Source organism: Coloeus monedula (assembly GCF_965178545.1).
Source record: "Coloeus monedula genome assembly, chromosome: 18".
NCBI lineage: Eukaryota > Metazoa > Chordata > Aves > Passeriformes > Corvidae > Coloeus > Coloeus monedula.
The window spans coordinates 6,025,851-6,165,501 of NC_138798.1; the positions used below are offsets into that span (position 1 = coordinate 6,025,851).

At 44.6% G+C, this 139,651-nt stretch overlaps 3 protein-coding genes across 24 annotated transcripts in view; all 3 read left to right on the forward strand.

The window, feature by feature from the left end:
- The first annotated feature begins 5,992 nt into the window (after positions 1-5,992).
- Positions 5,993-82,936, forward strand: ULK1 (unc-51 like autophagy activating kinase 1). Of its 5 annotated transcripts, none has more exons than XM_082293343.1 (29): positions 5,993-6,434; positions 6,575-6,775; positions 7,592-7,684; positions 7,778-7,819; positions 22,046-22,078; positions 22,881-22,917; positions 29,643-29,816; positions 31,533-31,606; positions 33,757-33,858; positions 41,271-41,329; positions 45,062-45,144; positions 48,046-48,096; positions 54,452-54,540; positions 56,614-56,776; positions 58,017-58,077; positions 58,350-58,439; positions 62,373-62,498; positions 65,894-66,045; positions 66,860-66,943; positions 67,518-67,780; positions 68,354-68,538; positions 69,335-69,450; positions 69,985-70,128; positions 72,658-72,845; positions 75,434-75,612; positions 75,753-75,871; positions 77,442-77,599; positions 77,810-77,945; positions 79,766-82,936. In XM_082293343.1, exons 1-29 carry the CDS (start codon positions 6,381-6,383, stop codon positions 79,819-79,821), a joined length of 3,312 nt encoding a protein of 1,103 aa, XP_082149469.1. In that variant the 5' UTR covers positions 5,993-6,380; the 3' UTR covers positions 79,822-82,936. The 5 variants fall into 5 exon arrangements, with proteins under 5 accessions (XP_082149469.1, XP_082149467.1, XP_082149465.1 ...); XM_082293339.1 differs by having other exon boundaries at positions 5,995-6,434; positions 6,625-6,775; positions 56,611-56,776; XM_082293340.1 differs by having other exon boundaries at positions 5,995-6,434; positions 6,625-6,775.
- Positions 82,937-88,093: 5,157 nt separating this feature from the next.
- On the forward strand, positions 88,094-95,027 carry PUS1 (pseudouridine synthase 1). 2 transcript variants are annotated; one of them, XM_082293120.1, is made up of 6 exons: positions 88,094-88,177; positions 88,567-88,791; positions 89,660-89,797; positions 90,067-90,169; positions 90,423-91,120; positions 93,169-95,027. In XM_082293120.1, exons 2-6 carry the CDS (start codon positions 88,576-88,578, stop codon positions 93,217-93,219), a joined length of 1,206 nt encoding a protein of 401 aa, XP_082149246.1. In that variant the 5' UTR covers positions 88,094-88,177; positions 88,567-88,575; the 3' UTR covers positions 93,220-95,027. The 2 variants fall into 2 exon arrangements, with proteins under 2 accessions (XP_082149246.1, XP_082149245.1); XM_082293119.1 differs by having other exon boundaries at positions 88,108-88,259.
- A 719-nt stretch (positions 95,028-95,746) lies between these two features.
- Positions 95,747-139,651, forward strand: part of EP400 (E1A binding protein p400) — a 57,822-nt gene continuing 13,917 nt past the window's right edge. For 3 of the 17 annotated variants that reach the window (XM_082293344.1, XM_082293350.1, XM_082293351.1), the window contains exons 1-45: positions 95,747-96,238; positions 97,048-97,264; positions 98,996-99,159; positions 100,529-100,824; positions 101,352-101,487; positions 101,585-101,747; positions 102,323-102,443; positions 102,811-102,934; positions 103,408-103,519; positions 103,928-104,069; positions 107,667-109,019; positions 114,854-114,944; positions 115,367-115,474; positions 116,174-116,553; positions 116,776-117,081; positions 117,230-117,415; positions 118,768-118,908; positions 119,016-119,094; positions 119,372-119,418; positions 120,450-120,507; positions 121,153-121,242; positions 122,439-122,546; positions 123,507-123,700; positions 123,889-124,066; positions 124,507-124,643; positions 125,000-125,169; positions 125,600-125,774; positions 126,156-126,292; positions 126,907-127,093; positions 128,026-128,192; positions 129,034-129,188; positions 131,007-131,171; positions 131,998-132,165; positions 133,350-133,441; positions 134,125-134,423; positions 134,837-135,039; positions 135,139-135,308; positions 135,527-135,723; positions 136,201-136,312; positions 136,812-136,955; positions 137,252-137,410; positions 137,644-137,727; positions 138,758-138,889; positions 139,011-139,055; positions 139,168-139,321. In XM_082293344.1, coding sequence (XP_082149470.1) covers positions 107,697-109,019; positions 114,854-114,944; positions 115,367-115,474; positions 116,174-116,553; positions 116,776-117,081; positions 117,230-117,415; positions 118,768-118,908; positions 119,016-119,094; positions 119,372-119,418; positions 120,450-120,507; positions 121,153-121,242; positions 122,439-122,546; positions 123,507-123,700; positions 123,889-124,066; positions 124,507-124,643; positions 125,000-125,169; positions 125,600-125,774; positions 126,156-126,292; positions 126,907-127,093; positions 128,026-128,192; positions 129,034-129,188; positions 131,007-131,171; positions 131,998-132,165; positions 133,350-133,441; positions 134,125-134,423; positions 134,837-135,039; positions 135,139-135,308; positions 135,527-135,723; positions 136,201-136,312; positions 136,812-136,955; positions 137,252-137,410; positions 137,644-137,727; positions 138,758-138,889; positions 139,011-139,055; positions 139,168-139,321 — 6,541 coding nt within the window. In that variant the 5' untranslated portion in view covers positions 95,747-96,238; positions 97,048-97,264; positions 98,996-99,159; ... (6 more) ...; positions 103,928-104,069; positions 107,667-107,696. Of the gene's footprint in view, positions 96,239-97,047; positions 97,265-98,995; positions 99,160-100,482; positions 100,825-101,351; positions 101,488-101,584; positions 101,748-102,322; positions 102,444-102,737; positions 102,935-103,407; positions 103,520-103,927; positions 104,070-105,322; positions 105,824-107,666; positions 109,020-114,853; positions 114,945-115,366; positions 115,475-116,173; positions 116,554-116,775; positions 117,082-117,229; positions 117,416-118,767; positions 118,909-119,015; positions 119,095-119,371; positions 119,419-120,449; positions 120,508-121,152; positions 121,243-122,438; positions 122,547-123,506; positions 123,701-123,888; positions 124,067-124,506; positions 124,644-124,999; positions 125,170-125,599; positions 125,775-126,155; positions 126,293-126,906; positions 127,094-128,025; positions 128,193-129,033; positions 129,189-131,006; positions 131,172-131,997; positions 132,166-133,349; positions 133,442-134,124; positions 134,424-134,836; positions 135,040-135,138; positions 135,309-135,526; positions 135,724-136,200; positions 136,313-136,811; positions 136,956-137,251; positions 137,411-137,643; positions 137,728-138,757; positions 138,890-139,010; positions 139,056-139,167; positions 139,322-139,651 lie in introns of all 17 variants that reach the window. The other 14 variants (XM_082293346.1, XM_082293353.1, XM_082293355.1 and 11 more) reach the window with 14 other exon arrangements.

Sequence of the window (139,651 nt, forward strand, 5' to 3'; positions counted from 1 at the left end):
GCTTTGGAAAGACTTTATTGGGCTGAAAGGTTCTTTCTGACCATGAATTTCAGCTCTCTTCTGGAGAAGGAGATGGTCCTTAAACCTGGAGGCTTCCCCTGTATTAATCATGCAGAGGCCACCAAAGCAAGGGCTAGTGCTGGAACGTGTTGGAGCTGTTCCAGAGGATCCTGTTGACTTGAATGGACATTGGAGGGGATCCCAGAGCACAGGCTAAAGTGAGGCCCATGTCCCTCCCTGAACAAACCTTGCCTTCACCAGGACTGACACGAGGGACCCTATGGATGGCACACACCAAAGTGTGTGGGTAGCTGTGGAGGGAAGCTGAGGGTGGTGAGAGTGGGTCTGTTCCCAAGCAGGACAGAGACAACATCTTGTAAAGAACTGCACGATGAAACCTGCTGATTTATGGACAAGCAGTACTTGTTCTGGCAAAAAATAGCTTCCAATTAGCCTGAAAACAGACTGCTCTGGGTAGATTTGCAGACTCTTATTTATTGGCAAACTTCATTTTAATATAATCAGCCGCTTGACAGGCAGGTTAGGTAATGATCCTTGATGTGAGCACTAACAGATTTGAACACTGAGCACAGCCTTTAGTGCCCAGAGCCCTCTGCCAGTACCTGAAATGCATTTGATATTAAAATGCCATGGGAACCCAGGAAGCCCCTTGCCAGAGCACCTTGCTGAGTACATTAAAATGCCACCTTCAATAATTCATAATGTCTGCTCAGTAAGCCGGTGTGTATGTGCGGGGAGGGGGGTAATAAAACATCTCAGACCTGGCCTGCCAGGATAATTCAGTGGCTAGTTAAATCTTTCAGCACTATTAATCAATAAAGTGGCTCACAGCATAAATGAATCCAGCATGTAATATGACAGGGCTGTGGAAGCCCATGGAAAGCGACTCTTCCTCTCCTGTGTGTGGTGCTAAGTGCCATACTGCTCCAGCAGTTATTTGAATAACCTCAATGCTCTAATACTTCAAATATTCAGACCTTCCATCTGTGTTATCTCATGTTTGAATGTCACCTAAATGTTTTAAACTCTGCTCTGTGTGGGATGCAGGGAGCTGGCTGTGAAAGTTAGGGAGCAGACTGCAGACTTCATCACTTAATTGAGTGTCTCGTTTCACTGATCAAGAGCTGATGTTTTGAGTGGAGGACCACTCCTTTCCTAAGACAAAAGCATTTTACCAGAGCTGGACTGCTCTTTCTGCAGATCCCTGGTGAGGTAGGAACAAATACTCTTGACACAACTTCTACTGCTGCTGTAAATCTGCAGGTGTTTTCCGGGCTCCAAATTAATCTACTCCTTCAGCCTCTGCAGGAATGCAGCACAACAAAGCAGTGTTCAAAACTCGCTTATCCTGGTGGATTTGGGGCAATTGTACTGTAATCTCTGTCTTATCCTTACTGTAACTGAGCCAGAATCCAGCCTACTAGCAGACATCAGAAACCTGTATGATTAAACAACATGATTTTAATTTTCCATTAAACTCAGCCTGTAGCTTCCCTTCTATTCATTAATGCCAGGCTAATATTTACTTTTACGATTTACAGATATTTGTAGACCTTCCACATATTTCTTCCACCAAACTGATCTTCAGCCAAGCACTGAATATTCTGTACCTTCACTCCTTCCTGATGAATCTGGCAAAAATTCCAGCTTTCAGGTTAGTGTTGGCTCTGCCCAGATACTGGCGATTGTGCTCAGCTATTAGGATGTTTGTGGAAAGCGGATGTGTAACTGCCTTAACATGCCTGAATTTGCATAAGATTTTGAATCCACATGAATACAGTGTCTGCTTTTCATCCAGATGTACTCTGAAACTCAAACTCTGATCTTTTCTTCTGTGCTACTCTGTCCATCTTCTTTGGCTGTGAAGTATCCAGAATAAGTTTCAAGCACACATTTCTGTGAAGAAAATAATTACCGAGCAGCAGCACTACCTACAACTGAGCTACAGCACGTTAAAGCTCATCTTCAGGCTTCAGTGCTCATTTCACACGAAGAGGAGATGTGGGACCAATTATAAGGCTCAGCCCATGTGCAGTAACATGTTCAGTCACATCTTGCTCATGCACCCAGGCTTCATAGTCCAGCACTTCCTCCAGAAATATTGATTTGCTGTCCTGGCCCTTAGTGCTTGTGTCCCTCGGGCAGTCGCTGTAATGAAGAGATTACACAGGAAGGCCTTGGAGATTCCCTCTGCATTGAGCAGAACTTTGATCTCAAAACAGAGACACACAGCAAGGGAAAGAACTTGTTCTTTGTGATTGTATCTGGGCAGGATTCCCCCACGCCTTTCAGACACAGTGGTTCAATGGGTGGCTGCTGGAAGGCTTCCGATCTCTCACTGGGCAGTGTGGGGAACACCTGGCTGGAGCTGCTGAACTAGAAAAGCAAAGACAGCATCTTGGGAAAAGCTGTCTGGTCCACAGCAGATGCTTATATTAAGAAGCTGGAACTGTCTACAGAGGCATCATAAAAAGATGGAAATTTCCTACTGGAAATCTTTATTCTGTCTTTGTTATAAATTGATACTCTGAGTTTGCTTATGTAATTCCCTCACACTTCTGTAGCTTTAACCAATTCCCCAGCTTAGAGACAATTACATTGTGCCTCTGCAGCCAAGAGCTAAGGATGGCTCTCTTGGATTACAGGAGGTAGAAACAGCCATATTTATGACTCCTGATTAAAACATGGTATTGGAAACGAGTATTACTTGAGGATATCAGGATATCATTTGACCATCATTTTTCTTTACATTTAAATTAGAAAAAAGAATAAAGTTGCATTAAATTAAAAAGAGAATTTCAAGACAATATTCCAAGGCTTCCCACAGTGGGTGTATTGTATGCTTATACTATTCTCCACCCATTGTAAATCTCAGCAGTAGATCTTCCCCTACTGATGTTTTGCATTAGTAAATTGAGCTCTCTACTCTGTCCCCTCAAAGATTAATGCCTCCATCTGAAGAAGTAATTGAATACGTGCTGGCAGTAGTGCTTTCATGATTAGCAAATGGGAGGCTGTGGGAGGAGAACAGAATTTGCATGTGTTGGATGTTGGCCTAAACATACTCTCACTGAATTCTGGACATCAGGGAAGAATTGATAGAGCACAAGCTTTTAATCAGCAAACCACGGGGAAAAAAAAAAATTGAAGAATCTTACATTTGATTAAAAAGCTTTTCAGCCCTCTTTGTTCCAAAATGCATAAATGTGTCTCCAAACATCTCAAACCCATATTTGCTGTCAAGGGGCATTACCTTTTATTAGTGGTCCTGGGGGAAGTTTCTAAATTTTTGTAGAAGTCTGAAATACTTTCACCGACTTCGTTTTTCTGAAGATATACACTTGAAAGACGTTTAACTGCTACAAATGTTAAACTGATAGTTCAAAGTGAGTGTGATGCCTCATGTGCCCATGGCATCTGGTACAACTTGGTCCTGATCCTTGTACAGACCTTTCTTCTGCTACCTTGAAGTTCCTTTTACTCACTAGAAAGCTACCCAGTGAGCCTGCTTAAAAACAAAACAAATTTGCCTACAACAAAACCAAAATGTCAGCAGAGAGGAGGCTGACTTTGCCACCTGGCTCTGTAAACAGCTGCATGCAAAGAGCTACCTTAGGACCCACGTTTAGTCAAACCCACTTATGTTTAACTTTTTTTTTTTTCCCCCACAACCAACAGCATGTGAAGAAACAAATAAGCACACTCAGTACAGAACAAAGGACATTCATCACTGGGATATTTTGGCCTCTAATTGAACAACAGTCATATCAACTTCCTCCTTCACCCAGCACCAGGACTGTGTATCTTTGCTGTGCTGGAGAAGGCAGAAACACCTGTGGGCACTGGAGATTTTACCACAGTTCTTGCAAGAGTGCACTTGCTAACCAGAGGGCTCTGGCTGCTTTCCAGCCAAGGCAGAGACAAGATTTTGCCTGCCTAGAAATCATCTAAGTAGTTTCAAAACATTTTCTTCACTTCCTGCCTTAAACTTTTGCAACTATTACCTTCTGCATTAGAGACAGTGGCTTTTAACAACTGGTGAAATTAATTCCTGTGTCTGTCATTTGCCAAGTACCTTTTTTTTTGTTTTGAAAGTTTGATGATGTTTGACATTTTTGCTGGTTTCAGTGTTACTATTTTAATTAACCCCCTATGATCACTGACAAAAGCCTGAAATTGTGGATGTGTGGATGACACAGAAGTGTGAAAGAAAACAAGTGGCTAAGTATATTGTTTGCTTTTTAAAAGCAGTTTTAAAATTAACTTCTGCTGAAATCACAACGGTGCTCTAGTCTTGTTTTGATTTAAAGGCTACTTGAAGAGAGGCAATTTTCAGATTCCCTCTGATCCTTGTCACGTTCACAGTTCCCAAAAAGCACTAAACTGCTGGAATTTGAGATGCCAATCACTACCAGTCAGGCACTGCTACTTTTATATTGGCATTTAGTACACACTGTCATTTTTCCACTAAAATTTTAAAGTGGAGGAAGGTACCTGAACACCAGTTATGAAGGAACCAAGGACAACAGACTACAGGCCAGATATCATATCAGTCAGCTACTGCCTTTGTGTAGATAACACGTCCTGACGCTGTGAAGTGTTGCTTGTGCCTAACTTCTGCCGAGAATGGTGATAACTTCAGCCACCCAGCGTCACGACACCGAGCACGCTCTGTGCTGGGTGCCTGCGGAGCCGCTGGCATCACCCAGGCAGCGTGTTTGGAATTGCAGTGCTGACACAGGTCGATACACAGGTCGATACCGTGCAGTTGTGTAAAAAACAAATTTCAGACTGAGCGTGTGAGCGGCAGTGCTGCTCACGAGGCACGTTGTTTTCTCTGCTATTGGAATATGACGTTGTGATAAGTTTACGAACAGGAGCGACTGCGCAAGTGGTGTGGACGCCAGCAGGGCTGGTGGGTTTGGGCAGCCTGGAGCAGAGGATGGGGCAAATGTGCGAGAGGTGCCTGCCACGGAGGGAATGACCTGTGAGCCCACACCCACGGGGCAGAGCTTGTGGGTCACTGTGCAGCAAGAGACTGGAGATGGACAAACTGCTCACCAGGCTCAAGCCAGGGAAGGTTTCTTATCGCAACATTGATTCCATGCCCAGCTTTGGAGCAGGACATTGAGAAGTGTCCATCAGAGGAGAGCTCCATGGAGGCACCCTCAGGGACTTCTGGAGGCCCAGTTGGCTCCCCACAGAGGAGCCGTGGTCCGCTGGCACAGAAGCGTGTGGAGAAGGGCCAGAGCCTGTGGAGGAGGAGGTGGGCTATGCTGGGGGAGAGGAAGGGGGGCTGGAGGTGCTGGGACCAGGTCCACTTGGACACTTTGGAGCTCCTGGGGTGAACTTGACCTGAACAGACCCATTTGTTTAGTTGCTGGAAACATCACTTGGTCTGTTCAGCCGGGAGGAGATGGACAGGAGACCTAATTGTGGTGTACAACTTTGGGGTTGTGAAGGGAAATGAAAGGGCAGGCACTGATCTCTGCTCTGTGGTGACCAGTGACAGAACCCCAGGGGATGGCCTAAAGCTGTGTCAGGGGAGGTTCAGATTGGATATTAGGGCAATGTTCTTTCCTAGAGGGGTGGCTGGGCACTGGAACAGGCTGTCCAGAGAAGTGGTGACAACCGAGCCTGACAGAGTTCAAGAAGCATTCGGACAATGCTCTCAGGCATGTGCTGGGATTCCTGGGGCTGTGCTGTGCAGGGCCAGGAGCCGCACTTCGATATCGTTGTGTGTCCCTTCCAACTCAGAACATCCCATGATTCTGTGACTTCCCAAAGGCTCGGGCGGGTGGTTGGCAGGAGCCCTCCCGGCCCAGCCTCAGCCAGCGGCGCGGGGGCAGCGGGAGCGCGGCGCTGACTCAGGCGGGCGGCAGGCGGCGCCTTTAAATGTGCCGGGCCCGGCCGCTCCGCCTCAGGTACCGTCGCCGCCGCCGCCGCCGCTCTGCCTGCCCGCCTGCCGCCTCCCCCGCCGCGCACCGCGCCTGCGCCGCCCGGCGCGCCCGCTCCGCTCCGCACAGCTTTGTCCGGGCCCGGCCGAGCGAGCGGCGGCTCCCGCGGCGCGACCCCGGCCCCGCGACCCCGGCCCCGCCAGCGCACACAGCCGGGGGCGCGGGCAGCCCTTAAGGTGGATCTCGGTTAAGGTGGAGCGCTGCCGTGAGGCGGACCGGGCGTTAAGGTGGATCGCGCTTAAGGTGGACTCTCGGCGAAGCCGCGCCTGCCGGCGGGGGGGCCGGGGTTCGGCATGGGGAGCCCCGCCTGAAGCGCGGCCCGAGGAGCCGCGCCGGCCCGGCCGGAGGAGGAGATGGGGGAGGCCCGCTACTGAGGAGCCAGCTTCGCCCCGGCCGCTGACAATGCCCGGCTCCCGGCCGCTCGGCAGGAAGAGGCAGCCCATGGACGAGGGCGAGGTGGGCAGCGCAGCCCGGCGTGGAGCTGCCGGGGCCGGCGGGAGCGGGGCTGCTCTGGCTCCCGACCGCTCGGGGAGGGGGCGGTGGCGGGGGTTGTCCCCGTCGTGTTTGGATTGGGAGAGGTTTAATTTTCTTTAAAGGCAGCTCCTTCATCACCGCCATCCTCCTCCTCCTCCTCGTCCCTTTGCAGCTCTGAAGCCGTCCCGGCCGCAGCCTCCCCGCCGGCCCCCGGGACCCCCCGGCGCAGCGCCATGGAGACGGTGGGAAAGTTTGAGTTCAGTAGGAAGGACCTGATCGGGCACGGAGCCTTCGCCGTCGTCTTCAAAGGCAGGCACAAAGAGGTGAGAATCCCTGCTTCCCCCCCCCCCCCCCCCCCCCGGGCCGCTTCTGATTTTCATTTATTTATTTATTTCCTGGTTTGGGCCGAGCTGGGGGCAGCGCGCCCCGGTCACTGCATCCCCGCCGGTTGCGGCGGCTGTTGCCAGCCTGGGCATCGCCTCGGGCTCGGGGTGCTTATTGTTATTTATTATTGTTCTCCTTGGAGTTTCTTCGGGAGCAGGCGTGTGTCCCGGCAGGAGCCAGGCAGGTGGCTTCACCTTGGGGCTGGGAGGCCGTCAGCTGCCTGTGGGGTGCCCACAGATCCACCCAAAACCCGTCCTCACCTCCAAAACAAGGGAGAAAAAAATCCACACGCTGTCTATGAAAGGAGCTCTTTAGTTTGGTTGGGATTTTTTTTTTTTTTGTGTGTGTCTGTGAAGTCTTCTACACCTAATTTTTCCAGGAGGAGGAGAAATCCCTTACTGATAAATAAAAGGAAACCAATTCGGCAGTGGATTTTCCATTATTAGTGCTTGGGATAAGCCACGGCTCCCACAGTGCATTTATTTCTAGTGATTAAATAAGAGGATAATCATTGTATAAAGTAGTAACAAAACCCCAAACCTTGGGCTTTTCTCCTTGGGCTGACAGGCATAATTCAGGAAAGGGCAAGTCTGAACAAGTAAGGGTTGTGATTAGGATGTGAAGTGAGAGGCCTTTACCGGTGCTGCAAGACACTTCTTCCAGTAGTATTTGTAATCTGTTAAGAGGCGGCTTATCCTAATGTGAATGAATAGTGAAATTTACATTTATTTTGTATTACATATGCACTGTTTCAGAAACCTGAGCTGGAAGTAGCTGTGAAATGTATTAACAAGAAGAACCTTGCAAAGTCACAAACTCTGCTGGGCAAGGAAATAAAAATTCTTAAGGTAAAGGCAGACTGACTCGTTTTCTTCAGTCTTTGTTCTATATGCCCTTTGTTGTTCCTATCTTATGGTGGTTTTTATTTTTATTTTTTCTAGGAATTGAAACATGAAAACATTGTTGCCTTGTATGACTTCCAGGTAATTACATTCAATTATCTCAAAACATTCTAAATTTGGGAAAGGTTCAATGGAGTTTGTGAAATTTCAGTTTTTAACAAATGTTTGTATTCAGATGTGAACTCTGGGGGGAAAAACGTCTTCTGATAAGTTAGGGAAAGATAAACAAACACAGCAGATCATGTGTTAGTTGTTGGCTGGACCACACAACTCATGTGCAGTTGGGAGTTGGGGTGGCAGTTTCTCTTCCAGGATGTTACACAGTGAAATGCAGGGTGGTGAATATGTCTATGCTGGAAGCTCTTAAGTTCTCAAAATGTTAGATATAAAACTAACAGCAGTTATTTTTGGCGTGCCCACCTTTTTATTTTCTTTTTCTGGTCTGGATACCCTCCCTGAGAAAATTTCTTTTTCCTAGGCCGTGTAAAAATAGTGTGAGCATGACTTTGTAGCATATGATTGTCTTCAGCTCCAGAGGATTTTAATTTGCATTTTTCTGTTGTCCTTGTGGCCGTCACTAAGTGTTAAAAATTGCAGCAGACATTTTCAGATTACTGTGGTTTCCCACAGTTGCTTTTTCCTTCAAAGTCAGCCCTGAAGATCTAGAGGGGCTTGTGAAACGCAAATTATCCAACGAGTGTTTTTTTGGTTTTTTTTTTGCTTTGATTATTTAGTTAAATCCTGCTGGGTAATGGGGCAAGTTTTCTTTGCCATTCGTGATGCTTTTTAAAAAATAACGCCGCAGGATGCAAAGCCCAGGATGGAACGCCTGTGCTGGGGGATGAGGGGCTGTGGTCCAGCCCGTGCCACGCGCAGGGCGAGTGACCGCTGCGTGATCGCTGCGTGACCGCGGCGCGGCCGGACCCTCGGCTGGCCCTGGCGTGGCTTATCGGGAGTGTCCTGCCCTGGCGCTGGTATCACGCGTCCCGCAGGCCACCGTGTTTGTTGACATTTCCTCCTTCTCCCGTGGATTGGCTCCGGTGGCCTCCACGTCACCCCCGCAGTGAGTCCCAGCCCTGGTAGCGCGGTGCCTGTCAGCGGTGCCTGCTGGGTGCTGTAGTCTGCCGGTGTCACCCTGTGTTCCGCAGTCCCCTGCCCTGGCACACCCCTGGGTCCCTCCGTGCCGGACCAGGCGACTCTGGAGAGGTGCCTTGGAGAGTGTTTAATGCCTGGCGTTGTTTTGGCAAGAGGGGGATGTCAGGCTGCTCTGGCGGGGAGCAGGATTGCTGCTTGGGAATATCCTGTGGATAGCTGTGCATTGCTGCTGAGCCAGCCTTCAGTGCTGATCGGGCAAAGCAGTGGCTACCTTTGGGCTGATGAGTGTTGCAGAGTGATGGGAAAGCTTCCTATGGGCACAGGCCACTTGGGGCATTACATTTCATGGTTTGGTTTTTTTTCATTCTCTGTACCTTCTAAATTTACTTAATAACTTTTCACTTGAGAGAGTGAGTGGCTGCTCCTGTGCTTTATAGTTTGCATTTATATGAAGCATTTATGCTGCTGGGTTTACTTACTGAGATCTTTCAAAACTTGTGTTAGATTCCTCTCCCTGCTTCAAATTACTGCTGAGTAGGAAGCAACTCAAAGACATTTCTGCAAAAGAAGCAATTTCATCACTGTTACAATTACAGCAATATGTTTTTCTCTTTTTGTGATGAGCTTTATTAAATTCTGTGTTTAGCAGTTTAATCTGGTGAGATTTTTAGCTAGAAGCTGTGTAAGATACCACAAAGCAGGAACCTGAGATGGTCCCGGGCTCAAGGCATGCCCCAGTTTATGTTTAGTTACTAGCTTTGTCACAGAGTCCTTGTATAACCTGGGTAATTTGATTTCTCAGAGAAAATGAGGTTATTTAGGAGGCATTGGGTGTGGACTCTCCACTGGTGTGAGGTGATCTATCACCAGTCAGTCTGATGTCTGAATGTTTGGCCTTGCTCTGTGTCTGCTTAGGAGTTGTGTGAGAGTAAATTATCTGCAAAGGTAAAAGTGCAGGTCTGTGGAAGGCTGGCTTCTGTCCACCTTTCCTTACTTTGTGGAAAAGACTACTACTTACTCACACTGCTGCCCTGATACCAGATCAGTAGCTTCATTCATAGCTGCATGTGTATTTATCTTCAAAAATACCGTATTTGCAGTTACTTGAACCCTTACTTGTGGGCTTTCTAAAACAGAAGATGTTTATTCTTGTATTACAGCATAGAGCAAAAGGAAAAAAATACTTCCTGTAAAACTTATTGTTGCCCTGTAGCTTTGTCTGTCATTGCATTTTGTGTCCTGCCTTCCTCTGCACTGCCTGTCAACAGTGACTCTAACTTTTACTCGTGTGCTTCTTACACACAAGGAAATGGTTACCAAAACCACAGTGGCTGTAAGCAAATGATTACACCCAATGATGCTTTCATTTGCCTTTTCCTGGTTAAAAACTCATGTTAGCCAGACCTCTCACAACATGAGATTTTTGATGCAAGGCTAGATTTGCTCCAGACAAACACTTTTGCAGTACTGATGTTTAGTGCTGACAAGGAGCTCTCACCCTGGCACCCTTAATTTACCCTTCAAATCCAGGAAAATTGCTGTGTTCCTTCTCATTTCACAGATCTTTGTGATATTGGTTCATAAATAATGACAAAATAAGAAGCTTCCTAGGAATAAATGATTCTAGTGAATGTTTGATGCATAAAAGTGCAGTGGCTGGACTTTTATAGATCCCCTTGCTGGAGTCCTAAGAACAGCAAGGGTATGAGAATGGCTCACAAAATGAAATATGCATATGCCCATTATTATGTGCTCACATATTAATGAGAGGTGCTGTTAATAGTTTAGGAGCCTAATGCAAGAACCCCTGCTCAAAAAGAGGATAAATCTTACTGTATCACATTTCTAAAAGTGCTGTCTATTTAGTGTCTGTGTGGAGTTGTGATGTGGGTTTTTCCTAGGCACAGGAGATGTTCGGCAGACAGTAAAAGCTGTATTCCACCATGTGTGGGGTGTATTAGTTGCTACTGAGCACTACCTGACCCCCTCAGCTGGCTTGCAGAGGGGCTGGAACTGGGGTCCCCAGTCTGCAGCAGTCGAGGGGAGTACAGCACTCCAGAGGGACATCTGGGTACTCTGAAAACAGCCAAATGAGCTCTTGTTCCTTAAGGTGGAAATTAATAACAACAAATCATGGTTTCTGCCAAAGGAGGACTTGGTATGGAAATGAGGTTTCTTGGAAAACGGGTCTCCATGAGTCTGAGGATCAGCTCAGCTCTTCATGCTCGTTGATAAGGAAAGCTTAGCACGTGTGGTCTGGTGTAGGGGGCTTGCTTTGGTTTCCTTTGTGTCTCAGGACATTAAATCTGTGATCAGAGACCACTTGATTATGTGAGGAGATTCAGTGGTAGGAAGGGAACCCTTGAATTTGTCAGATCCTGGGGGCACTGTGTGCCAGAAAACTTCTTCCAGCACTAGGAAGAAGTTCCTACAAATGTAGCTAAGGTCTTTGGGCAGTGGGAGATTCTGGGTGTCTTTCCCTGCCTGTCCTGTGCCAGCTGCCCCAGGCTGAATAGGTGTCAGCTGAAGATCTCATATGTGGCTGTGTTGGTGCTAGGGCAGAAAAATCTGTTAAATCTGGACTGTCATGCTTTGAATATTAGAAAGCGTTTTCCTGCATGAAATAGGAAGAAGGATTATTTTACTGACACGTTTTCCCTAGCTGTGTGCTGTGAGCTGAACTTACTTCTTAAAGCAGCCTGGCTATGATTTGATAGGCTTGAGTGGATATCAGGTAGTTTTTGTGTTGGTTTTTTTTCCCCCCCAATTTCTGCATGGGTGGGATGGACTGGTTGCAGCAACACAGCTGTTAAGGTCACACGAGGCACTGTGCTGTGACGTTTCTGGCTCAGCCTATGTTACCTGAGGGTCTGCTTTCTACAGTTTGGTGACAAGTTGGCTTATTATACTCACCAGTTTGGGATGAGCTGAGACAAATGCTTAACTCAGTCATGTAGTACAGACTCACCAGAAATGTTTCTGCAGTGATGACTGTATCACCTGGAGACAAAGAACACAGAGTCCTTGCAGTGCAGTTTTTCTTGTGCGTATGGATTAAGGCATGGGTGGCAGAACAAACACTTCTCAGCTTAGTGATCAGTCACCCTGGGCTGGTCTTGAGAGCCAGGTAATAACAGCCTTGTTGTGTTGCTGCTGTGTAGAAAGTCCTTGTGATCAATAGAGCCGTGGCTGCTGGGCTGTGATGTTGTGCTGTGCTGGCTGCACCATCACCCTTTATCTGACACAGAGCCCTTAGATGCTACTCTGCATCTTGTGTACGTGCCTCCCGCTGTCCACCAGGACCCCTGGAGCTCCATGGACAGCAGTGTCCTTCCATGTGCCCTCCAGCACCGCTCACCTCTCCAGCACTGCACTGATGAGCGTGATGCTGGATGAATCAGTGCTGCTGCAGGGTCACCTCATGCCTTGCCACCTCTCGTGCCACCTCATGCAGGATCTTCTGTTCCTCAGGCACTGCTGTTTACATGCCCTGTCTCGGGAGACAGGGCTCCACTGAGGCACTTGGAATGACTAAAGAGGCACTCTGTGTCTGGGAGATCGCTCTCCTGAGGTCAGGCTGCCTGCTTAAATTCTGTTTTAATTCCATCCCCAAGCGAAGCTGGCAGGTTGCCTGGTGAGTGGGTGTAAAGTGCAGCTCTCTGAACTGCCAAGCAATCCTCTTTCTGTTTGTGCTGCGGACAAGAATGGGATGTCTGCTATCCTGCTCCGTCAGCATCCTCACATCTGTTGAAGGGAATCACTCTTACTGAAGATTGGATGTGGCTTAATTTAGAGCTAGAAGGGGAAAGGATGAAAACCCAGCCACCCTCTGCCAGCAGTTTTGTAGGGTAATGCTCGAGAGTTTACTGGACCAGCATGGCCATAGTTGTGGAGAGTTGAAAGTTCTGTAGTGTCGAACTTTTATTTAATGCTGGCTTCCCCAGCCAAGTATCCCACTGTGCAGGTCACAGAAACATCCAGCAAATGTTGACCACTAAATATAGACCTCAGTCATGGGCTTTTTTTAGAGGGAGTTGTCTTGCTGCATTTCTGAAGTTCTGATCACTGTTTTACTCATGCTGTGTGTAAAGCACATACCTGTGTTCCTCTCACATGATTAAGGTGTCATGGAAGAGCCGGTGATGTGGTGGTTAATGGCCACCAAAGCTCCTGTGGAAGGCAGCATTACTCAGACTGTAATGACAGATTAAGGAATGTTTCCCAGGAGTAATTGGAAACTGGAAGCCTGTTGTGTTCGCAGTTTGATAGCAAAGCTCTGGTAGCTGCTGTTTGTGCTGCTGCTCTTGAAGCTGCACCAGTGTTTCCACCATGACAATTTCCACCGTGTAAATCTTTGTGATGACTGAACACATTTGGAGTGAGCAAAGCAAGGGAGGTGAAGATTTGGATGATGGATGGGAAGAGGTGTGTCCTAATCAGTGGCTGAGTGGGATTGAATTTGGTGGAAAACCACTGTTTGAATTTATTTAAAATACTTATAGGCTCAAACCAGAGCCTAATTAAAATATTTAATTTTGTGGCTGGATGGAAGTTGCCCCTGAACTGTGAAACTGCAATAAAGCTGTGTGTCTCAAAAGCTCATCTTAGTGCTCAAGCTTGTGTAGAGAATTGAGGGTACAGTTCACTTTTATGTGTCTTTCCTTCTCCTCTGGCTTTCCTCCATCACCTGCCTTCCCACCTGTTGATACCAACTGAAAAGCTTTGCACAGCAGGCAGACTGGCAAGCAGAGGGTTGGTGCTGGTGCTAGGAATCCAAGCTGGATGGCTCTGGTTTGCTTTGACAAAACACCTGGAGAAGCTGGTCTTTGGAAGGGGATGTGGGTCTTCCATGAGGCAAACTGCCTCCATCCCAGAAGTGAGATACAGTGGGAGTGCGAAGCACAGGGGTGGTCAGCAGAGGTGTTGGTCTTTGCAAAGGCAAGGAGAGGTTTTTGGTTTGGTTTTGTTTTCAGGATAAGTATATATGGTTTTGCTTGATGTTTTTTGTTGGCTGGGTGGTGTTTTGGTTTTTTTTTTTTCTGCTGTTACTTACGGAATAGCAAATGGCAAACTTGGTGGAAAATGAACATGAATGATGTGGTCTTCCAAGGCAGAGTTTCTCAGGTGCATACCTAAGCATTCTTTGCTTAAGAGAAAGCATCTTAATTGTCTTCAGATGTTACATTTCCTGTCTGAGAAATGTAATAACAAATGTTCACAGCAGAATCCAAGGACAAACCCTGCCCATAGATGGCTTTGGAACCTCGCTGTGATTAGTGTATAGCAAAGAGGCACTTTAATTGTGCATTGTCTCCTGCTCTATAATGTGCAGACCTTTAATACTACCATAAATGTAGAGATGCTGTCAAAATGCAAAGTGAGGATCTCAGAGCTGCATTTGTTTACTAAGCAAGGTTGTTTCAAGGGGGGCCGATAGAAATGAATCAAATTGTGCATCACTGGTTGCTTAGGGCAATAATGTTCAGTCTGGCTGCAGGAGCACCTGGCTTGTCTCCTAGCATCAGAATAACAGGAGGAATTAGGTCAGCTGAGCTGGCATAGTAGGGATCAACCAGACAGTGTGGTTCTGGTGGGGGGAATGAAAGATGCATAATTTTAAGTCATTAGAGATCCCATTTAGCAAAGCATCTTAGAAATCTTCGGGAAGGGGGAGCCTCCCAGCCAGCTCAGTGTGGGTGGGAGGCATTGGTGGCCTGGGGTGTGAGAGCTGCTGGTGTGATGGGGACCCCAGGGACCGCAGGGAGTGGTGCCAGGCAGGGCTGGGAGGCAGCCCAGGGCCTGTCAGGTGGGCTCTGCGTGTCCCCGTGGGTGCTGTGTCACCTCATGTCCCTGTGGGTGCTGTGTCACCTCACCTGCATGCACCCCAGCCATCGGGAGACTCTCTTCATTTGCATTCGATGCTCTTTTCATTTGGTTGGCAATTGTAGCCAGCATACTAAATATGTTAAAAAGGGCTCATTTCTCTGTTGTTTAAATACTGCAGATTCGAGCTCATGTTTCTCTGGCTCCCAGTTACTGGATTTTTTCCCTTCTTAAATTAAGACTGTTTTTAGTTGAAAGAAAACTCATGCTTTTTTTTCTTTATACTCCTTGTTTCCACACCTTTGTGGTAACAAGTGTGTTTGTTTTCTCAAATCTGGTGAATGAAGTATGAAATAAATAGATGGAAAAGAAGACTTGCAAAGGCCAGTCACTCAGGCAGCTGCCATAGAAAACCCCGGGGAGGTTGGACCTCTAATTTTCAGAGTTGCTTAAAAAAAAGAAAAAACCACAAAAAACCCCAAACCAAAACAACTCTTGCAGAGTATCAGATTTTGTTTGGTATATACCATTAAAAAACAAGCAATTCCCAACTTTATCGGTGGGAATACATTAATCAAACTAAAATCAAGCCTCAGGACTTAGTCACTTTGCTTGTATTTGGACATATCTCAATAAATTAATGTGTCTCAATGAGTGTGATTAAAACTGAAATATCCACCTCAACCCACAGCTCTCCCCCCACTACCCCTGCTCATTGGGCAGGCTCATAAAATGCAGCTTTTATGTATTCCAGTACATGTGACTGAGCTTAAGGTAATGGGGAATTCAACCTTAAATGTTCAGTTTATAGTATGGCCGTGATACAGGAAGGAGATGAGGAATAAATACAAAAAAGCAAATCTGATCTTGATTATTTTTATCATTGTTGTTAGAATTCTGAAGTTTCCTCTCTTGATAGCATTAACGTAATGCATTGCCATTTGCACAGGAGCTTGCTTTTGTTTGAAAAAGCTTCTAGATATTAATCTGCCTGTTGGCAAAGGGGTAACTACTTCCTTCTACCCCATGTCAGAAAGCCCAAACTCTTCAGGATTCTGCTGCTCTTTTATCTTCTACATTCTCTTATCCTTGCTGCAGCTACTGCAGACAGATGTGGCCTGCATTCTGTGGTCTTGGGGCAGTGGTGTCTCCCCAGGAGCTGGCTGGGGGGGCCCAGATGCTGTAGGGAGGTGCAGTGTTACCCCCAGAGCAACGTGACTGCTGTAAGAAGGGATTGCTTCTCAGTGTTCCAGCAGCACAAGTCTTAATTTGCTCTGATGTGCATGTTTTTGGTCTTGCCTTAAAGCTCTGTGACCTGTGAAACCCAGCACTTTGTTTCTGTACTCCATTAGGACGTGAATCCCATACTTTGGTTTCTGTGGTTAGGCTCGGTGGCGGCTCCAGCTGTGACCTGCTGTAGTGTGCTGCTCTGCAGAGGTCCCATCTGCCTGTGAAGGAGAGACAGGTTTTTTCTGTCTGAGCTCTCTGCAAGTGCTGTAGCCATCAGTCATCCAGCAAGTGCATTGGGTCTCAGGGCTTTGGTCGAGGCCAGCAGTGCGCTTTGTGAAGCCCAGCAGCAGGGCTGTGACCAGCACCACCACTGCCCCTGCCTGGGGGGATGGCTGGGGCTGGGCTGAAGGAACCTGCTGGAAGCTCATGTCCAGTGAAAGGGATGGTGAAGTTTCTTCAGATCATTGGAAGGCTGAGCTGCCTCACCAGCCGTGCTCCTGTCTGGCTGTGGTGGTATGAGCTGCCTGGCAAAGAGCAGCTCCATGGACATGACGTTGTCCTGTTTATTTTCGAATGTCATGGAGGCAGACTTTAGAACTGTTGCCAGGGGGATGGGAAATACTCTCCCTCCCTTCCTGAAGCCTGTGTGGTACCAGGGAATGGTTTTCCTGCTGTTTTTAATCTGCCCTGAAGTACAACCTGTCCTGAAACAACTCATCCGTTTTACAATGGAGAGTACGGTAGTGCCTGGAATGGGGCGATGCTGACCCTTGGCATCACTGTTCTTCCAGTTCTACAAAAATCTGCCTGCTGCATGGCCACCCATAAACCATTTTTGTGCTGCAGGGCCTCCTGCTTGCTCCACATCCTAGAGCAAGCTGGCAGGTCAGAAGGAAGCAGAAAGCAGTCAAGGGCCAATGCAGAAGTTTGTGGGCCTCGCCAGGTCTTGTTTCTGATGCTTACTCCATGGGATCTACATTAAGAAATTAGAAGCCCTCATTATTTTGGAAAGTCACAGATGTGCTGACTGTGGTAATAATGCTTTCCAGTCAGTAGCAGCAGGTTTTACCATTCTTCATCTGAGTTAATTGTTGTTTCCTGAATTGGAAGCCTGCTCAAAATGTTCTTGAGTTCCTTACTGAGGAGGTTCAGGAGGAGTGAGGAGGATAACCAGGGCCAGAGAACAGAAACACAGGAGGCTCTGAGACCTGTTTTTCTTTTCACTTGGGGTCAAAAGGCATGTGAATATCTTCTAGCTATTTGCTTTAGATTGGTTTTCCAAAGGATGAGCACTGATAGGTTTTCCCACACTTCTGATTGATGTTGCTATTGTCCCTTATCTTGCTTCCGTTCCAATAGTTGCATCAGAAGATAATTCTTGCACAGCATGACAGTTTTCCTTTCCCTCTTCAGAGCCTGCTCAAGCCAAGGTGTGGCCCACAGTGAAACAGTACTAAGAGATTTTACTTTTTAGAAAGTTTTTTCCCCTCTCCTGAGAATGGCAGGTTTTTTTCCAAACCCAGTTGGCTTGGGAGCCCCTGCCTGAGCTAGGGACCTTCCAGGTGCCATTGGCCTAAGAACTGGCTTCTGTGAAGCAAAGTTGTGTTTGTTATGGACTGTGTTCATGACTCCAGTGCCACTGTCAGAAAGCAGTGACTGGAGACCATAGGTCAGAAGGGCATTGGCTCCATGAGATCCTGCTGGTAAAACAGGAAGATGTGGTGTGCAGTGGTTCTGCTGCAGTGAGTGGGGGAAGTAGCAAAGAAAAAAGAAGAGGAAAAGCTTAGCTTTCGGTTGGTGTTGAGTTATCTTCCACTGTCAGACCCTCAGCTTTATGTTATGCTTCTGTTGTGTTGATGCAGTTGGTTAAGTCCTGGCCCTGCTTGGAGAGATCCATGTGCAGCAAATTATCTTTGCTTGGCAGCATCTCTGGGTGCTGTTGGAGAGGTAGTGTTGAGCAGCTCGTGGGAGATATCTCCTGAGAGGCACAAACCAGGAACCTCTGGCATCACAGGGGTGGCAGCAAACATCCAGGAGAGTAATAGAAGTAGTTTTGAGACCTGAGTGCATATGGTTCCTCTACGGTAGGCAACAGCAGCCTTGTCAGGCCCACAGTGCTCAGCACATGGGAGTAACCCTGGAGCTACCTTCATCTTCAGTGTTCCTCCTGCATCCCCCAGTTGCCCTAGAAAAGAGGCCTTGTGTGAGGTGGAAGTCATTCTTTGCTGGTTTTACCCCAGAGTCCCACACAGATTGGTGAGAACACTGCACTGCTGAGAGAATCTGGGGAGTGTTGTGTAATCACATTTCCAGTTTTTTCCGTTCTTGAGCACCTTTTTAAACTTGGTGGCAGGCTGAGTGCAGGGGTAGAGTGCAGAGGAGGATTTTTCTAAGGAAAATTCCTCTCTGAGACTTTTTAAGCTGTGGTAGGAGGATGACTAACTGTGGGTACACCCAGACATTTCCCTTTGGACACACCTAAACACACTCTTTCCAAGAAGAGGATCATGCCACCTTCCAGTATGGGTGGAGAGAAAATTTAAAGAGGGACAGGACTGTTGGGTATTAATGTCCATAATGCCATGTCTCCTGGTGTCACAGTGAGGAATTTTAACAGAGAAGAGTCTTGGGGTGGTTTATGGTGTATTGCCAAATGAGGTTTCTTCATTTCTTTGTCCTCCATCAGCAGATGTGTGTTATTTGTAGACAGCAGTGGCTGTTGCCTATTTTTACACTCAATTAAATTGTAACTTCATCACTGGGGCCTCTGCTGCAAGAACAAGTCAGGCAATGATCCAGACTGATTAATTATCAGCGTAATGCCTTTGGCAGGGGCGTTTTGCTGCTATTGTGGGGCATGGTCAGGGTACTGCTGCCCTTTGTGATGACAGGAAAAGTTAGGGGGTTGTGTCTGTTGCTGTTCCCTTCATTGAGTTTGTTTAATGGCAGGATTAGGCTTGGCTGCACAGACTGGCACATGTGAATAAGAGGTCCAAAGGAAATTATCGGTAGCACTTCTTGAACATAATTCTCTGCAGAAATACAGCAAACTGTAATACTTTTCTGGATGTGGAAACGAGTGGGTTGGGCATTTTGCTCTGGTTTTCAGAGAAACTGGTAGCTTGCAAAATTTGGCTTGCAGTATTTTTTCCTTGTTTTGTTAATGAACAAATCATAGTGGAAGGATAAAAATGGACAAGAAGTAGTTTCTGCTGCTGAATCAGCTTGGAGAAGTCCATCAGCCTGTTTGAGAAACCAGAAGTGTCTTTAGACAGCTGAATCTATTTTAACCATAGTAAGCTCTACTGGCTTTTTCCAAACGAGAGCTTGTTTCTGGGACCCTTCTTGAAATAAATGTTTTGTTTTGTTGGAAAAATTTTACAAATCTCTTTCTCGTAAGTGGGTTTTGAAATGCTGAAGCTGCAAATGTGTAAGTTTGTTCTCCTGGCTACAGGCATCCGTGGTCTGAAAATACCCTTGCTAGATGTTCCTCTGCTGCTGTGGGTGCAGTAGGGAGGCCAGTTCTGCCTGGTGAGGCTGAATTTTCAGAGGGTGCTGTTGCCAGTGATGGCTGGGGGAGCCAGACTTCTCTCCTAGAAGCCTTTCAGGCATTGCCCTCTTATCACACCAACACAGAGTGGAGAGAGAAAATCACCAACCACCAAGGTCATGTTGTTGTTGGGAAAGTCAAGCAGAGCATCTCCCTTGCCTGTGCAGGTCCTTGTTTAACCTTGGTCACTGCACACACTGGCTGCCAAAAATCAATGAGTTCCTCAATGATGTTTGTTTGCAGAGTCTTTAAATAATGTAGAGTGGAAAAACAACCAAACTGCACAGTGTACATTAGCTGTTGGCTAATAAATTATTACAAATATCTGCTGGACTTGGTTTGTGTAAGCTCTGGTTCCTCTTTGTTTTCTCTGTATGTAAAAATACACTGAGTTTCCCCAAACCCTGCTGGCACTATACATATTAAAGTGCAGAGTTACTGAGCTGCAATGATCACAGCACGTTTAGCCAAGAAGTGTCCATGAAAACTGCTTCTGTGGCAGTGATCAACTTGGTCTGGGCTGCAAAAACCACTTCAGACACTTCCTGTGTGCCCAGCAGTTGCCCTGTGATGGGTTCCCTGAGCAGCTGCATTGCACTTCTGGTGTATCTTGTATCTTCTGGTCCATCTGGGGCTGGAGTTGCTGCAGAAGTGAAAGTCCTGGGTGTCTTTTATCAACCTTGGCTTTTTGCTGTTCCTCCTTAGGACAGCAGGAGCTGGTGGGCTTTGAATGCTCCTGAGAATCCTCCCTTAGTGCTTTCTCATGTGCAAAGCTTTGATGATGCTTGGGGTTTTCTTCTTGTGCTGCTTCCCTGGGCTGGTGCTTTTAACCACAGACTGGTTTCCCACTTCATCCCAAGTGTGTATGAAATTGATTGACTTAATGTGTGCTGCTTTCAAATGCAGAGGCTGAAAAACAAAGCCTGTTTAAAGAAGTGTTTGTCATGCAAGGAAGTGCAAGAAACGCTTTCTTGAAATATCATAGAAAATTTCTTTTTGAACAAACAAGGGGACTTCAAAAGGCTCAGCTGGACTTAGCAGTGAGAACAGCTGTAAGAATCGAGGGTGGCCTCGGGCTCTGGTGGACACTGGAGCCCTCCAGGGAGGGTGGCCAGTTCCCCTGCAGCTGTGGCTGAGTCTCTCAAGTCACAGGTAATTCAGCTTCCTCCTCTCTTCCTCCAACCAGTCTTCAGCAAACATCTGGAAACCCAGATTTCACATCGTGAAGTTAAAAGAGAGTGGAAGAGAAAGTGAGAGGTGCTGAGGACTCCAGGCATTGACAAAGGCAGGGAATTTGGTACAGGCTTGATGGGAAGCAGAGTACTGTGGGCAGACCAGGGTGAAAGGGCAGGGAGCAGACAGTGCAGACTGCTTGGAAACTTTACAGCTGGTAGGGTAGATGCTGGGGGTTTTGAAATGGTTTGGGTCAGAAGAGGAATGAGGTGCTCAGGTATCTACACAGCCTGTGAGTAAAGTGATGCTGCCCTGGAGCCCTGGAAATGGAATCTCTTGCTCTGCCTCTGCTTTCAGGACTTCTCCACTCACCCAGTCAGTTGCTTCATGTGAGTGTCCCCAGCTGGGCCTTTGAGTTTAGGAGTGACTTCTAGCTTACAGGTTTTATGCAGTAGGTCTGCTTCTGGCTGGCTTCTGTTTCAACAACAGGATTTAGTCCTTTGGCCTCCTGGGCCTACCCAGGGTTGAAATATTTGGCTGTTTTCCTGTCTGTTCTCTGGCACTGGTTTGGTGGCTCTGCTAGACATGTGCCAGGCAGCCACTGGTGTCACCATGTGCTGCACAGCCACCAAGGTTCCTACTGTGGCTCTGTGGTGCTGTATTTTTGTGGGACACATCTCTGCACTATCCTGTGGCTTGTACCATGGATATATGCACGTTTCCCAAGGGCTGGGGAAGAGGGTCAGCTAAGGCAGGAGGTGAACTCCCAAGATGGTAAGAGCATCACAGTGTAGCACCTGTAGTGAACTTAGGAAGATGAGCATTTGGCCTGGACTTTGCTGGTGTTGACCCCTGTTAGAATCCAGAGAGCTTTAGCCACCTGATAATGGCACTGTTGAGGCATGTAGAAAACTTGGTTGGCAAGTGTTATGTTTTTTGTCTGAGATCTTTCCTTTCTGCCCTCCAATGGAAGGTGAGTCTCTTGGGCACTTTTCAGCTGCAGGGTTGAATTGCAAGTCCTGAAGTTGTGCTGCTCTTATCTTTCTGTTCAGCCTAGTGCTGCTCATGTGGGCACTGCTATAAAGGGCCAAGTTAAATGTGGAAATGATTAAGGCTCTAAGATAGCACTGTGGCAGCATCTGTGTTGCGTGCCACTGTTAATCCCTGGAGCCCAAGAGGGCATGGAGACCCAAGGCACAATACAGGAGATCAGCTTGGTTAAACAGATGCACATTCAGAAACCAATAACATGCTTAAATACCTGGCATTTTCAAAGTAAGCAGTCTTCCAGGAATTAACCTATAATGTTTTTACCCTTTCTTCAGTCTGACTCATAGCAGAGAACAGATGATCTGTTTAAAAGGTAATACAGCAATTAAATGTCTGAAATATTTCAGTGCATAAATCCCTTATTTTTCCATTTTCTATTTCCCCAGGAACTGGCAAACTCTGTCTACTTGGTTATGGAGGTGAGTGTGTCTTTTTCTTTCTTTTTTTTTTTTTTTACCTCCTTTCCCTCCCTCTTTATCTTTTTAAATTTTTTTCAACTTGTTTTAAGCAGATGAGCATGTTTCACAAGTGGTGCTTTCTGCTGGCAGTCTCACCTGTGAGGCTTTACTAATCTAATCTGCAGCTCTGGCCTTGGAGAGTGTGGGTGCAGAGAGCAGCCAGGGGATTTTCCATCTTGCTGCTCTCAGAAGGTCGTGCAGGCACAGGCTTAAGCAGTCAGACACTGAACCTCAGGCATCAAAGGGGTGCCAGGGGGGGAGTGTGTGTTACAGACATACACAAGAGAGAATGTTCTGGACATAGCTTACCTGCAAAGCCTCTGAATGTTTCACTTCCTCTGCAGTTTTCACTCTGAGGTCTTGTTCACTTTTCTTAATGATGTGGAACACTGATGTGAGGAGTTTCAGTTTTCAGCTGTGTCCACTCCCAGGCTTTTCTCAGCCAGCTTTCTGAGGTCTCCAGTGGTGACCCCTCTGCTTTGTTCTGGTTTTACCTTTCTCTCTGATGTGCTTGAACATGGTTGTGCACAAAAGCTGCTTAATGCTGGTGTATCATCGTGCAACATGACATTTAGGAGAAATAGGACAGGAGAGAAACCCACAGGAATGGAGTTTTCCCTGCTAACTTTTGAATATGTATTTTGATGTGTGATAATTTATGTTTAAATACTGTGATAAGCCTGCCATCCTACTGAGGTTTACTGGTTTTCTTTTTAATCTTTGATTTGCCCTGTATTAACTGAGCTTTCTGTTGTGTTTGCAGTACTGTAATGGTGGTGACCTTGCAGACTATCTTCACAGTAAGTACAACAGCATGGAGAATATCCTCTGTGAGGTTCATGCTCTGTAATCATTGGAAAACTGAGAATCCATGACAATAAAAGCTGGTCTTGTAGTCCTTTCTATGTAGGTCAGTAGTGACTGTTGTCAGTAGTTACATATTTTAGTTACAATGGCCTTATAGGTTAAACATATTTCAACACTGCTAGGGACATGGTTTGTCTTTTTTTGGTCACTGGCAAAAAGCTATTTATACTGAAGCCTTGCAGTTCTGTGGTGTTGGATTTAAATAAGATCCCAAGAGTATATTCTCCAAGTTTACCCCTAAGGTGTTCCCACATCTAGGGCAGAACATATTTCCTATTTCAGCACATTGAGGATGGCTGTGGTGTAGTCAGCAGTGCTGGGAGGGTGTCGAAATCCACTGACTTTAGAGTCTTCTGGAGGATATAGCACAGGTATCTGGGCCTGTGGTGCCCTGAAGAACCTTTTGGTGAGACTCAGGGGTGTCTTTGCCTTCAAGGCAAATGAAATATGCTTTGCAGGTCATCCAGCTGTATTGCTAGGACTCAGGCAGTCCCCCAGGGTGTCTTTCAGTGCAGCACAGGACCTTGGCCTTTGTGAAAATCACATTGCACCTCAGTACCTAGAACAGGTAGGGGGATAACATGTTTAACAATATACTTAGCTGCACTCAGACACAGCCCTTATTTTTAATTTTTTTTTTCCCCTGGCTGAATTTTGTCCCTTCAAGTAGTTTTCTGGTTGTTTTGCATGTTAACTAGAAGATTACTAAATGTGAAGAGACAGTTTTAATCTTATTTCATGTGTGGCTCTGGGTCATGGTTAAACAAAGTTTGTTCACATTGTTCAAATTAAAAGCTAGTCAGCTGAATAATACTTCAGGCTCCTTATTGAGGTATGTGATGCCTAGAAATGGCAAAAATTGAAGGATTAAAAGATAAATTTACATTTGCCCTACAGCTAGTGTTGGTGTCCCTAGAATGATAATTTGGGGCTTGATGCTACCATGTCACACTCTTCCTACAGGGTAATGAATTATATTTGTGGACTTTAATTTTCAGAAAGGGTTTAGTACTTGAAGGAAAAAGAAAGAATATTCTGCCTTTCATGTGTTCTGTTTGTTTAAAGTGTGGGTGAGATAGAAGTGACAGGCATTTGTTTTTTAAAATCCAGGTTTAGTGTGCTTTGTCTTAGATAAGTGTTTTGCTTATGCTGTGCTCTAAAAGGAGCATCTTTGGTGCTGGCAGAATGCTCTTATGAACACCAGGGGAGGATGGTTTTGTATTTGGTACCTTCTTTTTTTTTTTTAATGTGAATGCAAATTTTATAAATTAAATGCTTTTTAAAAATAGTGAAACTTCAGTTTTACCAGTGCATGGGCTTTGAAAGCTACACTTTTTTTAGCTTTCATGCACATGAAGTGAACCTTGATCTTAAAGCAGTGGGCTGTGCATGTTCATTGGCAAGGCTGTCTGTCTAATTAAGAAATTATAGAAACAAAAGACATAAACAAGGATTTATAGAAAATATTTTGGTCTGTATTACTACTTCTGTGTGTACAGTTGTCTTTTTCCTTCTGCATCTGCCCCCCCCCCCCAAAAAAAAAAAACCCTAAAACACACCTCAATAAAAAAAAATTGAAGCATGCAATTAGTTAGGCTGTTAATACAGCTCACTTCCTGGTTTATCACTTGGAATTACTCAGGAAGTTGGTGGCTAGTTTGAGAAAGTGATGATGAGTTGCATTTTCCAAATAAAATTCAGTTTTACCCCAGTTTTGTTTGAGTGTTACCTGGTGCAAGACTTGATCTTCTTTGCCTGAGTTCATTTGAGAAAGTTAACCTTTTGCTCTGTTTTTACCAATAAAATATTTTGGTTTGGCAACTGTAAAGATTATGGTGACTGGGAAGTTGGTGCTTAGTTTTATTTTAACTCTAAACACTTGTGTGCTGGTTGCCAGTGAAGAGAAACCAGCAGGCACTGATTTCTGGAGGGAGGAGTCAGTAAGGGACTACAGCAAGAAGGTTTAGTTACTCCCATCACTGCCAGAGATCAGGGTCTTCCAGATCCCAAAGCCTAGATAAGAGTGTCAGCTTTCTGCATCCCACCACATGCTCCTCTTCCAGCTTCTGCAGGTGCCCAGGGTGCTTTTGACAGGAATGATTTTTCTCTGAAAACTCATCTTGGAAAGTTTTGATTTCTTCAGTATTTGACTGGTACTCAGGAGGCTCATCTCTATTGAGCAGTTATTGTGCTGCTTCAGTTATTTTGATAATTGTGTGATGGTGTTTAATTGCAACATCTACTTTCCCACTGGCTCCTCGGACATTTGTGCTGGTAGTTCCTGTAACACTTAAGCAAGCAGCGCATGCAAATCCCCTGGTTCTCACTGAATGAGTTGCTTGTAAGCTTCCAGATCCATTCTGCCCTCTAATTACAAGCATTAGGCAATATGGTAATTCCATGTTGAATCCAAAGGCACTCTAATTCTCCTTGTCTTCATGACTGGAGGACGTGCATAGGTGCACGTTGCAGTGCACTGTGTGTTTGGCTGGGTTATGGTGTTGGGCAGCCCCATCCCTGTGATACAACCCAGGGCTGTGTGTGTTCTGCTCAGCACAGCTGCTGTGGTGGTGTTGTCCTTTAGTGGTATAATGCAGTTTCCCTTCTGGGAGATCTCTGGATGTTGCTTTCACTGGAGGCCATCGTGTATTGAGCTGAGAGTGGCAGATCTCTGCTCTGCGTGGTAGAGCTGTGGGAAGTGTTACAGAAGTGACTGGCCTCTGTACAGGAATAACTGGAATTCTGTGTCCTTGGGTACTCAGAAGGTCAGAGCAGGCAGGTCTGAAATTCCTTCTTAAATTCTGTGAGTTGTCATTGGCTCAGGCTGTTATGGACACTTTTTAAGAGCATATTTGTGACCTTTCTTAAAGCTGTTGCTTTCGTATCATAACAGGGCATTTCTTGGTTTGACCATGACACATGCAGGGAGCTTGGATCTTTCTAGTCTGTCCCAAGTGGTGCAGGGACCCTGTTGCAAACCAAGGGTGTGAAGCATTGCTCTGTAGCTTTTCTCCCTCTACAGCCAGGTAATTAAGGTCTAGTCCTATCACAGATATATCTGCATTAAGTCTCCTGACTTGTACAGAAGATTCCCAGGAGTGTCACTGACCATGCTCTGCATGGGTAGCAGTGGGGTAGGTACAAGCCAGGCCCCAAACAAGTCAGCTTGGTCTCAGACTTCAGTGTGACTTGGATTGGGCCCATGTTAGAGATACTTGTGACACCTGTGGGTAAGAGGAGATGTTCTTTTTCCTAAATAACTTTTCCAAAATGGTGTTGTAATATAGCGTCAGTGGGTGTACTCCAGTACATCTACTCTTGGATCAGCTGACAAGGGCTGTTTACTGCAGTTTACCTGGCAGCCTCCTGCAGGTTGAACTTCTCAGAACAAGCTGACCAGGGCACTTCTTAGGTGCTTCATCCTTTTCCTCTGCCTTAAGAGCTCACAGCATGTGGGCCCCACACTGACCCAGAGCAAATATTTGCTCTGATCTACTGACCTGAGCAGCCCAAGGCAGTAAGCAGAGTGCCTCATCACTGAAGTGGAGCCCATGAAAATAAACACAGGGATATTATTGCTTCTCAGTAATGGCAAAGTAGGGCTTGTGAAACAGCATCCTCTGCAAGAATGTGTTGCTCACCACAGACATCCACAGCGATGCCCAGACTTTAATGCAGGTTTAGTATTTTGCCAGCAGTTTTCTGGTGAAGATGAGAATATCCTCTTTTGACAGGGACTAGACTTACAAGATCCCTGTTTGGGATGCAGCAAGGGAGGAGCATTGTTTTGTTCTCCACTTGTTTGGGTTTTCTTTGGGTTTTTTGATGGCCCCTAAATTCTGGATCTTCTCCTTCCTCTGCTGTTGGTAGCTGGTCTGGGAGAACTTTTGCAGACCAATATCCTGAAGTCATTGAAAATGTCAGTTATATTTATGTTCCTGTCCTTCAGTTGCAGATTGCTGCTGTCACACAGCAGACTGATGGGCTAAGTGTGAGAGATAAGGAGTTTTGTTTTCCAGTGTTACAGCCTGCTTGTTAATGGAGGGAGGTAAAAGAGTATTGCCCCTGCCCTCCCCAAGGAACTGACTACCCCTTCTCTGTTCCTGAGGGCAGAGCCTCGGTTTCCCTGTCCTGCCTTCCTACCTGGATTTGTGAGATTTAATGCTTCCAGAGGATCCAGCAGACTTCTCTGTCTGATTTTGCTGCACTGCAGCATGGTAGCTCCACTCTGCTACTGCAGTTGCCCTGGGCAAATACGTCTGCAGGCCCAAGACACCAGTTCAGATTCTCTGTGCCAGGAAAACAGTTCTTCTGCAGGGCTGAGAACTTTGTACAGACTTCTGTGAAGTAGAAAAGCCTAAAGTCTGCAGAAACAGGTAGTTTAGAAGCCCTCTTTTCTATGGATGAATGGATTTTTCTGATCTTGGTAGCAATGTTGTTGTTTTCAATATTATAAAGAGTTAGAATTCGCATTAGGGAGGCTCAGCTGGTTTGCTGAGGGCTGATGGCTAGTGCTGTGTTAGCCTTATAGCCACCAAATTATCTAAAGGAGAGGGTAATGCCTTAGAGCCATGGCATGCTCTAGGGACTGCAGGTCAGGACAAGGCTCTCCACAGTTCCTCTGCTAGAGGCAGAGTGTGTTTAGCCAGGAGCTGGTAATTGCCTTCTGCCTTAATAATAAGAATTACCGAGTTTCAAATCTTGCCTCATGTTTGAGGGAGGGTGATCAGCCTGTCCTTTCCTGGGCCTGAGCTGAATTGGGGAAACAAAACCTTTTGAATTTCTGCTGTTTTGTTTAAAGGTGGTGTTTTAACCATTCCTGAATAGATTTCCTTGAGTATAAATTGCAGAAATACTGCAGAGCCCTTTTGTTGGAGAGAATATTGAGCACAGCTAAGAGATGCTGGACTTTTAATAGACAGAAAATGGTATGGGACCGAGTACATTGAGATATTTCAGCAGGAGGTTGGGGAAAGCTTTGTTAAAGATGAGGCAGTGCTTTCTTCAGAAGATGCAAGTCCATTTTGAAGACTTGCATCTGAGCTGCCTCTTAATATCCTTAAAATCCCTTCACAGAATCTCCCCTTTTTGGAGAGGAGTCTCGTGAACTCCAGCTGAGAGCCAGTTCATGAGGAAAAAGGCTCAGTGAGGGGGGAGAAACTCTATATACATGTGCACTGCTCTCACGTGTTATGAGTCCAGGACCACCTGATAGCCATGGTGACACTTTAGCTGTGCTTGTACCTCCTAGAACAGTGAGGCTTGGGAGTGGTGGGAGTTTAGTTTCTATTCTAAGCACTGCTTAACTTATCTGTGTCCCTTGCTGCTTCCCATCCATGTATTTTAAAAGTTAGATTTTTAATTTCCTGTGTTGTGTTAAAGCTGTGTGCAACCTCAGCTGTGTTTTCATAAGGATTCCTCCCTTCTAGCTGACTGAGTAGAGTGGTGTTTTGAAGCTCCTGCCAGCCTGTTTTAATGTCTTACTAGAGAACAGCTGGGAAAACTCTAATGAAGTCCCAAGTAATTTACAGGGACCTTTTACAAAAGAAATTATTTTATTCAAGTGGATTGGTGCTTGCTTGAAGCCTGACTTGCTCAGTGACTGACAAGGAGGCAGGCTGGTAGCACTGTTGATCCTGGGGTATGTTCAGCAAGCTGTTCCCAGCTTTGGCAAGAGTTTCATATGTATAGCTCTTAAAATAACGAGAGCTGATGTCGCGTTGCTCTCATTAGAAGAGCCAGTTGAAAATGATTTTAATCCCTTCAATATTTATTTTCACACTACAGTCCCTGGGAAGCCTGTATCTCAGGAGAGGCCACTTCAGAGCTTCTATATTGGCAGATTTTGATCACTAATGTATTCTTTTAAAAAACTTGACTTGTGAAAGCATTTTGAAACATTCTTGTTGTATCTGTGGATGTAGTGTGGAGGGTGTCAGGTGATGGTTTGCAGGGGTCATTTGGTAGGGTCTGTTGTTAAGTATTGGATCGTGGTTCACCCAAAGACCGGTTTTGGGATTAGAATTCTGGTTTGGTGGTGATGCACAAGGGTTAGGCCTAGACTTGGATTCATACCCCAAAGGTACAGATCCCTGCTGGATGTATGCCCTAACCTACTGTGAATTTAACCTATCAACCCTTCCCAGGTCCCACATGAGCCTTAATGACTCTTGCAGGCGTAAATCCTAATCCTAATTGCCTTTCCTCTTAGCTCCACCTTTAGGCCTAGTCTTTGTGATAAAGCTCTGACCTTGGGTATCCAGCTGCTGTTGACCATAGCTCACAGGCAGCCACAGCCCTGCCTGGTGCTTGCCTGGATCTGCCTGGCAGCTCTTGCTGAGGGAAGCCCTAAACCTCAGCAGATGCCACTTTTGGACACAGTTAATAACCCAGATTCAGCACCCGGTGCTGCCCTGAGTTCACCGTGAGAGACTCAAGGCTTTCAACAGCCCTGACCACAGAATAAGCTGGGAATGCAAATGCTCTCCCTTGTTGCCTGTAGGAATCATTCAGAAATGGTGTGTGGGGAAAAGACATCGTATGTGGGAATAAAATGACAAATTACAGCTAATTGCTGTGAAACTCTGCCCTCTGGGCTCCTCAGAGAACTGGCATTGTAAGTTTTTCATCTGTGGTTGTTTTTTTCCCTCCTCCTCAGCTATGCGGACACTTAGTGAAGACACCATCAGGCTCTTTCTCCAGCAGATTGCAGGTGCCATGAAAATGCTGCACAGCAAGGGCATCATCCATCGGGACTTGAAGCCACAGAATATCCTTCTTTCCTATGCTGGAGGCAGGAAATCAAATCCCAACAACATTCGCATAAAGATTGGTAAGACCCTGCTCCAAACGTCACCCGAAGCACTCAGGAGTTCGGTAATGGATAAGTGGCAAACCTCAATCTTTCTTTGGGGAACTGTCTAGGAGGAGAAAAGCATTGCTCCACTTATTTTAAAAACACTCTAATGTTTTTCATCCTTAGTTCCTCTGCTAAATGTAGCCTTCAGCTGCCTCCAAGCAGTAGGAGCAAAAGCTTTCTGCTCTGCCAGGACACAGATTTAACACAGAGGAACTGGGCAGGCCTTGCTCCGCTCCCAGTTGAATGGTGCCTCCCTCAGTAAAAACAAAACACCAGCCTGCCCTAATTGGCTTGTAATCTACAGGCATACCAAGAAATAAGCAGAAGTTGTGACTTTAGTCTTCAGCTTTTAACAGTGATGAGGTTAAATATTGTTGTCTGAAGACCTGACTAGTCGCTCTCCTGGCTGGCCTCAGAGAGTGCAGTGTGTTGTCAGGCAGACCCAAAAGTGGGAGTTTTCCCAGTCTGAACCAGACGGGCTTCTCAGTTGCATCTTGAAGAAATTCACATTCTGCACATCAGGCAAGTGGGACCAGTAGTTGGGACAAGTGCTCCAGAAATCCAGTTACAGAGCACACATATTCCCTGCAGTCCCTCAAAAATAAGATGATATCACCCTCACACGTGAGCTTTTTGGTTACGTTACAATTCAGAGCTGAAGCTGACACCAATTAGGTAAAACTGTTCCTCACCTTAACCTTGTGCTTTCCTTCGGCTGGGAAATGAGGCCCAGTGGAAAAGCTTGAAATGTTGCTGCTTGTTTGACTGAAGCATTTTGATGTGTTGTTTTGGTTTGGGTTTTTTTTTTTTGTCAAGTGCAGAGTAATTATCTGTGAGGAAGGGATTGGGAGCTGTAAACACAGGCAGGAGGGCTGTGGGCACAACTGCTCTTGGGTGTGATGTAACGTGCAACACTCCTTCTGCTCCCTGAGGAGTACATGGTCCAGGGAGAATCTGGCTGTACCAGTTCATTAGTGACAGATGACAGTGTAAACAGCTGTGTCAGTGTCCTAGCCTGAAATATCTGGTAACCTTGAGAGAACATCTCAGTGTCATACGATCAGATGCTGAGTAACCTGCAGAGGTAATTCGTCTTAGTATTCCTTGTTCCTGGCCCTTCTACTTGCTAAGTGAACTGTGGCTCAGTTTTCTGTCCTAGTGCTGGTATTGGCACTGTTGGTACCCTTCTGAAGGAACAGAACAAGACTCATTTTGGTAGGGCAGGTCTAGAAATGTGGGTAGTGGTGACGGTGGTTCCTCCTGGATGTGTTTCACATTACAGCCTTTTCAATGGAGGGGAACTTTCAGTTCCCCAAATGAAAGGCTGAGATCCCAGCAGATGAACTGGCTGGTTATGAACTGGCACATTCTCACTGAAGTCAAGAGAGCTTTCCCAGCTGACATCTCAGAGTGCAGGCAAATGGGTACTGATCCCTGAAAAAGGGATGGGAGTTTGTTCATCTGAGTACTGTGGGGGCTTGGTCTGTCCTTTCCTGGTGTCTGTACTATGCTTTAATAATTAGCACAAGGATGCTGCTGCTCAAGAAGAGCTGTCAAAGTTGCTAAGGTGGGATAGAGGCTGCAAGATTGATGAGAAGTGAAGGTAAAGTAGGAAGAATCAACTGGAGAAAGGTGCAGGCTCTCTAGAACTGGTGTCTGCTCCTGACCTACCTCTTTTTCTCTTTGTAGCTGATTTTGGGTTTGCCCGGTACCTGCAGAACAATATGATGGCAGCAACATTGTGCGGTTCACCCATGTACATGGTAAGTGTGATTTGCCTACAGGTTTTTCTGTGTTGTTCTTGCTTTGCCCCCCAAAAGGACGGCTTTGTTTTTCTCTAGTCTTTCCCCCAGAGGTGAAATTCTATTTACTTGTCAGAAACCAGCTGTTGCACAGGGAGATTGCTGAAATTCTGGCTGCTGCTAATGTTGGACAGCAGGTGCCTGTGTTGCTATGTAACTTCCAGGTGAGATGTGGATAAACCATGCTTCCAGGATGACTGCTTAGACTGTGAAACTGATGTGTATAAGAAACCAAACTGATCCCTTTTGCCTTCTTTGTACTTCCCACTCTGGGATCAGGTTGTGATGAGGTGATCTCTTATTTGTGCTCATGGCAGCAGTCAAGGTCTCGGTGTCACATCAAGTCAGTAAAAGGAAAAATGACAAAACTAGACAGAAATAAAAATGTCAACGCCAGACATGTTCTTGGGGACGTGGGTGTCTGAGCTCAAAGTAAAAAGGTGATGTGAGTCAATTTCAGCTGAAGTTTTTACAGGTGCCCTGGGGCAGGAGGCACCTCATTTCAGACACAGTCTAATCCACTCTCAAGTTTTTTTGTCTGTAGTCTTGGGGCAGAGTTAGGCTGGACTGTGCTGCACTGCACAGGCATAGTGCATTTGGTAGTTCCACAGTACTGACTCAAGCAAAACACACTTCCTCTCTCTTTCCTTTTTTATAAAGCCTGATGTTTATTTGAACTATGCTGTATGTGAAGATGATGTAACTCTCCTCTCCTGTGAGAGTTTCCTGAATTGTCTATTTTTAGTGATACTTTTTCTTTCAGAGTCTCTTGTGAAAGTAATTGAAAACACCCAGCTTATTTTTTGAAAGGGCTGGAGGAAACTAGTGATGATATTTTTTCTATTTGTTTTTTATTTTTATTTTAAACAACACTGGATGTTACAAGAAATTCCAATGTTTCATATTGTTCTCTGTTTATTGATGGATTTGAAGGAAGATGGGAAGGGAGGGTTCAATTGGGATTTAGGGAGTGTTCTGAATTCTGTCCCTACTGCTATTGTTGGTCTTGTGCAGGAGCCCTGGGAACATCTGCTGGCAAGGCAGGACTTTATTCCCTGCTTTAGCTCACAGCCTATTGCTGCTTTGTTTTATTTTGCTCTTTTAAAAAAACAAAGGTGTTTTACCCCTACCAGAAGGAGCTTTCTGTCTGAACCCCAGTATGATCCATGCCATGGCAAAGACTTGAAATCTCCATGTGCAGTTCTTGTCCTACTTCCTTGGCTTTGTTTGGTGTCATGCCTGCTTCCCTTGGGGACAGACTGAGCTCCTGTCCACAACTTGTTTGTTGCCTTTTTTTTTTCCATTACGTGTGGCCTTTACTTCTAACAGAGCTGAAAAATTGATCCTGTTCCATGCTGGCAGCACTGCAATGAAATCTGTAGTTATAAACACGTGGAATTAGCCAGCCTGCCCTCCTGTCCCTCCTCTGCTGCTGCTCCTGAGGCTCTGCCTGCTGAGCCAGGGGCTTTAGGGGCTTGCACTGTCTCCAGCTTCTGGAACAAGCCTGGGAGGGAGCAGCTGAGGGCACAATGTGGGATTAGAAACCAGAGTCTGAGGCACAGCAGGGCTCAAGCTGTTGGACTGGAACACTGCCTTTGAACCCAAACTGTGACCTTGGCACCAGGCCCTGGAGCTTAATTAATGTGCTGCCATCTTGGGCTAAATGAGGGAAGTGCCCAAGTGGTGCAGCTCAGGATAGAGGCTGGAATTTACCTGTGCTGTGGGAGCCTTTGCTGCTCTTGGTGCTGTTTGTTGCTTTGGTTGAGAAGATCTGTTTATGGTTTCAGTGGGGCTTCTTCTGGTGGATTCAGCAGAAAGTGGTATACTGGGAGAAGGGGAAGTACTGGGTTTGCCCAAAATACACAATATATACAAGGATATATTTTTGTCTTCGGAATGAAAGTGTCTGCTTCCCCCACTTAAATAGGGAAGTGGCCCTTTCAATGTAGTGTTACAGTCTTACTGGGAGTAAATCTTTCATGGTTATTGAGGAATCTAGCTCAAGAGATTTTAAAGCATAATAGTGACTTCTCTTTCTTGGAGTTGCTTAAAAAAACCCAAACCAAACTACTTCTTTTTATAAAAGAAGTTTCCCTTCTCTCCCCCAAAAGGCACCAGAAGTCATTATGTCACAACACTACGATGCCAAAGCTGACCTCTGGAGTATAGGAACCATCATTTATCAGTGTCTAACAGGAAAGGCTCCTTTTCAGGTGAGTTGCTTAGATTTGATGTTTATGACTCTCTTGCTTTTTTATCTCTTTTTTTCCCTTTTAATCCAGTTACTCTAAGGCTTCTGTCATCTCTAATACCAGCTCACACAGATCCAGCCTCATGAAGGTCTGGCTGCCCAACACCTCGACAGTGTTGTGTTTTATATGTTGTAATGCTGGATGTGTTACTAGAATATGACTCTTCTCTGGGCTGTATTTTATTGAAATGCATTTCCCAGTTATAAGAGCCTAGGGAAGGGTCTCTTACTGAGAAAATTACCATGAATCAGTTAAAGCAGTGGGGTTTTTTTTAGTCCTACACTTAGAAAATCAGTTTCTATTTACAACTGTAACCAGTGTATAATTTATAATTGTAATTCTTTTGGATATAGAAGGAGGATAAGATTGCAATTACTATTACAATATTATACAATTACAATAATATTCAGGATGATTTGGTGGTAAGTAGTGTATTGCAGCTAAATCAACTTGGTTTTCAGAGCAGTTAAGTAGGATCTTTCATCTCACAGCAATCTCTTCCAGCCTGAAATGTTTATGTTCATCAGATCCAAACCCCTCCAAATATAACACAGCCCTGTAAAGCTCCACCCTGTACTTAATGCCATAACTTCTGGATGAGCTACAGCATATCCTTTGTGAACAGCATTCTCTGATTTTAGGTTTTTGAATGGTGGAGAATTCACCACGGCCTTATGCCTGTTGCTTCAGAATTACTTCACATATTTTTCATCATCCATAGCTGGAATTCATCTAGACTCAGTGTATTTTTCTCATTCCCAATCATTAGCCACACTGTGTGTTACTTTAGTTCTTCCATCTTTGAATGAGATCAGCACTCTCCCTTGAAATTACTATTTTAAGGTACTGTATTTATCAGATTTTTTTTCCCCTTGCTTTTTCTGGTCCTCTCTTCTTATGTCCTGACATCTCTTTATCCTGATTCCCTAACAAAACAAAATGGAAAAAATCCCCAACAAACTCCAAAAATGAATAAAAAGGAAACAAAACCAAATAGCACAAAAGAAAGTCAGTTGGAGGGAGATCTATGCTCAGGTAATAAGGCAGATTTTATGAAGTGAAGGACTTTATGAGCTTTAGTTCCACAGCTCTTTAGGATTTCACACAAGACCTGGAATGTTTATGCAGTTACATCATCAGGGAGGATAAAGTGAGTTCTGAATCTGTTGCAGGCAAGAGTGGGCAAATACAGGAGTAAATGAATGGTATGTTTTGGTTTTGTCGAGAGCCAAGAACACTTTTTTCCTTCAGGGTAATTCTTCCCTGCTGCTATAAGAATCTTCCATTCCAGTGCTTTATATTCTGTCCACCAGCTTCCTCTGTACTTAGAACAAGACTTCATTTCCTTTGCATGTTTCTTTTTTCTAAACCCCTACAAAATGCACTGAAACTTCTGAATGACTTCTGTTTACTGGCTGCATCCACTTGTTGTCAGTGCTGGTATCTTTGTTTGAGAGGAGAAAATGACTGTTAGGACGACAGAAAACAAATATTGGTGTGTTAAGAAAATGGGGGAGGAGAAAGCAAGCTTTGACTGCATGCATAGGGGAGCCTGGCATGAATTCTCCATTATGTTTTGGTGCCTTTTAGTCTCTAAAGGTGCCTTGATACCTACTCATTCAAATTATTTCACTACTGTTTAATGTGGTGACTTTATCATAGGGCTTCTTTGATTGAAGCATGGGAATACCCTGCCTTGGAGTGGGAATACCCTGCCTTGGAGTGAAGGGACACTTCAGTCCTTGCCCAGCATTTCCTGACCCATGCTTTGTGCTTGCCTCACTAAGTCACTCTTTCCCAAATACATCTGTTGGGCTGGGAATGGGGGTTATTGGTTTCTCTGTTTCAGTTTTCCCCACACCCTTTCTTCTTTTGGAGGTTGTATTTGGAAGCAAAATGCCCGGCCCTGTTTGTGACTGCAGTAGCAGCTGTGGATGTGTTTGATCAGGGAGAGAGAGGAGCTCAGCCCAGATGGTTCTTTGTGCCCCATCTATTTGTTTTGCCATTCGTGTCACAAATTGCCTTCCAGCTTGAGATCCAGGTGAAAGAAGCCTGTCTAGGGGAAGCTGGTTAAAGGTTAACTGGCTTTCTGTCTTTTTTGGCATGACTGTGTTGTAAGAATTTGCTAATGGTCACTGAGCAGGCAAGAAACTGTTGTTTACAGGGCTTTTAGGAGAAAAGAGGGGTAGTGAACAGAGGTGATTGGGACACCATGAATAGGAATGAGTGCTTTTGGGAGGGATGTCTCCGAATAGGTGGGAAGGAAGCAGGCATATTCTACATGGTGCCACCAGCAGACCCAGTTGTACAGGGAAGCCAGGAACTGGATTTCTGAGTGAACCTCTTCGGGCTAAATCCTCACCGTGCCTTCCCTCCCAGGCTGGCAAAGACAGCCCCTCATCTCTGTCTAGCTGAGATTCCCATGGGAATCTGGAGCTTGGTGACATGAAATATGCTGTGTTTGGGTGCTGTAGCTGTCCCTGCCTGAGCCAAGGAGGCACCTTCAGGTGCAAGCAAAAAGGACTCCAGTGTTATCTGCAGTGAGGAGGAATGAGCTGCCTAAAAATAAAATAGGGCTTCGGGGAAATGGGTTAGATGGAAAAAAGATCAAATGTGTGGAAAGGCTGAGGCAGCTGTCAATCCTGAAAGTGCTTGTAAATCAAGACAGAGATGTGTGTATGTGCATGAATGTGATTTCTGGCTGTCTAGAGTTAAAATTAACTATAGCTGGGTCACCCAAGGCAATTTCCCAGAGCCACTCCTGTCCCTTCCCTGCCTCACTGCACACAGACAAGAAAGAAGCTGCTGATGCTCAGATGTGAACAGTTGGTAGGATGGCTGGTGAAGCTTTCTTAAGGAGCTTTTTGTATTAAACATGCCCATAAACGAAACAGTGAGACTGCCATAGGGATGAGATTAATGGGATTCATAATCCCTATAAACAGATTTGCTGAGCGCTGTATTAATGTGGAATTGTTAATTTGCCTTGCCTAATAAGTGGTCTGCACTCACATCTCTGCATTTCTGTCGCTGAGGACAGGACATGAGCAGTGCATTTCCTGCTCCTGCTGACCAGAACTGGGAGGTGCCTTGGGAATGTAGTGGTTTGCTCTTGTCCTTAACCTGAGCTGAAAAGATTGGGACCCCATGCCCACCATGAGGTGGTGCTGGCTGTGTAAACAAGTGACAACCAGAAGCAAAGCTGGAGGCAAGAGAAGAAAGATTTACACAAGGTCTAAAACAATCCAAAACCAATCTAGTACTTGTCAGATGGTGTTTTAAATATGATTAGTTAAATGACCTCAATCTCCTTTTTCTTTTTTTTTTTTTCTTCCTGTGTGGGAGGACTCACACTGATATTTCTGCTGGCTTCTGTTGTGTGACCCCTTTTAAATCTGGGCAGCTCTTGGTAAGCAGACACCCCACTGAGCACGAGCAGGTTGTGTCAGAGCTGGCTCTGGCAGTGGCCCTGGGACATCAGATCCTGCTAAATACATGAAACCTGGTTGTCTGCTGTCTGAACCTTTGCATGAATCTTCCAGCTTTCGGTGACCATAGTGCCCTGTATCTGGGGGAGAGTGAGCCAGGGAATTGGCAAGAGAATAAATAAGTTTTTCTGCCTGGTCTGGCAGCTCTGAAAGAGTTAACCTGCCTGTTTATATTCTCATCCCAGCTAGCTGTTAGGTGAAAAACTTAATTTCCAAGTCTGGTGTACTAAGTTCACTGTTTTAATTCTGAGTTAATTCTGTCTGCATAAATACTAGGATTATGTATCACTTACAGCAAGTGCTGTGTTGTGAAATGGGCCTTGAGGAACACCAGGAAAGGGCAGATTTTATGCCAAGAATTTGAACCCCTGGTTTATTTGTTAGGCAGCCTGCTCTTCGTTTCCCAGACCTGTTCCTCTGGAGTGCCCTGTGTGCATGGGGACAGGAATTCCTGGCACTGGTGGGTTATTCTGCTGAGACTGGGTACAGTGACTGACTTGTTGCTGTAGTAATGAACCACTGGCTTTTGGACCAGTGTTTGTTGGTCTTAGGTGCTCTGCTGGTGGTAGAGAGAAATCCATAGACAGCAAAAGAAAAAGGTTCAGGGGGTGGGCTTTTTGTTTGCTTGTTTCTGGTTCTTGGGCTTTCAGGTCCGCTGAATGCCAGCCACTTAGTTGAGGGAGCCTAAAAATGCCAGAAAGTATTTTCAGCAGGTTTTCAAGCTTTTCCCTAGAGCTGTGGAGCTAGAAACAACATTACTTACTTAATTTTTATTTCTGACATATCCGAATCCCCTTTCTGCACCTCTAAATCCCCAAGGAAAGGATTCAAAGAACAGGGCAGATACCATACACCTGCTATGGAGTGTTGACTAGACAGGGCTGTTTAGGGAAGGTGTGAATGTCTCTGGCCTTCTGTCTGAATGTTGGACTTTTGCATCCAGCCGTTTCCCAAGCATGACAAATCCACTGCTGAGTGCTTTTGGAAACACCACCCTGCCTGCTTTTCACATGCAATTCACTTCCAGGCAGCCAGCACTGAAGGGGATTTGGCAGGGTTCTGCTGAATGCCTTTGTTGGCTCAACATATTTCCACTGCTGCTCAGGACGAAGTAACAGAGTGGCAAGATTGAATTTGTCCAATTGCCTCTATATATAGAAAGGGTAGACAAAACCAAAATGCAGCTGCTGCATACTGACATGAGAGGGGGACTGAGGGTGTGAACTGACCTGCTGGTGTGCCTCCCAGCCTTAGGGAAAGCTGAACTCTCCATTCTGCATCCCTGGTTCTGGCAGATGGGTACTGTCCCACAGATAGAAGTTGGCTCTGTGAACCTTGAATGGTCTGGTTGTTACATGCCTAAAGTGTGCTTTTTCTGGTGGTTTTCTTGGGCAGGGTGTATCTGCCTGGAAGGCAGATTGCAAGTTAAGTTCTTCGCTTCCTGGAAGAGGGAATTCAAGTGACATTTTTACTGTATTGCAAACATTTCTGGTTTGGTTTTTTTTTTCCATGATTCTTAGAGAAGCACAATTTATTGAAAGGAGAGGTGAGCAAAGTGGCTGAGGGTCCTAGTGCTTTATGAATTGTATGATAGCAAGAGAGCAGTGGACAGGTTACTTGGAGCAGAACTGCGTGACTCAGTCAATTAATAATGAAGTTACATGAAGATGCAGTTGGTTTTGCTAAATTAGTGGTGATCCATGGCTGTCTATGCTGGACACTCACTAGAATGACTCTGTTCCCCTGGTATCTGTACTGGAGACCAGCCTTGAATCACAGACTCTTGGGGACAGACCAAATGAGGGAGTGTGGTCTGGGTGGGGAGGAGCCTGACAGCCTGGTATGGTCCCTGCACGACAAGTAGGGATTGTACTGACACAGCAGAATGTGGAGGAACAGCATCCCTGCAGGGACATCTCTTGAATTTGTACAAAGAGGAGGGAAAGTTCATTGAGAATTTTGTTTCTGTCTGAGCCAGAGCTTAGAAACCTCTGATGAACTGGGCTTCATACATGTGCTGCTTTGAATATACTCTGTCTTTATTGCCAGGAAAATTTCTGACAAAACAGTGTTTGAAGTAGATCAGAGCTTCATTGTATTTGTGAAACAATTGAGCTGTTGCAACAGGAAATGACCAGAGCAAACAGCCAAGGCTTGTATCTTTCTGAAGTGAATGAGCCCTTCCCTTCCCGTTCTGGAGTTCTGCCCCTCCTTGTACATTGTGTCTGTCAGGAATATTTGTCTTCACTCTGGGCAATGTGGCCAGGCCATTTGGTGAAGTGTGTATGCTTGCCTCCCTAAAGTTTGCCAAATATTAATTTAATTACATTCCAAGATCTGCAAGGGGAAGGTGTAAAATGGGGTTTTCCTCAATCAAATTAAGTGGCAGCAATTGGAAATGGATGCAGCTTGGCATCTGTGTAACAAGGTGCTCTGCATTAATTTTGATGTTTTGTGCCTTCTCTTTGGGTGCCTGCTGTGTCTGTGAATGGCAGAGGGTGTATTATTACAGAAGAGACAACCAGGATGTCTTTATTTCCTTCCTTCAGGAATCCAGTAGCATTTATTAGTACAAATCAACAGGAGAGCTGTGCAGCTTGTGTTGGTACAGCTGTATAAAGAATACTGCCCTGATGAGTGCTGCACAAGTGTGTTGATGCTATCAGCTTTTGAGGCTCTCCCTTTGGTTTCTCTTGAGGTTTTTTTACTGAGCTGTTAGTTATCCTTAATTTTCATCTTCAGCCAGAGTAAGTAGGTGATGTTGAAACAGCATCTTATGTGGCTGCTTTTCCAGCCATACTGTGTTAGTGGTATTTTGATGGCCATCTGCAGATTGGCCTGTCTGATTTGCCCTTTTAAGCATCTTAATTCACCTTAAATGCTTCTAATTTAGAAATAGAAGTAGGTGGAAGGCTCGAGGGGTTTTTGAGCCTGCCCTGAACATCAGGAGAAGCTGCCTGTTGCCTCCTCATCCACGCTTTCCTACACACTCTGCTGCACTAATAATTGATTGCAGATGAATCCCTCTGATCTTCCTGCCCTGTTTCTGTGCCTTCATGTCTTGTGTTGTGCCAGCCAGCCTGCTCTGCCTTTAGTAAAGAGACTTTGCCTAAGCAGAAAAGCTTGAGACACTAGGGCTAATTTACTGGCCTGTATTATTCATGGCATGAAAACAAATGGAGAATTTATGTTAGGGGATTTTTACATGTCTACGCTTCTCTACTGGTGATTTTATTTTTAACCTCAGCTGTAAACCTCTTGTGCCTAGCCCCCACCTTTTTTTTTTAATCCCATCTCTCAGAATTTGGAATCTTGTCATCAACATCCCCCGCAGTTGTGTATATTACTGCACAAATAAAATAGGAGCTGTGGCTTGAGATCATCTGGCTTCCTGGAATTAAAGTAGAAAATCCTACTTCAGTTGCTGTTTCTCCATGTTCCTAGCCTCTTCACAGATCCCTTGCCCATCAGCAGGCTCCCTGCCCTTTTCTAAATGCCCTGCAGCATTAATCCGTGTTCTCAGCAGGATCTGCCATTCATCATTTGGGACTCCTCACGTCTACAATTTTTTAGTCTCCTGGGTGAGGCTATTAGGCCAGTTCAAACCTGAGCATCAGAGCCCACTGCAGTGAAGCTCAGCCCTTGGAAGGGCAGAGCAGGACAAAACCAGGTCAGGGACAAAATGGCAGCAGGTTAAAATACTGTATATTTACTGTGGCACAGGGCTGGCTTTTCAATGTAGAGCAAGCTGCAGGTTCTCATTGTCTGTGCTGGTCCAGCAATTAAAAAGTGCCTCTGTTCTTCAGAGCTACTGTGAAATAGAAATGCTAATCCCTTTCCTTCATTGTCAACTGCTTCATGGACTGGTTTCTTTCTCCCCTACAGGCCAGCAGCCCACAGGATCTCCGCCTCTTCTATGAGAAAAACAAGATGCTGATGCCTAAGTAAGCATTTTTCCAGTGTCAATGTTTGTAGGCACTTGTTTACTCTGTGTTTACAACTGTCCTTGCATGCTCCTGGCTTGTCACTTGGGGAGGTGACTAAAATATTTGGCCACCTGCCTTTCCCCATTCCTTAAACCAGCAGTGACATGGCCCGGAGAAAGTCCGACGGCACCAGATAGCCAGGGTTGGGGTGTTCTGTCTCTCTGCAGACACTGTTGTTCTCCTACACTGCAAAAATTCAGGAGTGTTAGTGGTTCCAAGAGCCAGCTAGAGGTCCTGTTCCACACGTGGCTCCCCTGAGAGCCTCGGGCAGAACTCACGGCAATTCTGGGATCATTTGAGCAGCCGAGCTGCAGCCTCTCCTTAACCTGCCATACCTGACTGCAGATCACATTCCCATTTCTCACGTGTCAGGGCAGCAACTGCTTGTGTCCATCCTGCTATTAGGGGGAAATACTATAACCTCCCTGGAAATGGACACTGCTGCAGTTTCCAAGGAGAAGAGAACTGCTCTCGTCCCAACGGGGTGTATGTTACCTCTGCTCAGTGCTGTGATTTGTCAGGGTATTTTGGTTTTGTTGCTGTGGTCTTTCCTTTTGATCTCAGAGCTCTTAAAGCAGAAGCTCATGCCTGCTCTGAAAACCTCAGCCTGGTACAGAGACAGGACTGAAGTTCCAGATTATATATCCAAAATTTGGATGGCCTTTTTTAACCAGAAAATTAGCTCCCAGTTGGCAGAGCTGCTAATGCAGCCACGTATGCAGGAAGTTCATCAGGTTGCTGTATATGGATTTTTCTTTTCCCTTGTAAGTTCAGACAGCTCCAAGAGATAACTGGAAGGAACCATCAAGAAGCTGGAGCTCTTATCAATGACTTGTGATATGCAGTTAATTTCCCTTAAAGTACTTTGCCTTTTTGATTTGAGGAAAAGGCAGAAATTTCTATCAGGATTATCTCTGGGGCACCTGGCTTGAACTGGAGGGTGTGATGGAGTAAAGCACCCAAGAAGAAACAATTTAAAGCAAAACTAGGACTGCATAGTTGGAGCCAGTCTGTGTGAGCAGAAAGTAGAGCTTCTGTTTTTCCTACACAGCCCAAAACATGGCTGCTCACCTTTGAGGTAGTCCTTCTTACTAAATGAGAAATCAATCCATAAAACGAGTAAGTTTTCTGGTGTCAGTCCTGCTGCCCTGCTGTTGTTTGGTTCATGGTGCAGGCGAGGGGAGAAATGAAACTCAGCTGTAAGAGGAGAGCATGTCTGTTCTTGTAGGGATTAGTCCTCCTCTGAGTCCTTCACACAGCCTGCATTTGCCATTTTCACTTATCTGCACTTTTGAACTACCAAACTCCTCCAAAATTCAGACCCGAGCCAATTGTTTCTGTCACTGTGGAAGTCAGATCTGAACTGGCCTTTGTGTAAATGGCAATTCCCTCTTTCCAAAGTCAGTTTGTCTCTAACATGGGCTGCAATCTGTGCAATTCCTGAGTAAACATGAATAAACTGCTTGAGAGCCCTGCCAGCACAGGATGAAACACAAAACTACTCCAGAGACCTCTTTCTCAGACTGCAGCAGTGCCAGGATTTGGTTTCATTTTCCTTGGGGCTGTGCAAGCTGGCACACACTTCCCTGCCATGGCCAGGGAAAGTGTTTTGGCTTGGGAATGGGGTGGGGAAGCCATCCCTGCCTGCACTGCCGCTGCTGGCAGCGGTGGAGATGCTGTTCTGAGCATTCTGGGGAGAGCCCATGGCAGGAGAAGTCCAAAGGCACCACAATTTTGATAGTGCTGATCTAAATCATTAACATTAATTGTGCTGGTTTGCATGGTGAAGTACATCCCAGGTCATGGGGGCAAGGAGGCGGATTTGTTGCTTATGTTCACAAAGATGGCCCTAGAAAATAATACTGAAGAGTAGCAAAGCTTGATGCTTCAGGCTTGGGAGGTAAGAGGTGACAAACGGGTTGTTAATCTGCACCCTCTGCATCCTGTGCTGTGCCTCTGAAGTTCGTGACTATTTCTTGGTTTTAAAACCATACCAAGGCCAAAGTCATAGCTGGGAAATGGGCTCATTTTGGATGAGAGCTTTATGTGTCACAGATAAATAAATGATGATGATAACATCGCAGGGCTGCAGGACTCCAGCACTAATGCATTTTTCAGGAGGCTGCTCACTGTGGTATCTTTGGGTTATTCCATTACAGTGTGCTTCCAAGGGATGCCTCTTTTGATGGAAGGCTCAACCTGAGTCTCAGTGTAACTGCATTCTTTCCACAGTCCTGGTGGCCTCCTCCTGTGTCAACCTGAGAAGGTGCACAAAACCATTCTAGCACCAGGGATGGAAAAGAAACTCCTCCAGAATAAACAAGGATGAGGGATGCTTGCCATCACTCTCTATTTTAGGAATTGCTGGGTTCAAATTCCTGCCCCAGCAAGGCCTAGGGCTTCACAGAAAAATAACTGGGTGGTACTGAAATGTGTAAACACATACCTTGCCTCCCATCTCCTGTTTCACTGAAGAGGAGTCTGGTAGAGCTAGCCTAGCACCTTTTTTTCCACCCACTATTTTTGGGCTAGCTTCTGTTTTACCCCTGTCTGTGGCAGGGTGTCTTGGTGGAGATGGTGAGGAAGGGTTTTTTCTCCCAGTGTTGGTCAGGCTTGGCCTCAGGGGGGTGAGTGATGCCAGAGCCACGTGCAGAGCCACTGAAAGCTAAAATTACTGTGCTGGGCACACATGTCATTACCTCAGCTGACCCAGCATGGGGAGAGGGGAAAGCCTGGCAGAGCATGAGGGCCATGCTGGGAACAGCCATGATAAACAGAGTTAATACCGAGAGGAGCTGCAACCACCCACGCTTCACTGGGAGAGCTCTGCCCCAGCCCAAAGCCCCCCAGCAGCACTTCTGGGGATGGAGGGAAGTCAGTAGAGCTGAATCCACTTATGCAAGAGCTGAACTCTGCTTTCCCTGCCTTAATCCATTAATTTATTCCCTGCATTTTTCAATCTGCAGGGGTTATGAAGAGCTGCCCTGGCCTCTCCCCCATCTGCTTGTGGGGTGAGGGAGAGCCCAGTGCTTTACCAGCTCTTTTGTGTTGTAAAGGCTGTTGAGAAGAATATTTTCTTCCTAACTATGCTGAAAAGTGGGGTAATAACTGCACTTGTAGCTTGCTGAGGTGGCAGTTGCTCACATCTTAGTGGCCTTTGATTAATATATGCTGTATATCGGGGAAGCAAATAGACAAAGGTTATTTGCTAGTCTTACAGAAGCTGCACTGAAAAATAAATGCCTTAATAAAATGGTAGTAATTGGCAATATATTTCACCACCAGCATCCTAATTGGAAGGTTCCCCCTGGAAACTGCTTTGTTCTAGTGATCTTGTTCCCATTAGAGTAAGAAGGAGTGATTTTATTTGTTAAGTGTGAAATACTGCAAGTGGAATGGGCTTAGCTTAGAACCAGAGGGATGACACTGTGAAGGGAAGGGTCTGCAGGTGCTCATGGGAGAGGCCACTAAAGCAAAATTAGCTTTAGCCTGAACAATGGCAGTGAGGACTGAAAGCCAGAGATGCAAAATAGAGACATTTCTGATCAGCCTCCCTCCAGTGAGCTCCTGGTGTTCCTGGCCCAGCAGGCACAGAGTGAGTTTGCATTTGCCAGTTACCTTCCTGAATATGTAAAAGCAGTTTAAGTAGACTGCAAGCCTCTCTTACTTTGCTTTTGTTTTCAATCCTAGCATCCCCAGGGAAACATCAAGCCACCTGAGGCAGCTCCTTCTGGGCCTTCTGCAGCGTAATCATAAGGACCGCATGGACTTTGGTAAGGCCTCCTTCCAGTTTGAGTTCTGCTCTCTGTCTCTGTGTCCTTTGGCTGTGCACAAGCCTCTCTACTTTTGGCTGGTGCTAGGAGAAGCATCCAGACACCTGGATTTCACCTGTGCCTGGAGGGTTGCATAATCTCAGGGGTTTTAGTTTATGTGCTGGAAAGGTCAGTGCTGATTTCAGTACAGTTTTGTAAACTAAGGAGGCTTGGCACACCTTCAGCATAGGTTTTTTACTTGCATTCCCTGTCCTGGCTTCTGTTTTTATAATCTCTCTGAACTGTGGTTAAGTGTGCTGCTAGGTAAAATGTGTCTTGTGAATCTGTCTTTTTTGTCACAGCTTTTCTGTCACAGTTCCTTTCCAGAGCTGCAAGCTGCATTGATTTACTGAATAATCTGGTCACTACCCTCTGTTTCTCAGGGTTTGCTGTGATAATCTGAGCCCAGGAGATGTAGCTGCCTGCAATCCCTTCCCTCCTCCTCCAGTTTCTGTGGAGGGAAGCCTTCTCAGGGCTCAAGCTGGCAATCTCCAAGCCTTTGTCTCAGTCTCCTGACTTGGCTGACACAAGGATTTCCTTTTTTGTCTTAATTCCTTCTAAACTGAGATCAGTCATTGTGAGCCCAGTGGCTCTGACTTGGCAGCATCTTACAGATGTGTTTTAGCTGAGCTCAAAGGTCTGAAGAACCTCCTAGGAAAGCCATGCCCTGGAGGAAAGCAGACTGAGGTGGAGCCTTTCCTTGAGTCCCTGAAAGGACCAGATCATCTAAAGGCAAACACATCCTGTGTGTTTTCAGGATGTTGCTTTTGAGTCACACTTGGGGTAAAATAGTTTGATATTTCTGGGGTTTGAGGTTTGGTTTTCTGTTGGTTTTTTTTTGCTTATCTGCTCAGGTGGGTTGTTTCCTGCTGGGCAGCACATGCTAGCTGATGAAGGGAAATTGTTTTGCACCCTCTGTTATTCTTTTGGATTAGAGATACCAGGGAAGCCTTTCTGGGGATGGTTAGCTGGGTAAGCAGCTGTGGATTAACTGAGGCTGATCACAGTTATCCAGTGATGAATGCAAAGGACTGGTTACTGGGGTGTGGAAGTGGGAGGATGGGCCTTTTGAAAAAGTGAACTGTTGAAGCTCCTGACAGACTGACTTGGATAGAATCACCTGGCAGGGTTATTCCCTGCAGATCTTGTACCTTGGCTGTGGATCTCTACCTCTCCTATCATGCTGCTGTGCATTTCAAAAGAAGGTATCTTTGAGGTTCTTGATTCCCCGCTGTCAGAAATTGTCTGGCAAACCTTTTTAGCCCACATAAGCTGTTTTTGTACTGCTTGGGAGTAGGCTGCATGAGTCCATGTCTAACACTTGGAAATTCGAGGTAGTAGATTTTGATATCACTCTGGACAACAGTTACAGTACATGTTGCAGTATTGAGATTATTCTTGCCCTTAATCATGGGCAATAAATTGGCATGTCCCCAGAGGAGAGGGTTTCCTGCTGCTCCTTGTTCCCTGAGACCCTCTGCCTGGAGATGTCACAGTGACCTCCACAGAGCTCCCCCAGAGCTTAGTTGAGTCATACAACAGCAACCATCAGCTTGAAATTTCATTTACTTGTTGTGTATCTCAGCTGCTTTTCTGCCAGGAACTGATGCTCTCTGCAATCTCAAGATTATCTAGAGGAAAACCAGGAGGGTTTCAAGTTGCAAGTTTCCTGCTGATGATTACAAGCTGGGTTGTTTAAATTTTGCTTTGCAAGCACAGCTAATAAGCAGTTTGGAGCGGGGAGGGAGAAAAGTGAAAGAAATCATCATTTCCACCCCCTCAGTTGAGTCAGCTTGGCTGAGGGATGGTACCCTCCTCTAGTGCAGCAGGCTGAAAAAGAAGCAGGAAACCCCAGCAGCTGAGCAGCTCCCACAGGATGGGGATGTTCTCCATCCACAGCAGATCTAATCTGTGAGATGCCAGCTTTCCCTGCCAAAGATTTCCATTCCATGTCTTGGGCTAAGCTCCAGACCACTCCACTCTGGCTGCAGGACCCTGGCATGGCAGTGGCAAGGAGAGGCTGGGAAGACAGGGATTATTTAAAGTTAAAAAGCAGACAAACAAAAAACCCAGTTACTACTTTCTGGAAAGCTCAGTCGCCAAAGAGGAGCTTTTTACAGAAGAAGAAGTTTGTAAACCTTGGGTGTTGCAACAGGAAATCCATTCTGGGAAAGAAGCTGAAGCACAGTAATCAGTGTTGATCCATGGCTGACGCTCCCAAAAGGCTGAATTGCTGATTGTGATAGGAGAGGGCTCTGGCACAGAGCTGCAATGAATCAGAGAGGAAGGAGTTGGGAGAAGTGGCTATTTGTGAGGACATGCAAACATGTAGAGAGTCTTCAGCAAGCCAGGACAGAAGCTTTTCTTGGCCTGGATCTGTAGAATGAATTCCCATAATGAGGGGAGGAAGCAGCAGTTGTGTTTGATGTGAAAGGGAGGCAGTTCTGGGCTGTGGTTCTGGGGTGGCCCATTAAAAAATGCATTTCTGCCCTCAGTGCATGATGGGTTTGAGTCTGTGTGTCATGGAAGATCACTCAGTGGAAGTCTTTTTGTCCATCATTCCTCTTCTGTGGAGTGAGTGGCAGTGCAGTGTGATAAATACAGCTTTCCTGGATCCCTACAGTTAGGGTGATTCACCATCCTGATCAGCCAGGGATCCAGTTAATTTCCCATCCTTTTTTCATGAGCAGGTCCTACATCCAGTCTCCAGCCTGTATTCTTGACCACTTCTATATTCAACCACAGTCAGCCAGCTTCTATGGTTGCATGGAAAAATCACTGTATGGCACTGTAACTTCCTGTGCTTTAGCTGCTTTGTAAACTTCTTACAGTCACTGAGTCATTGTTCTTGATTTTTTTCAGATGAATTTTTCCATCACCCATTCTTGGATGCAAGTGCCTCTATGAAAAAATGTAAGTATTGCATTTTTGATTAGAACTCTTTCTGAGCCATGGCCTGACTTCCTTTGCTGCTAGTTCAAATGGAAAGAAAAAGACTGCTTTATGTTTCCTTAGTTATTTAGGGAGGGATTCGGTGTTTGTTTCTGTGTCATGTCCAGATTTTGCCATCAAAATGTACTTTATTTTACTGGGTTATCTTCAAAGGGATGATTAGGGGGTTATTTAGGAACCTAAAGTAGAAGCAAATGTAGCTTTGAAATGTATTCAGCTGCTTTGTGTGAAATGCTTGTAGGTACACAGGATTATGCATCATGGTCTTGCTTTTCATCCTCATCTGTAGGACCATTCAGGACAGTGAATGGTGGAAATTGGCACTCTTGGCCCTGCTTGCCACATTAGCTATGCAAAAGCCAAATTTTGTGGCTACCAAATCTTGTTGCATCATTTACCTCAAAGTTATTGATAAATCTTGTTTTAGAAGGGTTATACTTGGTACTCTGTGGGAGCTGACCAAAACAAAGATTTCCATTGAAAGTTCTCCCTTCCTCCTTTTGGTTCAAAACTTTTGAAAAGCTGCAGCCACACGTATTATGGTTCAGAGGTTTGTTTTCAGTGGAAAACAATTCAGAATTGCTTCTAGTGTTTGAGGCATCATAGTTCTCTGGCCAGGAAACTTGGGTTAGTGGAATTATGCATGGTTGTCTTCTCTGGAGGGATTCTCCTGGACCTTTAATCTCTTGAGTAAATGACAGTGCCAAGAATCTTCATCAGTGACTAATTAGGGGTGTCCAGTGCAAGGTCTTGGAGGAAACATGTCCAGCACAAACCCAATTTCCCTCTTGGACATGTGCCATGGGTGGACACTCCTGGTCTGACATCCACATCACTCCTGACACTCTCTTGCTTTCCCACTGCTGGAGTGGGATGTCTCAGTTGTCCCTGATGAGATTTTACCTGTGCACTCAGGTGATCGTCCTGCGGGCAAGAAAAGGCGCTTCTGGTTTAGGAGCGCTTTCAAAGCAGCCAGGGCCCTAAACCCACCTGTGCCAGCAGGATGTGGGGCCAGCCCTGGAACACGGGGCAGGAAAGGGCTCTGCCCGTACAGGGCTGCTCCTAAGCCAGCCCAGCTCCTGGCACCCCCTGTCCTGCGGCTGTGCGGGAAAAGCCCTTCGGAGTCTGATCCCCCTGTGGGCAGAAGATCTCCCCCTCAGGATGTTCTTGTATGCCCACCAACTCATCTCCTACCTCCAGCCATCCCGCTGCTTCACTGGCCAGGGGAGCAGAAAACCCCGGAAAAACAGGAGAGGGTTCTCCTGACTTGGCCCCAGTTCCCAACTTGTGCACACCTGCTGTGCAGGAACCAGAGGTGCCATTATGAACAGGAGACTGGAGCTCAGCCTTTGCCCCCAGCTGCACCAAGGTTAATGGTGTGGGGTCAAGGACCAAGAAGAAAAGCACCTTTACAGGCGGGTAAGGCCTGTACAAACTGCAGACCTCTCTGTCGTCCTGCTGATCCTCGCCTCCGGACGTACGTACACAGCCTGGAGTCCTCTCCAGGCAGGAGAGACTCCTGCTGGCTTTGAAGACATGGGAGAAATACCTCCCCATTGCTGGAGATGTTCAAGTTGTGGTGCACAGAAATCTGCTAGTGGAGGAGAGAGTTCTTGTAGTCTGCTGTGAGGTCTCTGCTACTGCCAGACGCCAGTGATGGATTAGAGCCTCTGGGAGGTGTGGTGAAGAGCCTGGAGGAGAAAGGCTGCCTGTGGTCTTTCTGATTTCTGAATAGGAGAGAGAAGAGCCAGTGTGTCAGCAAAGGTTGGGTTCTGGTGATCTCCATAAGAAAAACTCACCTGAGGTGCATGGAATGCTGCCTAGCATGGCAGGGTGCCTGACCCTTGCTCAGCTGTAGCTGAAGTATGTCTTGGCAAGGCTGCAGTTCTCAGGGGGTGACTCTCCTGACTCCGTATGCAGAGCTAGCGCGAGTCCAAAACCTTACTGTGCTTCTTCATCTCAGCGTGTGGCTCAGCATCACGAGTGTAGGAAATACCAAAGAGAAGAAGAGCTGCATCTGAACCATGGTGGTTGTGCTCAGACTGAATTAGAGCCCCCAGGCCTACAGTGGAGAACTGGGGGAGGAACAGTGTGCCTTGTCTTCTTGCTCTCCTTGAGAGCTTAAATAATAACCACTGACTAAGTCATTCACATCTGAGTTTTTTTAATATTATGTAACTTTGGAATTCTGGAAAACTGGTGAGTCCTCAGAAGTAGATCATTCTCCAGGTGGATAATTTTGAAGCTGCTAAGGCAGGGGGATCCCCTTTATTGAAGTACATTTGCATGTTTTTCGACATGCTTCAGCAAAATCAACATTTCTTTCAAAAATCTTTCAATAAGACATTTCTGACAAGCACCTCTTCACTGCTGTCTCAAGGGATGGTTGTTCTTATGTCCCTCCTCTCATCTCCCTCCCTGGAGAGTGTGTTCAGGGCACTTGGGCTTTGTTAACTAAGATGGTGTACTTTTTTTTTTTTTTTTTTTTTTTGTTTATTTATAATTTATTTTATATTGTGGGTTTTGTACCTGTGACTAAGCATGTACTTTAGATGTGTAAAAATTTATTAATAAAGTCTTTAAAATGCTGTGTCTAGTCAGACTGTCGTCTGTCTGTAGCCAGGTCTGATCAGCATATGGTATGGGGCTGTGTGTTACAGTAATAACACACGAGAAGGCATAATTAGATGCTTGTGCAAGTCTTCTCTCAGTAAACACATTGTAATTGGTACCCCTGCAGAATATTTTGGAGGTTTTTCTGCTCCTGCCTTTAATGAATGGGGAGCTGCTGCCTCCTTGACTCTGAGTTAAGAGAGCATGAGAGGTGAGCAGTTATGGTTCAGAAGTGCACAGGTGGTTCAGTGTCTGAAATATCTGTCAGGCTTAGCTTGACTTTTGCCATCTTTATAATCTTACTGTACATTAAATAGGTTAAAATTAGGTTAAAATAGGTTAAAAATGAGCAAAAGATCCCCATGATTTCTGCATATAAAATATTTTAATGCTGCAGACTTTTAAACTCTAGAAAGCAGCTTATTTGGGCAAGTCCTTTCAGAGTTTGCGCTCAAACTTTATTGCCTTGTCAGAGATTGCAATTAAAAAGCTTTTTGATTAGTGGTTTTGATTGAATCCAGATAATCAGAAAAGTGCATCTCTCTAGTGTATGTAGAACTCAGATTCCAAATAAAACTTCTATAAAACTTGAGGGTTAGATATTTTTAAGACAACTGAGCCCCCGGTAGGATGATGTGTCAGAAGTTATTTTTACAAGTATAGGATCCAGTATCAGGATCCACACAGCTGGAGCACAGGCTTGCCTTTATGGCTCCCAGCTCTCCCATTTTGAAACCAGTTGGCATTGGTTACACAATGTGCAGGATGACTGTTTTGTTGCTGGAGCAAGTTGGAGAGGACAATTATGAAAACAGACTTATTTACATTACAATTAGAATCCAGCAATTTCTGGATTTGGGTGGGGGCCTACAATTCATGTTAACATTCCCCACATTCAGACTCAACTGAAAACATGATGAGCCAAGTGTTTGCACCCTTTTTAATTTTGAGCTGGGAGTGCCTGGGTGTGTGGAGGAGATGGAAGCAGGCATCTTGCTTTCAAGCTGGCCTACATGGCTGACACTGAAAACTGCCCCAACAGGGATGTGGAGGTCAGAGAGGGTTTGTCAGAGCCAAACCTCATGGTTCTACGTGCATCAAAGTCTGTTTGGAGTGTCAGGACCTTCTGAGTTGGAGCTCACAGCATTACAGTATGAATTTGGGAGTTCAAAGGGATTTAAATAAGAACAGTGATTAATAGAGGCTGTATCTAAAGGAGTGCTTCATGCAGCTGAGGTTGAGTTTCAGATGATAATGGCAAAGTTTGCCAGCTTGTCTTCCCTCTTGATTAATGAAAAGCTGTCTGAAGCAAATAGTCAAAAATAGAAAAGTCTCAATTCTAGCCAGGTTTAAATCAATAATCACAGAACCAAAATAGACTGGAGGGGACCTTGTGAGAGAACTGGAATGACTCTTAACAAAAATACTAGTTCCAGGAAAAATGAATGGTGATGCAAGTCTTGCAGCAGGCATGTGTGTGGATACAGTAGAGAATTCACTTACCTTTTTTGAAAAGCACCCTTCCATAACAGGAGGGTCTGTCTGTACATGGGTGAATCATTCTGTAGCAGCTGGCAGGATAAATAAGGGGGGGAGACCTTTCTTTCCCTCCTTTCTAGTATTAAATCTATAGGGAAGGTCCTAGGGATTGCTCTGCAGGCTCTGTGGGAGGACTGTGGAGATCAAAAGCAGTGTGTGATAGAGGCAGGACAGAGCTCTCCATTTTACAGGCAAGTTCTCAGGCCTCTGTGTGTGTTCCCTGAGCATGGGGAGGGGAAGCAACTGTGCTGGCTGTGGGCAGAGTAGCTCTCCATGCCAAGCCCCTGACCAACCTCCCAGAACACCCATCCTCGGGATCCCTCCATCCCCTGCTCCTCACTGGAGCCAGGGCAGTGTATTACAACAGCACAGCCCATCAAGGGCACTAAATCTAGTGCAGAATAGATGCAGAAGCTAGAAGGTGTGTCCAGGCCCCTGCAGCCATCCTGCTGTGGATTCCTACTTGTTAATGTTGCCAAAGGCTGGAGGAGATCACTGTGACCCTGCTTAAACTGTTAAAGTGGTCAGTTACTTACATTAAAATATGTCTTTCAAGTCTATGCTGCTTTGGCTTCTTGTTCCTGTTGCTGGATTTTGTTACATCTCTCTCAGCTCGAGGAATTCAGTGTCTCAGTGACTGTTCTCTTTGTGATAAAAGGCTCTGGTCCAGTCATCCTTTAACCTTCTTTGATAGGCTGCATGGAAAGACTTCCTAAAGCCTTTTATTAAAAGGCATGTTTTCCCATTCTTTTATCATTAGAACACTGTTTCAACAGTTAATTGCAGAGAGATGGACTTTTATTCTTCTAGCCTGTTGAATGGAGTAAATACTTTGTAGTATGTATTGGGATTAATGACAGAAGTAGTTTTACTTCAGACAGAAGCATTCTTCTTCTAGGTGTTACTAATCTCCCTTGTATTGGGTATGGAGTCATTAGTACAGGTAGTGTAAATGTAGAAATTTGATAGAAGGTGCTAGTTCTCTGCCAGCAAAATGGAAGAGCAGCAAAGTGTTCTCAACTAAGCATTGTCTCTGATCCCTATCTTAAGTCATTCAAATAGCAGAATGGTTCCAGTGTAAAATCTGACTTCAGGCTGCCTTGAAGTGGGGGTTTTGGGCTCTTCTGCGCTGTTCAGTCTTATGCAGGTGGACTGGGGAATTTGAACCACTGACTACTTCAAAGTCCTTTGAAGAGCCGTTGTTACCTTTGACTGTCTCTCTGCTTGGCTGAGCTGAGCTCTTCTGTTATTTACTGAACCTCACTTGCATAAGTCATTGGAGTTAAATATTCTTTTCTCCTGTGATGCCTTAATCATATTTTCTGCCTGAAGGTCAGTGCTAACCAGGCCTTTCAATGTAAGCTTTAGGCCTCTGTGAGGGTTACAAAGGCCAGTGCAACAATGAAGTGAATAAAATTGGCAGTTCCTATACTGAACAATAAAACATAAAAAGAAGGGACGCATGAATGGCCTGTGCCGTGGAAACAATTTCTGTGCAAAGATATTAAATGACCAAAACACGTTTAACTTGCAGAAGTGACCAAGTTGAGCTGTAGGAAGCAATGCACTATTTCCTTAAGGAAACCCCCTTGAGGGTTTTTTGTTAGGTTTTGGGGTTTTGCTAGGAGTGTGTGGCCTGGGATGCCCCAGTGGCTGTTTGGACAGCAAATACATAGAGTTTGAGTAGGCATGTGTTTAACTTGGCACAGACCTCCCGGTATTTGATGTATGTGTGCCAAGGCACGAGGTCTCACGAAGAAGAATCTGTCAGGGTATGGTCTAGCTCCTGAATTCTGCTCCAGACATGAGCAACTCAGTTCACTTTTCTGTTTCTCTTTCCCTGCATTTGCAAAGATGCTTTGGAGGCTCTTTAGGACAAAAACCATCTTGCTGCCTGGGTAGGTCAGCTGTTGAGTGGGCGTCAGAGTTTGGTCAGGAGTTCTGAGACCTGTGAGAGTGTGCACAGAGGAATGGATGGATGTGAATCACATAACTGAAGAGAATGCTGATTTTCTTTTGTTTGCCTTTAATTGACCACATATGATACATGAGCTACATGATGGTGCATGAGATAAACCTGATGGGAAAAGACGAGGAAGGCATTTTATTATTGCTTGATCTTGGTTTAACCACTTCTTTTGGTTTTGTGTCTTGCTGGTTTTAGCTGCTTCCGTGCCAATGCCTTCTTACCCCAGTTCTGGCTCCGGTAGCTCCTCCAGCAGCTCTTCCACTTCCCACCTGGCATCACCTCCTGTAAGTACAGCTCAGAGGATGCACTGTTTGTGTTAATGGTTTCCCTGCTTGAGTCTTTGAAATGAGGTTTCTGCTTTTGCTCTCTTCTGGTGCAAGTCATTGAACACTGTAATTCTGGTTGGGTTTGGTGCAGTGTTCTCTCCAGTTTAGAGTTTGGATCCTGAAGGTTGGCTTGCGTTTCCCCAAGACGTATTTCAGTGTGCCATTGCCTGTTGGATGAAAAGCCTTTATGAAAGAAGTTGGTATACACCACTAGCTTGTCTTGGCAGAGATGGGAAGCTCCTTGGAACCCAAACCAGTTGCTAATTCAGGGTATAGCTCTGCTTCCTTGGCTGCAGGTTCTGTGTTTTCAAGCAGTCTCTGCAGCCTGAGAGTATATCCAGCTTCCTTCTGACCAGCATGCCCAGGCACCACAGAGGGACATGCAGCAAAGCTGTTTTTGCTCAGACCAGACCTGCCACAGTCCAGTGGTCTCATGAAAGATGATCTGAACTGGTGGGTTTTCTCTCTGGCTACCTGAAAGGATGAAAACCTTTCTGGAGGGTCACAATATTAACTGACCAGTGAAGTGACATTCCTCCAGCTCGCTGAACTGAAAGCTTGTTTTTGAAGGATCTTGGTGAAAGCTGCCTTTGACTTTGAACTCAGGAATGCTGGTGGTGTGACCGGTAAGGGAAGGGAGAAGGATGGGATTTTTTCATCCCTGGCATGACTGCTTTTTTACTCTGTTCTCTGAGTTTCCCTGGGCCAGAGTATCTCAATTTGGTGTGGAAAAGGCTGAGAGGCTCCAGCAGAAGTTGGTGTAGGTGCTCATGGTGTGAGCTGGACAGAGAGGACAGGTCTTCTCCCTTCTGAATGTTTCATAGCTGTGTCCCTGAGAGCTTCCTCCCTGCAGCCTGAAGTAGAGGGTGGTTGGCTGAGGCCCTCCTGGCCATAAGACTTCAGGAATGAGCAGATAGTGTGAAAAGCAGACTCACTCTCTTGAGCTTTCCTGGTCTGGGAAGCTTAAGGATGGTACAGAATCACTGCCAGACTGGGAGGGGGTCCCATGTTAGAGGTTTACTGCACCTCTCCTGCTCTGCCTTTGGAGGTTTTGCTGATGGAGGTGTGCTGGCTCAGTCTGGGAAAAATGCCATGTCTGCAGGGCAGAGTTCGCAGATTGGGTGGAAAAGAGACAACTTTGACAGCTGAAAAATTCCTTCTGCCTGTGTGAACTGCGTGTGCAGCGAGAGGGAGTCCCCACTGGGGCAGCAGGAGAGTCTCTGGAGGGTGAACAAGGTCTTAATGAGGCCCAAGTGAAAGCTGCTTCAAGTCTTTCTCAGCCTGGAAATGCATTAGGATAAAGATTATGATCTGCTCTGTGGGCAGTTCGGCTGCCTTAAAGCTTTCTTAAACCATCCGGCCTCCTCCATCTGTCTGCAACTCAAGGGGATTTGTGGGGCTATTCATCATTTAGCTGAAGGAAGCAGGAAAACTGGACTTTTTAGGGGCTGTCCTGCCTCTGACAGCTGTGAGCTGTTTATCTGCTGAAAGTTTAGTCTCCTTTGAGCCTTTCTTTAGCTCCTTAGCAGCAGTACAGCAAAACAGGGTGGTCTTGAAAGTTCAGGAACACTTATCTCCATGTTACCAAGTGCTGCAAAAGCACAAATAGAGACCAGATGGTTCTATGTTTAGGAACAAAACAGAAAAAACATAACCCTAAAGAACAACCAAAAGTATCTTTGAAAACTCCTCCTGGATTTCCAGCCATAGTAAAGTGAGTTGGTAGAAAATGCGTGGTTGATCCAGAAAGCCTCAGCAGAGGGATGCAGTACCTCAAGTGAATTTTTCTTATCTGTGGAGCATCAGACACACTGGAAGTATGTTCTGTGTAACAAAAGATGCGCTGTTCTGACAGCGACATAAAAGGCAGTTCCTTTTCAGTAAACTAAACAGCTGCTTCTGGCAAACCATCAGCCCTGGTTTATCAGCAAAATGTTGTTTGTAGCCTTGTACAGCTCAGTTTAAAGGATGGAGCAGAATGATGAAGTAGCTGTGCTGAAGCCAGTGTTTGTTTTCTCCTTGAATTAGCAGTCCCTTGGAGAGATGCAGCAGCAGCTGCAGGAGAAGGCGCTGGCATCTCCTACCCAGGATTCTCCCGGGTTTCTGCATGGATCCAAGGACTCTGCAGGAAGCAGCAGCAAGAATTCCTCCTGTGACACAGATGACTTTGTCATGGTCCCAGCACAGTTCTCAAGTAAGGTGGTTTCTGAAAAGGCTGGTGTTCTGAGCAGAGGGGGATGTGGATGTTAAGAATAGATATTGGAAGGTTGAAAGAGTGATTAAAACTTTCTGTTTTGACTGAATAGCAGGAATGGTTTTGTTCTCAAGCTGGCAGAGGCATCTGGCTCACTGGCTAGTTTCATAGGATATTTTGTAATTACCTTTAAAGACAGGATTTGAGAGTAAAGATTACTTGAAGACCTCAATAAGAGATTGAACCTGGAAATCCAACTGGAAAAGAAGATAAATAGGCTCACAGGGAAAAGTCTTTCTCTCACAGAGGCTTTTACCATGTTATCCTGTCTTCAGTTTCACTCAGCATCACAGTCCAAGGCAAGATTTCAGCCAGCAAGCTGGATTTTACACTTGAAAAAATCCCTCAGAAAAGCTAAAATATGTTGGTTTTTTCTTCAAACACTCTAAATTTCATCTTAGCACCTTTATGTGTTTATACTTTGATAGGACTTGCTTGAAAATACAGATGTACATAGAACCAGGGCCTCAGTTGAGTCACATGCCTAAGTATGTTCATGCACAAGTCCTTACTTAACCAGCAGAAGTACTTTGTTCAACCTTGCCCATGTGTGTGATGCTTTGCTGAGTTGGAACTTGGTGATAAAAGCTGTGATTCCTCCTTTCACAGTTGCACCACTAGTATTAAAACAGGAATTTGGAGGGATAGAACTGTAATCTCTGAAAGATCTCTGCAGTCCTTATGATAAGGAGGAGCTTGTGTTTCCCTGGAATCAGTGGTGGGGCCAGTATGCACTTGCCTGGTGCTGGTCATGTTCCCAGTGTTCAGATGTTTGTTGTGTATCCAGGTGCCAGCTCATTTGGCTGCCCTGAATTTTTGCCATGGAGGACAGGGATGTCCCAAAGCCCTACAAGCAGCATGTACCACTTCTACACAGCAGCCAGTGACTTGCACCAAGTGGGCATGAACCTGTTGCCACAAATGATTCTGTCAGGTTTTGGCCCCTTTTCAAGAAGACTTGCTTTCAGCCTAAATTTTCCAAAACTTCAGGGTTTAAGGATCAGTAGCATCCACCATGAGCTTCAGCTTCAGCCCATGTGTTGCAAAACACTGACTTCAGGAACAAGCAGGGCTTGGGGGAGCAGGAAATTCTACACAAAATCTCAATTGCTATGAATGTATAAAGATTTTTAAGAAAATTATCTTGAATTAATCTTTTTCTGCACTCCTTTTCCCTCAGGTGATTTAACTGCTGAGGCTGCAGGAGGGAAACCAATCCAGGACAGCCTGATGTACAGTGGGTAAGACCACCAAGGCACCTGAAATGGTCCAGCCACTGGAGCCTACTGGGTGTTTGGGACTGTGGGGTTCTGGTGGATGGGAGGGAAGATGTCCCTGAGTTAGCCTTTTTTTCAGGGCTGTCACCTGCCTGGTTCTGACCATTTTCAGTTTCCTGTGGTGGGGGCAGCATGACAGTCTCCAGAGCTCCCACAGCTCTGTTGCTGTGTTTTGTAGGAGGGAAACAGGGTTGGTTCCCAGGCTCTGACAGGTGGGTTCTTTCTGTTTTCCTCAGGAGTTCCCTGGTGACTTCAGCAGGCTTGGAAAGCCAGGGAAGGACACCATCCCCATCACCCCCATACAGCAGTTCTCCAAGCCCATCCGGGTAAGAAAAACTGTTTGGTGGTGTGTGTGCAACACTGAATAATTGAACACCCGGTGACTTCCAGGGGGGATTTTACTGCTGTTGGTGTGCTGGGCAAGATGTACATCTCTCCTCTTAATTAAAGGGTAACAGGAAACACCCAGGAGAAACTCCCCAGCCTTGGGCACTGATCAGTCCCAACTACTGAGCCTGTCTCTCCTTCTTCTGGCTCTCAGGAGGGGCTAGGAGAGAATGCAGGAGAGCTCTGTTCCCTGAGGGGAGAGGGATTATTCTCAAGCAGAAGGTAAATGTACTCCTCTGGCACATGTGTGCTGCTCATCCCCCCAGTGCTTAGCCCTCAGATGAGGGGGGTATTCCAGCTAAGGACCCTTGTTTCTAATTCATGCAGTGAATTAGAGCACAACACTTCGTCCAAGGCTGAAGTTATGATGGACTTGAGTTACTGGACAAATGTGGGCGAGTGTTGCTCATATTCCTTTGCTGTTGAAGGACAGATGAGGGCCTGCTTAGTTGTTTGTGGTTTGTTGAAAAGCTTCTTGCACTGTGTCTCTAAAGTACTGATGATACTGGACCTTGTTTACTAACGGGGGACGCAGTAGGAGGAACATGGGCAAACAGGCGTGGTTGTGGGTTTAATTCCAACTAAACCAGTTGCTCTAAACTCTGTTTTGGCCTTTAGAAACGTTGTAGGTGACAGCTGCCCACATGTAACAGCACCAGCTGCCCAGTGGGGCCAGACACTTTTGTGCTCTGAAGGTGTTAATGGTCTGTGGAAGGTGTTCCCCTTGACTCTGGGCCCTGAAGCTTTAGGGTACGTGTTTAGCTTGCAGGGAACTGGTGGTGTTGCTTCCCATCTTGTTCTTGCCTGCTAGGGAAGCAGGACAGCTTTCATCTTCTGTTCTGTCAATATGGCACCTGTCGGGGGAGGACAGTTGAAGGGGATTTCATACTGGGAGATGGATGACCCTAAAATCTTTTTTAACAAGAAAATATAGTCCCAGGCTCTGTGTTGAACACATTTGTCATGTGAACAGGGCCCAGAAAATGACAAAACATAGCCTCAAAGCATACAAATTTAACAGAGAATAATATAGCTCAGAGCCTCGCTGACGTGATCAGATTAATTGGCAAGCGTGTACCACAGTGTGGAGTTTAATTGCATGAGGCTTCTCATGCCATCGCCTGCTAAGCTTTTTAACAGCTTATTCCTTAACTGATTCCTTTGCATTCTGGAGATCAGTCTCTATTAAAGGATTTGGCCTTGCTTCTGGGCAGCAGTGAGGGGAAATTCATGGAAGCTGAATACAAATTGCTGCCCACTTCTCACTGTGCACCAAACTGGCTTCATCGTCTTCTATGGAATCCCAAGCTGGCCAGTCAATGCCAGAGGCTTTGGTCTAAACACATTTCTACTCTCACTGTCTTTCCTGCTCATTCCCAGCAGCTTCTGTGGAGCAGATTCCAAACCCTCTAGTGCTACTTCCCACTTTTATATCTGCACTGAAGAAACACTGAAAAGTTTCTTTCTGTGCTGTCCAGGATGGGGAATAAGACATCACTAATGAAAGATCAGAGCAGTTACTGTGAGTCCAGTGCTCTTTTATCTGTCCCCTGAAAATGCTCGGAACTGGTGCCACCCAGGAGTGCCCTCACTGGGTTTCAGTGCCCTTCCCTGTAGATGGCACGAGACCTGTGGGTTCAGGACTTGGCTCCACTAGTGCAGAGGACTCCTGGTTTTCCCTCTGCCTGCTCACTTGGAAGCAGCAGTTCTCCCTTTTGTGTGTGGCTCCAGGCTAGCAAGCAGTGCTGGCTGCACTCCAACTGGGACAGAAAGCAAGGGCTGTTTCAGAGTGGCCAGCAGTGGGTTTTCCACAGGATGTCATGGTACACTCTAGGACAACTCTCCTTGCTCTTAATTAAGAGATTAAGGACTGGGCAGAATTAAAATACGCTGATAGTTGATCCTTTTTTAAAAATTTTTTTTTAAACACTTCCTTGAAGATGCTTGGTAAATCTAATGAAAGGTAATTTCTTGGATGTACCCCACAGCAGTAGATTTAATACCGTTTTCAAAGAACTTTTAATTACTGCCAAGTAATTAAACTCCTTGTCCCAGCTTTATCTCTTGGATTTTGCAGATTTATGGTCAATTGCATTCTTTAGGGCTTGAGGCCAGTTAGCAGGTTTAGTGTATGTCACCTCATTTGGATCATTGCAATTTGCACCATGTGAAGGAAATAACTCCTGGGGAGAGGGAGGATCCTTTTACCCAAGAACTTCTGTTCTGATAAAGAATTTTGATCAGATAGAAAAAATAGCATTTGAAATATATGTTCAAAGTGAGTCCAAGGCTTCACATGAGCCTTGTTGGTTAAAGCTTTGCTTGATTTATGTCTATCACTACACCATGTTTTATACTCATGGAAGGCAGAGACACCAAAGCCTCACCTTTTTGCTGAGCCACTGGAAACCTTGCATACCTTTATTTTATTATGTGTCAGTGAAGAATCAAGGCATCCATGCTGCCTTTTAGAGACAAGGCAGGAAATTAGGAGTCTGTTTTCTTGGTGGAAGAAATAAGAGCACATAAGGAAGAATATATGGAACTTTAAAAAGTTGAGAGAGGAATGAAAAGATTGGAATCATTTGATCATTCAGCCTTGATGAAAGATCTCTTCCAGTTATTAAGCTCTCCTGTGATGGAGGAGTGTCTTCACATGCCCTGTGTGGAGATCTGCAGACACTTTCCTGCAGGTCAGCTTTGTTCCGTGCTGTCACCATAAACCACAGAATGCTACGATCTTCCTCAAAACAGAAATCCTGGAAATGGGATGCTTTGACCTGCCAAATAAAACACAAACTCTTCTTTCTTCCCAAGTACACATGTGTGTTCTGGCTGAATTAAATATATCCTTTCATCTCATGTAAAATGTTTCCATTCCAAGTGTTAGACCCGAAGGAGTGATGCTTCCAGCTTGTCAGGGGCAGACCAAGGTGTGTGTCCTCAACTGACAGTGAGGGAGACTGCAGAAGCCTTCATTACCAATAAGATCTTCCTGTAACTGTTCAACATCCCTGCAATTTGTGTTGGCAGTTGCAAATAGCATTGCCATGGCAATTAATCCTAGAATTCTGGGGCCTTTGGGAAAAGACTTTAGGTGCCTACTTAGTTAAATGAGGTATTTGCATGGGTTTTGTAGTGTGGTTCGTGTGTAGCCTGGTGGACAGGCCAGGAGTAACCTGGGGGAACAGGTATCAGACATGAGCCAATTAACCTGCTTGGATGGAAGGAGCCTGAAATTTGCAGAATGGACTTGTCTCATTTTGTGTGTGATGTTCTATTTTGCCTTTGATGGGTACGTAGATACCAGCTCCTGTCCCTCAAATTTATTTTCTCCTGAGTTGCCTTCTCCACCCTGTAGCTGACTTGCCAGTACTCTGATCTACGCCACTACATTCCCTCCGTGGTGTGAGACTTCCATGGAGATGCCGTGGCTGCACCAGTGCCTCTGCATGAGTCAGTCACGAGCAGCTCTTGTCAGCAAAGTCTGTGCCGGTGTCCTTTGTGAGCCACGTATGTTTAGCCCCTGCTCAGTGCTGTCTGCTTGGCTGTGGATCTGAGCTGGTGGAAACTAGGCCAGCCATGGCCTGAAATAGCAGGGCTCCAGCTTTCCTGCAGGGAGGGGTGGATGTTTTAACATCAGGCTGGGGGTGGGAATGGTGCTGGAGGAAAGGTGCCTGTTTCCAGGAGATGTGTGGTGCCACTTGCCTTTGATACGACTTTGAACCACCTCCTGGTGCAAACCCACAGCCCCAGAGCAGCCCAGGGGACGCTCCCTGCGTGCAGTTGCTTCATGAAGATAAAATCTCCAATTACCTGGTTGAAGGCCCAGCCCTTAGAGGAGGTTGTCTCTGTGTGTCTCCTTTCCACAGCCGGCCAGGGCAGTTTTCCAGCAGCAAGTACGGGCACTCCGTGCCCATCCCGGTCCCCACGCAAATCCACAACTACCGTCGGATCGAGCAGAACCTGCAGTCTCCCAACCCATACTCCTCTCCCCGGTAAGTGCTGGGGCTGGGACGAGGGGATCTGTAAATAAACTGCTTTGTACTTTGCTCTCTGTACCTGTATAAATTTCCCTGTGTGTTGGGTTCTCCCCCTTGCTGTAGGGAGCCAGGGTTGTGTGTTTTGGGGTGTTTTTGTGGTGGTGTTGAGATTTATTTGTTAGCACTGTAAATTTTGCCTGTGTGTTTTATGTGAGAAAGCTCCTGTCAGCTCAGAGAGAAGGCTGAGCTACTTTGAGTCTGACAGCTTTTCCCATGCCAGCTATGGATTGGGTGTCCAAGTGTCCAAGCAGAGGGAACCATCCATCTGGCAGATGCCTTTATAAAAGGAAAATTTGAGATAAACAACTAAAATGGATGGGGCTACAGAACCTACCTGACTTTTACCTTAATTGGTTCCTGTATCCAGTCATGCCGTAGATGATGTGTTGTGCACGAGCTGCATATTAATGTGGTTATGCAGCCAGGACTGAGTAAATCATGAGCAATTTATGCCCATGAGGGAGAGCATGTTTTCTGAAGGCTGTCAGGAAGACCCTGATGCCAAATCTGCAGCAGACTGCTGACCTTCTGAGTTCAGAGGTGATGCCTGCTACATCCAAGACATGTAGGGCTTCTATCTCTTCTCACACATGATTTCTGGTTGGCAGCAGCAGCCCAGGTCACAGACTGATGGGAAGGAGATCAGTACAGGATCTTAAAGAGCTTGTGCAGCAGAAGCACTCAAATAGAAGTGTCTGGGATGTGTCATGTCTTTTTTTGGATGAGTGGTGTTGGTATCTGGATTAGTTAAAGTTTAGATTTTGAAAGTAGGGTAATACCTACATCAGCCTAAGTTTGGGCTTCAGCCAGCCTAATTCAGGATAAGGCTTATTTGAAGTGGACCCAGGAGCAGAGACATGATATGCTGATATATCAGGGGCAGGGATTAGCAGAAGGATTGGTTTGTGCCACTTACTTCAATACTGTTTTATGTTCACTTCCTTGAGCGTGTGGCAGGTTTTGTGGTAAGCTCTGTCCTGTTTCCTTCGTGCCTTGTGTTTTTGACAGCAAAACTTGTGGATGCCATTAGTTTTGGACCTCACAAGAGACCTGGTTATCCCTGTGAGAAGGTGTTGTGCCAGGCCCAGACCTGGTGATGGGCTGCTGAGCTGAGGCTCACAGCCCACAGCTACAGTCAGGGAGCAAACTGCCATGTTTTGCTGCTTTTAGTCACCACTGTGTAATGCTGAGATTGGCATGTCCCTGCACAGGAACTCGAGGAATGGGCCCAATCAGGGTGACTAACAGGCTGCTTTTAGCATCTTCTCAGCATCTCTGGCGTCATGTTTTTTCTGCCCCAGGAAGCCATACTTATCTGTGGCCATCACTTCCTCTAATCAGCAGGTTCAGTAGACACCCTTCAGGAATGGCAGGAGAAAACTCCACCAGGCATTTAGTGTGTGATTCCACTTTTCCATCAGGTGTATCAAACAGGCCATTGCTGCCAAGTGCCCAGTCATGTTTGCTGAGTCATTTGATTGCAAACCTTGACGTGCACTCTGGTGTCTGAGAAATGTCCCCCTGTCACCTGACTGGCTGCTGTGTGCCTGTGTAACGTGGTGTGGTTGTGGACAGATGTGTGGCTTGGGGAGGTGCTAATTAGGTGTATGTACCTCTGGCCACATCACCTGTCCTGCTCGTCTGCTGGCTTACCCCGGGTCTCGTAGGGTGACATTTGGCATTCCACATCTTCCAGCAGCAGCAGTCACCTGGCAGCTTTCTTCTGCAAGTTCCTGATAGATAAAATTCAGCCTTCTGCATGGCTTGTGGTCTGGAGAATTAAAAACATGGCAGGGCAATACTTTCTGCCACTGAAAATCTACGTATCTTCTCACCTTTCTCTTTGGAAATTCATTTTGCTTTAGGGCCAGGCACTTGATGAGCATTAGCCTCTGAATCTGGAACAACCTGAAGAGAAGTGATTTTTAGGTTAAAATGTTCAACTATTTCCTTTTTTTCCAAGCATGTGATTATAGCATGGATTTACTTGGCTGTGGAATGTGGTAACACACTGAATAGGGGCAGGGAGGGTGGCAGATCAACTACCTCAACTATCTCAACTACTGAAATAGACTTTTTCCAAAATTTATTTATTTTTCTGAAATATGGCATAAAGTGAAATATACACCTAGAGGTGTTGCTGAGTAGTTCTGCTGACAGTTCATCAGGATGATTCTTCCATTCCTGGCACTGCTGAAACCCATATCCTTTGTTCCTTCTGTTCAGGTACATGAGGACAGCTAAATGCAGCATCCCTGGCAGAGGAGGCAGGATACCTTAGTGACAGCATCTTTCAGTGGCTCAAACATGGAGGGGGTTTTTTCAGCATAGTTGTTGATTCCTGTCCAGAAAACCACCTACTAGTTGAGACTAATGTTCTTTTAACAAGAGAAAAATGTTTGCAAATTGAGAATAGAATTAAGGACTTGATGAAAAGACTGTGTTCTCATATAGAGGAGTGTAATGGGAATCTTGGTGAAGGAGCCTGCAGAGGCAGAATGTCATGGCAGTTTAGGTTGTGTTCTTAATGATGGTGAAAAGAGTAACATATTGAGAAATAATTAATATGCAATAATCCTGTCTCTCTCCAGACTGATGGTGTGGATGTACTCACTTTCCCACTAGTTTCCTCTTCTGTTTCATTTTAGCACTGAGTAATACTCAAGGTTCCTGCATGTGTGGGCTTTACAAATTTATTTTAACTCCCTGAGTTGAGGCTTCACAAGGATTCGAAGGCATTTAGACAGGCAATTCTGACTGTCCAGCCCAAAGACCCAAATTCCTCTGGGTAGTTGTGAAGTGTTTCAGATCTGACAGCCACTCACTGTTGGGTTTTGCTGTTTTGCCCTGTAGCTCCTGATTTAAGTCCAAGCTCTGTTGCAGAGCAGTGCCGTGGCACACTTCACCTCGCTTTCTGCCTAAAGGCTGCTCTGACTGAAGGGCAAGTGGCTCAGCACAGGAGGCACACTTGAATAAAGCCCTCTCAGGGCATTCTAGAGACACTGCCTACAATAAACATCTTGGACATGGCAAGATAGGAAACTGTGTCTTGTTCAGGATTGATGTAGATACCTGAAAGCATCTAAAGTTTCTCTGAAAAATGACTGTGCTGCTTACAGCTAAGCTAACCTTGATTGTTCTTTTTATTTGAATTGAAACTCTTGAGAACAAGGATTATCACCTTACTCTGTATTGGCGGAGTCCCAGAACAGTGGGATTTAAATCCAGGATGAACAGTCATGAAGCTGTGCTTTTGTGGGAGTAGCTCTGTGTGTGTTGGGTGATGCTGTTCTCCTTCTTCTTTGTACTGGCTCTTGAGTAACCTGTGTGCTGCTCTTGTTTCCTGTAAGGTCTGCTGCGGTCCGGAGGTCCAGCAGTACAAGTCCTCTTGGTTTTCCCAAAACTGGTGCTTCCCCTCCTTATCCTGGAGAGCATGGATCTGTGCCCAGCACTAAAAAGCTCTCCTTTGGTGGTGCCAAGCCGTTTATGCCATCACCACAAGGTAAGATGTCAGCTGGCACATTGCTGTCCTAATAAAATCACTTGCCTCTTTCCTGTAAAGAGAGGGGTTTGACCAGCTGTAGCTTCCAGGTAGGGGAGAGTTCAGGTTGTTGTGTTCCCCTGTGGTTCTTCTCCACAGATTATTTGACAAGTGTTTTGGCCTCAGTAAAATGGAGAGAAAAATACCTGTTAGCCCCAGGAGAGGCAAGCTTTGCTTTAGTGCCTGCATCAAATATTTTGCTGCCCTCAGAAGAGGGCTTCTGTAAGTGCAAAGTATCTTTTTACTGGCTTGGGTTGGGGTTAGAACAAATGTAAGCCAATTATCATCAAAGCAAAATTCTTTGAAAGGGCTTGAACTTCCAGACTGAAAAGTTTTGACTAAATATCTGGTAGCCTGATCTAGATGCTAAGAAGCAATTCAAGTGGAAAGGGACAAGAGAAAACCCAGTGTGCAGTGGATGCAGTTTGCTGTTTTCAGTAAAAGAACAGACGCATAGAATGAGCTGTTCTGTATCCCTGGTGTCTCCAATCCTGTATTTGTTAGTCTCTGCTGTTGGCAAAATACAGAATATTCATATTCTATTCCTCTGAACTAATACCATTGCAAAGTCAGACTAAAACTTGCTAAACTAATACCAGGCAGAGTTTTCATTACCTCCTTTTACAGGAGTTGAGGATCTTCTCACGACACAGCTAGGGCTGAGAAGATGGAAGAGATAACTGGCATCTTCCCATAAACAGGTGGTGCATAGTGCTGTTCTTGCCTATGGAAACTTAATACTGAATGAACTTCTTTTTGTTGCATTCCCTCACAGTTGGAACAATCCCAGAGCAGCCCAACCAGACTGTTACCCCATCTTCTCTTGGAGCAGAAGTGAGAAGCCGTGTTCCTGTTGCCGGTGCGTTGGTCCTTACCTTCCTTCATTATTCCTATAGATAAAGCCAGAACTGTAGTCTCAGGGCATTCTAGGTTGGGTTGGTTGCTCCAGCAGCTTCTCTGGATGCTTGGCCAGCCAGGATCTCTGTGTGCTGGTGAGAGTTGGGGTTGATCCATTCAAATCCTGTCAGCCAGCATCTTCAGTGCTGACAGACCCTGTGCCGCAAAACCTCAAATTTGGGACTTTGACGCCAATGGATGGAATGGAGGAAAAGCATCTCCAGCACCCTCTCTGCTAAGGGGCCTCTTTGATGTGTAGTTTCCTTGCTGCTGAGCTCTCACAGTCATGGTCTGTGTCCCTGAAAGGGCAGCAATGAAGGAAAGAAGCTGCCCTTTTATTTCCCTGTTGTTCATATCTCATTCTCCCACAGACTCAAAACCTTACCAGGCCTGGCAGTGCTGTGGCTCTGCTCAGTGCCATCCTTAGCCATAGAAGGTTTTGATCTGCAGCTGTTTGAGCTGTGGAACCTGGGATCAGGCTGTCTCTCTCTGTTAGAACCGGACAGTGATGTGGTTTGTCACTCTGTGCCCTCCAGGTTCCTCGGCGCCTGAACAGTCTTCTCGAGGGATGGGCTCCCGGCTCCACAGTGCTCCCAACCTGTCGGATTTGCATTCCTGCAGGCAGAAGATAACCAAGCAGCACTCTGATCCTCTTGTTGCTCACTTTGGTCATACCCCAGTCAGCCAGCCTCTGCAGATTCATGGCCTGCAGCACTGCCGGCAGCTCCGATCCTCACCAAAGCTCTCCGAGTTCATGCAGAGAAGCCCTTTGCCAACGATAATGGGCTCCCCTACAAAGGTATACCTAGGAGTCTGCTTTTGGGCCTCTCACACCGTGATCTTCTGGGTGATGTGGGGATGAGCTGCTGCATGAGCAGATAACTCTGACCTGGATTTATCAGCACTTGCTTCTATCCTGTGAAGGCTGAGCAGTGATCTGTGTGAAATGGGGTGGTGTCCTACTTACTGTGGGCAGCTCTGCCTTGGCAGCAGCGCTCAGCAGCTGAGCAGAGCCTGGGCTTGGGAGCAGGCAGGGGAAGGAGCTGCCCTGATGGCCGGTGGGGACATGGTGCCCCAGCTGTGACACAGGCATGTGTCCAGCAGGAATCCCCAGCAGAGCCAGTGACAGCCCTGTGCCTCATGGAGAGCAGGCACTGGGACAGCATTTGCTCTGCTTGCAAAAGTCTCAGCAGTTTGTTGTCCTTTCGTTTTAGCCTTTCTGGGATTAGGGACAAATAACTGTTCAGGGTGATTTCTACCTTTATTTCAGGTAGGTTGTTAAATAGTTTAATTTTGATAAACAAATAGGGACCAAGAGGAACCTTCCCCCTTAATTTTAAAGACAGATTTCTGTTCTTTCTGTTCTTCTTAGGCTGTGTCCCCATTTGAGTTCCCCAAAACCCCAAGTTCCCAGAATCTCCTCACCCTCTTGGCCCATCAGGGGGTCATGATGACTCCAACACGGAACAAGACCTTGCCAGATCTGAAGGAGATGGGTCATTTCCACTGCCAGCAAACTGGGTTGGGATTGAGGCCTGTGGAAGAGATCAAGGGCAGGTGAGCTGGAGTCTGCTTCATACAGTGATGCTTCACTCCTCAATACAGGACAGATGGGGAAAATTTCAAACCCCAGCTAATGCTGAAGTTGTGAGGCACCTGTAAACATTGTGTAGTTATCTGCTAGCCTTTGGATTGCAAACAGCTATGGTGCAGATTTTAAAAGTCTTCCTCTACAGGGGCAGGTCATGGCCTGTATTTTTAAAAATGAAATATTATCTGCAGCTTCACACCATGTTTAGTGTGCAGAGTTTCATCAAGTGGGGATGCAGGATTTTATTGCCAGACAAGCAGTCACTCAGATGCTTGGCTTGCTCTCTGTGGGGTCTGTCATGGAGGAGAAGCTGTTCTGGGTGTTCCTCCTACATGAAACAGTGGGCACAGGTCTTCAGAAGAGAGATCTGTTGAAAGGCCACATGCTGGCTGTCGTGAGCACTGCAGGATAGAAAGTCACAGCTGCTGCTTAGTTTTTCTTACGTGCCTCTCTGCGCACTGCAGCTTTCCCCAGTGTTCTGGAGGAGTCCTCTGATACTGATTTTCATACCTTTCAACAAAAACAAATTGTGTTGTGTTAATGTAGTGAGGACTTGCATTACTGCAGTTAGTCGTGATAGTTTTGTGCTTTCTACAAGTAGCTGGAGGTGCTTCAGATGCTCTGTTGAAAGAGTGGTTTTTTCAGCTCCAGACTGTTTACTGTGTTAAGTGGCTGTGGACCAGGAATGGCACAAAGAAATGAAGTTAGCTGACACCTTGCACCTGTTGACTTTCAGCATGATGTTGTATGTACTCTTTTTAGATCTCTGAGCACAGGCAGGCTCACTGACCTGCTTCTGAAGGCAGCTTTTGGGGCACAGATCTCGGAAGCTGGCAGCAGCGACAGCCTGAACAATGAGAAGCCAATGGAAATTGCAGGTAGGTGGGGAGGCCAGGCAGATCTGGCAGGATGTTCTGGGGTGGGGTTTGCATACCCCCCTCCTGCAGATGGGAGGCTGCTTTGCTGGTGGCTCTTGGCACAGGAAGCGAGTGCCGTGTGTGAGGAGTGCAGTGGTGTTTGCTTTCCCCTGCTCTGTGGGCTGTGTGTGCTGTGTAACTGCTGGATAGTGGTGTGATTTTTGTAGGCAGGGCTTCCTCTTCTGGCTCGTTCTGAGTGCGATAACCTGTGCAAGTGGTGACGTGGTGCCAGGCGGCTCGAGTGTGAATGGCTCTGCAGGGGTGGGCGTTCTGGGCGTGCAGGTCAGGCAGCGAGGAGGGAGAGCAGCTGCAGCAGTGGCTGGTGCTGCCCAGGCTCTGTGCTGTGGCCTGTGTTGCTGGGGATGCTTCACTGGCCTGTGCTGGTACCCACTGTGTCCCAGGAGAGTCTGCAGGAACACACCCGCTGGGCAAGGCACCCGTGCTCCGAGTAACCTTCCTGTAATGCCGGTCTGCACCTTTCAACTGTCTCCCCAGCTCCCTCAGGTGCTTACGGAGGGACCCTGCACTCTGGTGCCCGGGCTGGGGGCTCTGCCAGCCCATCCCCAGTGATTTTTACTGTCGGATCCCCTCCCAGTGGAACAACCCCCCCACAGACCACGAGGACCAGGATGTTTTCAGGTAAAGGGCCGATACCTGCCTGTTCCAGTGGGAATGCCTGGGGGCAGAGAGATGTGTTGCATTCCTTGCTGCTGGGCACTGGTGATGGCAGAAGGCTGCTCAGAGCAATCTGTAGAGCTCAGCTGGTCTCAGCACCTTTGAGGTTCTTGTGCTGGCTCCTGCCAACCCCAGTTATTGCTGCTAACTGTTTGCACTGGCATTAGTGCCAGAGAGTGGTTTCCCAGTTCTGTAAGAGACAGACAAACTTCTACTTTATTGCTGTCTGCTTCAGGAATAGTGCTGCAGCTGTTCGCAGAACCACTGTTGCTGAGAGGTCAACAAATGTAAAGATTGTGTTGTGTTCTGATTGTTCTCCCCATGGATTTTGGATGAGCTATAAAAGATGAGTGTGACTATCCATGCCCAGCAATTTCAGTGCACAAGGACTGCTGGGAAAGGGCCAGGATGTGTGCAAAACTATTAGTGGTGTTACCTATGCTCTGAGCTGCTTAGGTAGGAGATGGGGAAATGCACTCCTGCTTGACAGATACTCCTTGTAAGACACCCACCAGGGCTCTGGCCTCATCAGCCAGCAGTTGAGGCTGTGGTAATTGGCCCTTTTGGGATACAGTGGCTGGGAGTTGGAGTCTATGTTCAGTTTAAGAAAATATTTGGACACATTTTGATTTGCATATTTGGCTTGTTTGGTTTTTTGTCTTGGCTGTTCCTCATCTCAGTGCACTTGACTCTATTGTTCTCAATTACTGCAGGGAAAGTTTGGATGTGACCATGAATAAGATGCTTGACTGGGATGGGGGGACATGTGGGCTCAGTTCCTGTGTATAACTTGCATTTCCATCCTAACTAAAACCACTCAATGTCTTTGTCTGGCAGGTTGGAACCACGGTTCTTTCTTTGTCTCATTTATTTGGAAGGGGAGCTTTAAGACTCTTAAAAATCGTGTGAGGGGCCTGTCGCACCGTGGGGTAACTGTCCTGGCTACAGCCTCCAGCTTCTCCTGCAATGTGATGGACAGAGGATTCAGGCTTCCTGTATTGCTTTTGCAGGAATAATGGCAATCTGGAAGCATATCCAGGCACCAGATTTTAGCAAGCTGATACTTGGGTGCTCAAGGGTCTGCCCAGCAGTCAGGATGTCAGATGGGAGGCCTGGAATAGGAGGCTGTTGAAAGTGAACCTACAACAGACACACAGCGTTAGATCAGGGTGACCAAAGCAGTGCTGTAGGACAAGCTTTGTTTATTAGGCCTGTGAGGAACTCCTCATGTTAGAGTTAATGCATAAAGTTAATGGTGGAAAGGGGAGATTTGCAAGCTGGAGCTTTTCACCCCAACTGCTTGGACAAGCCATGAGTAAGGACAGTTCTAAAGGCAGAGCCTTTCTGTGAGTCATCATAACAGTTTCTGCAAATAGTCTCTTGGAATTACAGGGCATCCAGAATGAAATGTTGTTAGGTCCTCTCCTCTTTCCTGTCTCTGAGAGAACTGGAAATACTCTGCCTGTCTTTGATGATCCACTTAGCTTTGAAGCATTGCTGCGAACATGGAGAAAGCTTTAGGAGGAAAGGAGGCTGTGCCTCTCTACAGATCAGGTGTGCATTATTATATTGCTGAACCTTTTGAAAGCAGGGTAGGGCAGTAAATTAAACTCGTGGTTAGAAGAGAAACATCTTTCTCCAAAGGACCAGTGACAGTGGAGAATACCACCTGGGTAGAATTAGCAGAGTGTTGGAGCTGGTATTGTCATCCCCCACAGACAGAGTGTTTCCCTCTGTGGCAGTGTGCCAGGGGTAGGAAGCCCTCTGGAAGTGGTGAATGTCCTGTGAATACTCTGAGACAAAAACTCCTTTGTGCTCCTAGGGCAGATTCAGTGGTCAAGAAGGGGAAAAACTGATGGTGAGGGAATTGTCTGATGGACACCACACCTACAGGGTCTCCAGAATCCTGGGATTAGGGTCTTGACTCAGCTGGTCACTCATTCTCTGCCCAGCCTCTTATTTATAAAGAGGGGAAAGCAGAAGAGCAAGGATGTAATGGAAAGCTCTCCTGGCTTGCATGCGGGATGTTCTAGAACCATCACTTATCAGAGTGCTCATTCAGTGACAGTGACAGCAAACAGGCAGGGAGCCAGGGTTCAAACTGTGCTGTTCCTTGGTGGGGGAGTTGGCTATGACAGTGTATGATAAAGATCAGCCCAAGATGTTGTGGCAGGATTCAGAAAGGGTTTAGCCAAAAAAAAGGGAAAATAATTTCTTCTGAATTGTCTCCATAAATGATCATCATTCTGGAAGGTGCTTTAAATCTGCCTGAGCTTGTAAGCTGGTTTGCCTGACCAGCTAAGGAGTTTATGGTAGTGAGTGATTATTCTGCATCCAGAGTCCTTGCATCTTCCTCCAAAGTACCTCTTGCTGGCTTCTGTCCGACCCAGGATCCTGAATCCTACAGAATTGTCCTCTCTCCTGTGTGAGGAATGTCTACCTGTCCTGCCTTTAATACCTCCAGTTAATTCCTTTGTCTGTTTTTCTTCACAGTGGGGTCTTCCAGCTCTCTCAGTTCTGGAGGCTCCTTCAGCGGGAGGCACTTGGCAGTGGGAGCTGCTGCAGAGGCTCTGGAGGGCCCCTCAAGTCTCCGGTACACTTTTGCTGATCCCATCACTGCCAACCTGGAAGGTGCTGTTACATTTGAGGCACCAGAGCTGCCTGAAGAGACACTCATGGAGGTGGGTATATCCCAAGGGAATAAAAGTAAAGCAAATCCAGACAGCTCCATGCTTGTAGTCAACAGAGTTGCTTCCGAAGGTGGAGTAAACTGTTTCCAAGAGAGCAAGGCCAGTGCAGTGCTCAGAAAGCCCAGGGCATATTTAGCACCAAGCCCTTTAGTCCATGAGACAGCCCATGACTGAGGTTAAAATTCCCCATTTCCAAAGCTGACATTGCAGGTTGGAAGAGCAGTTATCCAATGCATTCTGTATTAAGGGCTTCTGAAGCAAACCTGCCTGCTTTGGGCCTCTCCCTTTTTAAAGGCTCAGCTTTAGTACTGGCTGACCTGAGAGCATAAGTAGCTCAGTGTGTCAGGTGCCTGCCTGGTGCACTTGGGGAGTCGGCAGTGATATGGTCTCTGCTGAAAGGACCTGAAAACAAAGTAAACCTGACACTTCTGTTCCTACTGGGGGTGGGGGGACGCCGTGTTCTGCACCAGAACAGCTGAACCAGATTGTGAAACTGAAAGGCTGCCAGGCTCCCCTTCTCTGCAGGCTGAAGCAGAGCAAATGCTGTTATAGCTAGATATATTTGAAATGTAGGTCAGGCTGCCCATTTGCAGTGGAGGTGGGAGGCAGATCCAGTCACGCTTTTGGCTCTGATTGTGATACCTCCTTGGGCTGTCTGGGACTGGAGAAGACTCTTTGTGTCTGATACTTGCTGGTGCTGCTGAAAAGCCCAAGATACCAACAGAGATATGCATACTTCGTTTTAAGGATGTGGGTTTGCTCTTCTACTTCAGATTTTGTTGAGCTCATTTTTTCTGCCAGTTCTGCATTGGATTGCATTTGTTGGCTTCATTACCTGTAAAGCCACAGGGCAAGGGCTTCCAGCAATGACGTGATCACAATAGCAGTCGGTTTCACTGAGCATCCTACCTGTGTGAGGTGACAGAAGTTTGGGGCCCCGCCAGCTGCCACCACTTCAGACACTGGTCTGCAGAGGAGTGTCCTAAGGAAATATCAGTTGATCTTGGAATAGCACTCAGCTTCTCTGTCTGTAATGAGTCATTTGGCTTCAGTCCGTCGTTTCTGTTGAGCACAGTAATCCATTTGCATGTCACAAAACCTTTACAGCAGATTTCAAGACCTGTTTGTGCTCTGTGGAGTTGGCCAGAATGCAAACCTGGCAGGTTTTCTGATTTCTGCTCATCTTTCAGGGCACTGAAGTTGTACTGTTTAAGTGCCCTTGTTTATCTTGAGCAGCGCTGTTGCGTTCAGATGGGTGGTTCTTCCATCTTTTGTAAAAGTTTCTTTAGGTGCAGACGAGGCACACTGGAGGCTGGGGTTTAGTTTCTTTTGCAGTGCTCTAAATACAGAGATGGCTGTGGAAGATTTGTGATGGCAAATGAGGCCATAAATGCCAGCACAGTTAACAGAAGCTGCCTGTAGGCAGAGGAAGGACTGCCTGTTGGTTAGAGATAGGAGGCTGAGACCTGCAAGATCTCAGCAGTTTCCTGCTCTGCCACAAACTTCTTGTATGACTTGGTAATTACTTAATCTCCAAGTTCCTCCTCTGCTTTTAAAGAAAATTGAGGAGGATGAAGATAATACTTCCTCACCGTACTGGACTGTCCAGGTAGCTAGGTAGTGGGAGGAGAGATTCATATTCCAGATAGTCAAAGCTGCCTGAGCAGCCAAGTGCCTGAGCCAGTAAAAGAAAGAAAGAAGCTCTCAGATCTTGAGCATGGGGGTTCTGTTAAATTTATGTAGAAAACATCCTTACCAGCCCCCTTTCAGAGAACTGAGCCTGTGAATCTTTGAAGACCAAGAAGGTTACCCACTTCTCAACAGAGTACAAACAATGGAGTTGGCATCTGATTCAGGCAGCAATTCACTTTGCAGACCCACAAGCATTCAGTTTTTCCACAAATACTAACTTCCCAGAACTGGTTGCAGTGACTTAAGCAATGCAGCTTCCCAGAAATGGGATAATCCCCTTTGATCTGTAATAGCAGAGGAAAAACTACACTGAAATGACTGCAGCACTTGGTGTGAGCACTTTCCTCACCAGCTGGACAGGAGTTACAGAGAAAAGGTTGTCCTAGCTGTCTTCTCAGAGAACCCCATTCAGGGCTCACTGCACTGAACTGGGAGGGGATGAAGACTGGGATGTAGGGTGGGAGATACTTTGTTGGCAGTTTTCTATGGTGTAGGAGGTTGTCGCTCTCATGAAATCCACACTGGCATTGCTGTAGTGGGAACAAGAGCTGTGCCTGTGGTGCAGATGGTCTCTCCTCCTTCCTGCTGATTTCTGAAAGAATCCCACAGAGCTGGGATCCTTCTTGGGAAGGGAGCTTGTAATTTTAGAGTAAGTCTCACCAGGTTCTCCAGGGAGCTGTCTAGAAATTTCTGGCCTGGGGCTGTAGCTGGCTGCTGTTACTGTGGAAGAGGAACCAGTGCAGGCTCCAGGCTGAGTTTGGCCCAGAGCAGAGGTGTAGCAGAGTCTGGGGCTGAGGTGGTGTTTCTGTGAGCTGGGGGTGGGCACAGCTGGCACAGCTCAGGTGAGCAGCTTTCCCTGTAACCCCCCCTTGGCATCCCTTCAACAGCAAGAGCACACGGACATCCTGCGCAGCCTGCGCTTCACGCTGGCCTTCGTGCACTACGTGATGGAAATCGCTGCTCTGAAGGGCAGCTCCAGTGACATGAGCAGCTCGGTGACATCTGAGTACCAGCTCCAGGAGAGCGTGGTGGCCGACCAGATCAGCCTCCTGAGCCGGGAGTGGAGGTAAGGACGGGCAGAGCTGCCCAGCTCCCAGGGCTTCTGTCGCTCCCTCCCACCCCACGCGTCCTTATGTACCCACAGTCCTTGGGGACACGGGGCTGCTGTCACACTGATCTGTCTGCACTGCACTGCTTTCTTTGCAGCTATGCAGAGCAGCTCGTGTTGTACCTGAAAGTGGCAGAGCTTCTGTCCTCGGGGCTGCAGATGGCCATAGAGCAGATCAAAGCTGGCAAGCTGTGCCTCTCCTCCACCGTCAAGCAAGGTAAGAGTCTGCTGCACTCGGGGCAAAGGACTCACCTGGAATGGAAGTATTAAAAGTGTCACAGAGGGTATGGAGTGAGTGTGAACCCCACTGGGGTGGTGGGAGCTCATTTGTGATTGTCCCCTTGTGCAGCCAGATCTTTATTCACACTGAGAACGTTCCTCTCTTCACCTTGACTTTGTCTCAGAGCTATTGTCGTGCTCCTGTGAGACTCTTCACTAATTGTGAGGGGGGATGTATCTTATCTGATTCCTTGTATATCTCTGTCTCAGGTGCTTATTTGTACTTGATGTAAGCCCAGCTTAATTACACAGTACATGTCCTAGGAAGTGCTTACTTGGCAAAAGAGACTTGTCCTGGCAGTGATGATTTTTCAAGTGAAACAAAAACACAGGAAGTGAAGTACTGGTAATGCCAGAGTCACTTCTTTGCTGGTGTTACAGCCTTACATTTGCATCTGGCTGGCTGTGGTGAGAGCTGGCTGTGAGTCAGTGATCAGAAAAAATAATTTTAAAACTCCCATTGTAATATTACTGAGGGAGCTTTTTGAAGCACTTGAAATACTTGACCCACCAGCCACCTGGTGAGATTTGTCTTTGCAAGTATTTGTGCTGCCTTGGGATGGGGTGTAAAAAAATGGATGTTAAATACGATGAGCACACATACGTTGTAGCAGGCAGTGTGGAGCAAAATACACCAGATTTAGCTACACATCTTCCACAAGTTCAGGCTAACAGGAAAGTTGTCATAACCCAAATAAATCACTCCTTTTCAGAGCAGATTGCAGCTTCTAGATTGATAGTGTCATTTGTCCTTCAGTGTGTGGGAATTGGGCAAGGCTGGCTTGTCTTGTCTCATGCAGCGTGGGGATTTTCAAATGTGCGTGTAGGAGTTAGTACTCATCAGATGTTGGTGGGAGTTTGTGTTCAGTACTCTGCGTAGATCGTGCCATGTAGCTAGGGAGACTCAGCCGTGGCATCCCTTGCAGTTTTGGATTGTTATTTAATCGCTCAGAGTCGTATTTGATTCCTGATTCTCTATTCCATAACCTTCCCGTGCGAGCTGCCGTGGTCCAGGAAAGGAGTGGCCTTTCACGGGCATCCATGTCTTTTCTCAGTGGGACAGCAGAGTCCCAGGAGAGATTCCCTTGCTTAGTCAGTGCTGCTGATCCACACTCCAAGAGCTCCCACGTGTGAGCCAAGCACTCCTTCACAGCACATCATCACCCATCAAGCAGCAGAAGCTCTGTATCTTCTGCTGGTGGTGGTGTGTGAGACATCCTGTACAGAGCAAACTGCTCCTGCCTTGTGACAGCTGAGGGAAACAAAAATAGACCTGGCCTCAGGTGAACCAGAGGTGTGTAGGAGTTGCCATGTGCAGGCTTATAACTGGTGAAGGTGACAGAGGAAAGGGAAAAAACCCTCTTGGTGCAGGGCTTTCCTGCCAGTCCCTTGGGTTTAACATAACCCTGTTGTCTCCAGGTTAATCCTTCAGGGTCCTGCACGTGGACATGGGGAGGCATGGGGAGAACTGGAAGTAGTGCCTAAAGCATTTCTTTCTTTTACTGTAGTTGTGAAGAAGCTGAATGAGCTTTACAAATCCAGTGTATCCTCCTGCCACTGCCTCAACATGAGGCTGCAGAGATTCTTCTTGGACAAACAGAAGCTCATGGATCGTATCAACAGCATTACTGCAGAGAAGCTCATCTTCAGCTACGCTGTGCAAATGGTAAAAATCTCACAGTGCCTGGGACTGGGGTTAGCACAGAGCAGTGTTGGGCAGTAATGGTTCCTGCTGGTGGCCTTAGCAGGTGGTTTCCCTCATGATGCTCCCCTCTGGAGGCTGGGCAAGTGGGCTGTCCACGCAGCTGAGGGGCCGTGCTGGGAAAGCTGGATCTGCTCTGGCAATAAGCTCTTGGCACTGGGTTGTTGCCCTCAGGTGCAGTCTGCAGCCCTGGATGAGATGTTCCACCACAGAGAGGACTGTGCACAGAGGTACCACAAGGCTCTGCTGCTCATGGAGGGGCTCCTGAACATCATCACTGAACAGGGGGACATAGAAAACATCAGTAAATGTGAGTATTTGGTGGCTTTCTGGTTTTTTCCCTGAGAACGTGTGGGATTTTTAGCTGCATGATCAGAGATTTCAGGTCCCAGCACCATTTTTTTCCTTTGGCTACATCTTGGTGGACACAGCAGAGATCTCTCAGCTTGTTAAAGCTCCTCACAGCCTGGCCTCCTGCTTTTCCAACAGAAAAACTTAGGAATGCAGGTCCCTGTTCTGAGCCACATTTTGAGAGCTTCCCATGCAGAGCAATTGCCAGCACTTTGTTGGAACTTCTGATGTGTGAAAGAACTCTCTGAAGGAAGTGGTTTGGCAGCAGCTGAGGCCTGGGGTTGTTTTCCAGCCAGAACCATCCCTTTGAACAGAACACTTGGGAACATGAACCTGCAGTGGCTACAGGGCAGAGATGGCTGGTCAGCACAGCAAGGGCTCCTTCCAGCACATCTCTGAACCAGGACTGCTCACCTGCCTGGCTCCCCAGCCCCGAGCCTGGCTGGGAAGGCAGCAGACACAAACTCTTCTCATCAGCAAGTGCTTGCTGTACCAGCGAAAGCTGAGCTCTGACCTGTGTGCTGTTGTTGGGCCTCCTCTCCCAGGGACTCTGCTACTCTGAGCTGTCCCCTCCCATACTCTCCCTGTCCCCTGAGGGGTGCTACTCTCCATCTGGAGGGGAAAGGACTGACTGCTCTGAGCGTGCTTTCCCTGCACTTACAGCTGGGATTCAATCACCTCTGTCGCCTCTCCCAGCGGATGGTGGGAAGAGGGGATGGGGAATGACCATCATCTATAGGGGCAGCTTGGCTTGGCCTGGGCTCTGCTGCACCACAGCTGTCCCAGCAGTGTCCCTGTGGCCACAGGGGGGGCCACAGCTGGCAGACCATGTGCCTGTCCCCTCTGCTGGCCACCCACTGCCTGCCTCGGGCCAGCATCCAAAGCACTGGACGCCTCTAGTTGTCTGTGGAGGCAGAGCCCTTGGATAGGTAATGAGGGAAGAGATCTTTGGCTCCCAGGCAATCAGTCAGTTAATTATCACCAACTTTCACAGCTGACAGGAGGCTCACTGAAGGAGAGCAAAGGGAAATGGGGAGGTGGTGTGTGGTACTGGAGGGCTAACTGAACGAGGAATACTAAGTAGTTTCTCTTGTGCTGTTTCTTACCAAACCTAGATCCATCTTTTGATCCAGAGATACAGTTGATGCATGTAATAGATTGCTTTTCCCAGTTGTTATCCTGGTATTGCAAGTTCCAGCTTCCTGATTGAGCTGTTCTCTGATAGGTAGTAGTGGGTGTGTTTCATTTTAGATCTCAGGTCAACGATTACATATTTCTGAAAAGTAAAATGATGAACCTAGAAGTACAGCAAGTGTTCCTATGAGAGGTGTGAATTCCACCAAACGTTTTGCTTTGAAAGATTCTTGGGCTCAGGTGAGGAGAACGTGGCACTGATGATGCTGGGTGGGCTATGTCCCAGTGTAAGCCAAGGCAAATGACACTGGAGATCCTGAGTCATTTTACCTACTGGCAAAAGCTGCTCCAATAACTGGAAGTGAATAAATTCTTCCTGATGATACCTCTGTTAGAACTGCTGCCTCCCAGCTTTCACTGTCAGATCTCTGACTGTTCAACCTTTTGACCTGTCCCTTCCCAGCAGGGTGTTCCTCATCAGGTCATCACTGGCCTGATTGGTACCTGGTAATGACTCTCAAAGTGCTGCTTAGATTTGTTGAAATTCTACTGTCTGTTTTTCTTTCTTTGTTCAATCTCCAGTCATGATACTTATACTGCCAGGAAAAAAAGAGAAGCTGATTGTGTGCTATTTTTTTTCCTCAGGTAAGCTGTGCATCGAGCGCAGGCTGTCAGCTCTGCTGTCGGGGTTCTGTGCCTGATCTCAGTGGCGTTGTCCTTCACGCACCTCGCCCCAGCTGATCGTTTTATTCCTGACAGCCTGTGCTGTGGTGGGAAATGATTCTGGCAGTAGGACACCTGGAGGATGAACTGCTCACTGTTCTGTACTTGGACGTTTTGGGAAGTTGTTCCACAGACTCAGATTCCTTTGTGGGGACGTGCGACTGCAGCAAGCACAAATACTTCCCTGCCCGAAGGCCTGAGCGAAGACATAGCTGATGTGGAAAGGTCTCCCTCGTTGTCAGAGGGGGTGAAGGATAGAAGTCTGCTTCTTCCCAGCACTTTGAAGGATAAGACTGCTGCCTATCCCTCTTGCTTAAGAACAGGGTATTCCAGTGCTGTGTCCATTGCAGGCAATGGATGTGCTGAAACTGCTGGCTTCAGTTGATGTCCGAGTGTGTCAGACATAAAGGCCAGTTTGTGTACTTTCCCCTTCCCAGCTGAGAGCCAGGCATCTTCAAGCTCCCTGGCAACTGGAGGCTCCTCTCCACTCTCTCCTTTGTCCTTTCTCCTTGTGTTTATGCCTTGGAGTGCTTGGAGAGGAGGGAGTTGGCATTGTGAAGTAGCTCCCACCTCTACAGACTTGCTGAGTGAGGCAGAGGACGTGCAGCTGCTGGGAAGCTTGGAAATCCCATGGCTGCTGTGTGGGCTCCCTGTCTGCCTGCCTGGATGGGCAAACAACACAGGGAAAGGGACTGTGCAGGAAAACAGGAGGACAACAGAAAGTGTCACACTCCTGTGTTCGTAAGAAGCCAAAATGAATCCGTTCCTCCCTTGGTCCCCAGGCTCAGTGGGATCAATGTGAAAGACTCCTGGCTGTTGGGCTCGGCCTGTCAGCACGTACCTACCTGGAGGAAGCATTAGCGCTGTCCTGCTTTCAGCTGTTGGCTCAATAACCCCTTTCCTGGAGCCCCCCAAACTGAAAACACTAGCTTTGTGAATCAAAGGAGCACTTTACACACTATGGGAACTTTGAGAAGTTGACTTTGCATCACACAACAACCCAGGAACATCACGACTGTTAGGAATGCTGTTCTTTTTATTCCTTTCCTTGCTTCCTGGTTGTTTTATTGCACTACGTGTGTGCGTATATTAATATGTATTCCTAAGAGTGAATATATATTGATATTGATATGGTTTGTGTGTAACTGTACGTATTTAACTGTACTGTATCTCGTGAGTGTGAGGCAAAGAGCACTGCAGAGTCTGTGCTGTTCCTCCTCCACACCAGGCAAAGCTGACTTGCAGTCTGGCAGTACCAAGATTTGTTTTTTATTTAAATGTTCTTTTAAGGACAGTCATTACAAAGCTCCGTGCTTTTTAAGAGCTGAAGAACAGGCGTTAGGATCCCACACACTTGGAGATGCATTTTATAAGAAGTTTTATTTGCTGCTTTGTTTTTGTTTGTTGGGGGTTTTTTTTATAAAGATATCTCGTCGCGTTCAGTTTTATGTTCAGCATTTCTTTCAAGGAGACTCTGTAGCCAAATGTGACTGCGGGTGTGAGTGGCTGGAGTTCTGGGTGAGGCTTCGGGTGCTGTGAGCATGTGTGTGAGAGGGGAGCTGCCTGCCTTCCATCTGTCTGTGAGAGCATGAGTGTGACGTTCCAGAGTTGTGGCAGTATTGTGGTAGCGCTGGGCAGAAAAGCATCTTTGAAAGCAACTCGAAACCTCAGGCTTAGTTTTTGGGGATCTAAAAATATTTTGCACATGGTGGTTAAGTCCTCATTGCTTTTTTTTTCCTCTCAAGATTGGCACGTTCAGTGTGATATTTTACAAGAGTTTCAGGAGCAACTTCATGGGCTTTGGAGCTGGCACCGCGTTTGGCAACATGGGTGTTTCTGTTCACAGAGCAGAAATGCCAATAAAGAAATATAAAAATATTTCCAATTGCCCTGACCAGGGAAGCTTAAGTGTAGCTTTCACAAATGCTTCAGTATTTGGCTCACAGTCTGCTGCTTCTGTGGCCGTTTGTGCTTGTGCCTGGGAAAAAAAAAGAAAAATAAAGAAGACAGAAACAACAAACCCCCCCCCCAGCCTGTTGTGGACAGAAATGCTGAGGAGACCCAGACTGCTTCTGAAAGGCTTTGGCCAGCTGTGCAAAGGGCTACGCTGCAGGCGGGAGCGCTGGGAGGCAGCACGGAAGCACCAAGCCAGGACTGACTCTGCAATACCAACCCCTGCACCCCAGAGCCTCCCGGCACAGCCCCCAGGGGCTGCTGGCCAGGAGAGGCCCAGCCCGGGATCCACGTCTCTGCCCTAGTGAGCCGTGTGTGTGGCAAGCTCAGCACTAACCTTCCAGCTGTACTTAATTACTTGAATGTATCAAAATCGTCCACATTCAATGTATACAAGTATATATTGCTCCAAAAAAAAAAAAAAATTGTGGTTTACAGACCTACAACCAGTATATATGTATGTGTTTGTGTATATACATGCAAGGCTGTGTGTGTGTATGTGTGTGCATGGGTAGAGATACACACACAAACACAAACGTGTATATATATGTTTTTTCTCTCAATACTTGAAACTTAGCCACTGTGCTTGAATTTAAAAAAAAAAGAAAAACTAAAAAACCATCAAAAAACCAACAAAAACCCACACAAAATAACCCCAAAACTAGGGGAGGAAAAAAAAAAAAGAAAAACAAAGAAAAATCTGACAGGTGATTTATTTTGCCATCACTTTGGTGACTTTCTTTTTTATCTAACTGCATGTAGCGTGAAACCAACTTTTTTGGTGAAAAATATTTATTGCTTTGTAGACAATAAGGTATGCAAAAAAAAGGAAAAAAAAAAGAAAGAAAACATCCCAAAAACCAACCCCCAACCATTGCTGAAGTTGCTAGTGTAGTCCACCTGCTATTGTCATGGCTTTGTTGCTGTTGCAGCGTTTGTGTCTGGCGTCTTTAATAGATTTCAAGAAACCTCAGTCTAATTACACGTACCTTCAGGTTTGTGAGAGCGTATGATGATGTTCTTTATAAGGTAATGCTTGATACTTTGTCAACATTTTTTATTTGTGTTTTGTGTGACTTTTTTTTGGCTTTAAATTGTACAACACCAATTTAAGACAATAAAATTGATTTGAAATTGTTAGTGGCCTGTTTTCAGTCCTTCATAATTCCAGTTCATGTGGCATCTGAGTTTGGTCTTTATAATGTGTGTGGTCCTACCAGCCTTGACTTTTGAGGCAAAAAAGGGCTGTTGCCCCCTTATCACAGCAGGTGAAGCTTGGGACAGAAAAGCCACCTTGCCTGAATCCGCATGAAATCTGTGAATTTGGGAAAAGTTGAAGCCAATTGCTGGGTGGGAGCTGTGATTGCTGGTTTCTCTGTCCATATTACCTGTCCTCTCCTCCTGCAGTGGTTAGGAACTGTCACAAGTTGATAGCAGACCCCTCCCCAGCCAGTTGGATGCTTAAATTCCATCCATATTTCAGTATTTGCGGGATCATACTGTCAGAGTCGGCAGGCTTGTTGCTGAACAAGAAAGGGACTTGAAGTGTGATAGTCATCATGTGTTTGTACTCACGGCAGTTTTGTTTTTCGAACAGAGCAGGCTCATGGCTTAGAATTCTCTTGCCCACATAGCTTTGCAAAAAGTCACTGAACATGGCAAAAGGGACAGTGAGGACGCTGAGAGTGTTGGTCCTGTGAAGGATGGGCCTCTGCTCTGTCTGGATTGGAATGCTCTAGGAGGAAAAGCTAAGCCCTGCATCTGGGGCTGGGGAGAGGTGCTGAATTTACCAGTCCAGTCCTTCCATTCTTGCAGAAATTTCAGCAACACAGCTGCAAACTTTCACGAGCCAAATACTGTAATTGCACCCAACATTTCCCAAAACTTGCTGAACTCTGTGTGTTACTGTTGCCCGTGAGCATCACTGGGGAAAGTCCTGCCCACCAGCCCCTGTGTGATGCAGCATCACCCCACAGTTACTGCACAGTGTTGTGGTTTTGTGAGAAAAAAATCTTCTTTCAAAATCACCATTTACCAAGAGCTGGAATTGTTTGGTTTTTTTTCCTTGCTGTGCCCTGTTTATAATGTCTGTTTCCTGCCCCTGCCTTTCCCACACCAGGGAATTGCTCTGTGAGAACAGTCCTGCCTGGAAATGCTGGGCTCTTTTTGAGCCCATGCTGACTCACATGCAGGGACAGTCAGTCCCTTCTCCCTGCGGAGCTGCAGCACCATCAGTGCTGGGGACAACTCTGAGAAACTGCAGCTCTGTGTGGTGAAAATGTGGTGGTACAACCTGGGCAAGAACCCACGGCAGCCCTTGGAAAGCTGGTCAGAGCTAAATAATTAAAAATGCTGCTGTTGCTTAGTTTGACAGCTCAGCACACTTGGGTCTTTTTTGAGGGTTTGGGGAGTTTTCTTTGTTGGTTTTTTTTTTTTTTTAACATTTTTTCCGTTTTGTGGAAAACCCTCATGTATATTTGTTCCCTGCAGCATGGGATAGCAGTAGAATACATAAATGTAAAAGTTTCTGATGCTGGGGGTGAGGGAGGGGGTTTCTTTTGAAGCTGCCCATGAAGAATTTCAAAGGTTCAGGTGTAAACACTGTAGCCAAACAAAAGAGGGACCACTGTGTGTCACATGCCTGTGTGGATAGAGACATCTCTGCCGAATGCATGGGACTCTCACAGGCAGCAGAGCAGAGGGGGAAAGTGCTAGCTGGGAAAACTTCAACAACAGAAATACACAGTCTCTTCTAAAAGCACTGAACCATGGGACCTGGATAGTTCAAAAGCACCAGTGGAAATTGCACAACTTTCTAGATGTCGCCTGTGACGTCATGCTGCTGTTGATTCTAGGAGAAAACAAACCCAAGCAATTCTTCCAGGGCGTTTGGCTTTGTTCCCACATTTTATATTTAGTTGTTGGTAAGTACGTCAGCAAAAACACGCTCATTCAACTCTGAAAGACCAGAGGTGACTGTGACATCAAGGAAGCAGAAACGGGTGGGTGTGTGTTGAACCAGGGCGATACAAAGATCAATTATTCCACTTCCAGCTCTTTTAAAGCTTTATTTCACGAGGAGTTAACTCCTTCACAGCACATTTCAGCATTCTGGTGTTTAACTCGACGTTGGTTTCTCTGCAGTGGCCCACTGTGCCTGGTCACCTCACACTCCAGGGAGGGTTTTTGCTGAAGGAGGGGAAGGGTTGTGTGCAGGGAGACAATACCCTGGCCTCGCTCTGCAGGGCTAATGCTCTCCAGAGAAATGCTAGCAGTTGGATTTATTTAGATTTATTGCCATAAATGTAGCACTGAGCATGGGTGCCATTCCCTGGGTGAGGAATAGCACGTAGTGCAGAGATACAGACTTCCCTGAGACATTTCTTTCTAAAAACAGCCGTTTTAGGGACAATAGAGCCAGAACCACCCCCCCTCCTGGGAGCTGGAACCTGGCAAGGGATCTGAATGCTTTCAGAAAACATGTTAAATAGTGTATTTCTAAGAAGGAGCTGAAGCAAATGTCAAACACAGGTTTCCCCTTACCATGGACAGAAGATAACTGAGTTCCCAAATGTGCACAATTTTTCTTCATGTTTCCAGCTAATGCCCAATACACAACTGCCAGGGAGGAGCAGGATAAGGTGCTCTTTGTCCCTTGAGTTCAGCATGTCACCAGTTCCCAACATGGATGTAAATGGCTTTTAACCACAATGTTTGGCATCTCCTGAACTTCTAGTGCTGTGCAGCAAAGCCCTTAACTCACTAAAGATCAGTTTAGCAGTTTTTTCTCCCCTTTAACAGAAAAAAATTGGAAAAAAGTGTCTTTCAAAACACAGTGTTTCCTTGGAGCCTTTTTCATTGATTTAAAAGGAATTTTCTCCGTGAATTGAAAGCAAATCCTCTTGAAGTAAATCTCTTCTTTTTCAAAGCAGGCCTTGGGGAGGAAGATGAGGAAGTTGCTGGGGTGACATTGCCACAGCAGAGCAGGAACAGGCTGCTCAGGGAGGGGACAGCCCGCTGCAGTGGGGCCATGGGCCCTGCTCTGCCTGCCGGAGGGGACAGCCCGCAGTGTCCCCAGGCTGGGAGGAGTGGGAGCTGCGTGCCAGAGGTGCCTGGCAGGGGACAGCTGTGGAGCCAGGGCTGTGCGTGTTCCCAGGACAGGCAGGGAGGTGCCGGTTCGCGTTGCCAGAGCCCCATCTGCAGGCGGCCGCCGCTCGGGCACCCCGCGCAATTTGGGGTGAAGAGTGACACTGACATCGTTACGAGAATTAAATGAACTGCCTCAAAAAACATGCCAACCCCCCGTCCTGCTGCCATGCTGCTCCCCGCTCGACAAAGGTCACTTGTCTGTGAGGCCCCAGATGGTTGGTACGTAGAGAGTTTTGACGATGCTGATTTTAGTGCCGAGCGAACTCGAGACCTCCTTGAGCGTCTGCCTTCCCACCCTTGAGAGTCTGACTCCCCCAGAATGCACCAGCAGCAGCAACTCTGACAAGTTACTTCGGTTTCTCCTTGCTTTTGGTAGCAAGATAAAATAGATAAATTTTATATAGGTGTTTCAAGATAAAATAGGTAAGTCTGAAAAGGGAAGAGCCAGTATGTGCTGTGGCAGGTTAAGAGCACAGCTTGTGCTGCCTGCTTTGAAGCTTCTTGGCTGCTCATAGAATGGGTAAGGAACTGGGATACCAAAGCTTTTTCCCTCATGGGATATCCATGCAAGTCTTTCTCCTATCCCATCACTGTTTTCCATATTGCCTTCTTCCATCTCTCAAACTTACTGAAATGAGCCAAACTCAGAAATCAGGGCAGGGAAGGAGGAGGAAGGGATGTGGTGGACAGACAGTGCAATTGCATAAGCTCCACTTCCTAAGGAAATGAGGCAAAAAAAGATTCAGACACCCTGGTTGCACTGACAGAGAAATTTGTATTCCTGTTTCTTTTGGCAGCAGCACTGCACTGTGACGGGCCATCTTTTATCACTTCTCTAAACAAAGTGCAGCTGGGACCCTGTGATAAATCTTCCCATTGCTCTATCCCGCTCCTGAAATAACTCAGAAGTGTCAGTTCAAAAAAGGACGTGCTGCATTTCTTCCCCTTATTAGCTGAAATAACAGGTCTGCGATAATCTGGCCAGCTTGGAAGTGTCAATCCTTCCATATTTCATCTGAATGGATAAATGGAGCTCTCCTACACTAATCTCGCAGCGTGCCAGGGAACCCACATCCTCACTGGATAGCTCCATCCTACAGAGCACTGGAGAAAAAACTATTCCAGGTGCATTTGGCTTTTTGGGAGGTACATGCTGTGGCTTGGTAAGGGCTCCTGTTGTGCTCAGCTTCCCCATGAAGTGCATCACTACAGATAAAACTTGCCGCACAAAACATGAACACGAGGACTGCGTGAGCAAGCTGGCTGGAGGAAAAACTGAGGGGAAGTGGGAATAGAGAGGCCCATGCTCGACACTGGCATGAACAGAAGGTGTGTGGAAAAGGGATCCAATGTGAGATCCCTCTGGGAAGGGAACCGTGAGCTTTTTCTGCAGACCTGTGTACCCTGTGAACTGTTCCCTCCCCCTTGTCCTCCCCTCACTGGGACTGTAGTGCTGTCAGTGCCTGTTTGCCCACGGATAAGGAAAAACGGGCTGCTTTACTTACACAGCCACCATGTACCACAGGAATGTATTTGTTCGTTTGCCTTTTCCCCTGCTCTTCCTTGATTTAACAATCTGCCAGACTTTTTGCGTGAAAGCCCGTGTGCGGGAGGCGGGGCTGAGCAGGGCAATACCCCACCCTGGTCACTGCCAGCACTGGAGCAGGGTGAGCTCTCCCGGCTGGGAATCCCGGAGCAGACCTGGCTCTACACGCCATCCCTTTTTAGCCTCAGAGGGAGATCCAGGAAGGGCTCGGTTTGCTGTACGGAGCCCTCACGGCGCTGCCCCTCACGGCGCTGCCCCTCACGGCGCTGCCCCTCACGGCGCTGCCCCTCACGGCGCTGCCCCTCACGGCGCTGCCCCTCACGGCGCTGCCCCTCACGGCGCTGCCCCTCACGGCGCTGCCCCTCACGGCGCTGCCCCTCACGGCGCTGCCCCTCACGGCGCTGCCCCTCACGGCGCTGCCCCTCACGGCGCTGCCCCTCACGGCGCTGCCCCTCACGGCGCTGCCCCTCACGGCGCTGCCCCTCACGGCGCTGCCCCTCACGGCGTCCCGCTGCCTTCGCCCTTCCCGCCGTGTCCCCGCGCGGCCGCCGTACCCGGCGCACGTGTGTGTTCCGCGCGGCGGCGTCGCTCCGCAGCGCCCGTGTAAGTGGCGGCGGCGGCGGGCGCGGGGCTGAGGGCGGCGGCCGCGGCCTCTCCCGCCCGGCGGATCCGGGGACGATGCTGCGGTGGGGGCTCAGGGTCGTGAGCTGCGGCCTCTCCGTCCCGGGGAGCGCGGCGTGCGCCGGGCCGTGGCGGCGGCAGCGCAGCGTGGGTACCGCTGGGCCCTGCCGCATCCCGCCCTGCTCTGGGAACGGGCCGGGCCGGGTGGGCCCATCGCCACTCGCCCTGCCGGCCTTCCCAGCCGGCCCGCCGGGTGTCCAGGCAGCGCAGGCCCTGCCTTCCTTCTCCAGAGAATGGTGACACGGTCTAGGGGGAGGGACAGTGGTGCTCGCCCTTCCTGCCTCCGACTTGTTCATGTGCTGCCCCTTTCTGGGCCCCGAGGGATGGAGCTGTCGCTTTCTGCCCGAGTTTCATGCCATTCATGCTCATCCCATCTGCGGTTGTTTTCCTGCAGGTTCTTAAAATGGCTGAGGATTTAAGAGCAGCGGTTTCCAGCCAGACAAAGAGACTCAACAGCAGCAGCGAGGTGATTCAAAGGCTGGAAGAGAACGGGCATCAAAACAAAAGGTTGAAGGGTAATGCGGATGAGGAAGATGCAGAGGATCAGAATAAGAAGTCACCCAAAAGGAAGATTGTGCTCTTGATGGCATATTCTGGGAAAGGCTACCATGGGATGCAAGTATGTAGTTTGGCAAAGCAACATATCCAGCCTGTTTTTTGTTTTGGAGTCTGTTAGGTTTATAACTGTAGTCACAGTACCTGTGTAGGGAAACAGTTGAGCATTTGCAGTGTGAAAAGCTGGGGCAGGAACAGTGTATGGATGGATTCAAATGGCTCGGTAGTAACTTAATTTTAAAAAGTCAGTGGTGCATCTCTGATGATTGTAGGGACTGTGCTTTGTCATGGCACCAGACCTGCCCGTGCAGGGTGGTCTGTGACACAGAGCTGGCAGCGAGGGTGATCCTGCTCCATCTGCTGCTCCTCTCCACGTACTGCAAGCTCCATACACTTAAGGAATACTTCAGAAGCTCCAAGGAATGACTGACAATCTTGCACACGGACAGGGAAGGGAGCCTTTTCTGTTTGTACATCAAAGGAGGTTTGTTCACCAGCAGTAAAACCTCATGCTTACAGGCACATCAGGTGAACTGAGCAGAAGAACCCAATCTAATTTCTAGAAGCAGAATTTGCAAAGGCTGGGTTTGGAGCAGCAGCTGTTAACTTGCAGGCGCTGGGACAGTATTTCATTGGTGCTCTTTCATGCAGTTGAAGGAATTGTCAAAAAACTCCAGAAGTGTTGCACAGTGAAGTCAGAAATGGGCCTTTATTTGCCGTAACAGTAACAGCTAAATAAGGATGATGTTTTATTAACACTCCCTGGTAAAATACAGTTAGTTTTGGTAGAGAATGGCAGTGCTCTTTAGGCTGTGAAGGGAAGATTTTTAAAGAATTTCGCAACAATGTGTGATTAACAAATTTGCTGTCTTCAGTTACCCAATTACTACTATTTGTTCTATTCCTTATTTTTGCTACATATTGCCTCTTAGAGAAATGTGGGATCTTCACAGTTCAAGACAATTGAAGATGACTTAGTCTCTGCCCTTGTTCAGTCAGGATGCATCCCAGAAAACCACGGGGAAGATATGAAGAAGATGTCTTTCCAGCGGTGTGCTCGAACAGATAAGGTACATTGGGTAGGGGCTGTACTCTCCTAAACTCTGGGGTTTGCACACCACTGCTACTGGGATGGACTGGTAAAGCATTGTCCAGAGGGAGATCCAGCAGCAAGTGCTACTCACAGTGAATGTGGCTTGAAACTTCTCCTTTTGTCCACTGTTAAACTAAAGTACAAGCAAATAAACTTGTTATTCAGCTATTTCAATTCTGCAGGTGCTATCCCAGAGCTTCCAAAGTACGTAATTATGTGGGGTTTTGTGTTCTATGGTTTTTACAGGGTGTGTCTGCAGCTGGGCAGATTGTATCACTGAAGGTCAGGCTAAGAGATGACATCTTAGAAAAGATCAATAATCATCTTCCTTCTCACATCAGAATTCTGGGTAAGAGTACTGAAATGGGCAGAGAAAATGTTTTCAAGAGAAGCTTTCTCCTGCAGAAGGTCTCTCCCTTACCATTATAATTTTACTTACAAGTGGTTTAGTTTAACATGCTTCTGTTAGCTTAAAATTGGTGTTCTCTTAAATCTATTTTTTGTTTGTGTTTTACTTAAAAAATATTCCTGTTGGTAGGAGCGAGATCACAATCAGTCTGTAACCTACTGATTGAAAAACCTAATGTCACTTTTAAATCCAGGCCTGAAGAGAGTCACTGGGGGATTCAATTCCAAGAACAAATGTGATGCCAGAACCTACTCCTACATGCTGCCAACATTTGCCTTTGCCCATAAGGACCATGTTGTGCAGGAAGAGCTTTATCGGCTGGACACAGAGACCCTTGAAAGGGTCAATAAACTGCTGGCCTGCTACAAAGGGACACACAACTTCCACAACTTCACGTCCCAGAAGGGCCCCAGGGACCCCAGTGCCAAGCGGTACATCATGGAGATGTACTGTGGAGAGCCCTTTGTCAGGGAAAATATGGAATTTGCCGTGATCAAAGTGAAAGGTCAGAGTTTCATGATGCACCAGATCAGGAAGATGATTGGGCTGGTGATAGCAATTGTGAAAGGTTATGCTGCTGAATCCATCATGGAACGCAGCTGGGGAGAGGAGAAGGTCGACGTCCCCAAAGCCCCAGGACTTGGGCTGGTTTTGGAGAAAGTACACTTTGAAAAATACAACAGGCGTTTTGGGAATGATGGGCTGCATGAGCCACTGGAGTGGACAGAGGAGGAGGAGAAGATTGCTATTTTCAAAGAGCAGTACATCTATCCTACCATTATCAACACGGAAAGGGAGGAGAAATCCATGGCAAACTGGCTAAATACCCTCCCCATTCACGACTTCAACTCGTCTGCTGTTGAGATGCAAACCAGCAACAAAAATTCAAAGGTAATGACTGAAGCCATTATTTTACAAATGGAAGCTGTCAAGTTGAAGAAACGTCTCTTCCCTTTGTAACGTTCTTGTTTTCCATGAATGTGCTGCGGAAGATGACAGTCATCTGGAGTGTGAAGTGTGTATAATCTTTTCTATCTTTGTGCACTTGATGAACTTGATGAGCAGTGGAATGAACTGTACAAAGAAGTGTTTTCGCAGGGTTTTACTGGGAGCAGTTGATGAGGGAGGAAGGAAAGCTTTAAGCACAAGCAATTTGCATAATCATAAACTGGCAACAAATTATGGACACATTGCCAGCCTTTGGGAGTCTAGGTTTCAGGATTGCTTTAAATACCTGATGGCTTTTTGTATTCTCTGATTTTGGGCTAATTCTCGTTTTGTGTAATTCCCTGTTACCAGATAAGGTTTGGGATTAGGGAAATTTAGGACCAGCTCTTTTAAATAAATCTGCCATGAGCTCGTAATAGGGCCATTAGATCAGCTACTGAATAACTGGGATATTGTGGAATTGGATTTGTGGCAACAGCAGCTCCTGTGAGCTGTAAGGTGCAATACAACAAAGGTGTAGAATACACTTTCAGCAAAATGGAAATTTCAGTTAAAGGCTGGCATGTCCTTGAGGGATGAATGATGGACAGGGCTAAAACTTTTTTGCAGTTGAACTCAGAAGAGAATAGTGACCTTTTTTCATATAACAGAGTCCTTAAAATTAGCTTTATTTTGTGTAGCAGGTGGAGAATATTAGGTTTAATGATGTCTCTGCCTTTTTTTTTTGCTTGAGTTCAAGAGTTTCAACACATAACATAAAACTTACAGCCTTGTTGAATAGCACAAGCAGGATACCATAAATTTCTCAGGGTTATTTTTTCTGAGTTCTGGAGCAGTGGGAGGGGTGTTTGTGACAGGAGGTCACGGCAAAAGCCACGTTAGCTTGGTTCAGTGAGACCCAAAGAGACCTTGTGGCTCGGAGTCCTTCACCTGGTGATGTTGGCAGCACTTGGTGCTGCCAGGTTCCCAATCCCTGCCATGTTCCTGGCAAGATGCAGGTTCTGCTCCCTGCAGATAGACCTGACCAAGTTTGGGTTTGGCTTCACAGTTAGCACAAGCTGTGTGGGAAGGATAAATAAGGCATGATATGACAGACTCTGCTGAGGTTTTGCAGGCTGTTTGCATTTCAGTGAGCTGTGCTTGCTGGTATGAAGTCAACTGTGTGAGTGTCTTGGCATTTGTTTTGTAGTAAGATATTAAACTGCCAATGTTAAATTTGTGGGATTTGGTGTTTTCAGCAAGTGGTGGTGAGGGAAAGAAAAAGGAGTAACTAAAGACATGTGGTCTGTAGACATATACCATGCTAGCTTCTCTTTATAAAAATACTTTGATATCAGTCATATCAGTTAAAATACTTACTTAAAAAAATACATAAACCCCCCAAATTAATTGCACCATATTGACCTACTCCTGAAGGAGTGGCTCGCAGAGAAGATCTCTGACTTCCAACTTCCTTGTAAGTTTCTAAGTTTGTAGTTTTTCTTTAGTACTACTTTGTGCAAGTGACTTCACTTTTAAACAAGTGTTAGTGAGCCCTGGCATATCTTCAATACAGGTTGGACATAAATTCTCTGCAGCAGACAAAATTCTCAAATCTGGCTTTAGACAATGTAACAAAGGTAGCTTTTGAGGGACTTGCGTAAAAAACCAGTTAACTTGTCTCACCTGCATTTATTTTAAATATCAGCATTTCATGTTGCTATCCCACTTTTATGTTTCCCACATACTGCAGGTTGTAATTATGGAGTTGTAAATTTAAGTGAGAAGAAATTTCCTCTGCTGGCAATTGTAATCCAATGTGCTTTTTTTGCTACAAGAAAGCATAATTTGCCACCAGAAATTTACTACAATAGAGGGTCTAAGACATGAAGTTGGGGTCCAGGACTATTTTCTTATACTTTTTGAGAATTTTAAAGCCAGTATCTTTGATTTAGGTTGGTCTGTGGGTGTAAATGCAGTACTGATAAACCATTTCCCATTTTTCTTTGCAGAAGAGCAGCGATCCCGAAGGCAGTGATGGTTGTGGCGATGATTCTGACTGAGCCAGCAAGTGGCTGGATGTGCCTTGCTGCTTGCACTTCCCTTTGTCTACGAAAAAGTGGCCTTTCTAAATCCAAGAATCCAGTGAAGCAGGAGTTTGGGTGCTTGCAAAACAAGAACTGGGTGCCCAGGAGAAATTGGGTGGGGAAGACAGTGCAGCAGAAAAACCAGAAGCTTTTTATACCACTGATCGATTCACCTGACTGATATACTTGAAAACAGTGTAGTGAGAAAGCAGCTTCCTAAAAGAATCTTGAAATGCAGGATATCTTAACTGCTATTTGAATAATGTTTTAATTATGTTTACTTGGAAAATAGTATTTTAAATATATATCATCTCTACATAAAGGTGGGGCAAATCATTTTAATATACTCTTCTATTATTAAGTTACGACTTCATGAGCTTTTGGGGTTTTTTTTAATCATTTATCTTTACTTAAACTGAATCTCTAAGCACCATTAAGCTTATTTTCTATGTTATCCATGGTTTTCCTATGGAATAACATAAATGACCCTGAGATTAACTCAGTTCGTTAGTGTGGTGCTAAAAATACCAGGGTTGTGGATTCAATCCCTTTATGGGCCATTCTCTTCGGAGTTGGACTTAGTGATTCTTGTGGGTCCCTTCCAACTCAGAATACTCTGTGATTTAGACACGATGGGTTAGGAGCTCATTATTGTGCTGACTGCTGTGAACTCTTGTGGTATTGAAACAAATTTCTGTGCTTTCTAGAGCTTTTCAGGTCGAAAAGAAATGATGCCCTACTCAGTGAGAGGGCTTCAGTTTGGAATGGGCTGAACCATCCATTCCAAGATGAGACCTTTTCTGTGGAAGGTGTCATCCTCCCAGCATTGCCCTCGTGCTTGGGCAGGTTCAAGGATATAAATCCACAGCTCCATGTGTAGTTGGGCCTTCTCTGCCTGAGGTGTAACCCGGAAATCCTCTTGAGCCATCTGCAGGATCCAGAGTTGAATCGGCTTGGCATGTGTGAAAGAAATGGTGCTGAATTCTTCTGGGCTTTAATCAAGCCTGGATGTGTGAACTCTTCAATCCCATCAAGCTGCTCAGAATGAGGAACGTGTGCAATGATATGGGAAGCACATGTCTGAGCACTGCCATCCTCTGGGAATCAATTTTAATTTTCTGTGTTTCCAGGAATTGTGTACTCTGGAGTTCATGCTCCTTTTTCCCATCAGTGGTTTAACTTCTGGTTCTTGTTTCCAACTCACCGTGGAGGTGGCAGAAGAAATGACACCCTCCTGCCTCACCAGCCTGCAGAACACTACTGAAGGGTTGGAACAAGGCTCCAAGCATTTGGATATTGGCACAAAGGCTTGATACACTTCCCTAGCTGAGTCTGTGTGGAGACTTGCTTTGTAATATGGGACTTACTGAAAATAATGAGCCAACTCTTCATTCTCACATTTAGTGGTATTTGGCCAAAGCCTTTAATTTTATGGTTCCTTCTGGAATTATTCTTTTGGTTTTGCAGGGGTTTTTTTTGGGTTGGTGAGGATTTTGGGAGATTTATTTGAGGCACAGCTGTCCTTTAAAAAAGGATTCCCATGTTCATTTTATCTGCATTTTCTTTAGAGCTTTATATTTTATCATGAAGGTGTTGCTCGATTTTATGAGAGAAAGTGTGTAGAAGTGCTCTGGAGAGGGTCTCTGCCTAGATTTTTATTTATATCCCTTGCTAGTCCATAATATTGACCCACCCTGCATTATCTTCTATCCAAAGCTCCATCTTTCTATGCCTTTCAATCTGAAAAAATATTACCTTTATCTGCTTATAATAAAGGCACCAAAGCTGTGATATGCACCACAGTTGAAACCGAGGAGAAAATTTATTTGGAGAGAGAAAAAACCATTAACAACAATAGTAATAATAACTACTTAAAGGTCGCGGCTCCCCCCTCTGTGCGGGTGGGGAGTGCTCCCCCCCCTTCCCGGTGAGAGGCGAATGGTATCGCCGAGCGCCCGGAGGGGCGGGGCCGCCCGAGGGCGGGGCGAGGGGCGGCCGTGAGGGGGCGCTGCGGCGGAGCGCGGCGGGGCCGGGGCGTGAGGGGAGCGCGGGGGCGGGCCCGGGGATCAGGGGGTGGCACGGGGGGTGCGGGTGGTACGGGGCGGCACAGGGTGTGCGGAGATGGTAGGGGTGTGCGGAGCGGGCCTGGGTGTGCAGAGCGGGTCAGAGTGTGCGGGGGTGGCACAGGGTGTGCGGGGATGGTAGGGGTGTGCAGAGCGGGTCAGAGTGTGCGGGGGTGGCACAGGGGGTGCGGGTGGTACGGGGTGGCACAGGGTGTGCGGAGCGGGTCGGGGTGTGCAGAGCGGGTCAGAGTGTGCTGGGATGGTAGGGGTGTGTGGGGATGGTAGGGGTGTGCGGAGCGGGTCGGGGTGTGCAGAGCGGGTCAGAGTGTGCGGGGGTGGTGCGGGGACACTATGCGGGTGGTACATGGTGTGCGGAGCGGGTCAGCGTGTGCGGGGGTGGCACGGGGGAGTGCGGAGCGGGGACAGGGGACATCCGCCGGTGGCGGAAGGTTCGTGCCGGTGCGGAGAAACGGGACACGCAGCGATGAGAGGGGCTAGGGCACCGCGCTGCCGGTGCTGGCCGCGCTGCCGAGCCTCGCGTAAGCGCCTGCTCTGTGCCGAGGCAGCGCTGATAGCCCGCGTACCGGGCTGTAATGTCCTTTACAGCACGGACCATCCCTCCCCTCTGCGTTATGGAACGGGAGCTCTGGACCTGGGAGGAGTGACACCAGACATCACCCTCCTGTCACAGCTTCCGTCATCTCCCGTGCGTGTGACAGAACCGGCCTCTCTCCGTGACTGCAGCCCATGAGTCCGTGGGATGGAGAAAGCCTAAAGCTTGACCATCCTGCATCTTCTTCAAAGTACAAACATGCCCAGTCCAGACTCAGGATGTGCTGCAGGAACTCTCCGTGTCTGACTGGTAGAGATAAAGCAACTGGAAAAATCTGTTGGGATGATAAAGAATTCAAGTGGTTAATTTGGGTTAAAAGGTCAGTCAGCTCCCTTCATAGTTGTGCAGGAAGCAAATCTGCAACCATAAAACCCATTCCATAGGAAAATAAAGTGAATGTAAAATTTAAATCAGAGGTAAGAGTGGATAGAGCTTGGGAAGTGGTAGTCCAATGCACTGTTTTATTGATAACGAGATACTTTATTAGGTTAACTTTATTTCAGTTCCAAAATAGTACTTCGCAAAGAGACTCATAATTAGTTCTGACAGCAATTAAAAAAAAAGTCACAAACTTTAAAATAATGCTGATACGTCTAGTGCATATATTAATGACTTATGATTAAGTGTAAGTTTTAAGCTTTGTAATTAAAGATAATTGCTTTAATGAGCTTTTCTGTAATTGTAGCCTTATATCTAATACCAATTGTTACATGTTTTAAAAACCCTCTGGAGAAACTCTTAGAGATCTTAGTAAGTGCTGCACATCTCATTTTCCATGCATTGGGTTTAAATTTGTACCCTCTGAGCCTAATTTGTTGCTTTCCTTAATTAATGTTGTTGCATGAAATTTTTCCCTTTTGGTCATTTGATACCCTGATAGAGATTGGTTGTGTAGTTGTCAACTTTCTGCAGGATGTTGTTAGCAAAGATGTTGTCGGGTTGAGGAGTGGGTAAGTACATCCTAGACTGGCATGCTGATTGAGTCCCATCTTCAGAGCTTTTGGACAGGTGTATTGGGGTGTGGTGCAAAGTTGATTTCACGAGCTATATAACAGGCTGTATTTCCACTTTCTTTGGTTCTCTCTGTCATTTCACTATTTTCTTTACTGAAATTGCAATTTTTAAAAGTCTCTCTGCAGGTGGAATGCCTCCTGTCCTTCAAGTGGCTCAGCAGGTTAGCTAGGAGGAAAACCAACAGCAAAATGGACCAAATTTGTCAAGTTTGCTTAATTCCTTACCCAGTCCACACAGCAGGAACCCAGCTCTGCCTCAGCAGGTACAACCAGCAGGCTGGGATAAGAACCATGTTCGTGTGGTCCCAGCTCCAGTTCCCTCACCACAACAGGTATCACATTTGTATATTAGCTTGCATGGGGAGTTTTGACCTTTGTGTTTTGTGTGGAGACTTTGTGGAGGGCAGAAACTTTTACTTCAACCTGGGGAGAAAGGAGCAAATAATTCCAGTAGTTCTTGCAGATGACTTTGCCAAGCCTGATAATTTGCTTCAGATAGCTCAGCTGGGTATGAATCTTTCTTTACAATAAAACTTCGTGTTCATTTAAATTTAGAATGCTCTGTGGATACCTGTGTCTCTCATTTGGTTTTAATTAGTGCTGCACATATACATGATTTTTCTTGAAGAAAGGAAAGGGGTGAGAAGGAATCAGATACGTTCTCTAGGGAAGTAGCACTTGTTCTTGTAATGAAATCCTAGAAGGAGATTTAATTAAACAGAATCCATTATTTTAAATTTTTATGGGCCATTTTAGAATAAGGGGGGGAGGGGGGAATGACAATGAAAATTTGTGCTGCTTGTGCTGACTTGCCAGCAGTTGCAGGGTGCTTACATGTGTTAATAAAAATGGCAGAAACTAAATGTATTTTTATATGAACTTTTTAGAGAATTTTGGCCATCTGCCATCATCATATTTAAATTCTGTGAAATTTCTCACTGAACCAGCCCTGCACTTCTGATGAGATCTAGGGGTGCTATATTTTAGGAGAAAAAACAAAAGTTCTCAGGATTGAGTACCACTGCATCCCAAGCTTCTCTACTGATTTTTCCTATTACTGCTGCCTCACAAAGTCCTCAGAGACTTTACATAAAGCTGCACAAAATGCATTATTCATTATCTTTTAATAAGGTGCAACTTCAAACACCGTGGAATGTTTCCAAGGACTGAATAATCATTTCTATTGATCATCCATGTAACATTTTAACATTTTTCACAGTGTCTTGGTTTTGTCTTGTGCAGTAGGAAACATGTTTAATTATGTTTACTTAAAGGAAAATTAAATTCTTCAGTGAATATCAGCACTGAGGAAAGAAGGTTTATGGTCTCTGAAACAAACTCCATGAGGTCCCACAGCACAAATCACACCATGATTATCTTTTTGGAAGGAATGCAGTGCATGGCAACTGATTTTTTTTCAAGAAAGAAGATGAAAGATGGTAACTGCCAAGAGAGTAATGTGAAATTGATATTTTCAACCAGAAAAGGATGGGCAGCATTTTCATGGTTAGGATATGATCACTGAGAACCTGAGAGTTTGGGGTTGCCTCTGCACTGTTTATAAACTTTAGACAGTACTCCTAAAGGGATTGTAATTATTTTCTTTCTTTAGAAATATGCTTTTTAGATAGAATTGAGTAAAACCTTAAAATAATTTTATGGTTTGATTTCAGGGTTAGTGTGTCAAGGTGAAAATAGATGGGTCTGGAATGCCAGTTCTACAAAGGCAAATGTTTTAATTAGAAGCATTGAATTATCTGCAGAGCTTGTCATTTGAGGGTGCTGCCCTGTTCGTGACTCCTGGTAACATGAGCATAATGCTCTATTTCCATGGTGTGGGTTGTTGGAACCTTTTAAAGTAACGACAGCTGCTCTCTGCAAAGTCACATGACACCTGGCTCTTCCACGTTCCACTTTAATTCTGCCATCAGCTGTGAGCTTTTTAAACATTCTCAGATACTGTGGTATTATTACCATTATTTTTTTTTAACTGCAGCTGAATAGTAATAAAATATTTCTTTACTTTGTGGTGTTTTTTTTTTTTTCTTTTACTATAACTTGAGCACACAGACTGGTCTCTCTTTGATGTGATTGGAATGGAAAACCGAATTACTTGCTACAAAGCACAAATGCTGCCAAAACTGAAGCTAACTGGAAAGTTTATTGAAGAGATCTCCTGCTCCCCTTGATCATCCAGGCTTAAGCCAGGGAAGCTCAAACTAAATAGGTATGTAGTGTTCAGGTGATTGATTTATTTTTTATTAATTTGTTTTTTTTAAGTAACAGGTGAAAACAGGTCATATTTGTGAGGACTGAGTGGATTCGTTCAGAATTATTTGTTTCTCTTGTTATCCTTTTTTCCCAAACTGATCACTGCCAAAGATTGTATGCCAGTCTTGTGAGGGAAAGAGGAGGGCTTCTTATTCCTTAATGGTTGTTTTCATTTATGAAGGCTCAGTTTTGAGCTTTCCTGCCATGCTCAAGAGTTGAAGTCACTTGTGGTTTTGATCGAACACTGAAAATTACTTCTGGAGTAGAGTTTCCTGAGCAGAATAATTAAATCTTCTCCTTCTAGTTAATTTTAAGTTTAAGATGTACTTGCAAAACACTTAAGATTTTTGGGGGGCAGAGGGGAGGGCAGGGGGAGGAAAAGATGTTAAATTTTGAGCTTGTTTGTTTTTTGCTCTTGAGTCTTCCCTCAGAAGAGAAGTTGGGAGGGTCCAGTTTCGAGTCTTGGAGCAAACGTAATTCTGCTGTAGAGCAATGTAGAGTTAAATCTTACAACAAATTAGCCTGATGTAAGCAGAGTATGGTTAATGAAGCCCAAGACAGATTGTGTGACACGTGGCTGTGACAGGTGACAAGGAGGATGTCCTGCACTAGTGTTATTAGGCCCTTCTGCCAGAAGGGAGCGTAATTAATGTAATTAAGGAATTTAAAGTGATAGCTGAAGTATATATGTAAAACAGAAAAAGAACTCATCCTTTTGCTGTTTAGACATCTTTGGGTTCCTGGAAATAATGTGCACAAAATAGTTATTGTGAAGTCAGCTCTTACAACTGCAGTGGTTTTGAAACCATACCCATAAATAAGGCTTTGCTCCGTTAAGAAGTTTGACCCTTATTAGCATCTTTTGGGGAGTTCTCTTGCTGTCTCCAGGCTCCAAAGATGATTAAGGGATATGGGAGTTCTCTTATGCCCCTTCCATGTAATCCTTCAGAGATGACTGGAGCATCAGAGCATTTGGTGTACTTGAATTTTACAGTATAGTGTGTTTCTTCTGCATGTTGAGAGAAGCAGAATCCCTCCTGCCATATGCTCTTCAGCTGGGTACCTCTTTCAGCTCAGATTACTCACTAAAAATAATATTTTTGCCAGTAGGCATAGAGTAGGAAAGCAGATTTATTTTTCATCACAATACCAAAGCTAACATTTGTCCTTGTATTACAAGTGTCAGCTTTTCTCCTGCTCTCTTCTCTTTTCATAGTCATTCATAGAATTCTTGCGTGAATTAAATTATCCTTATTTTCAACTTTGTTTTTTGCATAAGCTTTATCTGGTCACAATAGATTCAGAAAAGAATTTTGAATTTAAAGGATATCCCAGAAGAAAAAAAGACAGCTAAAGGAACACCTGGACAAACTATACTTCTGGAATGAGCGTCGTTGTTCCAGAACCCCCCTGTATGGCAGAAACCTGTTGGAAACTTGCTCTTGGATCAGTGAAAGAAAAATCTCTCAGCATTGTTCTGCCAGGATTAACAAGTGGTGCTGGACTGGCTTTGCAAATTGCCTTCCATGTTCCAGCACTTCAGAGGTTCTAAGGGTCCATTGCAGGAGCTCATTTTGACACTGAAGCAGCAACAGATTGCCCTGAAGGATGTTATGACCAGGTAATTGAGACAAATCCATGTGCAGTCTTTCATGGATTTGATGGGTGTGTGGTACCCTCCAAACAGGGTATTTAAGTGAACAACTGTAAAATGCTAAATGCTAGATAAGCTGTTTTGTTTTATCCTTTTTGGAGGCTACATTCCTTTATGCTGAACCTATTTGCATCTCAGATGTATAATTTTGGATCATTCTAGGATCTGAAACTCTCAGTAGTTCCATGGCAACTGTTATTAGTTATATAACAATTCTACTTTATTTTGACATATCTTGTATTTGTTGTGTTAATACTGACAAAAAAAAGTACGAAGTGTAGTAAGCTTATCTTGGTAACTTTAGGGATAGTGGCAATTTCCTCTTCAGTGTTTTTGCATTTACTTGATGTCAACATAAAACTTCATGGCCTGATTTACTTTCTATTACATTTAGCCAGGTGCTTTGTGCTGCTTTGCAAATATTACTGGTTTTGAATAGTTAATAGCCCAAGCAGTTAAAACTTAGAATAATGAAGTTTTGATTTGTTTTGCAGAGATCTGTGTGTGTTTCCAGCTGTAGCTGTTGCTCCTCTATGTTTGCATGGAGAAAATCCTCCTTACACATGTACCCATGGAATGAAACTCTTGCAGTTCAGTCTCAAGGAACAGAGATGGTGCAGCATGACTCAGGTATTAAACACCCACCACTGGTTACACCTGTGTGCAGGGGCTTTCTCTAATTGTGAGTGTGACCTGCAGAACCTTCAGGTTCTCCTTTTTTAACTAGGCAAGCTGGAAACTCTGGCTTTGGAAGCTGAAAGTGGAGGGAGAGCAGGTACTGATTTTGACACAGGTGATTGCAATGCTCGACATCCTGGAGCTTTTCCTGAACTTCCATCTCCTCATGTGAGTGGGAGTTAGTGAGTGGTGCTCACAGCTGGCATTATCTGGTAAGAGGATCTCTTACTCAAGCTAGGAGTGAAGAGATGCTCATAGTGAGAGGGAAAATGCTAAAGGAAAGTCTAATACATTTGCAAGATTCATTTGCATAATTTCTTTACTTATTGAAGCAAATTATGTATGTAGCTGCAGCACAAATATGTAATTATATATGAAATATGTCGGTCATATTACTATTTGATGAGGCATCTAGGGTGTTTCCAAGGAGTATGCCACTAGTTATCCTACATTTATGAGCAATTTGTGCTTCAAATGCAGATGTTTTCTTTCACAATAGCCATTTGATTAATTGTTTTTGCTTTCATTATCTGTAGCTATTTACATTGTTAGTACTTTAAGTGTGGTTGGTGTTTTTATGTTGGCAGTTCCTCAGCCTTACTCCAGGGGCTTCTGTTTTTCATGGAGTGCCCTGGCATTGCCTGAGGATAAATTGAAAGTATGCTCCTTTCCCTCCCCAGTAAGATTCTCTGTATCCTCTGGGGCCTACAATTTGAGCAAACATTAACAATATAGTTAAGTTTTTCTTATTTTTTACTCCAAATTGCATTGTTATGCTTTCTGTCAGATGCAGTATAAAACATAAAAGAATACTTTGCCTTAAAGCAACACAAGGCAGCACAACAGAAGGAATTTGATTAGACAACAGACAAGAAAAATGATGGAGCGCTACAGGAATAACAGCTCAGGTGTGCTTAGTCATAGGACATGATGTGATTACTGTAATAGATCTTTAGATTTTTATCTAGCTGACTGCTCCATAAATTAATAGCTTTAATGGTAGACAGATTAATTATGAATTGTATACATCTGTAATGTGGGCAGTCAGATAACTTAAAATGTTTGCATGCTTAATGTAGGTTGGGGAAGTAACAAGAAAGCAATTTTTCCAACCTTCTCACTCTGTTAAGAAAAAGTTTATTTAGAGATGTATCCTTTATTAATGTGAATTTGTACCTAAGTTGCTTGTTTCCCCATTTTAGGAATTCATTAAAAACTTCAACCAAGGCAAGTGATTCTTCTGTGCTGTCCTTTCTTCCCACACTCCTTCCACAGGTGTCAGCCACACAGATGTGATTATTGTTGTCTTCTGTGACATTGATTTAGATCTGCTGATGGACACAAAGACTAAGGGATGGTGTGACAAAATTGCAACAGGCAGAGATACCCACATATACAGGTGACTTTCATGCTAAGAAATAGTTACTGGTGTATTAAAATCAAAAATAGAGAGAAGATGGTTTGGGGTGAAACTAGGATTTTGGGTTGAGGTCATCCTTCTAGTTTAAGTAACTGGTCTTTTAAGATCCCTTCAAAGATTATATAATATTTCTTCCCTTCAGACTAGAGGGAAAATGAAAATCATGTCCTTTCCACACTGCCTCTTCTGTTCGTGTCTTTCCCTCCCACTTCCATCTAAGAAACCATCTGGACTTCTGTGTTAGGAAAACCAAAATAAACGTGGGTGTTTTCAGCTCTTGGTAAACAAGAAATGTCATTCTTGATTATCACTGGATTTTAGATCCACCAGTGATGAGATGCTGTTTGTGTAGTTCTAAGATGTACTTGAAAGCTTCTCCTGAGTGACTGTTTCTTTTCTTGGAAGGATGTCCTGAGAGCACAAGGAATGTAATGGGTTTCTTTGTCTTGCAGGCCTGTAAGTGGTAATTCTGTTGAAGAGAGGCTGTTGAAAAAGAGTATTAAACATCTGATTCAAGAACTGGCTGCTCACTGAGGCGATTGTTCCACAGACTTTTTGTCTCAGGTACTGTAACATTAAGAATGTGAGCAGTTGTTATTTAATGATACATAAAAAATAAGTGTTTTACTTGATCTGAGTCAGAATTTTGAACAAGTAGTGGTGTATTTGTTTCTAGGCTTGTTTGGGAACCAGTGATATATGTTCACAGTTAAATTCAGTAGAAATCCTGAACTGTCAGCTCATATAGAAAATCAGAAGGTAACAATATCTAGTAATAAAACTTTGCTTGTTCCAATGATAAAGTTACCCTTTAATGACATTGTTTTAATCAATCAGAAGCAACATCTCCTGCAGCAAAAGCTGTCAAATACATCTGCAATCTGACTTTTCTAAACTTGATTTTAGGATGACTAAAATTTTTTTGACATCATGTCTTATCTTATTGAATACTTCAAAACATGTTTCCATAAGGTTCTTTGCTTTGCATATGGAAAAGAGGATTCTGTAAGAGAGACTGTCTGAGCTAAGAAATGCTGTAGATTGAGAGTTGTATGACACAGGAAACACCATGGCTCCTACTCAGTCAGAACAGCTGGCCAGCTCGGTGGACCAGGTATGGGGATTTCTCTGTTTTTATGTAAACCTTTAGAAAAATTTGGTATTTACTTTCCTGTACATCAAGTGGCTTCTGTAAAGTACCTTGTTTCCGATCCATTTACATCCAACAGTTCTGTGCAAATTTAAATACTGAAACACTCATGGCAGGTAATTTGAGCTTGTCCATAGATCTGTTCTTGCTTTGAAACATTTAAGTTACCAAATGTTCTCTTGAGGGTTGTGAAGTGCTTTGAACCAAATTGTATCTTGTGTTGTAAAACTGTTTTACAGTCCTGTGCTTTGCCAGGTATTTGCATTTTTTTCTTAAAGGTCTTGGATCATGTCAGAGATGTGGTTAACTCTTGTAATTATGTCTATCACTCTCCAAAGCAAAATCGTTACATAAAAACCATCGCAGGTCCGGAGGGAAAGATGAGTTTAAGTTGAAACATGCTTGCATTGTGAGGACTTGGGGGCTTCTGGGGTCTTTTATTTATTAATTTTTTTAATTCCTCATTGCTGTTACAGTACTACACGAGTGTTTCTAAGCAGAAACATAACTATATTTTAGAATTTTGAATAGCTTGGTATACAAGCAAATGTTAGTAAATACCTTTTCCTGACAGTATGACTCATATAGCTTTTATTTATTACATTTCCATACGCTTAGGAATATAAATTTCCCCAATGTTATGACAATATTACCTTGGATGTATCATTTTGCACTACCAGTATGTTAAAAGTAAGGGAGGGGAGCTGTTTATTTTAAATGGCAGGATATGAATTGTCTTCAGTCAAGACTATTGATAACTATGAATTTTGAGACAGGGCATTTTTGATTATGTATTTTTGGTACCTAAGCCTTCACTTTGTATTTATTCCAGAACACAGGTGGTCATCCTCTTCGTGTTAGACAAGCCTATGCTAAAGACCAGAATTCTGAGCATACTCAAATCTATATGAATCACTTTGAGTTGATGACAATGACTACTAGAAAAAGAAGTTCCTCAAATAGGTTTCTGTAGGTTTAATTCTACTGTCAATAATTTTTCCCAGATTTAATAGTAAATCACTTTGGTGGCCTGATTGGTGAATTTTTTTTCTCTTAAGCGTGAATATATTTCGTGGGGGCCTTTCTCTTGTCAAAGGCTCTGTGATGATCTTTAGCCTTAAGGTAAAATAGTGCGTTTACTATCCAAGAATCAGATCCGTGCTCGTGCTGATGTAAAGAAAAGCTTTAAGATGTCCGTGCTCTGACCCTCCCTGCAGGCACTGACAGACCCCATGGTCCCCTCTCAGCTGCCTCTTCTCGAGGCAGAATAGCCCCAGCTCCTTCAGCCTTTCCCCGTAAGAGAGATGCTCCAGCCCCTTCATCACCTTTGTTTCCCTCGGCTGGCCCCGCTCCAGGCGCTCCCAGTCTCTCCTGTCCTGAGGAGTACAAGCCCCGCGAGCTGCAAGTGTGGATTTCTACACCGTGTCTTGAAGAGAAGCGTCAGCCCCGCTCCCTGCGCGGACATAAACTACCCTTCACTCGGTCCTTGCCCTCCCTTGCCTCACTACAATAAATATAACTTAGAGCCCGTTCCTATCGCGACAGGACCCGCGGGCAGCCTCCCCGCTGTGCGCAGGCGCGGCGCTGGCGCAGGCGCGGCGCGGCCGCTGGGTGTTGGCGCAGGCGCGGCGGGACGCGGTTTGTCTCCTGCCGGCGCTGGTAGCGGCGCCCCCGCCCGCGCTTCCTGCCCGCAGCGAATGGAACCCGCGGCGCCCGCGGTAAGTGCGGCCCGCGGGGCCCGCCCGGGCCCGGCTGCGCGCCCCGCTCCGCCCCGCGCGGCCCCCGGCAGCCCCGCCGCCGCACCGGGGGCGGCCGCGGAGGGAAGGGCCCGCCCGGCGCGAGGCGGGGGACGCGGGACGGGCAGGGCCGGGCCGGGGGAGCGCGGCCCCGACGGGGGGAGCCCCGGGCGGGGGGAGTCCTCGCGGAGCGGCGGCGGCGGGGCCGGGGTTCGCCCCTGGTCCGGGCGGGCCCACCGCCCTGCTCGCACACAAAAGGCGATCCCTGCTTCGGGACCTCCCTTATCGGCCTGTAATTAATTAAGTGTTTTCACTGGAGCCGTAAGTGTTAGTGAGGTGCGAGTAATTAAAATAATAAGACCTTGTTGCTGGTGGTATCGTTTGAATCTTAATTATTTGGTATCGGCGCTGTGAAATAACCACAATACCTCGAAGAATTGCAGTATTGTTAAATCTTTTGGAAAAGGGGCCTGTAAGGAGTGCAGTTTTTTCCCCTTCCCGCTCTGCTCAGGGAGCTCGCTTAGGTTTGAGCTGCCGGCAGTGGGAGAGGCGAGCCCCGCCGGGATGAGCCCCAGGGCAGGAGAGGCGGAGCCGGCCCGGCGGGGCCGTTGTGCCGGCTGCGCTCCCAGGACCCCCGGCACGGCAGCTCCCGGGCTTTCGGCCCCCTGTCGTTGCTGGCACGTGTGTGACAGCGCTGCTTTGCTCCACCTTCCCGGACAGTCGCCTCTTTCCCGGTGCAAGGAAGGGAAAATCTCCACCCCCGGGGCTTGGGCGGATTGCTGCAGATAGCGCGGGACAGGGCAGCGGAGGGTTGTGATGTGTTCCCTGCCTGGGCAGCGGAGGAGCGGGAGAGCCGGCAGCACCCGCTGCATCCCGAGCTTCCCAGTAGTGCTGCCGTGCCGGTGTGCTGCTGCCTGTTGCCACTTGCGACCAACTTGGAGTTAGGAACGCAAAGGAGTGGCAGCATGTTTGTGTATGTTTGGCCTGAAATGCTAAAAATGAAAGTGTTGTTTTCAAAATAGGAGAGATTTTGAAAGGAGCAAAACCCCATCAGGTTTCATTTTCTCTTGCTGCTGTTTCTGTGTGAATCCCAGCCCTGAATCTACCTGTCAGTGCATGTCATTGGAATTTTTGTTTGTCTGTGATTGAAATACAGAACCAGAACGTTTTTGGATTTCTGGGTAGCTTGACTCAATAAACAGCATTTTAAATAAAATGCAGATTTAGTTAATTTTCATCTCTTTATGTGTTCTGAAGGAAGGAGATGGGAAAGTTAAGCATCAAGTACAGTAGTTTTACATACATTTAGATGATTTGGCCTTCAGTAGCTAGAACAATAAAGTTGAATAGTCTGTCCATATTCATATTTTTGGTTACTGCTGAAACAATGGACTATATGTTTTAAGCTGTTATGTTTACAAGAACTTTGTATTAAGAGTTAAAGACACCAAAGTGCTGGGAATAATGAACCAAAAAAAAGAGTAGATGTCTTTTATACTGGAGACTATCATTTCTTGAAGTTCCACGGCAAGGGAAAAAGTCCTGTTTGGATTTTTTTATTCTTTGAAGTCATTCTACCTAGCTAAGGGGAGCATAGCATTTATAAAACTATTCAGTAGCGTTATTAACCAGAGAAATTTATGAGGGTTTAAGTGAGCCTTTGTTGTGCTGTGGGTTTTGGATAATTTGAATCATTTTAAGTAACTGCAAAACCAGGATAACAGAATTCTTACAATAAGGTAATCTTTCTAGTTGTAACTAAATAGTTTCAGTTGCAGAAGAGTTTTTACCTTCCCTGAATTTCTGTTTTTATATATTTCTTTAGAGCATACTGTAAAACCTTAGATCAGTGAGAATGCACCATGGCAATGGTCCTCAGAATGCCCAGCGCCAGCTCCAGAGATCCAGGTCCTTCACAGGCAGCGAGGGAGAAGAACAACAGGCAAATTTACCCCAGTCCCCCGCAGCCTCTTTTGCGCCTTCTGCAAGTCCCTCTGCGCCACAGTCCCCCAGTTACCAAATCCAGCAGTTTATCATGAGCCGGAGCCCGGTGGCCGGGCAGAATGTGAACATCACCCTGCAGAACGTGGGCCCGGTGGCCTCGGGCAACCAGCAGATAACGCTCACCCCACTGCCACTTCCAAACCCGACGTCTCCGAGCTTTCAGTTCAGCCCCCAGCAGCGGCGCTTTGAGCATGGATCCCCCTCGTACATCCAAGTCACCTCTCCACTGCCTCAGCAAGTGCAGTCCCAGAGCCCCACCCAGCCTAACCCGGTGCCGGTGCAGACGCTGCCCAACGTCCGGGCGGGCACTCCCGGGCCTGGCCTGGGGATGTGCAGCCAGAGCCCGACCAGAGGATTTGTGGATGCGAGCGTGCTCGTGAGACAGATCAGCCTGAGTCCTTCCAACGGCGGGCACTTTGTGTACCAAGAAGGACCGGGAATTGCACAAATTGCTCAAGGAGCTGCTGCACAAGTGCAGCTTCCATCGTCTGGGACGCCTGCCACGGTGAGGGAGCGCAGGCTTTCGCAGCCTCACTCGCAGTCTGGGGGCACCATCCACCACCTCGGGCCTCAGAGCCCTGTGGCCAGCGGGGCAAATATGCAATCTTTGACTAGCCCGGGCCACATCACAACAACGAGCTTGCCACCCCAAATCAGCAATATTATCCAGGGGCAACTTATGCAACAGCAGCAGCAAGTGCTTCAAGGGCAGCAGCTGAGTAGACCCATTGGATTTGACAGGACTTCTGGTGGATTGATAGCAGGAGTTGGAGGACCGAGTGCGTTTGGAATGACATCACCTCCTCCTCCCACAAGTCCTTCACGGGCCACTGTGCCACAGGGGCTGTCGAGTCTTCCTCTCACTCCTACAGCTAACACAGCAGTGAAAAAACAACCTAAAAAGTTGGAGGAGATTCCTCCTGCCAACCAAGAAACTGCTCAAATGAGAAAACTCTGTTTGGATCATCACCACAAGCAGATGGAAATTCTTAAGGAAACTTTTAAAGAATGTTTGATTGAACTGTTTTTCCTGCAACATCTTCAAGGGAATATGATGGACTTTTTAGCTTTTAAGAAGAAACATTGTGTTCCTCTGCAAGCATACCTGAGGCAAAATGACTTGGATCTGGAGGAGGAAGAAGAGGAAGAGCAATCTGAGGTCATCAATGATGAGGTAAGAAACTTCTTTGGAATAAAATCATAGATGAAGTTGTAGCACTGGGATTGTGGAGTATTAAAAAATGTGATAGCACATGAAAAATAATTTTTCCTTGATGAAATATGGCAGTTTTTCATAAAATAGTTGGCCTGAGAGAATGAACTTTTGCTGGGTAGTGTGATTTGATGGGTCAGTTTGAGTGTGCTGTTAGACTTAGGGATTTAAAATAAAAGAATAAGAAGTGAAAGGAGCTTTCACTGTCCTAGTTGCACACAAAGATGGTATTAGTGTGGAAATGGTTTTAAGCTCTTGGAATGGTTATAACTAGGAATTATAGTTTGAATTTCACTTAACTAGACTTGGACAAACAAAAAAGAATGAGCAAAAGCATTACAAGAGGTTAGCCTGACTCATTTGACTTCTAACCATAGATGTTACTGAAGTTCAGTGTTGCTGCAGCCAGCAGAAGGTGTGAATTAGTCTAATTAGTGAGAGAGAACATGTGTAAAGGTCCACAGACACGCTTTAGGTTATTTAGGCTGCCCTGGAGCTCTGTGTATGCGTTGCTGTGTAAAGGATTAACAACCAGCACTTAACAGACTGGACATTGTCAAGTTCACTTTGTTCCTTATGCAAAGGTTTAAATTACTAACTAGCTTGAATTCACTGTTTATTAATGGCAAAGAACTTGAAAGAAGCTTGCCACAAACAGGTGCTGTGCAGCTTTTCCTGCACATTTGTACCCATCCGTGGGTGCTGGAGCACTGGCCTGGTGCAGAGCCTGCCCACAAGCCAACATGGCAAGTGGTTGCAGCAGGGTAGATAGAACTTCAGCCCCTGCACCGCTTGGCACCCATAAATATCCTCTAAAATTTGTGAAAATATCTATGGATATGTAGTTGCCAGTTTGTAGAAGAACCAATACTATGTAAAGAACCTTGTGTTGCTTTGAATATCTTTTGGAAATGAGTGCCTTCAGTGAAATTTGATGACTCTTAGGTATGAATCACTAGCAATCATACCTTCAGTTGGAATTTGTGGGAAATTTTAACGGAATAATGGCTGAAGTTTATTTTATTCATTGCTTTGTTGTCTAAACTTCTTAGTTAGGAAAGATTTATTTCTGCTTGTGACAGTTATTGACAATTTTGAAGGAATAATTTCTTTATATAGTAACATAAAAGCTAGCCTGTTACTGTAATTTATTGACAATGGATATTCAGTATTTTTGTTTCACCTAGTTTGTGTTTTGTCAAATTGTTTAGGTGTTCTTGTTGGGTTGCGTGTTTGTCAGCTGAAATAACCAGGTATTTGTAACTACCATCTGCACACTTGGAGGGATCTTTAGTGGGTGTAAATTGTACAGGTTCATTGAAGGCAGTGGTGCTGCTACACTTTAAATGAGTTGAGGCTCTACCCCTCTGTGTTTCGGGTTGAGAATTTGCTGTACTTCGCTGCCTTCTCGTGGTGGATCCTCTTTTGTTTGTGGAAGCTGCTTGTCCCTGTAACTGCTGGAGAATTTTGCAGAGTGCAACAGCAAAAGCCTTAATGTGTTTTCAAGTGATGAATTCTTCTGAAAGATTAAGACATCTTTTGAGTATGTTCTTTCTTTGTATTTTTTTGTCGTCTTCTGTTTTATTTCCCCCTCCCCCTCTTTATCACTTTCTGCTAAAGCAACACGCTTCATCTCTTGCCTGGAAGGTTGATCTCTTTGGGAATTCAAGGGGAGAGTGAATGGTGGCTGTGCTCATTGCTTAAGTAAATGTTGAAGCTCTCTTACGTTCAAACTGTCTGTCATGCTAATTCGTTGTCCGTTAGCAGCAGCAATCATTAAATTTAAAACACACTTTTATGTTAACTGGATTTAAGAAAACATTTCCAGTGATGAGAAGTCACAATAAACAGTCAAGGCTGTGCTCTGTTCTGCTATAAAAAGTAAGACAGAACTCTAAAAATGGGCTGTGCTCGAAGCAAGCTGCACTGATGGTGGTTTAGTTATTATCCCCTCTTCAGTGAGGTGCCATCAGTACCAAAGGAGTGTGTTGAACAGTTAAAAAAAAAGAAAAACTTTTAAAAAGAAAATGATTCTCCCTTCTTTTTTTTTTCCCAAAATATTTCTCTCAGGTAAAGGTTGTGACAGGAAAGGATGGGCAGACTGGTACTCCTGTCGCTATAGCAACCCAGCTTCCTCCAAATGTTTCTGCTGCTTTTTCATCCCAGCAGCAACCATTTCAGGTACTTTTCAATGGTTCTAAAATGTAGTTTCATCCCAGATTTTTTTTCTTCATTCAGATTTGATATTTCTTAGATGAATTAGAATTTTCCCAAAAGCCCATCCCTTATCATCTAAACGAAACCAAAAAACCTTTGCAGTCTTCAAATGCATCAGTATAACTGAAGCCTTGAGGAAGTTAAAGCTTTGTCTCCAGGTTGCTGGCTTATTGCATTAACTTTCAGCTTGAATGTTTTCACTTTGGTTTGTTTGTCTTTTGTATCCCTAATGCATTTGGTTCATTTGTGCATTCTGCGTAGTGATAATATGGATTCTTTGTCTGTGGCATTGTAATTGTGGATTTCTTCTAAAATTCTTTTCTTTTTTTTTTTTTTCCCCCTTATGTATTAAAGGTTTTAAATGTGGCTACAGAAGGTTTTGGATTTGCCTTCCCTGAAATGTGTTAAACAACACTACTAATCCTCTGACACAATTTGTTTTAAATAATTGACTGCTTTCCATTAGCTCTGCTGTAAATATTGGGAAGAAGAAACAGAAGTGCTTATTTTTATTATAAAGGTCCTTTTTAACAATTTTTTTCTTTTTTCATGAGGAATGCTGAAGAAAGTCAAGAAATAAATGTGATCATCAGTTAAAATTTCTGTGTATCAGTGGTAATGCAACTTTTTGGTTCAGTGTGGTTTTATGCAGCTGCCTTCAACTCCGACATCACCGCATACATGCCTTGAGAAGTAATATACCCTAATTCCATCTGCAACTAAAATATTTACCTTTTAGCTCAATGACATGCTCAGCAGGTGTTGTGAATTACTCTGCTGTACCACAGCAGCTGTACAGTCTGTGCTGCCTTCATCTAGCTTTGGAAATGGGAAGTTAAATGAAATACAAGCTGGGTTGTATTCCTGCGTGTAACAAATGGGATGTTCCCTGTGATACTGTACAAAGGAGTTGTGTAGTGAAGGGGATTGCACTGAGGGTTCTTCCTTATGGCCAGTACTGGCGTGTCTTGGAAGTCCCCTTAGGTAGTCAGGCTTTATTGAAGCTGTTTAAAATAGCTAATGTTATATCAGGTTATTTATTGTAGCGATTAGGGTTATCATCAAGCTGTAGCTGCAGCAGTGATGATACTTTTGAAGGTGTTGTACCATTTCAGACCATTTTCAGAGAAATTGGTTCATGCTAAACATGTACAAAACTCTGTGTGACACTGACATTTTAGCACAAACTGCTAACAGAAAGTGGCGTTTCTTTCCATCAGTCTTGCTTTTTGCAACTGTTTATGGAGAAATAATGTGTCCCAATCAGCATCACCATTCAAATCCCAGTGCATAAGCTCAGCACTCAGAGTGATTATTGTGTGCATGCTGCATAATCATGACCTCAGGAGAGCTACATTATTTTAATTAAAGTTGGGGCAGTTTTAGTCTAATATTAGTGGTATGTGACTGCAATTTATAAAGACATAACATGTCTGCTCTCTGAAGAGTCTGACCTAAATTACACGGTGATAATGCGGACAGCTGGGAGGCACATTCTTAAGAAAATGTCAGTCAAAAATTCTAAAGTACAGATACAGCCTGAAACTGTGAGTATGCAGTCATCCAGAGGGAGAGTGCAGGTGAAATAAATGGCATTTAATGTGGAGTTTGAGGAATGTACTTTCTTAAACTGATGTCCCAGAAGCATCTGATGCAAATGGGACATAAACTGAATTTGTTAGTCAATTCAGTAGCGTTTACAAAATCAGTTCTTGTGGTTTATTTTGAAAATTCTGTAAATGCCCAGGTCTGTGGTGCTCTGCCAGACACTGGCTGTTGGACCTGAAATACGCTGCATGTCTTCCTCGTGAGAAGACAAATATTTGAAAACTTAATCCCTATTGAGTGTGAAATGGCAGTGAACCATGAATATGAGTCAGAGATTCTTAAACCCCAAATTTACATCTTAAAGCTGTAGCTGTATTGCTGAAGTGGCCACAAATGCTCTCAGAGCAGCAAAGAGATTAAGTGTTATTAATTCATAGCTATTGATTGAGTCTGAGGGGCATGAGATATATTCAGGTCAAAAAGGAGCATTTGAAACCCAGTCATTGTAGGTGATGTTGGCTGTGATTATTAATACCATGCAGTGAAGCACTGAAGATGCAGGATGTCACTGCTGTGATTTATCTCAATATAGGCTGGTGTTTACCTCCATGGGTTTAATTTACATTGGTAAAATTTTGGTTAAAATCAGAGAAGAAAATACCTGCAAATAAAGTAAAAGATTCTTATGGGAAATTACTGTCTTTGTATGTTGTCCTAAAAATTTTTCACATTTGCAAACCCATACTGTACCTCGACACGTTTAAGGCTCTCACCTTCAGAAAATTGCACTTTGAGAACTAGAGTGCTAAATGAATTCATTTCCTAGGATGCAGAGACTGCCTTACATAAAGTCTGTGTTTGTATTTTCTGATGGAATCTTTTAAGACATTTTTTGGGATAGTCCTTATTTTTCTCATATTAAGTTTCATAGTAGAATATTTGATACAACATGGCCAAATACTGAGGAGAATTTAAAAATGACTTGGAAACTCAGTGAAAGGAATTGGACTTGCACAGACACTGATGGACATTAATAAGTACTTGCCAGTATGCTGAGGCCCCAAGAGCATGAAAATTGTCATGTACACAAATTTGTTTGCTTCAGTAATCCTGTACATGAGACTGTCACCTGTGTTTGATGCTGAAAGGATTTTCTGGGATATGTTCTTGCCATCATTGCCAGTATTAAATGTAGTGATTTAAAAATAAAAGTTTGAATGTGCTGTGTAATCTTACTGAAGCTGAATTCCAACTTGCTGAATCAGAGCCCAGTGATTCCTTTTGCATCTCAGTATCAAAAATGCTCTTCCAGGCTTGTTAATTCATAGTTTGTGTGCTGTTTATCCTCAGACACAACGGATAGTAATTTCTGATGAGCTCTTATGTCACCTTAGCCTTATGGCAATATTGTTTCTCCTCACTGAGTTTATTAATGAAACTCATTTTGCCAGCTGTGCAAACAGGTACAAGTCCAGCGTCTGGAAACCTGTAACTGGAGCTTGTGTAACTTGGCTGAGGTTATTTATTCCATCTTCCCAGCTTTCTCCTGAAATATTTCAACAGTAACTCTCACAAAGCTCTATCCTGAGAGTGAAAGTGGTGGAGACTCAAAAAAGCTTAAACTGTTTTCAGGATGGGGATGAATTTGTGTGTTACTGATGTTCCACACAGATGCACTACACTAATGAAAATTTCCATTAATTAAAAAAAAAAATAGCAAAAAATACTGGGCAGGTTTATTTTTTGCGTATCCCATTTTCCTGAGTTTGGTATCACTTAACAAAATGTAGGTGTGCATTATATATAACCAACTTCATCACTGTAAAATTTAAACACAACGAAGAGTATCTGTGCATTGTGGACAACTAAAACTTCATAGCAGATATTGAATGAGTCTTGTTTCCTTTGTTGTACAGCTGTTCTGAAGGACTCGTTCTGTGCTGGCCTCCTTAGATCCCTGTGTAAATTCTGTCCTGGTGTTAGACCATCTGCAGATTGAACTTCTGTGATTTGTTTTCTTTTCCCTGTAGCAAACGCATACAGGGACTCCAGGGACGGGGACTGTGAGCACCATAGAGATTGAAGCTTTTAAGAGACAGCAGCAGGCCCTTGCACCAGCAGGTATGTTCCACAGGCACAATTCCACTTCAGTTCTCTTTTCTTTAATTTCCAAACAGTGATTGGAGCCCACTGTTCTGTAACTGTTGAAATACATTTTTGCCTCACCTTGGGAATCGCCAGATCCTTAGGACTATCTACTGTGACTGGTGCTGTGAGAAGAGTGCACTCCACTCCCAGTAGATAGGCCTGGATTTGTCAGGCATGGAGACATTGTTAGGTTGATTGTTCTGGCTGAGAAGATTGGAGATGGCCACCTTGAAGTCAGAGGGACTCTTCCCCTGGAACATGTTCTTCATAAATGCTACACATGTACAGTAGTCGTAGCTTTCGGAGCTGATGTTGGAATCATGTGTAGTAGTTTGCTTTGTGAAATTGAACCCATTCCATTATACCATGCCATAAATGGAATTTGAATATCACAGATTCGTCTAAGAGACCACGAATTGAAGTGGGCCGTCATGGGATGGTTTTTCAGCACCCGGGTGTGGCTTCAGGAGTTCCTCTTCAACAGCTAATGCCAACGGCACAAGGTACTGTGTCACCACATGCCAGTTGCACATTAATTTAACAAGGAGATGTTGGTGATGGGACTAGAAACTTGGGCTTCCGGCCTGCCAAGATCCTAGTCCCACCACACACTTCTCCATGTAAATTAATACTTGGTATGCAATGCCTGGTTTGTTTAAGGAGCTGAGTGACGGGCTCCAAAGGTGCATGTGGGCATGGAAATACGTCACAGGTGCTGATGCAAAATGGCCAATCTGAGAATTCTGGAACTGAGCCAATGATTTATGAAAAGGAAACCACCTAATTGGAACATCATGACAAATTTTTATTCATTAGTCATGCCAAGCTTTAGAGTACGTGTTAGAGTGAATGTGTTAAGAACCAAGTAGTATTTAGCCTTGATGCTGTTTTTTTAGGTTAAATTCCATTAGCTCACCAGTCCTTTTTTTTGAGTATACAACATTTAGAAGACCTATAATGACATGCTCTTTTATAGTTGCTGTGCTCCAAATTTTAGTTACAGTCCTGTGCATGAGCTACTTTGTTGTTTATTGTAATGGTGATTTATTTTGTGATTGTGATGTGGTATTTTCAAGTGATGGTGTCTTGTGGCAAAAGTAAGTAACAAAACCACTCTATTCGCAGTTGATTTCCTCCTTGAATCAACAGAGAGCATTGGACATTTTAATCTCATCTGTGCCATGTCTCCTCTTGCCCTGCAGGTGGAATGCCTCCCACTCCCCAGACGGTGCAGCTGACGGGGCAGAAGCAGAGCCAGCAGCAGTACGACCCCTCCAAGGGCCCTCCGGTGCAGAACGCGGCCAGCCTGCACACGCCGCCGCCGCAGCTGCCAGCGCGCCTGCAGCCCGCCAACGTCCCCATGGCGTCGCTCCCGGCCACCCTGCAGCTCCCCCAGCAGCAGCCACAGCTCGTGGAGCCTCCAGCCCAGCCACAGATCCAGGTGAAGATCCAGCCCCAAAGTGTGCCCCTGACGGCCGCTCCGCTTCCAGCACCGCTCCAGCAGCAGGTGCCACCAGCAATCCACGTGCAAGGACAGACGCCCAGCCAAGTGTCGCAGCCTCAAGCTACGATACAGCAACAGGTATGGGAGTGTTAGTGGGGTGGCAATGTGTTTGTTTCCATGGCCAGTAAAATCTAAGAACGCTGTCTTCATTTTTTAATTCCACTGGACACTTAAATCTTTTCCTTGTAGAAATGCAGGTGTACGTTTGTTATTAAATTAAAGTCTCCATTATGTTCTGCTGTAGTGTAGACTAAGTATTGAATCCTCAACTCATCAGTAACCAGTGTGTTTCTTGGGCAGACTGTGACTCTGACACGACCACCTGCGGATCCTGCTCAGAGTTCTCAGCGTCTTGCGGCAAATCCACTGCCACCTACCTCATCCATTGCTCCAGCAGCGATCCCAGGCACAACACCGCCTTCTCCATACCCAGTGCAAACGAACAGGACCTCTCCAGCAACCAACAAGTCCCTGTCTCCCATTGCATCCAAGCCTCCTGGCTTAGCAGTAGCAGCAGCAGCACCTAAAACACAAAGTCCAGCTCAGAATGCAGCAGTGTTGCCACAGGAAAACTCTCAAGACAAGCTGGCTGAGCAAGTAAAGCTGGTAAGATGTTTTCTGTGTCCTGCTTTTGCACCTTTTCTTTTCCTGTCAGTTAGTTTAATGAAGTAGGAGCAGTTACTGTTTTCCTATGATTCTACAACTTCACATGCGTTCTGCAGCTTCATTGTCATTCTCTGTACTTCTTTTCAAGGAAAATCAAATCCATCAGCGGATAGCAGAACTGAGAAAGGAAGGTTTATGGTCCCCCAGGCGACTGCCTAAACTCCAAGAGGCTCCAAGACCAAAATCCCACTGGGATTATTTGTTGGAAGAAATGCAATGGATGGCAACTGATTTTGCCCAGGAGAGAAAGTGGAAGATGGCAACTGCTAAGAAGGTACTTGAAAAACATTTTTTTAGCTCAGAACAATCAATGTTGATGTGACTCACTTTGGTAGCAAAGCTATTGAGATATCTTTTGCTACAGATAGAAGTGATGGAAAGATGAGGCGCTGACTTTTACCTTTAAGAAATCGTGTTGTCAGTTTTGGATATGGCATCTGAGACAGACTGGATAATTGTACAGATTGTGGATGCAAATAACAGTTTGTGGATTTTTATTCCTCTGGAAATCAAATAGCTTGTTTAGGGACCCACTCAATATGTTGACTCGGTTGTATTTAAATAAAAGATAGAGTTATCATGCCTGTCTCACAAATGAGTTATTTCCTCTCAATGAAGAGTAAATGTAGAATTTTGTATATAACTTCCATTGGGTGTGGTTGTCTGTCTAGTTCTTTTTTCTTAATCTCAGAGAGAAATAAGAGTAAAGAGAGCAGTAAGAACATGGTAGAGAACTTTTTTCATAGGAAAGAGAGCAGCACAGCAGGAATACAGTAGTGGAATGAAAATTCGTATGGTGTGAGATGAAATATATAAAATCTGTTAATTTACAATGAGCAAGGGTTTTCTATGGATACCAGCAATGTTGCATCTTTTTTTGATACATTTATGACCAGTTTAGGATAATGAAGAAGCAACTGAAGGACATTAGTTTAAATTGCCATGTTGTTTTTTACTGTATGTTCTGAAATGATGGAAACTCAGCAGCAAAGTATTTAAATAAGTGTATTGTTGTGTGCAACAAACATCTGCATTTTGAATATAATTTAAATCTGGATTTCCATTTGTGGCCAATGGTAGGTTTTTAAGAATAGGAGAAACAGGAAGGGCAAATGTGAAATGATCCTTCCCCTGGCACTATGCTTCAAACTTCTGGAAGTCAATGTTTTAGGGACCTCCTGAGCTAAAGGTTGCAATCAAGTCAGTCTTAACAGCCATTGACTGATCTTTCACTCATGTATGTACACTCTTTTTGAACTCATTTTAGCTTTGGTCTCTGACATTTTGTGGTGTGATTTCTGTGACTTCATATGTGCTGTCTGAAAAAAAAGTTTTCTTTTGTGTGTTTGCTGCTAATTTCAGTGGAATTTTTTCTAATTTTTGTATTCAGAGAGTGAATTAAGAGTTTCCTACTTGATTGCTTGGTTATAGTTGTTGTATTTTTTTTTTTCTTTGAGTTTCATGTCTGTTGCTTTACTGGCATGGTAAGAATTAGAAATATTGGAGGTAAGTGCTATGTGTGTAAAGCTATGGTCGACATCTGGCTGCTGATAACCACTATAATGTTAACAAATGCAGTGATATGTATTTTGAAGTAACCTAATCCAGTATTTCATGGCATTTTAGATGGTAAGAACTGTGGCTCGTTATCATGAAGAAAAGAAACTTAATGAAGAGCGAGCTAAAAGGGAAGAACAGAACAAACTGAGGAGGATTGCAGCATCCATTGCTAGAGAAATAGAGTATTTCTGGTCTAACATTGAGCAGGTGAAGTACCCACTCACTAAGACTTGTGTAATTTGTGCTGGTTTTCTCATCTTCACTGGTTTATTTGTAAAATAAAAGTGCTTTATTAGACTTGCTTTACATTTCAGGTTGTTGAAATTAAACTGCAAATTGAATTTCAAGAGAAAAGGAAAAAAGCTTTGAATTTAAAGAGATTTTCAAGGAAAGGTAATTGTATTCCATTTCATAAGAAATACAGTCTGAATTCTGATGTTATTGTTTTATATAATTTCACTCAGTGCAGGCTAATCTCATTGGCAATAAAATTGTGAGTTGCTAATAGGTTGTGAATAGATCTGAGTGATGAGTTATGGGGTTTTTATGTTTTTGTGCTAGGTTTTGTTTATAATTCTTGTGTTTTGCTTTGAATACAGTTAGAAGTTCATGTAAGAAATGTAAAATTGCTAAGTGATGAATGCATGCATCAAGTGTAATAATTTTCCAGGTAAGGATACAAAAGAAGACCTTTATTTGGAAAAAGAAAGTGAAATGGTAAGCCTTTCTGTTTTTTGAAAAACCCATCAGATAAGTTTAAAAGTGACTACATATGTGAAAAAGTTTTGGTAAAGGTGAATTTTTTTTAAGTACATGGTGATGATAAGTAGATTTCACTGTAGTTACTGACAACTGAATGTTCAGTCACAAGCACAAGCATAGGGTTTTTTTCTGGTCAGGAAGGGAAGTGGATTATGGTCGATACATGGCTTTAGTGGCTGTGAATTGTTCATTTTGAGTTTGAAGACCAAAAAGCTGTACAAATTAATTGCCAGACCTGGGCAGGAGTTTCATCTGCAGTAGCCAGGGCTGGACTTTGTGGGGCATGAAGCATGTTTTCAGGTGTTCAGCAGAGATTTATCTGCTGAGAGATGAAGGTGTATGTTACAGAATGGATCAAACTGAATGAAGCTTGGATATCTTTTTCCCTGGATGAAATGTGTGCTAGGAATCCTTGGCTGTGTTTGTGCAAATGGAAAAAAATGGACAAGGGATCTGAGGCCCTGAGCCATCTGTCGTGGCACAGCTGATGCCCATGTGCTGAAATACTCCCCCTCCACCAAGCAGAATGCCTACATCTGAATTTCCTGCTAGGAACAAGCCTTAGCATGTGTTATCAGCCAAACTGTGGCTCAGCGCTGGCTGTGAGAGTTAATTGGCACAGGCTGAACAATTCCACAGAGTGCACTGGACAGCTGAGACAATTGTAGGCCTGTGCCATATCCCTGTTTTATTGAGTAGTGAAAAAATTTAGTCCTTGAGCCAGCCTAGGTAAAAGTTTTGTATCACAGCTGGACCTGAATGGTTTGACCCATGAGCACTGGAAATGGCTGACTGCACACTCCCATCAATTCAGAAGCAGAGTTTCTGTTTCTCCATGACCAGGGAAGTGCTAAGAGGTGTTAAGTGTCTATCAGCAAATGCTTTTGGGACTGCAAGGCATGTTTTGTTGTCTTTAAGAACCAACCAAAGCCCGCTGCTTATCTTTGTTTTCTATGATTTTAAATATTATAATTATTTAATGCTAGGGGGGTTCATCATCTGGAAGGAAAAGAAAGGCAAGCACGTCTTTGACTGATGAGGAAGGTAAGTCACTTCTCAAAATTTTGCATCCATAGCATAGTACATAAGTTGAATATTAAACCCACAGGTTTTCAGTCTGTTACTTTATGGGGGCAGTGCTTTTCACAAACCAAATACCAACCTTCATCTATTTCTTAGAAAGATTAGATAGTCAATTAAATAGTAAATTATCCCTAAAAGAGCTTCAGTGAAAATTTGAAAACAACATTTTCCTTGAAATTATACGGTGGATTTTAATTCTTTCTGTCCTCATTCCTTTGTTTATCAAGCCTTACTAATGGTCTTGAAGTTCTTTTGAAGATTTTAGACTGAAGTACCCATCTGCTTTGGGTCCTTTCTTGTGATAACAACTCTGTCATGTTTCTGACAAAGGAACTCCCCTGTTTAAAGCTACAGAACAACATGTGGTGAACATTGTCAGTCACCACTTAACTGCCTTTTGTCCTGAGGCAGAAATGCTTCTCTCCTTATCACTTAAGTACTACATATAGTTGCTTTCAGATTCTTATTTTCCATACATGTTTAATTCTTTTTAAGTCTTGCAGACATAAAATATTCTCTGCTAGTTCACTTCAGGGTATATAATTACAAGCCTCCTGAATTATTATATAATTTGAATTCCAAGATGTGCATTTGTTTTTCTTGTAGTTGAAGATGAAGAAGAAACAATTGAAGAACAAGAAGCTAAAGAAGGAAACATAAACCATCAAACTGAATTGTCTAATCTAGCCAAAGAAGGTAGGCGTGTGGCTTGGTTCTTTTCTGGGCTGGGCTCTGAAACAACAGCTGGAAACACCCAGCAGTTGTATTTGTAGAGGATTGGAGGTGGGAAATTGAGTGTATCCAGATGTTCAGTCCTGTGTTGTCTGTACTTAGTTTTTTCTGTTTGGAAAGCCACAGCAGTTTATGGGATGATGATGGACATCTGTACTTTATAAAGCAGTCCTAGTAATCACACAGGGTTGCTTGAGAAAAAGCAGTTCTGTAGCGAAGCACTGCGTTAAAACCTTACACCAAGACTCTCAACCTGAGTTCTAGGAGTGCATGATAAGCACTTAAAACCAGGGTTGTATCAGATTGAACAGGGACATTTTATCATTTACTGTCTTGAGTATCTCAGAAGGGTTTTGTGACCGACTTGGTAGGTCCGAAAGGGCCCTTAAGTGCTGGTCTTGAAGGGGGGGTATAAATATTTGAAGATAAGGGGCTTTTAGGGACAGTGCTCTGGCTAGCAGCTCTCTCTCATTAGCAATGTAATTGCTGTGCTGAGCTTGATGTGTGCAAAGTACCCCATAGAGATGTGTCACTTACCCTGGTAAAAGCAGATTTTTAGAGGCAGGCTGCCCATTAGGCTGAGCCTGCCTGGCAATTAACATGCGGTTTCCAAATCTGTTTGGTTGGTCTGTTTGGCAGCTTAGTGGCTGCAGTGAACTGGCCAGTTGGAGGGATTATAACCCTTGGCCAGTCAGCCAAGTTCCTAATGAGAATGTTTGCTGATTGATTGGCCACTGCCAGCATGTACATTCCTAGTTTACCAGCTCAGACAAGGGATCCTGGAGTTGCTGGTTAGAGGAGCTGAGGTACAACTCAGTTTTGAAACTTTTGAAGTCTTGAATTGTCTTCCAGCCACTCAGCTGGATTTGATGCCCGTACCTTCCCAACTGGGGGTTTACTGAGGGTTGTAGGGTGTGTTTGTAATACAGTAAAAAGCAAGGTGTGAGAGCAAACTGCTTGGTGTAATGCCAAATGTTCTCTGTAATCGAGGTTATTAAATAAATACTGCCATCATTCACCTAATAATTACCTCTGAAGTTAACTTCTGATTAGAGAACTGGCTTTATGCAATTGTGAAGAATGTAATGAGATGAAAATTAATAGTATCTATTGTTTCAAGTTTTGGTATTTTAAGACTTAAATCCTTTAATAACCTTCAGCTGAATTGCCTCTGGAAGATCTGGTAAAGATGTATGAAGGTGCCTTTGCAGAAAATTTTCACTGGCCCCAGCCGAAGCCTGACAGTGAAGAGGAGAGCAGTGAGGAAGGTAAATTACTCTTTGTTTAGAAGAAGTTGTGCTGATTTACAAGGTGAAATAAGTTCCTTGGCTCTTCAGGACTCTGTGAAAAGAGATTTTGTTCTAGGGGAAAACGCATATTGAGTGAATCACATCTAAAATTTCTCAGTTTGTGAAAAGAGGGCAGTGTTTGCCTGTCTTAAAGTGAAGATGTGTGAGATTTTCAAGAACAATACTGAGCCTTAGAAGAGCCTCTCTACACTGAATTAAACAGCACACTTCATAGGTAGCTTTAATTACACCTCTGTTCTGTACTAATGTGGTGATAGGTCTACATACTTGAAGACAGGTTTTAAGTAGTATGATAGGACCTCCCTAGAAGCTGTGGAAAAGCTAATGGTCATGTTAGCCTAGCTAACATGGGCCCTAGGGTATATCACCGTGTCCCGCAGCCATAGGGAGGAGGAGGAGAGAAGATCCAGCAGGCAGGAATTGTGCAGCAAGATTGATTTATTTAATGATTTTACAAACTCTTTTATAGACTTTTTTTCTTCATAGTCTAATTGGACAAAGGATCAGCCACCCCTTGGGGTGATTGGCTAAAATCCTAAAACACCCATTGTCAAAATATTTTTCTACTATACCATAAACAAGACTTTTCCAGGTTGCAGGTGGTTTGATTGTTTACATAACTCTGCTACCTCTTCTGCGTGAGAGAGAAGTCTCTCACAGACTTAGAAAATAGCAAGAAAATCCTTGCTAGCAGCATTTTTGTATCTACACCCAGCTACTGTGAATGTCCAGAATGTGTGCATGAACCTCAGCTTAGGCTATCTGCATTTTACTTGAACTAGCTTGAAAATCATAGAATTCCTTTTAAAAGTTAGCTGCCTCCTTTAGACCATGTCTGAATCCTGGTTATCTCAGTTCCTTTCTGTAACTGCTACTGAACCATGTTAGACGCCACTGTAATTTTCCTCTCTCTCCTAGAAATGGAAGACCATATGTCTGATAGGGAAAGTCCCCAGAAGGAAGTTGTCCTCATAGACTCCCTTCTCAGCATTGACCAGTACAAGGGCATGGACAGATCGAGTCCTCCCAAGAAGCACATGCGAGACATAGCGGAAGTCGCTGCTGCAGCAGAGATGTTGTTACCTAAAGGGAGCTCCAGGATAACAACAGCAGTAAGAGTCCCTATTTTCTGCTACTCTGTGTGCTGATGTTTACATAAAGAATGATTCATTTCTTCATTATTTTGTAGCTTTTAGCAAGAAACTGCATTTTTTTTTTTTCAAGTTACCTATAGTTTATGCTTTATGCCATGCTCTGTGAATTTAACTCAGGAAAAAATATCATATTATTCACATTACAGGTAAAATACAACACTCCATCACTGTTGTATGGGTCTCTCAGAGAATATCAGAAGATTGGGCTGGATTGGCTGGCAAAGCTATACAGAAAGAATCTCAATGGCATCCTGGCAGATGAGGCTGGGCTTGGAAAAACAGTGCAAATTATTGCCTTTTTTGCCCATTTGGCTTGTAATGAAGGTAAGTTCATTTGGCTAACAGTTTTAGACAGGTACTGGGCCAGCATTATCTTTGTGAATTGTAGCCTAGGTTCACTTTTTTTTCCCTACTGAACCATATCAGGCTTTAGTTAATGATGGGAGTAAGATTGTCAGAATAACTTTCTCATACTTTGTGACATAGGGGTGCCATCTAGTCAAGTATAGTGTCTGATCAATCTGTTACCCCCTAGAGATTCTTCTGAATACTTGTGAATTCTTATTAGAATAGAAAAAGCCTTACAAATTGTTTAATGACCAGGAGCAGATTAGTCATTAGAATACCTCTGTTTGTTGTTATTGGATCTCATTTTCAATGATTAATTTAGTGCAATGCACTTCAAAAATCAAGGGAGAATATAAGGCACATGCATTGTAAGGAGTCTCTTTCCAGTGTTAACTGCTGTGTTTCCCCTTCTGTAGGGAACTGGGGCCCTCACCTTGTTGTTGTCCGGAGCTGTAACATATTGAAATGGGAACTGGAATTGAAACGCTGGTGCCCGGGGTTGAAAATACTTCTCTACTTTGGGAGCCAAAGAGAACTTAGGGCAAAAAGACAGGTGCTGTATTCTGCAACTCTTACACTGTTGCCTAAGACCTTTAGCCTGTATTTATCTCTATGTTCCTTCCATGGTGATGTGATATGAGGAGTTTTAACACACTTCATGTTGGTTTACAAAGAGATTCACACCTAATGGTTCTAGATTTTCAAAGGCATTTTTGGAACCCTTTGGCATTGAGCAATACTTGCAATACTTCACCTGCTTTCTGAACTGACAATAATTCAAAGACCAAGACTTACTTTTAGAATGTGTTGGGTCATAGTGTCTTTTTTAATGAAGAAGTAGCTGGCTGTAAGATATTTGAGAGTTTTGCCTTAACTTTTCTGTCTCATCCTTTCTTTCCTTTTCCATAGGAATGGATGGAACCCAACAGCTTCAATGTGTGTATCACTTCCTACAAGCAGCTGTTCAAAGGCCACACAGCATTTATGAAAATGCGATGGAAATACTTAATAGTAGATGAGATGCAACAAATAAAGAATATGACTGAGAAGCACTGGGAGGCACTTTTCAGTCTTCGCAGGTACAGAGCAGAGAATTGATTTCCTGCTGGGAGTGGGTTTTTCTCTTCTCATGTGACACAGTTCCCTTCTTAAAAGAAAACTGATTAAAAAAAACCTCTTTTGACTTGGCCTGCCCAAATTCCTGAGTAACGTGCACCTATAGAGAGATAACTTTATTTGAAACCTTCAGGATTCAGAGAAATGCTTGAGTTCTTTTTGTTTCCGCTATCATAACACTGTAATTCTTCTTTGCTGATATTCTGTGCTCCCAAACAGATCCCCTGATGTTCTGATACTCTGGGATGAAGCACCTAGTTTGGTGGTATATTCAAGGTTGAAAAGATACTTTATCCTAGGTTTAATTTAAGTATATCTACATGATTCTTCTGTGTATCTGACAAACATAAAGGCGTAGTAATCAGTCAATTAAAAATCCTCTTTTGTTCACAGCCAGCATCGGTTGCTTCTGATAGACACTCCTTTGCATAACACATTGATGGAGCTGTGGACCATGGTACATTTTTTGATTCCGGGAATCTCCAGACCTTACCTGGATTTTCCAGTAAAAGCACCTAATGAGGAGAACCAGGATTATTGCCATAAACTGGTCATCAGGTTGCACAGAGTACGTTGTCATTTTTTCTCATGTGTCCTACTGCAGAAGTAATGCTGTTGAGGAGAGGGGGAATAAAAATATGTGGTTCAGATCAGAATTTGTGTCCTTTCTCAACACTTCGTTCAGTTTAGACAGAAAATCCTGTCTGTTCTGCTACCAGAAGAGTCAGGAGATTTTTAAAAAAAGTAATACAGGGCTCAGATTTTGAAGCATGATATGCAGAAATTAAAGAACAAATTAATGTCTATACAACTGTGTGCATAGCGGTATGATTATATATAGCATATGCAGTTTATCACATCAAATCTGTTCGGTGTGAATAGGTTTAGCTTCCTGTTGTAAACTCTTTGAAGTGAGAATTCTTTTCCTCTCAATTCTGAAACGTTTCAGATGATTCAGCCGTTTATTTTGCGGAGATCAAAGAGAGATGTTGAAAAGCAGCTCACAAAGAAATACGAGCACGTGCTGAAGTGCCGTCTGTCTAGTCGACAAAAAGCCATGTATGAGGATGTGATATTACAACCAGGGTAAGGGCTTAAAACAGTAAATGTAAAATGCTGTCACTTTCAGTGCTTAGGCAAGTAAATAAATGATTGTCATGGTGGGAAGTGTTTTAGTGTTTCTCTGAAATTTTCCATTATGGCCCATGAATAGAATGTGATTGCCTTATAGACTAGAATTTCAGCAGGTGATGCTATGGCCTTGTGAAAAACAAGCATTTACCTCTGGAACCTAAGAATTGAGTTATGATGGTCAGGTCTGCTGCTGCACTGTTTTAACATTTGTCTCTAATGAGTAGTTCTTCATTTTTTTAAAACCCAGAGTTTTTCCTCACCACCCCCCTGTCAATGGTAGTTGACAGGTGCAGGGGTGAAACAGAAACAAAGGAGGGAGAGGACAAGGGAGCTGCATAGGCTGTATTTGATTGTAAGGCAGACCTGGGTCTTTAAGTTCCACTTTTCCAAATTTACTTTTGGTACAGTGCTGCTTAAAATACTGCAGAAGCCCTTGGTGAAATCTAAACTTGTTTTAAGACTTTTGCATAACATACTGCATTGCTCATTCTCACCTTGCTGATTTAGGGACATTTCCATATAAGCTGCACATAAATCAGCTTCTTTCTGTATAATTTATTTGGTAGAACCCAGGAAGCCCTCAAAAGTGGACACTTCATCAGTGTCCTGCACGTCCTGATGCAGCTGCAGCGGATTTGTAACCACCCTGATCTGATAAACCCCCGGCTTTCAAGCTCCTCTTACGTATCAGAAACACTGGAATACAGAACAGCCTCTCTGGTGCTGCGAGCCCTGGAAAGGGATATTTGGAAGGTTGGTAGAAAATGTTTTTTTCCTCTCTTAGTGCCCTGGCAGAATTTCAGTACTTACTATTGTTTTCTTAAATGTCATAAGTCTACCTGAAGTTTATAAATAGAAGGAATTCCCTCTTCCATAACTGTGCCTACCAAGTGTGTTCTTGCTGCATCTCTTTCTTTTTTTTGTCATAGTGGTTTGAACTTTTCAAGTATTTTGTCAACAGTAATTTTTCATGAACTACTTGGTCAAAGGGAAATTAGCTTTGCTTTCATCATGCTCATGTTTTCAGGAATTTTCCAACACTGAAGTCACTCTGGTTAGCGCTGTGCTTATTTATGGCATTTTGCAATTTTCTTTTTGCTTTCAGTAGCTGAAGGAAAGCAAGATTTACTCTTTTTCACATAAGAGTGAACATTCTGTTACAGTGACTAATTAGTACCCTTCTGTCAATCCATTTGAAGTACCATTATTTCTGTTATTGTTAAACAAGCGATCGCACTCCTTGAGATGATTAAAAAAATATAATTAAAAGGAGTATGAGTAATGGAGCAGCTGAAGTTTTTGTTTCGTTTTATTTCCATCCTTCATATTTTTCTACTCCTAAATTACAATTTGGCATTTAAGCTTGGTAATTAACCTTCAGATTGTTCTATTTAATTGTTTGGAAACTACGATACATGAAGAATTGTTAAGTGTGCCTTACTTTGATTTCCATAAGTGGCTAGTGATGTCAGCTCTTTTTCTTCTAATGCTTAAAATGGGACTGTCAGTTTAAGATTTATTTCCAACTTTTCTAGACAGTTTTGACTAATAATTAATAGTTTATTTCTTAAACTATTTCAAGTTAAAAAGTAAATATATATCAATTTAATTCAACACTGAACATAAAGAGGACTTAACTGTTTGGGTCATCACATAAAACAAACTTAATTTTCTGAAATCCCTAGGAATCGGACCTGTCTCTTTTTGATCTCATTGGAATGGAAGACAAAATGACTCATTACGAAGCACAAATGTTGCCAAAACAAAAGGTTACTAGAAAGTTGATTGAAGAAATCTACAGCTCCCCTCCACCACCGGCGAGGCCCAACCCAGTGAAGCTCAAACCAAGCAGGTGTGTGCACCTGCACTCCTTAGCTAGAATTACAGCAGCAAAACGTGGTTCTCTTGCAATCTTTACTGAGTTCTCTCTGCATCTCTGCTAATGTGATTTACACAAAAGCTCAAGCTTACCGTTGCATTTAATTATTCTCTTGCTTTCTTGTTTACCTCTGAAAACAAGAATTTTTGTTTTTTGAGGCATGGAGTTCCATTTGAAGTTTGTTAATGGATTTCCCATAGTTCTTACTTCACCAGCAGATGAGCTTTGTTCTTGGATCTTGTTTATGGCAATGGAGTGTTGTTTTGCAAAATTAACATGAGGATAATTCAAGACTTAGTTGGGCCTACAGTGTCAGGTGTGGTCTCACTGTTAGGTAAGAGACATATGAAGTTTTATAGCAGTAAATTTTTTCAAAGTATTTCTCTCCTAGTGAAGTAGTGTTCTCAAAGTAATGTGGAACTATTTATCTAATGCAAGAGAGCTGCCTGATGACCTGCAGCATATTGATGTCTCTCTGGAGATTACATGGGAGCCCTTTTTTTCAGATATCTTCAGTATCTTTTTCCAGATACTGACCTAGCCTCTTTAAGGTGTTTGCTGTAATTGTGAAGCATCCTGCATTAAACTGGGTGTATGGCAATGAAAGTTTTCTTTCTTGGATTTAGCAAAATCACTTTCTGCAATGTTTACTCAGGAAGTTTGTGAAGTGATGAGTCTTGCCAGCTTCAGCCATCTGCAAGAAAGAGATTAGCATCTGACATGATCAGTTTATATGTTCCTCGGTGACAGAGGTTGTTTCTAAAGGCTAAGCTATGATCTTCCTATAGCCTTTGACTTTTCCTGTTCTTGTCAGGTTGTTCCAGCCCGTTCAGTATGGTCAGAAGCCCGAGGGCAGGACTGTAGTTTTCCCAAGCACTCAAGTCCAACGAACGGTGACCACGGCGACGGTGACTCAGCAGGGACAAGTGCGAGGCAGGTCCCCCATAGCTACGGTGTCTTCAAATCAAGGTAAGGGACTCAGTGCCACCTTGGTCACCTGCACCTCTGCATAGACAGATACAAATTAGTCTGTTTAATAGCACTCCTTTTCCCTCTAGCTTAATGGTCTAGAATACTAATGGCTTAAAAATACCAACAGACTAATTGCCAGTAAAATTCCCCACTAGTTTCTACAGTATGATCTGCCAGTGTAATGCAAAACTAAACTTTGTGTAACCTGTTAGCATATGGAGTAAATGTGCCACAGTTGGTATTTAAATCCTGAAGATGTGTAATGTTCTGTCAAAGATGGGATTGTACAGTGCTTCTCTGTATTTATTTAGCCTTTAAACAATGCTTTCCAAGTAGATAATGTTGTAAAAATAGGATGGAGTAAGAGGTGTGGCTAGCAATCCCAGTCTGTAAGGACAAAGCCGTTCTTGTAGCCATTTGATTATCCTGTTGGAAGGTTTCTTTTTAATGCAGGTTGTTTAAAAGAGCGGAGTTAAAACCTCTAACAGCTTGCACAAACAACCCTTATTGATTGCAGCTGCAGCAGCACAGTTTCAGACAACTCAGGCTTCCACCAGTGCTCCAAGACACCAGCCCGCAGTGACCTTCACCACAGCAACTAGCGCAGCCAACCCTGTGAAACCGCGGGGCCAGACCTCTGCGCCGGCCCCGCAGCCGGGCCAGCCCCAGCCACAGCCACAGCCCCCCCCGCACACCATCCAACAGAGTGTGCTGCCTCAGAGGCTCGTACTGACCTCTCAGGCCCAGGCACGGTTGCCTAGTAAGTGGCCTCCCCTTTCAAGGTTTCTCCCACCTTTGTACTACAATGAGGTTAAGTTACTAGGCACCCTAAAATGTGTACAGAATCGTTGTTTTTTTTTCACTCTTCTGATTAGCCTTGCTCAGTATGTTGCTTATGACCAAGGAAAATCGAAAATTGGATAAGAAACAATAGAATTGCTGTGGACATACATTAGCGGTGTCAACTTAATCTCCTATTTCTGCATGTTTCTTCTGCTGGCAAGACTTCCTTCAGACCAAATGTTTTAGCTCTCTCCTAATTATTCCTTTCATGTTAAACACTAATCCATCTGCTAAAGGCCTCTCTGGCAGAGAGGAGCGTCGCCACTGTTAGGCAGAGAAAAGCGATGAGGCTTTGCTTTAAGGTTGTATGTGCACTGCCTATTAGCATGTGTAGAGAGTACTGAGCACTGATGTATTAATTTTATCTCTGGGGTAATGCACTGCCTTTACAAAAGCTGAATTTTGACACCAATGTTTTTTCAGTATCGTAAAACTTAATGCTGAAATGCCTCTAACCTTTCTGCATTTAAATCACAAAAAGCTTGGTGCTTGCCACTTTGAAGCTTTTTGGTTTGTCTAAATGCAGATTGCTTGATATAAATCATGTCTCATCAGCAAATTTCAGATGTGTATTGACTGTGCCACACATACAAATATTTTAATTTCTTCCTTGAACCTTCCTTCATGCTCTTGAAAAGGCAGTGAAAATCACTTTAATGTCTATACTTGTTCTGTTACAAAGTGTCACATGAGTTTTCAGGTAGCTCTTAACTTTTTTGCTAATGAAAGTGGTAATTTCTAAAATGTTGATGTTCTTACCCTTTAAACAATCAGCTTCTTTCCAGTTTGTCCAACAAACATAGAAAGCAATACCTGCTTAACTTCTATATGACACTTTTGATGCACTAAGTATAATTATGCATGGAAGGCGCTTCAGCACCAGTTTACTAACCAAAATGTAGAATTGTGAATATTGAAAAACTTGCCTACCACTTTGACTTTTTTTTTAATGCCTGTTTCCCTCCTTAACAGGTGGTGAGGTAGTAAAAATAGCCCAGCTGGCTTCTATAGCAGGAGCACAAGGCAGGATCGCTCAGCCAGAGACCCCAGTGACTTTGCAGTTCCAAGGGAACAAGTTCACTTTATCACACAGTCAACTCCGCCAGCTCACTGCAGGGCAGCCCCTGCAGTTACAAGGTACTTATTTCAACACAGGCAGTTTGCCATTATTCAGAATGCTCGTGTTTTGATATGGGCACCACGTTCCTTGTTGCTGTATGTTGTGGAGATTATTCCAGCTCCAGTGGTTATACTGCCCTGCTCTTCCTATTTTCTGCGTGAGACAGGGGTGTCAAGGTAGCTCTGGTTTGAAAGATAAATGCCTATCAAATGAAAGACATGGTTACTTCCTTTTTCTGTATTGTATTTCAAAAATGTTATTATTTGATCTGTTTTCACACCCATGCAGTACAGCTAAAGTAAGGTGAGGCATTATTTGATGTGAACTCCCTGCTGAGCAGAAACAGACAAAACTGAGAACATTCTTGGTTTGTTCTGAAATTGTGTAAATAATACTTAAAGATTGGTGTATTTCTGAATTTTGACCCAACTATTGCCCTGAGCTGAATGCTCTACCTACAATAGATTTTGTTCTCAAATCTTCCTTGCTGGTTGGAGTGTATTGCCAAATTTAGGAGAATCTGCATATCTTGATTCTCTGTGGCCAACAAGATAAACAGAGGGAATGTTAAGTGAAGATTTTTTGTTTGATTGGATTTTGTCCAAATTCTGTATAAATACCTAGATTAGAATGATACCCCTATGACATGAAACTCCTCTTCAGCTGTGAATACTTGGGTGTTTCCCTCCTTTTTAGCAGATTGGTGTAATGAACGTGTCTGGTAAACTTTAACATAGTTTGAAGTAGTAATGATCTGTTTGCAATGGTAATAGATTCAGCTAGAAAACATGAATTCTTTCCCACTCTCTCCACCCTAATGTGGTTTAAAATCCTCCACTGCAGGAAGTGTCCTTCAGATCGTGTCAGCCCCTGGGCAGCAGTACCTGAGGCCTCAGGGCCCTGTGGTCATGCAGACGGTTTCCCAAGCAGGAACTGTGCAGAACGCCCTGAATGCTTTAGGAAACCAGCACCAGGCAGGTGTCCCAACTTCCACTGCAGTCACACAGCAAGGTGGGTTTTCCAGCCTGAAGAAATGTCTCTGTCTAAATATTTAATTGCTAAAATCGCGTTCATATGTAACTCAGAATTGTTGCAGATCATAATTCTGTAACTTGAGTTCAGAAGTGGGTAAACTGTGAGGCAAATTCTTCCAGTTTGTACTCAATGTGTGCTAAAATTTTAAGAAAATTTTTAGTACAAACTTGGGAGAGCATGTAACTTAATTATAGGGGGATTTTTTGCCAGTTTCACCTTTGGTCAAATTTTTGCGGGAAGAAGTAAATTTGAAATACTTTGTTAATTTTTGCAAGGAAAAATCAAGGGTGATTATTTTTTATACTGGCAGAGAATGTCCAGTAATGCTCTCCATTTTCCCACTCTGATTTTTATCTAATTTCTTTCACTTCTCCAGCTGATCAAGCTACAGTTTTCCATTTCTCTCTGTGAATGTTGCTTGGGTATTTGGTGCCTTGCTGTAAATGTGGTCAGTTCCTTGCTTAAAAACACAACCAAGATATTGATCAAAAATAATAGAAAAATGAATGCATTTACAACAAAACAGCAGATTATTAAATGAAGGTAAATGTAACACTTGGAGTTCATTCCCTGAAAATGGCCATCTGCTGTAATTTTCTTGGGATATAAACCATTCCTTCAAAATGGTGTGATGTTCTTACAGTGTAGTTAACTGTCTGGGAAAATACCTGCCAACAGTTGAATTCACAAGAATGCTACTGAGATTCCATCATATGATTTCACCAATTTGTAGATAACACTGAATTGATGTGTTTTCTGAAAAATCTGAGATGATTTGCTTAAGATAAGTTAAAACAATCTTTTCCTGAATTGGAACATTTTCTATTTTCTATTGTGCTCATATTAACGTTTTCTAAATGTTAACATGTATTGCACTGTACATGGCATTTTGAATAAAGTACAAATGCAGCACAGCACTTCACTTTGTACAAAAAATTCCTTTGATCTATCTTGGATTTTTGTGAGAACAGTTAGTGTAAATATCTGTCAGAGATGTGGTGTATAACAAAGTACAAATTTACAATACCCAATGGATATTCAGACTAAAAATTTGTCTGCAACAGTGATGTGTTACAGCTATGAAATGTCTACTTATTGAAAATAATAAATGAGAGCAATTTTCAGAAGAATAAATATATAAACACAAGGTTTATCCTCAGTTTGTATTCCAGGTAGAGCTACAGTGACTAACTTGCCATCTGGTGACATGGGAGCAGTGTTAAAACCAGCACCTTTGCATGGACAGTCACAGGTACTCAATTTTTATTTTCTTGTGGGAGCACAACCTTTCAGAATCAATTTTAACTCCATGTCATAGTTGGAAGCTATAATTTGCAAAGCTGGAATCTGTTAAAAACTCTGATGATTACAGAATAGGTAAATAGCCCAACTTCTGTCCATGTTTCAGGTTGACAGAGCTGATGCATTTATCCATAGATAAAATAAATTCTGGTGTATAAAAGCAGCTGACAGCTTTCTTGTGCTGTGATAGACAGGTTCTTGTAACTGTTATATATTTTAATTGTGTAGTGATGCATAAATAAAGAAATCATAAGTTCTTTTTTGTGTTTTGAACACAATGGCAAATTGGGCAAATTTTTATAGATTTCTAATCTTAACAAGTTTTTAGAAAAGATACTCAAGCAACTTAAAAAGCATAGGGAAACATCAAGAATATATCAAAAGCTATGAAAATGTACTATTAAAAAGCAAGAAGATACTAAACTAAGGTAGAATTGACTCTTTAATCTGAATTGAATTCAGCTGTGGTCTAGATTTTATCTGAAATTTACGCCTTTAGTAATTGGCCTAAGTAGCAGTTCTACTTGAGGATCTATACTCTGATCCTGATAGTTTCATTTTAAAGAACCTCGAACCCCTCATTTATTGTGATGAGCAGCAAATGTGCTTTTTATTCACCTTTTCTTGGCAAAGGAGACATACGAGGAGAAGAACCGGCTCTTGAAGGAGCGCCTGGACAGGATCTTCTCCGGCAACGAGCGCCGCTGCTGGCGGGCCCCGATGTACGGCCGGGACGTGCTGAGTGTTTGCTCTCTGGCTGCAGACAGGAAGGCCTCCCAGCTGCCTTCCAGTGAAGGCAACAGCTGGAGGTGGGCTGGCTTTGTCAACTGCTGCCTTTCCTCAAGTGCCTCTGGAGGCCCAAGTAACCCCTTGCGGGAAATGATCCTGGGTTTGGTTCAGCAACAGGAATCTGTAAAGGATCTTGTTAACAGGTAATGTGTGACTCTGCCTAGCATCTGGTTATTTCTAAAACACCTTTCAAAAAGGCTTAAGTTTCTCTTGATGAGCTTATTTGGTTTAGACTGGTTTATTTAGCAGTAAACGACATGCAGCATGAAAGTAAAAAGAAGCGACTTCTGTTTCCTTTGCATCTTTGTAAGAAGTGTTTTCAGGGTCTCTTTCCTAATTTCAAGCCCAAATTCAGCTGACCATACTTAGGCTTACATTTTTATGCTTTGGATTTACTTGAATAGGTACCTCTTGGACCCAACTAACACGAGTTAAGACCCAGAGATACAGTTTTAGTTTAGCCAAGACTGACTTTTATTGCTATGCCTATGATTATTGATAATCAATTTATGTGTTGCTTTTCAATTGGAATTCCTTGTTTTGATGCTTTTCACAGGGCTCTCTTCGTGTTGCCAGCTGCAGTTGCTGCTCCCCCATGTTTGTATGTAGCAAATCCTCCCCCTTCATACAGTCACAGACTGAAACTCCTTAAGCAAAGCCTAAGGCAGAAGGCAGCCCCACACTTGCATCAGTTGCAACAGCTGACAACTCCTCACTTGCTGCAGTTCCCTGACCTCCGGCTGGTGCAGTATGACTCAGGTAAAGGACATTTGCTGACAATATTTCTGTAATTTCCTGTGTCACATGAATGGAATTTCTGTATAAAACTCCTTGTTGGTTTTTCTGTTTGAATTACAGGAAAATTAGAAGCTCTTGCTGTCTTGCTTCAGAAGTTGAAATCTGAAGGGCGCCGTGTGCTGATTTTGTCACAGATGATTCTGATGCTGGACATACTGGAGTTGTTCCTGAATTTCCATTTCCTCACATTTGTGAGGATTGATGAATATGCCAACCAGGAACAACGGCAGGTAAGTGTGCCCTCCAGCTGCCCACTGGTATAGCAGTATGTGCTGCCAAGGCTTTTATACACTACAACAGGGAAAGGAAATTTGCCTCGTTTTGTACTCAGTTTGAAACACTTGACTTGTTTTTATCTGTTTTTTTTATTAGGCTGTAGTGAATTTGGTTTGGCATTTTATTTTGGTGTGTGGTTTATTTAGTCCTTGCTTTTATTCTGTTCATGTAGGAGCTGATGAAAATTTTCAACAGAGACAAGCGCATTTTCTGTGCCATCCTTTCCTCTCACAGCCGTTCCACGGGAGTCAATCTTGTCGAGGCAGACACTGTTGTGTTCTATGACAATGATCTGAACCCAGTGATGGATGCAAAAGCTCAGGAATGGTGTGACAGAATTGGGAGATGTAAAGATATCCATATATACAGGTGATGGTGACAGTCAGTGTCTGCTCTTTAACATGTTTTAATGTAAGGTTATTTCAGACAGTGCTGCCCTGTATGACCTGGAATAAAGTGGAAACAGTGCTGAAAACCACCTCCCTTCAATAAAAAAAGTTGCCAGGATATCCTATGAAAAAGTGGGGGGGGGGTTTAACACCAAGTGTAATGAATGAATCATACCTGCATGGGTTTTGTCTGTTAGCCTACATGGAATTTTATAACTTTTCCTTTATGTTGTTGATTTTTTTTTTAAATTAACATAAATTATTAAAAGAAAGCCCTACAGTAGTGGTGGTAGTGTGTTTTTTTTCTGGGTCTGCACCATAACTAAAAAAACTCCCAGAAATTATCACATTTTAAGAGTATAGTGTTATTCTCTACGGACAATTTATCTTTTTGTTTCTGAAAGCTGTTTTGGAAATGACTTACCAGATTTCTCTTTTTTTTTCGTTTTTTTTTTAGGCTTGTCAGTGGTAATTCTGTAGAAGAGAAACTTTTGAAAAATGGCACAAAGGACTTGATCAGAGAAGTAGCTGCTCAGGGAAATGACTATTCAATGGCCTTTTTAACACAGGTAAGTTAATATTCAGAATGCATTGAAACACCCATGTCTCAGTGTTTAATAAATTCAAGCATCTGTGTTGGAGTGTTTAGAAGCAGTTTAGTAGAAGTCTGTCTGGGCTAGAATTAATAAGGAAACATATTGGATTTCATGATTGCTTGAACTCTCAGTGTTGGGGCCACATTCTCTAAGATACCATCCATCTGTTTTGTTCTGTTACTTGCATAGTGATGCACACATACCACCCATGACTTAAGATACTGTGATTTCTTCACCCTGCTGCAAAATTTTGCAGAGCTTGCAAGGATGAAGGTCTCAATAGCTTTAAAAATGTGAAATAAGAAATTTGTGTATTTAGAGAGATAGGCTCTCAATTGCTGCTCTGAAGATGCACGAGGCAGTGACTCCACTGGTGAAGCCAGACCATCCCAGCTGGCACTCCCAATATAGAAAAAAAGTAGAATGCTCCCAGTAACTGAATGTATTTCTCTTTTTCCTTCTATTTACCAAGCAAACAATTCAGGAATTGTTTGAGGTTCATTCTCCTATGGAGGATTCTGGATTTAGAGTGAAAGCAGAAGAATTTGTGGTACTTTCTCAAGAGCCGTCTCCAGCAGAAAATATTTCACCTAAAGTTGCAAGACCATTCATAGAGGTAATGATTAACACATACATTAAAAATACAGCTGTGCAACGTTAGTATTAAACAACTGACTGATCTTGTTTTATTTGGGTAAATTCTGTCTCTTTCTTATAATTTTATGCTCTTCTGTCATTTGTGGCAGAACTTCCAAAAGCCCAAAGCTGAGTGTTATACTTTCTGGGACTGTTTCTCTTGCTGCAGCAGAGTCTTAGTCCAGACATTTGTGTGGCATTTCAGTGAACTCCTTATGGAGTTTCTTTCCATATTTTTGAATTCTTAATTATTTTTGAAATGTATCTTTCTGAAAGGCCCTCAACAGCATTGAACGAGAGGATGAGGAGTCAAATGATCACATTCAAGAAATAGGATCTGAGTCAAGCATTGAACCTTTAATCTCAGAGCTCTGTGAGACAAAATACAATGAAGAGCCCTCACAGCTGCAGGAGTTAGTTGCTGTTGTGGATCAGGTACCACATCTTCCCTTGAATATCTGGCTAAAAAGTAATGTTTAGTTCAAATGTTTCAATTTCTTTGCAGTTTGACCTTAAAGCAACTTTGTTGTCTATTCCATTAAATGGACAGGAGATTTCCCCCTGATTTAAGATGTTAAGATGAGTCTTAAGGAGAGCTTTGATACTTCATGTAACACTTGTTTTATTATCCTTAAAGTAACGTTTTTTCACTTTGATACTGCCCTCAGCTGACTCCAATTGAGAAGTATGCTTTGAATTATCTGGAGCTCTTCCACGGTTCATTTGATGACAATGAGCCACGGTTGAGTGAGGTAAAACAAATCTTTATTTTCCGTGTTATTCTGTCACAGAACAACATTTATTATATTTTCAATATGAAATGGAAGTTTCTCCAGTGATGTGGAATATATTGTAGGCACTTCTGTGATCTTTTCTTGCTATACCTTATGAACAGCATAATGTCTTACAGAGAGCTTATTATTTTGGGATTCTCTGGTTTAAGCAGGTGTCAGTTCTTAATTTCTTTTTTTATAAAATGGGAATTACTTTCAGCTCAGCTCAGCAAATATTTGTTGTACTCCATTGATAGCGAGGGAAAAAATTTCATTAATTTCAGTGAGCTTGTGTTCTGGTTGTCTTCATTGTTTTTATGCCTTGAAGATTTTTTGCCTTTTCTTTTATACCCCTGTTATACCTTTTTACAACTTTTGTATTCTTAGTGCTTTTTGCCTACATCCTTGGACTTGTTTGTTCAGCTAGGGGACTAAACATTTTAGAAGCTTTGTAGTTAAGGGTTAGTGTGCCCCAGACCCCAAGGTCCTCTCCAGAACACATTCTGTAAACTAAGATAGAACCATCCAGGGGAAGGTTCCTTGGGGAGGGGGGCTCATTCAAGGCTTTCATTGGGGAATTTTTGATAGATATGCTAATTAGTAAAACCTATGATGTTATACCAGATCATCTGGGGGTTGTGCATTGTGGTGTGCATAGAGGTGCATTTGACCTGGATGTGTGCACCTAAAGATCCTTAAAATAAATACCAAGGTAAAATCCCTTTTTCCCTTCTAACCATGTTTGACTCTTGATTTTAAGACCAGGAAAAGGCATCAGTTTAACTGAAATTCTTTGATTGCTTTATATTGATGGTTTAAAAACCTTCAGCAAAGGCCAAGAAATATCTTCTAAATGATTGTGAAAGTATCTGTTAAGAAATTGCTATAAGATTCCCATGCCTGAAAATGACAAAGTTCAAGGCATTTATCCATAAAATTACAAACTGATGATTTCTAATCCAGAGCCTGTTACTGTGTAAAGTTTCTAAGGAGTCTGACTTTCATCTAGATGGAACTGAAAACTGCAAAGAAAGCCTGGGAAGTCCAGCATATGAAGGAGTTAAAGGAAAGAGAGCAAAAAATGCTTTGGGAGGATGAAGAGGAACTTCTAACCTACACTCGGGAGGATGCGTACAACAAAGTAATTGCTGATTAGTCTTGTTTTTCTTAACAGTGTATTTCTTAACAGTTACTCTGAGAATACCTGTTCCTTGCAGACTTCAGTTGGATCATTTGAATTGTGTTCTCTTTTTGCTGTGTAGGAATATGTCTATGAAGGTCCAGATGGACAAACTGAAATTATGCCAGTAAGTAAAAGTAGCACCAGGCAGCCTAAACAGGCTTTTTATTTTATGAAACCTAAAATAAAGATCAGTGGAGAGTTAACGTTGCAGTAATCACAAATTTTGTTTTGTGCAGCTCTGGACTCCTCCTACTCCACCTCAGGATGACAATGATATCTACATAGATTCTGTTATGTGCCTGATGTATGATACCACCCCTATTCCAGAGTCTAAATTGCCTCCAGTGTACGTCAGGAAGGAGCGTAAACGACACAAAACAGATCCGTCTGGTGAGTGTTTCTTCAAAACTGTTCTGAGATGTATTGCTGATAGTGTAAAAAAAATTGGGGTTTTTCATACCTTCCGCATGTCTGGTCCAGTAAAGATCGGATTGGCAGATTTGAAGAGATGAAAATTTTTGTCTCACCATGGCCTTGAAGCAGTGGAATCGCTGCAAGGCCCACTTCCTAGGGTGTGTCTTCTTTTTAGACATAAAAGTGTTCTTAAAAGGACAATTTTAGAAAACAGGCATTCCATTTTGTGAGTTAGGACAGGACTGGTCTTACTTTATAACAGGCTCTGTGTAGTTCCTGACCGTGCTTTTCAGAGGCAGGGGGGAG

What these genes read in the sequence shown, in the direction of transcription:
- ULK1 (XM_082293343.1), top strand. Translation starts at nt 6,381, where the DNA reads ATGCCCGGCTCCCGGCCGCTCGGCAGGAAGAGGCAGCCCATGGACGAG. An exon ending in GACAGCCTGATGTACAGTGG is followed by an intron (nt 58,078 to 58,349) that starts GTAAGACCACCA and finishes TGTTTTCCTCAG; the next exon opens with GAGTTCCCTGGTGACTTCAG. An exon ending in GAAGCCAATGGAAATTGCAG is followed by an intron (nt 69,451 to 69,984) that starts GTAGGTGGGGAG and finishes CTGTCTCCCCAG; the next exon opens with CTCCCTCAGGTGCTTACGGA.
- PUS1 (XM_082293119.1), top strand. Translation starts at nt 88,170, where the DNA reads ATGCTGCGGTGGGGGCTCAGGGTCGTGAGCTGCGGCCTCTCCGTCCCG. An exon ending in CGTGGCGGCGGCAGCGCAGC is followed by an intron (nt 88,260 to 88,566) that starts GTGGGTACCGCT and finishes GTTTTCCTGCAG; the next exon opens with GTTCTTAAAATGGCTGAGGA. An exon ending in GGTGTGCTCGAACAGATAAG is followed by an intron (nt 89,798 to 90,066) that starts GTACATTGGGTA and finishes TGGTTTTTACAG; the next exon opens with GGTGTGTCTGCAGCTGGGCA.